This window comes from Leucopleurus acutus (genome assembly GCF_964270905.1).
Source record: "Leucopleurus acutus genome assembly, chromosome: 14".
NCBI classification, from domain to species: Eukaryota; Metazoa; Chordata; class Mammalia; order Artiodactyla; family Delphinidae; genus Leucopleurus; species Leucopleurus acutus.
Window position 1 is genome coordinate 24,578,659 of NC_139156.1, and position 144,179 is coordinate 24,722,837.

A 144,179-nucleotide genomic window follows, 5' to 3' on the forward strand; every position below is an offset into this window, starting at 1 on the left:
AAACTTACACCTAAAGGAACTAGAGAAAGAAGAACAAACAAAACCCAAAGTTAGCAGAAGGAAAGAAATCATAAAAATCAGAGCAGCAATAAATGAAATAGAAACTAAGAAAACAATAGCAAAGATCAATAAAACTAAAAGCTGTTTCTTTGAGAAGATAAACAAAATTGATAAACCTTTAGCCAGACTCGTCAAGAAAAAGAGGGAGAGGACTCAAATCAATCAAATTAGAAATGAAAAAGGAGAAGTTACAACAGACACCACAGAAATACAAAGCATCCTAAGAGACTACTACAAACAACTCTATGCCAATCAAATGGACAACCTGGAAAAAATGGACATATTCTCAGAAAGGTACAACCTTCCAAGACTGAACCAGGAAGAAATAGAAAATATGAACAGACCAATCACAAGTAATGAAATTGAAACTGTGATTAAAATTCTTCCAACAAACAAAAGTCCAGGACCAGATGGCTTCACAGGTGAATTCTATCAAACATTTAGAGAAGAGAAAAGAACACAAAAGAACCTGAACAGCCAAAGCAATCTTGAGGGAAAAAAATGGAGCTGGAGGAATCAGACTCCCTGACTTCAGACTATACTACAAAGCTGCAGTAATCAAGACAATATGGTACTGGCACAAAAACAGAAATATAGATCAATGGAGCAGGATAGAAAGCCCGGAGATAAACCCATGCACCTATGGTTACCTAATCTATGACAAAGGAGACAAGGATATACAATGGAGAAAAGACAGTCTCTTCAATAAGTGCTGCTGGGAAAACTGGACAGCTACATGTAAAAGAATGATATTAGAACACTCCCTAACACCATACACAAAAATAAACTCAAAATAGATTAAAGACCTAAATGTAAGACTGGACACTATCAAACTCTTAGAGGAAAACATAGGAAGAAAACTCTTTGACATAAATCACAGCAAGATCTTTTTTTATTTTTTTTTAATTTTTTAATTTTTAATTTTTTTTTTTTTTTGATGATGAGAAACAATGCCGTATTTTATTTTATTTTATTTTGCGGTGCGGGCCTCTCACTGTTGTGGCCTCTCCCGTTGCGGAGCACAGGCTCCGGACGCGCAGGCTCAGCGGCCATGGCTCACGGGTCCAGCCGCTCCGCGGCATGTGGGATCTTCCCGGACCGGGGCACGAACCCGTGTCCCCTGCATCGGCAGGCGGACTCTCAACCACTGCGCCACCAGGGAAGCCCACAGCAAGATCTTTTTTGACCCACTTCCTAGAGTAATGGAAATAAAAACAAAAATAAACAAATGGGACCTAGTGAAACTTAAAAGCTTTTGCACAGCCAAGGAAACTATAAACAAGACGAAAAGACAACGCTCAGAATGGGAGAAAATATTTGCAAATGAATCAAGGGACAAAGGATTAATCTCCAAAATATATAAACAGCTCATGCAGCTCAATATTAAAGAAACAAACAACCCAATCAAAAAATGGGCAGAAGACCTAAACAGACATTTCTCCAAAGAAGACATACAGATGGCCTAGAGGCACATGAAAAGCTGCTCAACATCACTAGTTATTAGAGAAATGCCAATCAATGAGGTATCACCGCACACTGGTTAGAATGGGCATCATTAGAAAATCTACAAACAACAAATGCTGAAGAGGGTGTGGAGAAAAGGGAACCCTCTTGCACTGTTGGTGGGAATGTAAATTGATACAGCCACTATGGTGAACAATATGGAGGTTCCTTAAGAAACTAAAAGTAGAATTATCATATTACCCAGCAATCTCACTACTGGGCATATACCCTGAGAAAACCATAGTTCAAAAAGACACATGCACCCCAATGTTCATTGCAGCACTATTTACAATAGCCAGGACATGGAAGCAACCTAAATGTCCATCGATAGACAAATGGATAAAGAAGATGTGGTACATATATACAATGGAATATTACTCAACCATAAAAAGGAACGAAATTGGGTCATTTGTAGAGACATGGATGGACCTAGAGACTGTCATACAGAGTGAAGTAAGTCAGAAAGAGAAAAAGAAATATCGTATGTTAATGCCTATATGTGGAATCTAGAAAAATGGTATAGATGAACCAGTTTGCAAGGCAGAAGAAAGAAGTTGAAAGAGAATTTACTGTCCTAGGAAACTACAGCTCTGTAGTACTGCTCTGCATTACAGTGAACCATCTCCAAGGCCTTTGTGTTTGTGTGCATAAGATGTGAACATCTAGATACACACTGCTGTTAGCCACAGGTAAAAGGGCACAGTAGTTGTAGTTTTTGTAGCTGTAATTGTCAGTAATATTAACCTGAGGAAGCTAAACTGAACTGATTCTGCTGGTTAAAGATAAAGAGTTAGAGATCCTTGTGGTAAGAAATAGTTTTCTTCCTTCTAAGTATCACCTGTTTTTATTGCCCATATACACTTACTTGATAAGAACATTCTTCTGTGAATTTTCAGGAATGCAACTGGAATAATTTTATACTATCTAATATATAAGAAATTGATATTAATGAGGTGTTTTTATACATGCTCAGGTCATGCCAGGTTTCTACCAGTAAAAACTTATAGCCACAGTACATGTTGTTTTTTTGGAAAGCATTATTTCTTTGTCTCTAGTCTAAGGGAACACAGTACACAGACCCTAAAGGCAAAGGACATTGAAAGGAAGTCAGATAAAAGGATATAAAATGGAAGGTACTGATGGATTTTAGTGCTTTTTAAAAACATTTTTTTTAATTTATTTACTTTTGGCTGCGTTAGGTCTTCATTATTACATGCAGGCTTTCTTTAGTTGCGGTGAGTGAGGGTTGCTCTTCATCGCGGTGCATGAACTTATTGCAATGGCTTCTCATTGCGGAGCACAGGCTCTAGGTGTGTGGGCTTCAGTAGTTATGGCACTCGGGCTTGAGTAGTTGTGGCTTGCAGGCTCTAGAGCGCAGGCTTAGTAGTTGTGGCACATGGGCTTAGTTGCTCCACAGCACGTGGGATCTTCCCGGACCAGGGCTCGAACCCGTGTCTCCTGCATTGGCGGGCAGATTCACAACCACTGCGCTACCAGGGAAGCCCGATTTTAGTGCTTTAAAACTTTTACTTTTGTGAGAAGTTTCAATGGAGAATTTAATGCAGATGAGACTTGAAGCTTTTGAAGAGGATCTTAAGACTTGATGAGATTATTCAAACTCAAATTCTGAACATGTAATGATGGTAAACCACGGTCTTCAAAATTTTTTGTACTAAATGCTCTCCTAAAGTGTATTTTAAATGCTATTTGTGCCACAATGCAAATTGTCTCCTGTTTTTGCCCATGAATGGCCCTTGGAATTCTTTAAATGATGTCTGTGTTAGAGTCCATAGATACCAGTTCTGCAAAATTGCCCCAAGCAACCTCACAAGCCTCCATGGTGAAGCCCCTCTACCTCCAGGTACCACCCACAGGGATTAATACCTAACTTTTTGTTACACTGTAATGTATTTTATCATACTTCTTAAAAATAACCCTGTTTTCCCCTTTCATCAGCCGCTACAAAGTCTTCCTCTGACATTATCTTGTCTTTCACTAAGTACATGGTTTGTCAAACACATGTGACATAGTGCCACCCACAAATGCAGCAAGGGGTGCTCTGGCCATGGGTCCCCTGCTTTAAAGGACTCAGGCCTCTGTCATGGTAACAGCAGGTAATAGCACCCAACATTCTGCCAGCACCACTGCGACCCGAAAGATACACTGCTGTGATTAACCCCTTTCTGGCTCCAGAGTTCTCAGCTTTTTTCTCTTGAATGCTGTGAGGTTTGTGCTTTGTGCCCCTACCGATATCAGTAAATCTTTCACAGTGAGAACTGGAACTCATTTGCCTTATTTATCTCTCCCAGTCCATTCTCTGGGATAGTCTATCTTTCCCCTTCCCGACTAAGAAAGAAAGGCCACTCATCTTCCTCTGATCTGCATGGTGCAGAGGTCAGGGCACCTTCTCCTGAATATCAGCCACAGATATTTCCCAGAAACCCAGCTGGAGACCTCTGTTTTCATCTAAAACCCAGTCGGGATTTCATGGAGTAAGATAGCCACAAGATTGCTTTTTCAATTTGATTCTGTTCAGTTCCTCCTTTTCTCTAGCACAGGGCAAGTTCAGATTCCCAGAGTCCTAGCTGATCGCAGCCAAGGTCAATATTTGTTTCCCAGAGTCCACACTTCCTGCCCACCTTACATCCTCTACCTACCATTTACTCTGGGAGCAGCGGCAGGACTTGCCTCATCACATTCTTCTCTAGTGGTGGCTTTAAAATGCTCAAGTTGTAGTTAAAGGTATATTGTGTTTTGGAGGGGGGGTGCATGGAGAGCTTGATGGAAATACAAATAAGCCAACTAGTGAGGGAGTAGCAACAGAAATTGCCCAGAGCTTAAGAAGCACTAGAGGAGAAAGCTTGACTGTTGTCCAAGACACTTCTCCCTGTGACTCAGCAATGTGGGATTTTGTCAGCCAGTTTTGTGTTTGGCACTCGCACTAAGCACTGCCTATGTTTGGCACTCGCATTTCAGCAAAGAATTTCTTCAAGGCAGAAACACAGAGCTCCACTCCTTCCTCATGCCACCTCAGCAAAGAACACAACCATCTCTGACTGTAATGATCAGACACCCAGGACCATCCTGGATTCTTCCTTCTCTCCTACCCCTCTTTATCAATCCATCAACAAAGTCTACAGGTTTTTACCTTTAAGATATTTGTAACACATGGACTCAACAGTGGCTTTCAACTGGGCGTGATTTTGTCCCCCAGGGGACATTTGACAATGTCCATAGATATTTTTGATTGTCACACCTGTGGAGGTGCTACTGGCAGGGATGCTGCTAAACATCCTGCAAGGCATGAGACCCACCCCCACCCCCATCCAGTCCCAAATGCCAGCAGTGCTCAGCCTGACAGCCCTGCTTTGCTTCCCTTGCTGGGACCATGAAATCAACTCCTAGCAGATCTTCCTATTTCTATTCTCTCTACTCTCCTACACAATTGATAATCCTCCTGCAGCCAGAATGATCTTTTATAAACATAAATTGGATCATGTCATTCCTCTCTTTAAAACCATTTAATATATTTCTGTGGCTCTTAGGATAAAGACCAGAATTCTCAACTTGGCCTTTACCTGGTGCTGTGCTCCTTCTCCAGCCTTCAGTGTTTTCTACTGATCCCCCTCTGCTCCAATCACACTGCCCTTCCCAGTTCACGCCATCTGTTTTCCTGCCTTAATTCCTTTACAAAAACTGTTCTCTGCCCATTCCCCATCCTCTACCCACAGCAATCACTCCTCATCCTTGAAATCTCAGTGAAAACAGCATGTGCACACAGAAACCAGCTCTGACACTACCCATCCAACCAGGAGAGGACCACAACTTAAGCCCTATAATATCATGTTCCTTTTCTTCTTAATTCAATCTGTGATTCCTACATTTGTGTAATGGAGTGGATGTCTATCCCTCACTCCCTGGGCCCCACCAAGAAGGAAGTTCTTCTAAGTTCCATGAAGGAAGGAACTGTATTTGGTTTGCTCACTATTTTGTTCCAAGTAACTACAACAATGCACAGTAATACTGGGTAAATATTTGTGAATGAAACGAAGAGAAGGTGGCAAGATGGGAAGGAGAGACCTATAGAAAGGAAGAGGAGAGGACTGGAGAGGGGGGAGGGCAGAAGGAAAGTAGGGGAGGGCAAGAGAGTGTATGAGAGGGAAGGGAAGAGGCAAGGAAAAACTGCTGACCTTTTGATCAGTTACTTCCAGAAGCTTTCTTCCTCCTTGAAATAGTTGAGGGTCCATTAGAGTGTGTAATAAGTAATTAAAGGCTTGAAGCTCTAGATTTAGACTAGATCTGGCTTTAAGTCCCACTCAGTTTTGTAGCCTTGGACAAATTAATTCTCTTATCCTGTTTTCCTTTTCTATAAAATGGGGCTGATTGGGGGGTTTGAATATTAAATGAAATAATATCTGACCGCGCTTGGAAAGACGTCTGGCACGGTCACCACTCAATATTAAAGTCTGCTACTGATATTTATTAATTTTGTAATTATATGCCCTGTACTGGGCCACTCCAGCACCCACCTTGGGGCCAGCCCCTCGCTTCGCTCTCCGCTCTCCCATTGGTCAAGACCCGTCAGCGCTTCCACCAATCCGCTTGGCTCGAGATGGAGCGGCTGAAAGGACAGAGCCAATGGGCGCAGGGGTTGCGGTCTCCCGGATACGGTGTAAACAGTGGAGACCGCCAACCCAGCAGCCAGGGGTCTCGGTGTAACCGTTGCAGACACTGGCCTGGGTCCGGCGTTTGCTACCCACGGCCCGGCTGAGAGACACATGGCCCATGGCGCAAGGCCGGGAGCGAGATGAAGCCCACAACGTCGCCCTCGGCGCGTCCCTGTCTGTGAGGTGAGGCGTTCGCGGCCCCGCGACTGACTCGTCTAGTGGAAATTCTTCCCTCAGAACTGCATCCTCTCCCTATCCGCTTCCTCCCATCCCTGTAGACCTGCTTTCACGCAAATTCGACCTCTTTTCCTTCAACCCCCAATGCCTTCCTGCAGACTTCCTTTCTCTGTGACTTCTCTCCATTCCCCTCGTCCCCTTATTCAATGACCACATTTCCAGCTCTTTCCACGCCCCACCCCTCCGTCCCTCACTATGCTGTGACCCCAACCCTCGCTGGCTTACCCAGTACTGCTCTCCTCCACTCTCCATTTCTGCCTCCTCTTTTTGGCTATATTACCTTCAGTGATCCGTTTTGCTTTCATATATATTCCCCACTCCCCACCCCCATCCCAATGACAGCCCTCCTCCCATCCTAGTGGGCTTTGGTGATTTTCCCCGAAGATAGGGCCATCAATCCCTTCCTTCTATCTCCTATCCACCGACTCTGGATTTGTTTGCACTTATACTGGCCTTTGAAAAGCATAAAGCGCTGCCCAGGTGTAAGCTGGTATTGCTCTCCTTCCACATTCTAGAGTGTTACCAGCCCTATGTTCACACAGCATCCTCCACCAGTCCTGGCTGTACTCTCCATTCCCATGAAGTTTCTCTCTAAACCAGTGTCTTTCTCTTGCCCTCTCCACCATCTTTAAGCATATCTTTACTATTTAAATAGAGGTAGACTCTCCCCCTCTTCTCAGTCTCTCTCTCTCCTTGGTCTAGCTTACACTCACCAAACAATCCTTACTTAAAAATATGTTACTTTTGTGTTCTAATCTTTTCATTCATGTTGACTTATTCCTTTTACTTGCTGCATTTATCTCTACATTTTAGATCTAAAATATGGCTACACATGCTCCATCTTTGTAAAGAAGCAATTTCCCTACTGGGCTCACAACCATAAAGCAGGCAGTCCTATTCAAAGTTGTTTTTTTAACGTTTATTTTAAAAATCAAAACTAATTTTAAAGGTAAGGACCAGGATGCACCCTGTTTTCAATTAGGACCAAGCTCTTTTCTCTCTCTGTTGTTTTTACTTTTTCTTTTCCGAGTATACAAGACCCCAGAAATCCTTCTGAGATTTTTTCAAGTTTGAACAGAGGTTGTGCTTCACTGGAAAAGCTCTCTGAAGAAGGTGCTTGAGACCTATGGAGCTTTAGGTGGCATTTAAGTTTCTGTAGTGCCTGGACTCAAACTGGTCTCACAGCAACCTTGTGTGTTTGGGCAGAAAGGGGGTGAAAAGAGAATAGATATGTTTCAAAAATTTTGATGATCTTTGGTTTAAAAAAGAAAGAAAAAGTATTTGAAATGTATTTTATTGATGTTGATGTATCTTTTCCCAAAGATGGGTGCAAGGATTCCCCAGGCAGAATGTTCATTTTGTCAACGACAGCACCATTTGCTACCCTTGTGGGAATTTCATAATATTTATTAATATTGAAACCAAGAAAAAGACTGTACTCCAGTGTATGCATGGAATCGTGGGTGTCGTGGCAACTAATGTTCCTCATGAGGTTGTGGCTTTTTCTGACCGGCGGCTGAGACCCCTCATCTACATATACAACTTTCCTGGATTAACCAGAAGGATCAGATTAAAAGGTATCTTAGACGCTTCCTCTGCCATGACTGAAGGATTTTGTTTTAAGATGTGACCAGATCTAGCTCTTATAAATGAAGTCTTTTTGTTTTTGAAGGATTGTTTTTTCAGTTTTGGTGGGTTTTTTATTTGTTTTGTTTTTTGGTAATACACATTTATAAGGAAGGAATCAGGCTGATCACTTAGAATTTAATTAAGTAGGCTAGAACCTTGCTACTTAATATGTGGTCTGCTTACAATTAGCATTGCGTTACCTAGGATGCTTATTATAAATGCAGAAACTCTGCTGTCATCCAGGACCTACTGAATTGTAATCTGCGTTTTAACCAGATTCCTTAGGTGATTCATACGCACGTTAAACTTGAGAATCACTGGGCTAGAGCACTGTGTTAGAGCACTAAATGTTGTTTGTAAACCTTTTTCAGAACACTATTTTCTTTCCTTATGATTTATGGAAAATCTAACTGAATGGATGTTGTATAACTTCTAAAGATAAGTCTCTGAGCCTCAATTTCCTTATCCATGAAATGGGGATAATGGTATCTACTGTTAGGGCTGTGGTGATAATAAATGAAATTAAGTGTAACATGTAATTATATAATACATTTCGTATATATATATGAAGTATATATATATATATAATATACATATGTCATATATACAATGTCAATCAATGTTTCCTACAATTTGAGTTATTATTGACTCATTCATAGATACATCTGACCCAGGCTGGGCTGTTGCACATATAGTAGGGCCTCCATGTAACGATTCCCTCATTTAACACATCTTGGACAGAAAGCTTAGGAAGTCTTGAGGCTGGTCTCAGTTCTGTAGCTTATGATCAGAGAAGTGTTTGGATCATGCCAAGGATATTCACTGTACTTTAACATTTTATTTGTGGGGAAATTTGTCTGTGTTCTTAACAGACTAAAACAACATTTAAAACATAACCCATTCATACATTGGGAACCGTCTACAGGCATATCTTGTTCTATTGTGCTTTGCTTTATTATGCTTCATAGACACTGCATTTTTTACACATTGAAGGTCTGTGGCAACCCTGCATTGAGCAAGTCTATTGACACCATTTTTACAATAGTATTTGCTCACTTCTTGTCTCTGTGTCACATTTTGGTAATTATTGCAATTTTTCAAACTTTCCCCATTATTATTATATTTGTTATGGTGATCAGTGATCTTTGATGTTACTATTTTATTTGTTTTGGGGTGCCACAAACTACACCCAAATAAGATGGCAAACTTAATCTCTAAATTTTGTATATGTTCTGACTGTTCCACCAAACAGCCATTCCCCTGTCTCTCTCCCTGTCCTCAGGCCTCCCTATTCCTTGAGACACAACAGTATTGAAATTAGGCCCATTAATAACCCTACAATAGCCTCTAAGTGTTCAAGTGAAAGGAAGAGTCGCACATATCTCACTTTAAATCAAAAGCTAGAAATAATTAAGCTTAGTGAAGAAGGCATGTCAAAAGCCCAGATAGACCGGAAGCTAGGCCTCTTGCACCAAATTGTTAGCCAAGTGGTGAATGCAAAGGAAGAGTCCTTGAAGGAAATTCAGAGTGCTACTCCAGTGAACACACAAATGATAAGAAAGCAAAACAGTCTCATTGCTGATATGGAGGAAGTTTTAGTAGTCTGGATAGAAGATCAAACAGCCACAATATTTCCTTAAGCCAAAACCTAATCCAGAGCAAGGCCCTAACTCGCTTTAATTCTGTGAAGGCTGAGAGAGGTGAGAAAGCTGCAGAAGAAAAGTTCGAAGCTACCAGAGGTTGGTTCATGAGGTTTAAGGAAAGAAGTCATCTCCATAACGTAAAAGTGTAAGGTGAAGCAGCAAGTGCTGATGTAGAAGCTGCAGCAAGTTATCTAGAAGATCTAGCTAAGAGAATTAATAAAGGTGGCTACACTAAGCAACAGATTTTCAATGTAGATGAAACAGCCTTATATTGGAAGAAGATACCTTCTAGGACTTTTATAGCTAGAGAAGAGAAGTCAATGCCTAGTTTCAAAACTTCAAAAGACAGGCTGACTCTCTTGTTAGGGGCTAATGCAGCTTGTGACTTGAAGTTGAAGTCAGTGCCCATTTACTATTCTGAAAATCCTAGGGCCCTTAAGAACTGTGGTAAATCTACTCTGCCTGAACTCTACAAATCCTGGATGACAGCACATCTGTTTACAACATGGCTTAATGAATATTTTAAGCTCACTATTGAGACCTACTGCTTAGAAAAGAAGATTCCTTTCAAAATATTACTGGTTATTGACAGTGCACCTGGTCACCCAAGAGCTCTGGTGGAGATGTACAATGAGATTAATGTTGTTTTCATGGCTTGCTAATGCAACATCCCTTCTGCACCCCATGGATCAAGGAGTAATTTCAACTTTCAAGTCTTATTATTCAAGAAATACATTTTGTAGGACTGCAGTAGATACTGACTCTTCTGATGGATCTGGGCAAAGTAAATTGAAAACCTTCTGGAAAGGGTTTACCATTCTAGATGCCATTAAGAACATTGGTGATTCATTGAAAGAGGTTAAAATATCAATATTAACAGGAGTTTGGAAGAAGTTGATTCCAACCCTGATGGATGACTGAGGGGTTCAAGACTTTAGTGGAGGAAGTAATTGCAGATATGGTGGAAATAGCAGGAGAACTAGAATGAGAAGTGGAGCCTGAAGATATGACTGAATTGCTGCAATCTCATTGTAAAACTTGAAGAGATGAGGAGTTTCTTCTTATGGATGAGCAAAGAAAGTGGCTTCCTGAGTTGGAATCTATTCCTGGTGAAGATGCTATGAGGTTGTTGAAATGACAAGAAAAGGTTTAGAATATTACATAAACTTAGTTGATAAAGCAGTGGCAGAGTTTGAGAAGATTGACTTTAATTTTGAAAGGAGTTCTACCCTGGGTAAAATGCTACCAAACAGCCTTGTGTGCTGCAAAGAAATCGTTCATGAAAGGAAGAGTCAGTTGATGTAGCAAACTTCATTGTCTTATTTCAGTAAATAGCCACAGCCACCCTGACCTTCAGCAGTCACCACCCTCGTCAGGCAGCAGCTGTCAACATGGAGGCAGGCCCCTCCACCAGCAAAAAGATTATGACTCACTCAAGGCTGAGGTGATGCTTAGCATCTTTTGGTTATAAAATTTTTTAAATTAAGGAAATTATTTTTTTAGACATAACGATATTGCACACTTAATAGACTACAGTATAGTGTAAATATGACTTTTATATGCACTGGGAAACGAAAAAAATTTGTTACTCACTTTATTGCAATATTTGCTTTATTGTGGTGGTTTGAAACCAAACCCATATCTCCAAAGTATGCCTATACATGGACCGTAACTACCCTTCATCTTTAAAATTTCCACAGCTTTACAGAAATAGAGACCCAGATGTAGAGAACAAACTTATGGATACCAAGAGGGGTGGGGTGGGATGAACTGGAGTTTGGGATTGACATGTATACACTACTACGTATAAAATAGATAACTAATGAGAACATGCTGTATAGCACAGGGAGCTCAATGCTCTGTGGTGACCTAAATGGGAAGGAAATCTAAAAGAGGGGACATATGTCTACATATAACTGATTCACTTTGCTGTACAGCAGAAACTAACACAACATTGTAAAGCAATTATACTCCAATAAAATATTTTTTTAATTAAAAATAAAATTAAAAATAATTTCCCCAGCTTTATTATTTGGCTGTAGCCCTGTACAAGCAATTGAAAGTTAATTCAAACCAATAGCCAACATTAATATTGAATAATGAAACTCTAAAGACATTTATAATAAAATTAGGACTGTCATCAAGGATGCCCGTTGTTACCACTAATATTAAAACCAACGTGGAGTTTCTAGCCAACGCAACAAAATATGAAACTGAAAAATTATACCTATGGGAAAGGAGTTAATGCATAATAGTGTACTGGGACTAATAAAATAATGCTCAGTAAGATGCTGGTTTCAACGTAAATATCCATACAATTAGAAGATTTAAACACTTAGGAATACTCCAAAGAAGAAATGTGACTGACCTTAATGAAGAAAACTACAAAAATCACTGATACAAAATATTTAGGCATATTCCTGCATGGAGAGTCCAGTTATTATAAAAATATTTCTCATATCTTCACAGAGTATAATTCATAGGTTTATCATATGTTTTAGAGAGCCAGGAGTACTTAAATGAAATGAATATTCTTCCAGAACAAAAAGTAGAGAATGGGAATAATTTGAAAGAGATTGATGCCAAGGCAGAGGGCCCTCTTAGCATTATGGTGCTGTAGTTATGTATTGGTGCAGGGATCACTCCATCAATGGAAGAGTTGAAGGCTAGGGACAGACTCTAGAATATATACAGCTAAGTATATGATGAAGATGCTCCCCTACACATACGCACACAGTAGATGATATGGATTATTCAACAATGGTATTAAAACTATGAGAACAAAAGTATCAAGTTAGGTACTCATGTCATACTGTACATCAAAACATATATCAAACAAAAATAAGAGTTCATTATAAACAACAAACCCATTGAAAAGTAGAAAAAACGTGGTAGAAAACTGAAATAATTTGAGGATGGAAAAGAACTTTTAGCACGAAGGATAAAATTTTAAATAGAAAGACATGTTTTTGATTACAAATTTAAATCTTATGAACATCAAAAATACATGAAAAATTAACAGGCAAATAATAAACTGAGGGAAATATTTGGAACAAGGATGACCAAACATTTTCAGAGCATTTATGAAACAATAAGAAAAAAGACAGATATTCATTAGAACAAGGGAACTTGCCCAAACTACAAGACTACCAACGACCAAAAACATAAAAACTCTTCCATCTCAATATTCATTTTAAAAAGTGTCTTTTAAACCAAGATGAGATTATTCTGCTTATCAAGGTCACAATTTTTTTAAAGTTCATAATTGCTAGGCAGAGTGCAGTGAAATTGATAGCATTCTTTTTTGTGGAAGGTGGGGGTAAAAATTGATACAAAGACATGAATGTAAAGACAGACATAGGAGAAGGCAAAGCTTGCATCTATGGAACCACACTGAAGAGCAGATAAAGGAGAGGAAACCAGAGGCTCATATGCAAGGAGTCAGAAGCCGACATGTCCCTGTTTTAGCATCCTCATGATGCACATTTTAAACACGTTGTTGCTAAGACTTTTAATGTCATGTTTCATTTCTTCAGCTGTAGGTACAAATGAGAATAGACCTTTTACAGTTGTTCCAAGAACTAGAAGATACTAAGCTAAGGGCCAGATATGGCCTAAGAGTCAGAGATATGGAAGTAAGCTTGAATTACTACAATTCCCCAGGGTTTTTCAAGTTGTTAGAATAATTTTTCTAATTACTATGTTTCATATAGTTATGGAATATTTTATGGTTCTTGGGCCGTTTCAAGCCAAATGGGGACATACGTGGTGCAGCATGCTCAGTTTTGCACTGAAGACTAGAGAGAGTGACCTTGTGGTCTTAATTCACTCTAAAATCTTTTAAACATGTATCTGAACTTAGCTCATAGCTTTCTGTTAATAGTGTTGGAAATCAACCAAGACATCTCTTATTCCAGGAGCCAAATGCTTTTGAATTATGTAAAAATTATTAGATAAGGGAAATTAAACTATAAAACTATAGTTAATCTGAACATAATGGTTAAATCCTTGTAATGGATTTTGTATTTTAGGCAATGTTCTTCTGGACTACACTTTACTTTCATTCAGTTACTGTGGCACCTACCTGGCTAGTTACTCCTCCCTCCCAGAATTTGAACTGGCCCTCTGGTAAGTTGCAGCCTCCTGCAGAATTCCTTTCATTGGGTCACATTTTAATCCTGTCCTTCTGGATTGTATCAAAGGACATATACATGAAAAATCCAGAACAAGGAAAAATGGAAGGAATAAAAGTCCTAATCATAAGGTTTAATATAGTCACTCCTTTCAGGCAGAAAATTGGCAGGGCAAAAGCTAAAAGAGATTAATTACCGTCTTTCTCTTTTTGTTAACCTGTTATAATATTTCCTTTGTCAGGTACAGAACACATGGATAAGTACATAAAGTTTCATCTTTTCTTAAAACAAATTGTACCTTTGAAGTATTTTCATATTTTCCACTAATGTTGAAATTAAGATGGTCTCTATATTAGAGCTCAGTTTGAGTAATTGTTTTTAGGGACATTGGAACAATTATATGTTCAGAGAATGGAACATTATGTCCCATTTTCCAGCTGTAGAGGAAATACTTGTGAATAAGACACATGCCTGGTCTTTTCTGGGTCACTTCATGTGGCCACCTTCAAAGCTGCACTCACTCTTCCATCCATAATATAAACTGCTTCAGGGGGGGAATTTATCTTATTAAGGGGAAATACAGAACGTTCCACCAATGGCTGAGGACACTCCTTACATACCCGCATTTCTCAGGAAAAAATGTAATAATCTAGATTCTGAGAACAACATTTAGTTTATGCAGAGTTACTTTTTGAAAAAACAGCTTTACTGAGGTATGACTGGCGTATAATATAATGCTCATACACACACACACACACACACACACACACACACCTTGATAACTTTTGACTTACCCATAAATCATCACCATAATCAGGATAATGAATATATCCATCACGTCCAAAAGTTTCCCTTTGCTCTTCAGACCCTTCCTTACTGGCTCTTGCCACACATTCCTGTACACCATCGTTGCCCTGCCCCTCGCCCCCAGGGAACCACTGATGTGTTTACTCACACTCTGGATTACTTTGCTTTTCCTAGAATTGGACACACATTATATACTCTCTTTTTTGGTCTGGCTTCTTCCATGCAGCACAGTTATTTTGAAACTCTCTCATGTACTGTGTGTTTCAATAGTTCATTCCTTTCTATTCCATGGTATGGATGTACCACAGTTTGTTTACCCACTCACCTGTTGATGGTTGTCTTGGTTTGCTAGGGCTGCCATTAACAAAGTACCACAAACTGAGTGGCTTAAACATAGAAGTTTATCGTCTCACAGTTCTGGAGGCCAGAAGTCTGAGATCAAGGTGTCAGCAGGGTTGGCTCCTGCTGAGGACTGTGAGGGACAATCTGTTCCAGACTGTGAATAACTGTCTTTGTGTTCACATGGTGTTCTCCTTGTATGTGTATCTGTCTCTTAATTTCCCCTTTTTATAAGGATACTAGTCATATTGCAGTAGGGCCACGCTAAATGGCTTCATTTAATTCAGTAAAGACCCTCCTTCCAAATAAGGTCACATTCTGAGATACTGAGGGTGAGGACATCCACCCTTGAATTGTGGGGGACACAGTTAAACCATAGCAGTACTTAAAGGATGAGTAGGAATCAGCTTTGTGAAGAGGAAAAGGAAGAGGATTCTAAGCAGAGGAAAGGCATGTGCAAAGGCCATGAGGTCAGAAAATATGGCGAGTTTGCAGATTTAATTAAGAGATCATAATGATGAGAACAAGAGATCAGCCATGAGAGGCAAGCCCAGAGGGACAGTCTGAGGCCAGCTCATGAGCAGCCTTGTAAATATGTGACCATGTAGTTTACCATCCAAATCAGGACACTTGTGAGAGTGAAAGGGGTATGTTATCAATAATTAATACAGAAGGATACTCACCCTATGTATAAGTCATGCTAGTAGGCACATCCTTTATCCTAGAGACATTGGGAGACTATTAAGGATTTTAACCAGGGATGTGACCTGATTAGATCTGCATGTAAGGACACTCCTAGTCACATCATGGAAGGATATTGGAGGGAAGTAAGCCATGAACATCAATTAGGAGGCTGTGGTGGTCCAGATGAGAGATGGTTGTGGCATGGACTGGGGTGGTGAGTATAGGGACAGAGAAAAGTGGAGATGTTTAGGAGGCAGTACCATGAGGCTTGGTGACCGACTGAAAGTTGGGCGTGGTGCTGACAGAGAGGGACAGTTGAGGGTTTTACCCAGAGTTGTGACTTGGGAAACTTGAGGACGTTGTGGTGCTTTTCAGAAAGATATAGAGAGCATGGGTGGAGGGAGGTTGGACGAGGCAATGGGGAAGATGAGTTGGGACAGCTGAGTGTGCCTGAGATAAAGAAATGGGGATGTCTAGTTGGCAGTTGATATATCAGTTAGGATTTAGGTTCAGTTGCTGTCACAGAAGCCCAAATCACCCTAAAGAGGTGGCTTAAACAAGACTGAAGTTTCTTTCCCTCCCATGCAGCAGTCCAGGTATGAGCAGCCCATGGCTGGTCTGCTGGCTCCCCAGTGTCCACCCTATTTTGTTGTTCTCCTACTCCTAGCGTGTTGCCCTCACCTCTAGTCTGAAGTGGGGCACCAGCCATGTATTCTGGGGAGCCATGTGGAAAGGAAAAGCATAAGGGGAAGGGCACAAACATTTGTTGGAATGCCCAGCCTGGGAGCTGCACACACCACTGCCACTTAGATCCCACTGGCCAGCTTAGTCACAAGTCAAATCAAGCTACAAGGGAAGCTGGGAAATATGGTCCTCACTGTGGGTGACATGTGCCTGGCTAAAAACCAGGGGTTCTGTTACTCAGAGGAAGAAATGGAGAACAGATGTTGAGAGACACAATCTGTCACTGTCCTAGATAGCCAGACCCAGAGCACAGGAGAGAGGGCTGGAGTTTAACATTTGGGTGTTGTTACATCAGTTTAGTAACCAAAGTGCGAAAAGTGGATTAGAGCACCTACAGAGGAACCTCAGACAGAACCTAGAGGAAGACCAATAAAAGGGATTGAAAGAGGCAGAGGGATCTCACAGGACACTCAGAAGGAGCAGTCATGGAGCAAAGAGGGACAGAGGCATGGAGGTTCCAGAATATGCCTCAGCCTGGATTCCAGAGAAAGCAGAGCCTGAGGCGGAAGCTCACCAGCGACTTCTTTAGGAGGGAGTAAAGTTCCAGGTGGGAGGCAAGCTGGAAAAGCGGGCAGGGAAGGGGAAGGAGCCGATGTGAATGCGCATTACTTTACTGGGTACCACTTGGCTGCTCTGTCCCTCAGGTGGTCTTCTGAGAGGCCGTAATGGACTCCTGTGAACATGGACAGTCCCTGGGCTATGACACAGGGGGCTGGGGAAGGGAGAGGAAGATATGGGAACTTACCCACCTACTCCTGTTACCCTATTGATCAAAGTTTCCCTGCCCAGGGTATTAACTCCGCCGCGCTTTCAGATTTATTGCAACCCGGGATGGCCCTGTGCATGTGGAGCAGGCATGAGGTGTGCCCGTGAAGTTAGTTGAAGCCTACACTGCTGGCCAGCCACCGAGTCAGCTAGGCAGAACAGGTGCTCCAGGTCCCAGAGACAGTGCGAGGCCGACAGGTATGGGGTGTCCCATGAGAGCTGTGTGACAGAGAGTCCAAGAGTCATCCCAGAAGGTAGTTGTGGTGAGCGGAGTCCAATCCTGCAGAAGTGAAGTTAGACAAGGACTGAGAAGTGCCTGCTGGGTTTGAGATGAAGGCGGATGTCAGTGGATCTTGGAGACACACCGCTTTGTTGATGGAATGGTGGTGATGGGATGCACATTTCCTGGAGTGAGAGAGTGGGCGTGAGAAAGAGGAGGCGTGAGTTTAGAACAACTGGCTCGGGAAGTCTGGCTCGAAGGGAGGGAGAGAGACGTGGAATGGTGAGACTGAGGGAGGGCTTTTTTTTTTTTTTTTTTAAGATAGTACAGATGAGCGCTTAATTTAAGTGCTGACAGGGAGGAGTCAGGAGAGAGGGAGAGTCTGAAGATGCAGAAGAGAAGGAACAATGGATAAACTAACGTTCCTAAGAAGTCAGGACCTGTAGGGTTCAGAGCACAGGTGGTGAAATTGGCCTTAGGCAGGAGGAAGGATATGCCTTCACTGTAACAGAAGAGGAGAGGGCAAGAATGATACAGATCCTGGCAGGTCACTACACTCGCTAGCAGAAATTTGGAGGAATTCTCAGCTGATGGCCTCTGTTTTCTTTGTGGAAATCAAAGCCATTTACTGAGAGTAAGAAAGAGGCGGAGGAGTTTGAGGCTTCAGGAAAGTGGAGAGTATTAAAAAATCAGCACTTTAGAGAACAGGAGAGAAAACCAACCAGAGAAACATAGCAGGACTGGAGGTGGTATAGAGGGTCCCTGGGGGTGGTAACCATGAATTTATAATGTCACTGACGCACATAGTCCTGTGGTCTTTCTTCTTTTCTCTCAACTGCCCAGGCTTTCAGTCGTATCCATCCAGGGTTCATGGGTTTTCCTAGGCATCTGAAGCAGAAAGTCAAAAAATCCAGGGAACCAGTGGTACCAGCAAGAGAATGGTTGATATTGATGGATGGGACCTTTGTGACGGGGATGGAAAGAGGTGGAAGCAGGAGGGAGCTGATAGACAAGGCGAGCTCCACACCTATTAGTTCCAATTCGCAAACCACAACCCTGAATGGAGTTCTGGCTCCATTCAGGAGCCAGACAGCTCAACATTAATTGTTTTTCTGTGTATGTCATCTAGCAAAGGAACTTGCTCGTGATGGGCATTCACGTTATTCTCTCAAATAGGTAAATGATTTAGTCTGTTTCAAGGTACTAGTACTATGATTTTAAAAGCTCAATAAATGGTCTACTGGCATCAGTGTGTACAGCACGTCTCGATCTATGAGGAGTACTCATGTGTACTAAGAGATTTCGGTACCTACACTTACTTCTCAGCAAATGTGATGATATATTCCATTTTCTAGATTTGAACGGGTCAAATCCAAATTTGATAAGGAGATAAAACAGCCTTAGGAGCATATTGAAGAGTAATATTTTAAAATAGTTATTTTGCTTCCCTAGGAGGGCACACTATAATGATAAGCATAATTATTTATAAATTTGATATTAAGATCATAGATTAATAAGCTATATCATAAATTCTCAATTTATGTAATTTGTTTTCAAATAATTAGATAAATGTTCTCAAGATATGAAGTTCAAACGAATTATTTTTCACGAAACTCAATTTTCCTCTCAGGAACTGGGAATCGGGTGTCATTTTGTGCAAGAAATCACAACCCGGTATAGATGTGAGCCAGATGACTTTTAACCCCATGAACTGGCACCAGTTGTGCTTGTCAAGTCCAAGTGCAGTGACTGTGTGGACAGTCGAAAGAAGTAACCAGGAGCATTATCTCGAAGCAAAGTAAGAGACTTCATTGCAACACAACAAAGGGGGGATTTTTGTTTGCATTCATGTAACGTGATTGGATCAGTCTGGTGAATTAAGTGGCTTTGTACGTGCATCCTTTTTTTTTCTGGTTGTTTTTTAAATACTTTTAAATTAAGTTTTATTGGAGTATAGTTGATTTACAATGTTGCGTTAGTTTCTGCTGTACAGCAAAGTGAATCAGTTATACATATGTCCACTCTTTTTTAGATTCTATTCCCATATAGGTTATTACAGAGTATTGAGTAGAGTTCCCTGAGCTATACAGAAGGTTCTTTTTTTTCCCCTTCCTTATTTATTTATTTATTTATTTTAAGCAGGTTCTTATTAGTTATCTATTTTATACATATTAGTGTATATATGTCAATCCCAATCTCCCAATTCATCCCACCACCATCACCCCACGCCCCCTGCTTTCCCCCTTTGGTGTCCATATGTTTGTTCTCTGCATCTGTGTCTTTATTTCTGCCTTGTAAATGGGTTCATCTGTATATATGTGCATCTTAACTTAAAACATTCTTTCTACATATATCAATATAATTTCCTTGGAGTAGTTGTTTGCATTTCGAAAGGATTCTCTGTGCTTTGATTTCCCACTGAGTTTCTTTTAAATATCAAGCTTTTCCCACATGTTTTAAATCAAAATTGTATTTGCTCTTACTATTTCAAAACATGCCTATTGTATATATATATATATTTTATAAAAAGGTCATTTTATCACTTTTTGCTCCTATTACTTTGATGCCCAACTGAAATCTCAAAAATAAGAAACTTTTAGATATGGGAAGTGTGTAGATTATACCTTCAGCCACATTATCTGTACACAAAAGGGTAGTTGCACGTAGTGAAGTCGTGGAATTGCCTGTTTAAATAGAACTGGGTCAAAGAGAAGTTCTATGACCAATGTCCTGCTGATAGCTGATAATAATGGTACCTTTGTTGAAAAGAATTCAAAGACTCAAGGTGCCCCTGAGTTGACCATTCTCATCATACTCCCCAAAGTCAAAGACTAAGGAAACGTTGGACATACACATCCTTGAAATTGCAGTTTTTGAAAAACTGCCTTCTTAAAGAGCAATGCAAAGCGAGTAAATGAAGTTTTCGAATGGAAAACCCTAAGAGAGGCACTTCTTTCTCCTCAGTATTCTTTATGTCTCAATTTCATTTTTACAAGAACCCATTGAATAGCCAAATCTGTCTCAAGGCAGAGTTGACAACACTGTACCTTTTTATAAAGTGGGTAATGTCTCTATCAGATCCTCGCCACGGCAGGCAAGTAATTTATCACATCTTTCTCTCCTTTTGCTTCCCTTGAATATGCTTCTTTAGTTCTGAATGTTGAGTTGTGATTTTTCTATAGGCAAATAAAGTGGGAGGCAAAGTGAGTGGATTGTCCTGGATCAGAAAACAAGCAGGATTTGAAAATACTTAGTTAAGTCTTGCATTTGAGTAGTAAGTACTGTTTTTGCGTGATCATTTTTCAAAATTATTCATCATTCATAAAACATAACCAAAAACATTTTGAGTTTAACACATAAAGCCATGAATTCTCTAAACTCACTTTTATAGCCATGTTGTGGTTTAAAAGTAAATATTTGGCAAATCTGAAAGTAAATTCTTGATACTAGAGGTTGTAAAGGTAGCTGAATACAACCTACATTTATGTTTTTTTTGGTCCATGTGTGTTGCCAATATTTAAAATTTGAGAAATTTCTCATAAATACACAGATTATGATTTTCTCTTGAAATTTTGGAACCAAAGGTCTCACAAGTCAGCAAACCCTCTTGGTTGGAACTGAGTGGTGCCTGCCAGCTTTAGGGGGTGTGTATAGAGAAAAAAACTCAGATTTTCTTTTTCTATGTAGGGAAAAGCCTAGTTCTTCCCTACTGTGTTTTTCTTCCCCATGAGTCTCCTTTACTACTCACAGTGAACACTTCAATTCTGACATTTGTGGAGGAGGTTTTTCCCGGCACCAAGCAAGTCTCCTTGATACCAGCTGGGTGTCTTACCATTCAACTCAATTCTGACGCTATCTACCCAGAGACAGAATCAGATTCCACAGGCTAAGGGTTCAGTCCTACAAGACTGTCCTCCCCTTTGCACTTCAGACGCTAGCTGCAGCCCAGGTTGTTACCTGTACTTCTGACTAAGTGGCTATAGATTAGAGGTTTCAATACTCCCTCCTTGGGTTCCATTAATTTGCAAGAGCAGCTCACAGAACTCAGGGCAACAACACTTACTTACATTTACTAGTTTATTAAAGGATATGATAAAGGATACAAATGAGCAGCTAAATGATGAGACACGTAGGGCGGGGTCTTGGAGGGTCTTGAATGAAGGAATTTCTGTCCCATGGAGTTGGGCTGCATCACCCTCCCAAGTGTATGTGTTCACCAACCTGGAAGCTCTCCAGACTCCCTACCATTGTAATTTTATGGAGGCTTCCTCATGTCACATGATCAATTATTTGCTGCATTTCCAGCTCCTCTGCTCTCTCTGGAGGATGGGAGTTGGGGCTGAAACTTCCAAGCTTCTAGTCATGGCTTGGTCTTTCTGGTGACCAGCACCCGTTCCGGAGCCACCCAGGAGCCCACCTAGAATCGCCTCGGTAGCACAGAAGATGCTCCAAATGCTCTTATCACTTGGGGACTTACAAGGGTTTCAGGACCTCTGTGCCAGGAAACTAGGAAGAGACCTATACATATTTTCCACTGTCTCACAGGAGGGAAACCACTTTCCCATCTGCCACAATCCTACCTGGCCACACACCACCTGCTTAACCCCTGTCAGTGTTCAAATTTACAATTCCTACTTTACATATTAACTTTTTGAAAAATCCCTATATACTTAATTTATGACTGTGTATTACTTGTACTTTTATGATATATATTTTTAAATCTGCTATTTGGTTTCATCTGGTTTTTGCTAGGTTTTTTAATGAGTTGTAATACCTCCCATTCTGCTTACCGCTGATATGCAGCAGTTCCATCAGTGACTTATTTCTGTTGATCTGATTATTCTGACGTCTCTTTTTTCCACAGGTCAGTAAGACTGCCTTTGGAAGATGGGTCATTTTGTAATGAAACAGATGTAGTTTTTCCCCAATCATTGCCCAAAGATCCTGTCTATGGACCTGTGCTCCCTGTGTCAGCCATTGCCGGACTAGTGGGTGAAGAGGCAGAAACTTTCAGGGTAATGACTTGGCCCCTCTCCGTGTTTGCCTATTTGCGTTCATGACCATCCCATGAGACATGCAGGATAGAGAGGATCTTCCTGGTTTTTATTTCAGACTAGCCCTGGAGGCCACGAGAGATGAAGGCTCTGGAGTTTTGAGTTTGGGTGACTCGGAAGATGATGGCCTTGCTAACTGAAACAGGGGGCCCAGATGTGATTTCAGTTTTGGACATACTGACTTTGGAGTGCTGGGCAGCATCCAGGTGGAGATGCCAGGTGGAAGCTGGCAACTTGGACCTAGTGTCAGGGAGGAGAAGGCAGGGCTGGAGACACAGTGTGTGGTCAGAGTCATTCCCCCAGAGAGGATGGTGGGAGCGTGGCGGGGGGCAGGGGATAGGGGGTGAGGAAAAGGGAAGAGAGGGTGTCAGGGAAGAGAGCCGGAGAGGAAGGAGTCAGCCAAGAGACAGGAGGAAGAAGAGGAGCCTGAGGAGGAACAATCACAGAAGCAGGAGCAAATCCAGGAGGAAATGAGGCCGTGCAGAACGGTGGAAGAAAGCTTCGTAAGGGAGTTTGCCAACAGTTACTCAGTTTTTTTCATTCAGCAGATACTTATCAAGCTCCCTGTAGGTAGCAGGCACTGTTTCAGGCAACAGGGTCGTATGGCGACCAACCAGGCATAATAACCCTGCTTCTCGGAGCTTCCGTTCTACCAGGGAGACAAAGCGGCAGCGCCACCAACACCAGAAGTAAAGAGATACAGCAAATCGTTGCAAAACGTGACAGTTATTACAACAGGATAAATGAGAGGTGGGCGGGGAGGTGAGGGAGAGATTAACCTGCTGCTCAAGGAAGGCCTCTGGGGAGCTGACTGAAGGACAAGGAGGCGCTCCTCCTACTATAAGCAGCGTAAAGAGTGTTCAGGCAGAGGGAACTGCGCTCGCAAAGGCCCAAAGAAAAGAACTCAGTATGTTTGAGGAGCTGAGAAAAGAGCCCTGTGTCTGGAGCAGAGTAAGTGAGGGGGAATGAGGTGCAGTGATGGTCAAGAGCGAGGCAGGGAGCAGAGAGTGACACATGCAGGGCCTTTGGGATGAAGGTAAGAAGCTGGATTCTGCTGAGCCTCTGGAACCTGCGTTATGTGAATGCTTGTGTGAAAGCTCCAAGCCCAGAAGAACAGAAGTAGAGTTTCCCCAGTGTTTCTGAACACTGCAGAGAATTAAGCTATAGATGTTTAAAATAGTTCCATGTGATAATTAGTTTATCAAAAAATCTCTGGCCAGCAAGGGAAAAGGTTGTATGCTCTTAGCATTTCCTCTAAAGGATGACAATTACTCACTTTTTTAAATTACAGAAAATAACTATTTCCTTTTAATAGTACAGGTCCCATGCTTGGAAATGCAACCACATTCAGCCACAGTGGGGCAGCAAAGTAAAAACAAACACATCAGCCATCAAGGTTTACAACTTGAAACAATGTTTCTATGCTTAGTTTTTGATGCCAAAGAACCCACATTTTCAACCATCTCAGATTTGTGTGTGTGTGTGTGTGTGTGTGTGCAACAAATTTCTGTGGGAGCCCACATCATTCACCCTTTGTGCCAACTTGATGGTTCCTACATAAAACATTTAAAATACAAGCAATTGTTCTTGTTATTTGAAAAATGCTATGAAATGCCACCTTTAAATAAGTAAATGTGGAGTTACCATTTTTTAAAATGCTCATAATAAACAGACATCTTTATTTCCTAGGACTTTTGTAACTCAGTGCATTTTAACCTTTTTCTGAAAACAGAAATTTAATATTAAAATATGACATCTCTAAATCATACAGGGAACATTATTAAAGCCATTTACTTTACATTTAAATTAGAAATCAACTTCCTCAGTATTTACTTCTTTCATTTTATAGACAAATAAGGTGAGAAAAATTGCTAAAAACAATGAGTGAAAGCATAACTAAACTTAGATCTCAAATGTCTTGATTCTATTTCTTCCTGTGAATGAAATTTCTTGTGACCCAGTACCAATGGCAAAGAAACCAGTAATGACTTGACCTATTTAAGGGTCTTAAAAATTGACAAATGTGGATTTTTATAAAATTACAAATGTTAAATACTCCCCTATTTCTCTTATAGCTAACACTAGAAAGACACATTAAATAGGACTTTAAATAGGCCCGCATCACGTTACACAACTTATTTGGGGCATTAGAAATGGTATCCAGTAGTAGCATGGGGGAAATCAAAGGCAGGTGTTATCTGGGCAGAATTGGATCCAAGATAGTGAATTTAATCTCAAGGGTCCAGTTTTCTTTTTCCATCTACTTTTTTTTTTTTAAAGCAGAAGTTGCTAAACAGAAATTCCTTTTAAAACTCAAGCATTCTGACACATATTCAGATGCTTACAATTTCTAAAGCAATATTAAGTTGGGCTTGAGTTTTTTACATTTTGTCCTCGAGTGATCAAAATGTTTGATTCCAGAGGACTGAACAAGGAGGTGGTGTTACCAACAAATACTTTTAAACACTATTGGCACCTTTTCTTTTAAAATTCTCAAGTTCCAGGATTGAAAATTATTGTTTCTGCTTGCACCACATAATATTACATTCATTTTTAAATGGCACAGAACATATTTACTGATGAAAGAAAGTAATAGGAAGACAAGCCCAGGTTTCTCTTAAAGTAAGAAAAGCCACACACAATACTAGTTTAATATACCAAGGCAAGAAAATTCCAAGTTTTAATTCTCACCTTCTATGGCATACATACAGATTCACTGGTATTGTGAGAACCAGATATGTGTGGTTTTTTAAAGATTTTTGAGCCCATTGCCATACGAGGTAAGAGTCTGTCTTTTTGTGATTTATAGTCTAAAGTCATCAAGACAACCCAGGCAACTTTTAAATAATGATGATTAAATAATGATAGTCAGTGAGTAACTCTTTTCCCTCTGAGTCATATCTCAGTTTAGACACCACAAAAATGTCATTAATCAGCAACAGTTTAATCCTTTTGAGTGGTTTTGTCCCCTTTCTTTTCCTGCCCACTGGGTGGCGAAATTGTTACTCAAGTATTTATTTTCTAACAATCCAAGGCTATGAGGGCATGAAATAGGCCAATCATACAATTAAAGACAATGTATCCTTTAAAAAATTATCATATGGTGTGCTTCTATGTATGACTTCTGCCTTAGTCATATTTCCAGGTCCATCCCAAATGATAATTCTCTCTCTGTCCACTTCCTTCACTCTACCAAGAAGAACAAATTGCTTTCTCATAGATTCTCTTGTAATAGTTAAACACTCTTCTACTATAGCCTACTATGTTTTCTTTTTTCTTTTTTTTTTTCCAAGAAGATGTTGGGGGTAGGAGTTTATTTATTTATTTATTTATTTTTGCCGTGTTGGGTCTTCGTTTCTGTGCGAGGGCTTTCCCTAGTTGTGGCAAGCAGGGGCCACTCTTCATTGCGGTGCTTGGGCCTCTCACTATTGCGGCCCTTCTTGTTGTGGAGCACAGGCTCCAGACGTGCAGGCTCAGTAGTTGTGGCTTATGGGCCTAGTTGCTCCGTGGCATGTGGGATCCTCCCAGACCAGGGCTCGAACCCGTGTCCCCTGTCTTAGCAGGCAGACTCTCAACCACTGCGCCACCAGGGAAGCTCCTGTTTTTTACATTTTTAAGTGATTTTTAAAAAAAAGGGATATGTGACAGAGACCTATGTGGTCTGCAAAGCCTATTCTCTACCTGGTCCTTTACAGGAAAAATTTGCCATAGACCCTTGGTCCATATTATTTTTAGTTCCCAAAACCAGCATTTCTTCTAGGCACATCCCAAAGATTTGTGCATTTCTCTCTGAGTTCTCCATGGAATCAAAGTCAAGTAGGATGTTTCATGAGCTAGAGAGGCTACCAGAGGCAGATAAAGTGTCCTCTTATTCCCCGTGACAGTTAACCAAGCAGAGGATCGAGGCCAGCCTCTCCATAGCCACTCAAGGAAAATCACATTCATGCCCCCCTGCAGAACCAGGAGGGGAAAGGTTGACCAAAATTTTCCTCAAATGGTGTGATTTTAGCTAAACAATGACTTTCTTAGATCCAAGATATCAAAAAGTCTACCAAGAAACAGTGTAGAAGTTATTACCCAAGACTTTTGTGGGACTTCCCTGGTGGTGCAGTGGTTAAGAATCCGCCTGCCAATGCAGGGGACATGGGTTCGAGCCCTGGCCCAGGAAGATCCCACATGCTGCGGAGCAACTAATCCTGTGCGCCACAACTACTAAGCCAGCGCGCGTAGAGCCCGTGCTCCACAACCAGAGAAGCCACCACATGTTCATCTATTTTGTCTTGGAAATTGTTTTTGCTGAGTATTTCTCTGGCTCTTAAGCCATGACTGTTGTCTTAACACAAGGTTTTAAATCTTTCCTTGAAGCCTAAAGACGATCTATATACTTTGGTTCACCCGACTATGCACTGCTGGACTCCAACAAGTGACCTATATGTTGGCTGTGAAGAGGGTCATCTTTTAATGATTAGTGGAGAAAACTTGAAGGTAACTGTGCTTAATAAGATAGAAGACGGACCACCAAGGGGTAAGAAACTGCTTTGCTTTATCTTCCCAGAAGTGTAGCCATTGGTGATGGTTTTGCACTTGACAATGGATGTTTTGTTCCCTATTTTTCTCTTTCTAGAGACATCTTTGATTCCTCCTTCTTTATCCTCTAGTTCATTACCGAGTCCTCTGGGTGTTTCTTGTAGCTAACTAATGTTTATTGAGTGCTCTATGCTCTAGACTTTCTGCTATCACTCTATATGTATATGTCACATAATCCTTAAAACAAATTTGTAAGGAAATACATTTTTATCTTCATGATATAGATGAGGAAATGGAGGCATTAAGAGGTTAAGAAACATGCCCAAATTCACATAACTAGTAAATTATGGAGCTGACACCTGAACCCAGACAATGACTTCAGAGTCCAAGTTCGTAGCTACTATGCTATATCCTTTCCCATACATATATGCCTGTTGTGTTTAATCAGCTAATGTGCCTTCCACAATGACCCTTTCTCCACAAGACCTTCTTTTAAGACCAACTGCCGTCTTGAAAATTACTTTTTGTTGCTTGGTTAGAATTTCTGAGAGAATCTGACCTATTCTCCTTGGATCTGGTGTCCATTCCTGGTCCCATCAGCTGTGGCCAGAGTTGGGCCTGACTCAGAGAAGCCAATGTCACCTTGTGGGGGGCTACGTGTAGACACTTTGAGAAGGGATTCTCACCAGGGCAAGTTCTCCAACCTGACCAATGCACGCTCCACTCCAATTCCTCTTATTATTTCACACCTTGATTTCTGCAGCAACCTTAGGGCTGACTTCATTGACCTTAATCCGCAGCTGACCCAAATCAGGCATCTCATCCCTGCCAAACTTGAAGACCATTTTCAACATATAACTCAAGGACTACTTTGCCTTGATTTCAAGCCCTCTCTAATCTGATCTTACCTGCACCATTAATATTATTTTAATAATATTATTAAAATAAAAATATTATTATTTTAATAATATTATTTCCTGCTACTCCCCAGTATGAGTTTCTTGATCTAGCCAGTCATTTCTTCCCATCATTTTACAGACATACCACCCAGCTCATTCCCTTGCCACCTTACTCTCTGAATCCTCCAGTTCCCAGCTCAAACACCACATCCTACAGCAAGTTTTCCCGGCTGCATGTCCCTTATCTGCTCCCTCTCCTGTTCCCTGACTCACTCCACTGAGAAAGTGAAGCCATTAGGTTCAACTTTCCTACCCCAGTCCCCATCTCTCTTCCCTTTACTGTCACCTGTACTCTCCAGGCCCAGTCCACCCTCTGATCTCATGTCCACAATGCCATCCCTCAGCTCTCTAAAAACTAAGCCTCTTTTCTGGCCTATCTTTCCAGTTTCAGCTCTCCCACTTGATCCTTTTAGAAGTTCTTATCATTCCTGTGCTTTCTCTAAATTCTGCCTGCTGGCATTGGTAGTTACCTTTGTCTAGGATGCCCTTCTCTTCCTTGTCTACCTGGCAAAATTATCCATTCTGGAGCCTTCCTCTGTCCTCACCCCAACCTACAGGCAAAATCAGGTGCCCCATTTGGGGTTCCATCAGACTCACTTCTTTGTTAGAGCCTCTTCCTGTGCTGTTACAACGCCCCATGTGCCTGTCTGTCTGTCTGTCTTTGCCACTAGTCACCAACTCTTTGAAGTTAGGAACTGTGACTTACTCAAACTTTGGCTCTATAGTTTAATTCCAGAGATTGCTAGGGAGTAAATTGGCACTTCTGTGTGTTTGTAAAGTGAATTACCAAACAATGTTTCGCATTTCCAAATCCCTATCACACTTGTAATGTTTTACACAATTTAGGACTTAGTTGTACGTAGTCTTTTTTTTTTGGCCACACTTCGCGGCATGCTGGATCTTAGTTCCCTGACCAGGGATCGAACCTGCGCCCCCTGCAGTAGAAGCGCAGAGTCTTAACCAATAGACCACCAAGGAAGTCCCTGTATGTTGTCTTATATTGTTCACTATTTCCTTTCTGTACACTATTTTTTATTATTTTCATGATATATTATAAATACTTTTAAATAAATATTTATCTAGCTTCTACAATGTGGAGGACACTAAGCAAGGGGCCTCCAAGTTGACATAGGTGGCAAATATATAATCTCATAATCAGCACCTTGAAGGTGCTGATTTATATTTTATTAGAGAGAATAAGACAAGTTGACAAATAATTGCAGCCAGGAAAATTAAGATGTGAGGAGAACTTCATAAAGTGCTATGGGAATTCAGATGAGGGAAAACTGCCAAGTTAGGTCATTTTGTAGGTGGCATTTAATATAGCCCTTAAAGGATGTGTTCACAGACAGAGATGAGGGTAGGTGGAATTTGGGGCAATGGTATCTGCATAAACAAGAAAACATGGGGAAGGCTGAGAAAAAGAACTGGTCCGGTTTGTCTGGAGCATCGAGTGTTATGCAGGAATAGTGGGGAACAAAGGGACATCTATCTGATGCCATATCTGACCTTGAATGTCTGACTAAGGCATTTATACTTAATTCAGCTGACAGTGGACTGACATCAACTCCTGAATGGGGATGTGCCCCAACTGGAATTGTGCTTGGGGAGATTAATTATCCATAGTTCAGGGAAGCACAATCCTAGAAGTGGGTGGCTATAAGTAGCAGGCACCTAGACTAGGCCAGGAGTCATAGCAACCTGGACTCTGGTGGCAGTTGGATTGGAAAGAAGAGACTGCTGGGGTGAATAGTCTTTGAGGAAAGGACAGTATGTGTCTTAGCATCTGGCGAAATGCCAAGCATGTAGTGTTAAGTTAGTAGAAGTCTGATACATGTCTCTGAGCCTTTGATCTTGTAGTTCTTGTGGTTTATCTACATAAAAGCTAATATGCTTTTTGTTACTTTCCCCAGGACAATATTTTATTAATAACAAAGTTCTTATAGATCACTTTTTCTTTTTACTTTTTTAAGTCCACTGTGTTTTATTTACTGAGGTATAAATTTATGTACCATAAAATGTACAAATCTTAAGTATACAGCTTAATAATTATACAGTTTTTGTCTTTTTCCTTTCTGACCCCTTAAAATTTCTGATAATTGCTTTCCTAAAAAAGAAAATATATTAACTATATAATTCCACAATGTTACTTCCATAGAGCTGATGATACAGGACATTAAAAGAAAAAAACTTGTGTGATTTACATCAGTAGTCATTGCAAAACAGCTTTTATTCTTCATTGTTTGAGAAGCATAGCACATATCCTGATAGGACGTTGATTTGTGGAAAGAAGAATTACAAAGAAATGAATAGTCCTAGGAAAGCAAGTGAGATTAATTACTCTGTACAGCACTTTTAATTACGTGTCACCTTGTTTTTCTTTTCCAAAGTTGGAAGAAATCTTGTCAGTCCAGTCACCGTGGCATATCAGAAGGGAGGCGTGCTTGCTTCTGGAATTGTAATGTATTTTTTTCTTCAAAATTAATTGCTTTCAAGAAAATATACAAACATCTGAAGCTAACACAACGTTGTAAATTAACTATACTTCAATTAAAAAATGGTTAAAAATTTATTTCAAATAGAAAGAAAAGAAAATATATAATTTCCATTTGCTTCCATTTTCTATGATGAGCCATAATTTGGGATGTCAAGTTCTGTCAGGTTATTAATTAAAATTCTGTTTGGGGAGATGTTTATTGTAAAACTTTTTATTATGAAGAATTTCAAATGTATACAAAATTAGAGATAACAGTATAATGATCTATTATATGTCTATCTTACTGCAAATAAGCAAAAACAGGATTAAAAAAATCCAACCCCCCAAACACACACACACACACACACACACACACACACACACACACACACACACACACAAAGGAGTCAAGTCTTAGAGAGTTCACCAGCCAGTAAGTGGAGAAGCTGGGACTTGAACCCAGGTGTGGCAAACTCCAAAGTTCTTGCTCTCATTTATTAGGGCACATAGCCTCAGTAAGTATGAAAAGAGGCCAGACCAAGTTACATTTCCATGTGGTTGTAATCAATGCTAAGGTTTGGAGCTGACCTACACTAAAATCTCAGGTCTACTGGTAGCCGTCCCAGAACACTGTTAGCTTTGTGTCATCTTTTGCCACAGATCACATCTCCAGGAACCTAAGGGCAGCTAGGCAATGATGTCAGAATGAGAGATGTAGCTCCACCAACAAGAAACAATCTGGAGCTCATTAACCTACATGTAGCTTGTAATCTCCTCTCCCCAGCCTTGCAACGGACTACTTCCTCCTACATTTAGTCTGCATTTGTCCTTCTCAAGGCCACCCTTGGTGTGTTTTTTTAACCTAGTTTAAAGGAGAGGTTGGAGTATCTGCTCTGGTGAGGGATGGAGAAGGATGATGGGCATGGAGAAAGCACCTTGCACATTTCTCCCCCCAGGTCTTAAGTCTGAACCCAGCCGTTTTTCTTGAGAGTAGTTAAATTAACCTAAAGCTGTTTACAACTAACTGATCAACATTTAACCAACCCTTTTTTACTGGATACTTGCCCTGTTTCTAGCACTGTGTGAAAAACTAGAAAAGAAAATACAAAGGAAATAAACAGCACACTCCCTACCTTTGAGTCATTTAGAGATTTAGGAAATGCACATAATGATGATTATACATACATTAAGGCTAAGGTCTTTGAAGTAAGGAGACTTCTGGATACCAGCCACACGATAAACTCTGCCTCATCTGCCCCACCTCCTATATAATGAAGAATGTGGTAAGAAGATAAATGCTAAAGAAGTTCAAAGAAAGGAGAGATCAGTAAAGTTTTAGGTAATTGAAAAATGTGTCACAAAAGAGATAAAATTGAAAATTGACCAGGAAACATGGTTAAAAGTTGGCTAAATAAAGGTAAGAAGCCACGGCATTCTAGATAATGTAAACATAGATGATGATTCCAAAAATGAATAGTAGATGGTAATCAATAATTCTTAGCTTGTTTGATGAGGAAAGTATATTGAATACTATGCATTGATCAAGACTAATTTTCTTCATTTATCTCATTGTTTTTGGTCTCTAGGATGGCTTTGTGTATTCTTTTCTTATTGAAGATACAAATTACAAAGTAGAGGATTTTCTTGAGGTTGAAGAGCCTGTGGAACATTTGATGTTTTCTCCCAGTTACAGAATGTTGCTGATTCAGACAGACAAGGTATGCTAGATGGTGGTTTCTTGACATGAAATTTCAGATATTATTATTATCATCATTGCATGACAGGAATGAAGGGCAGAGTGTGTTGCATAATGATAACACTACTAGTCAGGACTCTTTAGCTTGCAAATGAAAAAATACCCAGCTTAAAAGACCTAAATAACAGAAGGATGTTTGTTTGTTTGTTTTTGTGTGTATAACTGAAAGCAAGCAAGGAATTGATATAAATCCAGGAGCTCCCACGAGGCTGCATGCCTTGTTTTTCTGCCATATCTTGGCTCTGTTTCCTCTCTGCTTCCTCCTTTTCTATGCAGACTCGCCCCTGTGGTGTCAAGAGAGCCTTCTGCAACTCCAATTTTGTACTTTTATCCTCTTGGTGACCCTGGTAGAAAATACCAGTTGGAAAAAAATGTCCTGGAATCTAGACTCATTGTACTAACTTGGGTCACCTCTCTACCCCTGGGTCAAGTACTATGTCCAGAGGGATTCTAAACTCTCATTGACCAGGCCTAAGTCACATGTCTACCATTGGACCCTGGGTAGAGTCAATCCACCCAAACATGAACTGAGACTGGGGTCATGGGTGGTTCTCTAAGGAAAACACAGGTTCTGTAAGAGAAGAAGGGAGGGAAATAAATACAGGTTAAAATCAAATGCCCACCTGAATTATACTGTTGGGAAGACTCCTAGGTCAGGATATATTAGTTTATATTGTTAGGCAATGATTTTAGATGAATTACAAGTAAAGTTCAATGATTTTCTGCCTAAAAGAAATTTAAATTTAAATATGGAAAGACTTAAGTTTCTGTAATTACCAGAAGTTAAACTGTGCTAATGATGTTTTAATAAATGACAAATTTAAAATATCTATGGAGAACAGGAAACAATAAAAAAGTAACATAACAGAAGGGAGAAGGACACAAATAGAAGTTCTAAAAAATAAAAATATACTAACAAAGAAAAAATTAAATGAATATGTCTGACAGAAGACTGGAGAATCAATGAATGGAAGATAGATCAGAAGAAGTTGTCCAGAATGAACCCAAGTGACAAAAGTATGGGAAATACAGAAGGGAGGGTAAGAGAAATGAATGATACAGTGAAAAGATCTAACATGTATTTGATTGGAATCCCAAAGAGGAGAGAGAGTGAGACAGAGGTAATATTTAAAGAGATATTTTCCAGAACTGATTAAAGACATGAATTTACAGCTTCAAGAGGCCCAGTGAATCCCAAGCAGGAAAAATATACACACTTAGACTTAACAAAGTGAAATTTTTGAAAACCAAAGACAAAGAAAATCTTAAAAGCAGTCAGAGAAAAAAACAGATTATTTCAAAGGACTTTCAGTTACACTAACAGCTGACTACTCTGGCAATAATGTAAGTAAGAAAGAGTGGAATGAGATCTTCCATGTAGTGCAGGGGTCAGGAAACTGTAGACCCATGGGCCAAAACCAGCCTGCTGCTTGTTTTTGTAAATAAAGTTTTACTGGAACACAGTCAGACCCACTTGTTTATGTATTATCTATGACTGCTTTCACACTACAATGGTAGAATTAAGTAGTTGTGAGAGACCACATGGCCTGCAAAGCCTAGTATATTTACTAGCTGTCCTTTTACAGAAAAAGTTTGCTGACCCCTGATTTAGTGAAATAAGGTTACTACCACCCGGAATTCTATACTCAGGGAAAATACTTTTCAGTACAGGGGTAAAAAAAGACTTTCTATATACTCCAGAATTGAGAGTTTGTTAGCACATCATCACTAGAGAAAATTCTAAAGAATGTACTTCAGGCAGAAGGAAAATGACCCCAGGTGGAAGGACTGTGATGCAAAAAGAATGAAGAGCAGTAGTAAATGTGTAGAGAAATGTAAGTGAACACTGACTGTATAAAACAGCACAAATAATTCAAAGTTGGGTTTAAAAATAACATTGAATTAAAATTCCAGACAACAATAATGTAAGATGGAGGGAAAGGAGTAAATGGAATAATGTATTTCAAGTTTATTTTATTTCCTGGGAAGAGAGTAAATGTTTTAAGTAACTTCTGATATTTATAAGCTAAGTATGCATGTTCTGACTGCTAAGGTAACCATGAAAGAACTGAAACATCAGATGAAATTTCCACATCATAGAGGGGGGAAGTGAAATGTTAAAAAAAAACGCAAAACAAGGTAAGAAAAGAGAGAAAAAGAAACACAAAACAAATGAGAAAATAGAAAGCATAAATTAAAATGTAATGTTTAATCTCAAATATACTAGTAATTACAATTAAAGCAAAACAGAATAGTTGGTCTAGTTAAAAGGCAAATATTACCGTATTTGATTAAAAAAGAATCCAGGGCTTCCCTGGTGGCACAGTGGTTGGGAGTCCGCCTGCTGATGCAGGGGACATGGGTTCGTGCCCCGGTCTGGGAGGATCCCACATGCTGCGGAGCGGCTGGGCCCATGAGCCATGGCCGCTGAGCCTGCACATCCGGAGCCTGTGCTCCGCAATGGGAGAGGCCACAACAGTGAGAGGCCCGTGTACTGCAACACCACCACCAACAACAACAAAAAGAATCCAAACCTAACTCTGCACTGTTTTCAAGTGACATATCTAAAGCATAAGATTGAAAGTAAATTTTAAAAAATACAGTAACATTGAAAATAAATTAAAAATTGAAAGTAAATTTAGAAAATGGGAAAAGATATATCATGCAAACATTAACCAAAAGAAAGCCTTTGGAGATATATTAATATTAGGCAAAAAAGACTTATAGGCAAAGTTCATTACTAAGAATAAATGGGCTTATTTTAGAATAGTAAAAGGTTAAATTCACTAGGAATACATAAACTTTTAAAATATATATGTACCAAATAAAATAGCCTCAAAACATGACAAAATGACAAGGAAAAACAAAATCATGATCTCAATAGGAGATTTTAGTATACTTTTCTCAGTACATGATAGAATAGACTATGTGTACTCAACATAGCAACCAAAGTGAGCAAAGCATCTCTCTCTACTACTCAGAGCCCTCCAGTGATTCCCCATGTTATTCTGAGTAAAAGCCAAAATCTTCACTGTGCTTTACAAGGCCCTTCATGATGTGGACTCCACTCCCCACACTGGCCTTATCTCCCGCGACTCTTCTTATTCACCCTGCTTCAGTCATGCTGGTCATCATGCAGCTTGCTTACACGCACCAGGCATGCTCCTCCCTCAGTGTTTGCACTGGCTGTTCCTTCTGTCTGGAATGCGTTTCCCACAGAATCCACATGAATCCCTTCCTCATTTCCTTCAAGTCTTTTCTCTAAACACACCTTCTCTGTAAAGCCTTTCTTGGACACTCAGTTTAGAATTTCACCCTCTTATTTTGCCATGTCATATCCTCTTTCCCTGCTTTATTTTTTTCTTCTTGTAATTATTGCTCTTTAACTTACAATATATATTATTTAGCTATCTTATTCATTGGCCAAAGTCCCCAGTAGAATGTAAGCTCCATAAGGGCAGGGAACTTTTGTCCGTTTTGTCCTCTGATGCAGCCCCAGCATCCAGAGCTGTGTCTGGCACAGTGTATGCACTCAATATTTGTTGAAGGAATTAATGAAAGGTAAATGAATGAAAGGTAAAATCAGTAAATACCTACCAAATTTTAGACTTTACAGAGTTGTATTTTTTAGATAAACAGGAGCGAAAATATTCATGTTTAACCTAAGTAAACTTGAACTTGTGATCAGTTGAAAGCAGACTTCTTATCGCTAGTTAAATAAACAGACCGTATTACAGTTACTTGGCAGGGATGCATAATGTACAGGATAGATTTTTTGGAGAGGTGAATTTGGAACCTGAGAATGATAAACACGTCATAAGTAACAGCTTCAGCCACACCTCTACAATTTTCACAAATGTACATTTAAAAGTTTTTGTTAGTGCCCACCGTGGTCTAGTATGTGATAGAAGTTAGTTCATCTTAACAACTTTTCTGGTTTTCTACATTTTCCAAATTTTCTGCATAAGTAGACATTATTTTTAAAGTCAGGAAAAAGTGCTTTGATATGTATTGTAATCTTAAAAAAATGCTTGGAAATGGAGAAAAAAAGAAAGTCCTATTTATTGATTATGTTAATTGAGGAATGAATGAATGAATCAATAAACATTTATATTTTAAGCTCCTCAAGGTCAGGGCCTTACTGAGTTTATCTCTACTTCCCCACTACCTTTTCTCACACAGTGCCTTGTTCACAGTAAGCATTTAATAACTATTTGTTGAACTGAACACACAATTGCATTATTTTTTTCTTTTTTGGTATATTTACAGGGATCTATTTATATTTATACTTTTGATGAGGAGCCAACCTTTGAAAAACTCCTAGCGGCTTGTGATGGGAAATTTCAGGCAACAGACTTTATCACACCTGGAAATGAATACTGCATGGTAAGGAATATGGTATTGTTTCACAGTAGGATTTAAGGGTAAGATTTTGGAAGTTCATGTGCAACCTGTTGTAAATCCCTGCATTGGGATTGGGAGCACGAAGTCTTAACCACTGGACCACCAGGGAAGTCCCCCAAACGTACTCTTGAAGATGTGGTAGAAATGCCAACCACTTCCATCATCAAATCTACTCCCCAGTTAGAATGACATCGTCATATTGTGACTTCATAATATTAAGTCTCTGAACATGACCAAAGCAATTAAAATCTTAGGAGCCATCCTGTTTGTTTGTTTGTTTTTATTTTTTAAACTTTTTGTTTTATACTAGAGTATAACAATGTTATACAATGTTGTGATAGTTTCAGGTGTACAGTAAAGTGATTCAGTTATACATATACATGTATCTATTCTTTTTCAAATTCTTTTCCCACTTAGGTTGCTACATGATATTGAGCAGAGTTCCCTGTAGGAGCCATCCTGTTTGTATTCACCATCCAAGCTTTCCAAGCCAGATCGTTAAACACATTCATTGCTAATGAGTTGTCAACACTTATTAAACTATTAGTGTTTACCCTCTCAGAGTGATGCAGCCCGATCTGAAAATGAAAATGAAATAGTTGCCATGCACAAAACATGTATTCAGTCTACTGAGGAAAAAAAAAACAACTTCCCTCTACATGCAGAAAAGAAAATTTTTTTCTGGTGTTTAACTGCTTACTTTTAGTTGGTCTCAAGAAACATATTTCAGTTTTCATATAATTCATCAACAAATCCATTAAGATTTTGGGAGTTCTAGCAAATAAAAAAATACATAGACTATGGAATAGGTAACACTTAAGGTTCCTTCCAATCTTCAGATTCTGATTATGTGATTTTTCTTCCAGATGTTCTCTGATAAGAATTATGTCTGTTTTTAGGGTTGTTTCAACTCAATAAAAAAGTTTAATACAAGATTTTCATGTTTAGGGTTTAGATACTTGATCCATAGTATCATGTTACCCACTCCCTAGTATTCAAGAAACAGAATTTAAATCGTATCACATTGTAGTTACTTTAAGCTGCTTTCAGTCTTGATCCTGTGAAAGAGTAAAAATTATCTGTAAAAATGAATATGAACTTTGGGTTTCCAGTCCAGCATGTAAAGAACCTCACAACAAGAAAAAGCTGAATTGGGCTTCCCTGGTGGTGCAGTGGTTAAGAATCCACCTGCCAATGCAGGGGACACGGGTTCAAGCCCTGGTCCAGGAAGACCCCACAAGCCGCGGAGCAGCTAAGCCCATGCACCACAGCTACTGAGCCTGCACTCTAGAGCCCACGAGCCACGACTACTGAAGCCCGTGTGCCTAGAGCCCATGCTCCGCAACAAGAGAAGCCACCGAAATGAGAGGCCCGCACACCACAATGAAGAGTAGCCCCCACTTGCTGCAACTAGGGAAAGCCCATGCACAGCAACAAAGACCCAATGCAGCCAAAAATAAATTAATTAAATAAATAAATTAATATATCTTAAAAAGAAAAAAGCTGAATAAATTTAAAATCAATAATTCCTCTTAGACCCATCAGATAATTGAGGTCATAGGGAAAACCACTCCCCCCAAAATTATAGAGACAGACAGGCAGATGCAAAGAATTACAGCTTACTAGAGCAGATGCCCAGAAGTAGAAACCACCACTGGAGCCAGTACCCAGGTGGATTACAACTGGAGAAACTGTACATCTCAGACCAAAACAAGGACACCAGAGGAAATTTTAGTTTCTGACACATTCAGCTTCAGCAATCAGTAAACACAGTCTAACTCCTAGCCAGATAAACATAAAACCTCACACTACAGCCTATTTAATTCATATTCTTTTACCCAGTACATCATGTCCAGCTTTGAACAAAAATTATAAGGCATACTAAAAGACAACAACAGAAGAGACAGAGCAAGCATCAGAACTAGACTCAGATATGACAGACACGTTGTAATTACCAGGCCAGAAATTTAAAACAAACTATGATTAATATACTAGGGATTCTTATGGAAACAGTGGACAACATGAAAGAATGACTGGATAATATGAGCAGAGATGTGGAAACTCTAAGAAAGAAAAAAAGAAATATTAGAAATAAAAAGCAGTGTAACAGAAATGAAGAATGCCTTTGGTGGGCTCATCAATAGACTGAATTTTGCAAAGGAAAGAATCAATAAAGAATGTCAGTAGAACCTTCAACACTGAAATGCAAAGAGAAAAAAGAATGAAAAAGAAAGAATATCCAAGAACATGGGACAATTATAAATGGTATAACATACACATAATAGGAATACCAGAAGGAGAAGAAAGGAAGGAAGGAACAGAGGAAATGTTTCACGTAATAATAGCTGAGAATTTTTCAAAATTAATGACAGATCCAGGAAGCTCAGAGAACACTAGCGGGATAAATACCAAAAAAATCTACACCAAAGCTTGTTATATTCAAATGATAGAAAATCAAAAACAAAGTAAAAATTTTGAAAAAAATCCAAAGGGAAAAAAAACCTTACCCTTGAAGAAACAAAGGTAAGAATCACAGTGGTCTGCTCTTCAGAAATCATGTAAGCAAAAGTAGAGTGAATATCTAAAGTGTTGAAAGAAAAAAAAAAAACAAAAAACCCAGGATTCTATATCCAGCAAAATTATCCTTCAAAAGTGAAGGAAAAAATATTTTCTCAGACAAATAAAAATTAAGGGAATTTGACACTAGCAGAACTGCCTTGCAAGGAATGTTAAAAGAAATTTTTCAGAGAGACAGACCAGCAGGCAGAAGATCAAAATCATAGGTGAATTGAACAATACCATCAATCAACTGGACCTAATTGACATCTATAGACTACCTCATCAAATGATAGCACAATATACATTCTTCTCAAGCTCACATGAATTATTCACCAAAATAGATCACATTCTTGGTCATAAAACATACCTTAACCATTTAAAAGAAATACGTTCTCAGGCTACATGGAATTAAATTAGAAGTAAATAACAGAAAGGTAGCTGGAAACTCCCCCCACCCCAAAATAATTGGAGAGTAAACAACACACTTCTAATAACACATGGCTCAAAGAAGTCTTAAGAGTAATTAAAAATTTGAACTAAATGAAAATACTACATATCAAGATTTATGGGATTTTGCAGTGAATACAGGGCTTAGAGGGAAATTTATAGCGTTCAATGCATATATTAGAAAAGAAGAATGTTTAAGATCAATAATCTAAGCCCCCACTTTAGGAAGTAGAAAAAAGAAATTAAATCCAAAGTAAGCAGAAGAAAAGAAATAATAAAAATGAGAGCAGAATGCAATGAAACTAAAAATAGGAAATCAGTAGAGAAAATCCAAGAAACCAAAAGCTGGTTCTTTAAAAAGATCAATAAAATTGATAAACTTCTAGCCAAGTTAATGAGGCAGTGGGGGGAGGGGGGAGAGAGAGAGAGAGGAGATACAAATTACTAACATCAGAAATGAAAATTAAACAGGGGTCATTACTACTGACCCCAGGGACATTAAGAGGATAATAAAAGAGTTCAGTCATCCTTCAGTATTCATGGGGGATTGGTTACAGGACTCCCCGTGGATACCAAAATCCACGAATGGTCACGTCCTTTATATAAAATGGCATAGTACAGTCAGCTCTCCGTATCTGCAGATGCAGAACCCACAGATACAGAGGGCCAACCATATTATGAACAACTCTATGCCTACAAATTTGATAATTTAGATGAAATGGACCAATTCTTTGAAAGATATAATCTACCAAAACTCATACAAGGAGAAATAAATAATCTGAGCCTATATCTATTAAATAAATTGAATAAATAATTAATAATAACATTACAAAACAAAACCTCTCAGCAAACAACAAATAGTGGGTAACTTCTTCAGTCTGATAAAGGACATCTTTAAAAAAGAAAACCTTAATGAAATCAACTGGAAGTCCTAAATGCAATAAGACAAAAAAAAAAAAAAAAAAAAAAGGGGACGTGGGGAATAAAAGGTATTAAGATTGTGAGGGAAGAAATAAAACTTTGTTCTTAGATGACCTGATTGTTTATGTAGAAAATCCCAGAGAATCAATAAAAAATCCTTCTGGAGCTAAGTGATTATAACAAGGTTGCAGGGTGCAAGTTTAATATACAAAAGTCAATTGCTTTCTTATACAAGCAGTGAAGAATTGGAATTTGAAATTTAATACCACACAATAGCATTTATGTTAGCACTGAAAAAGTAAAATAGGAATAAATCTAACAAAATATGTACAGGATATATATGATAAAAACTATTAAACTCTGATGAAAGAAATCAAACAAGATCTAAATAAATGCATAAATATTTCATGTACATGGGTAAGAAGACTCAGTATTATTAAGATGTCGATTCTTTCTAACTTGGCTTATAGATTCAATGCAATTCCGATCAACATCCCAGTAAATTATTTTGTGGATATCAATAAACTGATTCTAGAACTTACTGATTCTAGAACTGATTCTAGAATTGGGTAGGACTAACACTACCCAATTTCAATATTTACTATAAAGCTACAGTAATCAAGACAGTATGGTATTTGTGAGAGAATAAACAAACAGATCAATGGAACAGTGTCTTGAAATATAGTCAACTGACCTTTCACAAATATGCAAAAGCAATTTAATTGAGAAAGCATAGTTTTTTCCAACTAATGGTGCAGGAGGAAATGGACATTCACATGCCAAAAAAGAAAAAAAATCTAGTCACAGATCTTACACCCTTCACAAAAAATTAACTCAAAATGGATTGTAGACCTAAATGTAAAATACGAAAACTATAAAACTCCTAGGAGATAACGAAGGAGAAAAATCTAAGTGACCTTGGGTTTGGTAATGACTTTCTAGACACAACACCAAAAATGCAATCCATGAAAGAAAAAATTGATAAGCTGGACTTCATCAAAATTAAAAACTTCTGCTCTGCAAAAGACACTGTTAAGAGAAAGAAAAGACAAAGCACAGGCTGGAAGAAAAATCTTTGCAAAACATATATCTGATAAAATACTGGTATCCAAAATATACAAAGAACTATTAAAACTCAACAATAAGAAAATAAACAACCCCATTGAAAAATGGGGAAAAAATCTGAATAAACACCTTAACACAGAAGATATACAAATATATGGCAAATAATGATATGGCAAATAATGATGAAAAGATGTTCAACGTTTTTCGTCATTAGAGAATTGCAAATTAAAACAATACTACACACCTATTAGAATGTCTAAAATCCAAAACACTGACAATACAAAGTGCTAGTGAGGATATGGAGCAACAGAAACCCTCATTCACTACTGAGGCAAAATGGTACAGCCACTTTGGAAGACAGTTGACAGCTTCTACAAAATTAAACATACTCTTACCATATGATTCAGCAATTGGGCTTCTTAGTGTTTACCCACATTAGTTGAAATCTTATGCCCACACTAAAATCTGCATGTGAATGCTTATAGCATCTTTATTCATAATTGCCAAAACTTGGAAGCAATCAAGATGTCCTTCAATAAGAGAATGAATAAACAAACTGTGGTACATCCATACAATGGAATATTATTCAGTACTAAAAAGAAATGAGCTATAAAGCCATGAAAAGACATAGAGAAACCTTAAATGCATATTGCTCTGTGAAAGAAGGCAATCTGAGAAAGCTGTATGGTTCCCTCTGTAAGACATTCTGGACAAGGCACAATTGTGGAGACACTAAAAACAATCAGTGGTTGCCAGAGGTTCAGTGGGGAGGGAGGGAGGGATGAAGAGGTGAAGCATAGAGGATTTTTAGGGCAGTGAAACTATTCTGTATGATACTGTGATGGTGGTTACATGTCATCGTACGTTTGTCAAAACCCATAGAATGTATAACACAAAGAGTAAACCCTAATGTAAACTATGGCTTTAGTCCATAACACTGTATCAATATTGGCTCATCAATTCTAACAAATATACCACAATAGTGCAAGTTGTTAGTAACAGGGAAAATTGTATGGATATTGGGAAGGGCAGGGAGGGAAGTGCAACTCTCTACTTTCTGCTCAAATTTTCTGTAATCCTAAAACTGCTCTTTAAAGCAAAGTCTATTAATTTTTTAAAATACCAATTGTGATTTTCTATTTCTAGGCTTATCCACTAGGAAATTCATTGAATTTCCAAGTAACTTATTTCAATTATGTTACACAGAAAAAGAAAACTTTATTTCACTTTTCTAATCCTAATTAGTTATTATGTGTTACTTAAATTGCATTAAAGGTAATAGTTAATATTTGTTCAAATCAGAAGTATTGACGTTGAAATTGTAATTTTAATCCACATAAATAAAATGAAATTTTATACTAAATCATCAGATTGACATACTAGAAAGGAATTTAGAACATACTCCCATAGCAAAGTCTTGTTTTCCATTTGAGTTTTCTTTTTCTTTCTTTTACAGACTCTCACACAGTCAGGAGAAGTTTGTGTTTGGGGTATAGAGGATGGTGCTTGTGTCAGCAGGATTTATCTGAATATCCCAGTAAGTGTGCCTTATAAATGAATTTAAATATATATATACATTGAATTCTACTCCAACCTACTTTTTCATATTCACATGTCAATAGTCTGTGGAAATACTCATTACAGAGGCCTTATTGCATTTTTACCTTATATATTAGAGTAATTCTTGTGTATAAAGTATATTCCACAGCCCAGAGGGTGGAACATAAGGTACTCTATTGGTGTATGGTGGTAGTTATTCCTGAAACCCTAATGGTTTATATCTCACTCAGGCTGTAAGTTCATTGTGGATTGACAGGTTCTCTGCTCCACACGGCCTTTCAGGGAACAAAGTCGACAGAGGCTCCACCAGCTAATAGCTCCTCAGTGCCATGGTATGGGAAGAGTGCTGGAAGGTCTTGAATTAGCAGTTAAGTGCTTTTACTAAAAAATGATACATCTCCTTGGCCATAACTAGATAAATGACGCCATCTAACCTCAAGAGGATTGGTTAGAAATGAAAGAAAGGGACTTCCCTGGTGGCGCAGTGGATAAGAATCCGCCTGCCAATGCAGGGGAACATGGTTTCAAACCCTAGTCTGGGAAGATCCCACATGCCGCGGAGCAACTAAGCCCGTGCACCACAACTGCTGAGCCAGCGCTCTAGAGCCCGCGAGCCACAACTACTGAGCCCGCATACCACAACTACTGAAGCCCATGTGTCTAGAGCCCATGCTCCACAACAAGAGAAGCTACCACAATGAGAAGCTCGTGCACCGCAATGAACAGTAGCCCCGCTCGCCAAAACTAGAGAAAGCCCACGTGCAGCAACAAAGACCCAGTGCAGCCGAAAATAAATAAATTAAAACAAACAAATGAAAGACAAGTACCACTCTAACCAACTTGAACCAAAAATTAAAAAGTGGGAGTTATTGACTCAATCAACTATAAAGTATAGAGTTTGTCTGGGCTCAGCTGTGGCTTGATCTAGCAACTCAAATGATATTACCAAGGATCTTGTTTTCCTCTCTGTCTGTATACTATGTCTTTAGTTTCATCTTAGGCTTCATTTAGTGGTACCCAAATGCCACAGGTACCAACGTCACATCAGATCATCAGGGAAGAAAGCCTCCTACAGTGGGAGGAGGAAGAGAAAAGGTTTCTCCTTTTCAGAAGGCTTAGTAAATACCTCCTAATGTCTTAATAATAACCCTGAACTAATCACTGTAGACAGGGGGATGAGAAATGCTAACTGGCTTAAAGTCAGCCATGGAAATGGGAGTCAGATCTGTTCTACTCAGCCCTGAAAATAGGGGAGAGATGGTTTCTCAATGGATATTCAAGAAATTTTCCAGAAGGAAGGTGTGTTGATGCTGGGTGGCAAACCACAATTCCTTACCTAAACCTAACCCTAGCCTACCATAAGGTGATACCATTCTTTCCACCATGTTCATGGTGCATTTTACATAAAATAATATTTTTAAAAATATAAAAAGACCAAGAAACAGTGGTAATGCTATTTTTTCTTAAATTGTCATTTTCTGTATTACACAGTTCTAGATGAGATATGGATCTTGGTAGGAGGAAGAGGAGTTACAATCCTTCTCTGTTATAAATTAAAATCTCAGTTATAATACAAGATGAAGCATCATACGTCACATAAGAGGATTACAAGATGCAAAAGGATGCAAGAGGATTATAAGATGCATAAAATTCAATGAGATAAAAAACTCATCCTAAAAAGTAAAGATAAAAATTCTTACCTGAAAGAATACGTGTAGATTCCATAATCTATGTGACAAGGTTTATATGTATTCATTTCTGTTAGAATTACTAGAACTAGAAAAATCTTAAAGCTCATCTGATCACACCTTTTACAGATGAGAGACATAGAGATGTTTAACAACCCACCCAAGGGTCTGTATAATCAGGACTTACCTTGCACTTCCTGGCTAAGGAGGGATATAGGTACCACCAAAAGGCCCTCTTTCTGCTTCAGATATCTTCCCTTCTTCTGATCAGAGGGGAGAGATTCAGACGACTGTCACAGTTAATTAGACAATCCTTCATTGAGCTTCAAACCAGGCATTGTACACTCATGTAGTTCAGCTCTTATTGGGGAGAGTCAGTGGTTTCTCCTTACTGGAGGATACTGCTGCCCCGTGGGGAAATGATAAGTGTATTGACCCAGCAGTGCTGAGGCCAGATCTCCCTGCCTGTGCTGGGGACTGTGCTCCCCATGAACATTTTAGGCAGTGGTCCTTAGAGAACCCTGCTCAGCATCATGATGGCAGGATGCATGAACACTACTAGCTTCCCCTGATGGTGCCTGCTAGGGTAGCTACGACCCCTCCAAATATTGCTGTACATATTTAGCCTAGTCCACAATAGCCCTGGAATGGAGGGTAATTTCAACTGATTATTTTGAGGAAACACAGACACACGTACACACACACACACACACACACACACACACACACTGAGATCTCCCATAAAGGCTTTTAGCTAAAAAAACAAACCCTCACCACTTCGTTTCCAGTTTCATACTGAGATACCACTAAAGATTCAAACTGGTTAAGGCTTGGAAAATTCACTTTAAAAAACAAAATGAAAACCTGCTCAATGGGGAAACTGTGCATTCTAATGGGGCAGGATACCTGAGTTTTCCTCTGAGCTTTGTTACAAGCTATGGGATCCTGGGGGCAAATTGCTACATTTTTCTTTGCCTCCGTTTTCTAGTCTGCAAAACAATGATCTCTTTAAGATCTTTTCTATTTCTAACATTCCATTATTTTATTCAAAACAAACTACAAAATGTAATTATGTTACCACCCCTTTCGAGTTGGGCCCCAGTAGGGGTCCTCTTCTCTGGTGTTGCCCGTGCCAATCGATTGAGACTGAGTTTGGTTCAGAAACAAAGGACAGTTTTATTCTTTGATCGGAGAACGGAGAGGTGGGAGCTCTCGCTCTAGAGCACAGGTTTTTGGGACGGGGGGATGGGTGGGGATGCTCTATATGGTTCTCCTCATTGCGGGGACGGGGTGGGGGGTGGGGTTGGAGCTCTCGCGGCGCTAGTGCAGCTGTCCTGCTTTGGTTTCACATCCAAGTTCTGGGTGCAGTGTCTCTGCGCACTGCCTGCCACTGCCGCCATCTTGAATTGCGGTGTCATTGGCAGCGCTTCTCCACACGGCCACGGAGTCGAGGTGTCACTTTCCTAGTCTGAAGTGCTGGGTGCAAGACTGCGGCACACAGCACCCTATAAGCAAGTGAAACTAGATGAAGCACAAAAGAAGAGGTTAGACCTTATCACCTAGATTCCATCTTATTTTTCCGGGGAAACCCAGTGGGCTTTGTCAGTGACAACTATAGAGGAATGAATCTGATTCCTTAAGTATCATGACAAAAAATTTATTCTCTTAGACATCATCTTCTGTAAATGATCGCGACATAAGCAGGAATCTGTGATGCATTTCTTTGGTGACAGGCCACATGGTCCAGTGATATATTGGGTTGGCCAAAAAGTTCTGTAACATCTTATGGAAAAACCCAAATAAACTTTTTGGCCAACTCAATAGTTATTTTCTTAAGTCTTCCTCAGTTATGCCAGCATCTCAGGATCTACCGTTATCCAGCAGTTGAATGCTGATTTTTAAAAATCGCTAACATTCTATAAAGATGTCCAAAAGATGCTAGGGATATATTTTAAATTTCTTATTTTATTTTTCATTATTATCAGGTATAATAATTTTGCAATCATTTAAGGATAGAAATGAAGCCATGGTTTAAAGTTCAAGCAATTTCCTTATATTTTTATCATTCTAATTTTAGGATAAAAGAGGATGATGTACAGATTGCTGTGACTTCTTATGCTATCGATTAGCTGAAGAATGTTGAGTGTATAATTTGTAATACCACACAACACTTGCCACTCTTCTTGTTCTGCAGGCTTTTCAAATAAACTGTAGAATTCTTATGTGAGGGAGAGCAGGTTTCATTTTCTGGCACAGTGAAGTTGAGCATCTGGGGGGTTATTTTATTTTATTTTATATTGAAGTGTAATTGATTTACAATACTGTGTTATTTTCAGGTGTACAGCATAGTGATTCAGTATTTTTGCAGGTTATACTCCATTATAGGTTATTACAAGATAGCAGGTATAATTCCCTGTGCTCTACAGTATACCCTTGTTGCTTATCTGTTTTATGTATAGTAGTTTGTGTCTGTTAATCCCATACCCCTAATTTGTCCCTCCCTCCTTGTCTCTTCCCTTTGGTAACCACAAGTTTGTTTTCCATATCTGTGAGTCTGTTTCTGTATGGCGTTTATTTTAAACAGGCAACAGTTCTGGCTTGCTCTCCCTCCTCCCTCTCTGCAGCCGTGGGGACCAAGGGTGGCTTTGTCCACTTCCTCGACATCCAGGACGTTGAATCCCCTCACTCAGTTCATAAGGCCTATCTCTCTGAATCGCCCGTGCAGCACCTCCTGTAAGTAATGCCTGCTTCTGGCAACAACTTTGGCAGGCCTGTCTGTTGAGAATTCCAGTGAAGCCCTGATTTCTTTTAATTTTAAGTTTTACGTGTATTGTTTTGAAAATTAATATACTGACTCAGTTCTACCTTCAAGAAGTACAGAGCAGTGTATGGTACAGTTTCCCACGCTTGTCTCTGAATACCCAGTTCTCCTCGCTGGAGGCAGCCTGTTACCAATTTCTCATGGATATATTTTATTCACAAACAAGCAAAAAATAAGTACTTCCTTTTAATTATATGAATACATATCAAGCACTTAAGAGTGTGCCAAGCACTTTTGTTATATTAACTTCATGAGATAGATATTCTTATTGTGTCCATTTTAGAGATAAGGAAGATGATGCACAAAGAATTTAAATAATAATTAATATTACACACATAGTAAATGGCAAGTTTTAGGATTTGAACCGAGGCAATTGGGCTCCAGAGTCATTGCCTTGGCTCTTACGGGGCAGCAAACCATATACAATGTTCTGCACCTCAATTTTTTTTTTTTTTCACTTAATGGTATGTCTTAGAGAAGGTCTTCTATCCACACATGAAGACCTTCCTCATTCTTTTTTACAGCTACATAGCATTCCATTATATGGGTATACCATAATTTTTAAAAGACAGTATACTGATGGACATTTAGTTGATTTCAATATATATATATATTTTTTTGCTGTACGCGGGCCTCTCACTGTTGTGGTCTCTGCCGTTGCGGAGCACAGGCTCCGGACGCGCAGGCTCAGTGGCCATGGCTCACAGGCCCAGCCGCTCCACGGCATGTGGAATCTTCCCGGACTGGGGCACGAACCCGTGTCCCCTGCATCGGCAGGCGGACTCTCAACCACTGCGCCACCAGGGAAGCCCGATTTCAAATTTTTTGAAGCAATACTTTTAAGAAGACAGCATAGAGCATTGGATTTAGATTCATGTTATTATTCTTTGTTTCATTATATCATAATAGTAAGTATTAATAAGAAATGACATTTATGCCCTGCTTTACAGCTTGAGGTGCTGTCGCACATTGTAGCTTATTGAGTGTGATGTTTGCCCCACATTCAGAAAAGTATTATGCTTGTTCCTATTTCACAAGTGAGATAATTTAGGTTCGGAGAGGTTAAGGGAAGCATTTGCCCAAGATTACTCAACTAGTGCCGGGAGGAGCTGGGTTTCCACCATCTGTGTTGTTCCTACAAGCTCTGCTGCCTCTGGCTCAGTGGGGAAGGATCTGTAGTCTCCCTCCATTTACATTCTGTTCCTCTGTACTGTATTTTTTGGTGCTCCTTTTTCAGATCTTTCTCTCTTACCCTAATTTGCATTTCCCACTTGTTCCAATTTGATGATAGGATAGAAACATTTCACTACATTCTTCCTCTTTCTGCCAGGATGGGTACTGAGAGGCATTGGAATGTTCCACTCATCACTACTTTGACAATTGCTTATGTCCACTTGAAATATTAAGAAAGCTTTACTGTCATATTTCATTTACTTATGATGAAATAGTTACCCATTTTTAGTGAATCTTCTTGACCATGTACTTATAAGTTGCAATTGGGAAACAGTATTAGCCTAGAATGTAATGATTATGTTTATATATAATCACTCGCCTTTTATAAGGTCTGATAATGTTAAAAATCACAAACCATAAGAATAGCTGGTTTTGGATGCATCTCCATACTGTCATTCAATAAAGTTGTTTACCATCTTATTAGTGAAACAAGTAGAATCTGATAATCAGATTTCTTCTTTTCTAGGTATGACCAGAGAGGAATATATCTATTAGTTGGAACATCAGAAGGACACGTCTTTGTTATCGATGCCAAACCCTCAAGCTTATTTCAGATTCTTGGATTCATAGGTACTTACGTAGAATGCTTATTAACTTAAAATATTGGTCACTTTATTCCAAAGAATTTAAAGTTGTGAAAATGGGGCTACGGTGAAACAATTACTTGTAGCATGTTTTCTAAAACAGAGATATTTAAATAACTGTTCAAAGTTACTTAGGAGAATTCCCACATCATATTTAGAGGTTTCGGTACATGTACTTGGTACATAGTTGATGGTAAATAAATCTTCTTGAATCAATTAATGAATTAATGAAATGGCTAAATGTTTCTAATGTTACTACAAAGGAACGTTGGGTTGGTTTATCCCTGAAATACTTTTTAAATAACATTTGATCTCTATTTAATTAAGATATCCAAAGAAAGTTTTGTTCCATGCATCTTTAGAGTTTCCTCTTTAAACAAAATGACATCCAGCTTTTGCAGTAATGTGCATCCAAACGCCCAGGTAAACCACAGATTTGGTAGGTGAGATAGCACTTAGGTGATAAATAATAAGAACTAATACTTTTCTTTCTGGCTTTACATACCAAATATGTATGTATATTTAAAAATCTATGTATTGATTTTAAAAAATTGAGTACCTGCTAGGTGTAAGATGCTGAACCTAGGCTCTGTAGGAGCATCGAAAGGTCAAGGAGACAATTTAGTGGAAGAGTAATAGCAGAGATCTGTGTAGGCTCAAGGGAAGAAGCAATTAATTCTGCCATGTGTGAAGAAAGGAGTGGAAGTGATGGGGTGGCACAGAGGAATGGGGTAGAGTTTTCCAAAGACTTAAAGTAGTGGAGGATGTGGCTTGTTGGTATTCTAGCTTGGGACAAAAGTTTGAGCAAAGGCACTTGGAATGGTAAGAAGTCTAGTGTAACAGGTAAATAAGAGTTTACTAGATGATGATCATGGTGAAAAAGTCTGAAAGAAAATGGAGCATGCTGAACATCATTCCAAGGAGTCTGGACTTTGTTCTGTAGTTAATGACACATCATCAGATGTTTTCAAGATGGGACTGGTGTGATTTGACTTGGTTTTTAGAGGATGACTCTGGCATCACTGTGAAGGCTGGAGCAGAAAGGCAAGAGAATGGAATAAAAAAGACGAGTTAGGAAACTATAATATTACAGTAACTTAGGCAAGAAATGATATTAATCGTAACAATAGCCAACATTTATTGAGGGAATTCCTTGCCATGTGATAGCCAGTATTCTAAGTACTTGGCATGTGTTAATTCATTTAATTCTTACAGACAACTTTTATGAGGAAGAGACTACTGTTATGCCCAATTTAAACATAAGACAATTGAGGTACAATGAGGTTAAGTATTTGTTCAAAGCCGTGAAGGTAGGTGGTGGTGGAGCCAGGACTCAGACTCAGGAAGACCGGCTTCAGGGCTTGTGCTCTTTTCCACAATGTACGAGGCCATGCAGCAGTCATGGGAAGAGAAAGGAGGGGACAGCTCTGAGTGATGGAATTGGTAGGACTTGATAATTGATCATATGTGAAAGGGAGTGATCAGTAATGACTCCAAAGTTTCTAACCTGGATGGTGGAAGTTTGTGCTGTCATCAATTGAAGTAAAAACTCAGGGAAGGGCTTCCCTGGTGGCGCAGTGGTTGAGAGTCCGCCTGCCGATGCAGGGGATACGGGTTTGTGCCCCGGTCCGGGAAGATCCCACAAGCCGCGGAGCGGCTGGGCCCGTGAGCCATGGCCGCTGAGCCTGCGCGTCCGGAGCCTGTGCTCCTCAACGGGAGAGGCCACAACGGTGGGAGGCCCGCGTACCGCAAAAAAAAAAAACAAACCCCCCCCCAAAAAAAAAACAAACAAACAAAAAAACTCAGGGAAAAAGAAAGTTATGGAGGTAGAGGGATAGGGTGATAGCTCTGTAGAGTTGAAGCCAATAAACTCTTCATTTGGGAATCTTTACCATAAATTTGGAAATGAAGATTTGTAGTTCAAAGTTTAATGATAGAATTCTGATCTTGAAATCCTGGAAGCTGATGAGATAGATGGTTTAAGACAGAATTGAAGCAAATCCAATTGTTTAATGAGGTCAAACAGGTAACCTAAATATGTAAATTAGATGACATGGAATGTGGTAGGACCTATGGCTGACCTCAGAATGGGAACCAGTCCTGCCTAAATGTTACATTTTTCAACATATCTGGTCAGTCAGAGTGTGGGATGGGAAAAGCTACCTACTCTGAAGTTGTGGGCAGAGGAAGACAAGGCAGTGAAGAAAACTAAGGATGGGCCAGAGTAAAGACAGAACTGGGAGTCACCCACTCCAGGAAGAGCTTGAAGAAGGAAGGCTACGTGAAGGGGTGGATTGTGGCAGAAGTGTGAGTGGGGTGAGGGCTAGGATGAGGCAGTCAGTGTGTGAGCCCAGGGACAGCTACTCCTCTGGAACAGAGAGACAAAGAGGTTCAGGAGGGAGTGGAGGTCAGAAAAGGAAGTCAGTAAGTAGAAACTTCTGTTCTTAGAAGTTTGCAGTGGAGAAAAGAGAATTAGTAACTTCTAAAAGAGAATTAGAATTAGCAGGGTTGAAGGAAGGTCCTAATTTGAAGATAGGGGAGTCTTGAGGACTGAATAGGGGAAGCCATACAAGACACAAGAAAATTAAAAGAGGTAATTGATAGCACATGGTGTAATAGGATATTAGAGGTGTGGGCTCAGAATCACAGATGGAAAGGGTTACATTTTGTTCCCACAAAAATGTCAAGAAATGAAGCAGGAAGATGGGTACAAACAGAGAGAAAATGTGAGATTCAGGATAAAAAAGTTGAGGTCAAGTTTGTGTCAGATGTTTTCTGTCTTCCTCGTTAAGTAAGAGGAAAGGTCATCCAGTGGACACCTGAGGGGAGGGGCTGAGATGGGGCCTGAGAAAGTGGACACATGCTGAACAGTCCCTGGGGAGAGTGGCAGTAGTGAATCTGGAGAGAATCCAAGGTGGGCCCCAAGCACCTTGCAGAGGTCAGATCACCTGGGTTTCTGGAGGACAAACTCACAAAGGCATGTGTAATCCCACCACACCCGCAAAACCTTGACTACAGATGCAAAGAACACTGATGCCTGAGTTTATTCAGTATCGGGAATGGGCAGATGGCTGGAGTGGACATTCAAGAGGCCAGAGCGTGCAGCTGCTGCTGAGTGGGGTGGACATGGCAGACTCTGGAGGCCTCTCTGTCTGTAAAGAAGCTGAGTCCAACCGAGCTGGATTGAGTCTGCCAACCCAGACATCTAATATGGAGAAGCCCCCATCTGTTCATCAAAAATGTTTCCATCACTTATGTTTAAAGGTCACTTAAATATCCAGTAAATAAATTTGGATCTAAAGATTTAGTGAAGGCAGTTCTATAGTGTGATATCTTACCTGGGAGTATAAAAGATTCTATAAACTTATCAATGATGACTTGTGGTGTTGATTTCCATTTTCTTTCAGAGGTGGGCAAAGGCATTTTACAAATATCCACAGTGTCTCCTTTGGAAACAGATATAGTAGAAGTGATGGTGCTTTCCCCACTTCCAGAAACAGGAAGAAGCAGGCTGGAAATATTTACTCTGCCTAAAATACTACCACAAGGTAAAGAAAAAAATGATCAACAAATTCTGTCCTGGGCATCCAGTTGAAGAGCTGCTATAGCTTTCCTTCTTTTTTTTTTTTTTTCCTGGTGATAGCATTTTTTTTCCTTTTAACATGTGAAGAGGTTAAAATGGCCACCACCTTTTCTGTGTCTTACAAAATGAAATTGATGTGGCTGCTAAATAACGTGAAATGTGGACTTTCCTCTAGGTCCTGTCATTCATATGAATCTGTCTTATTATCAGAGAAAAAACAGGACCAACTGTCACTTTTGTCAAATTGATTTGTCATTTTGTGATGTCTCTTTTTTGTAGCCTTAAATATACATAGTCAAATCAGATAGGTTACTGTGTAGTTACGTTCACTGATAAAATTATAAAGAAAGCTTTTGGGATAAAAAGGTCTGATAAAATAGACACTTTATTTTATCAATAGATAACAAATATATCTGGGTAGCTATTTTGCAAATATATAATTATAGAGTATAAAAGAGTCAAAAACCTCAAAGTACTTTTGTGTCTTAATTAAGACTCTAGACCATCATGAGTTTCTTTTAATGCTGTCTCTACTTAACTGATAAAATTAACCAAGGCTTTATAAAAGATATTTTACTCACTATTAATCATTTAATACTCAAGTATTTCTAATGGAGCCAAGTTGCTTTCCAATCATTTTTATCTCCTAATAGTTTCTGCATTAATTGAGCATTTAACTTTTTTATTTTGCTTTTCATAATTTTCATAACAATTTTTTAAAAATAAAATCAATATATGGTGCAAGTGATTTCTCTTCTTCCCCAAATCTTATAGTTTCTGCAAGCTTTGCTGATGAACGAGGGAGGCTGAGAGATGCATTCATTCATAAGTTCGTGTATGAGATAGAGCATACTCTGTCCTCAGCTGTCTTGAACTTTCAAAGTAGCCGAATATATGGCTTCTGTAACCAAGTGCCATACATCTGCAGCTATCTTCTTCCTGAAAAAGTATGCCAAAACTTAAGCGTGCTATCATTTTTCTTAGCCGTCAAGATTGACACATCGTATCAATTAGATGTGATCCATGCTTTAACACTCTAGTCCAGTTAACAAATGTCTTTATTATAGTAACATAATTTCTTTGAATTAGATATATGTTAGCATGATTTGTTAATTCATCATAAAATACATTTGAGCAGCCTCACACTTACAACATCATACTTGTCAGATAAAAGTGCAGACGACATGATATCAGTTTAGTGCCTTTCAAAACTATTTTTTAAAAATCTATCATTAGAAAATCTATTCCACAGGTGTCAGCAGCTACAGGGTTGATGATTTTGGGTGGAACTTTGTACCTGAGTCCTAAAGAAAATTGCACAAAATACCTAAACTATGTTTCTGGCATCCTTTCATCATACTCTCTTCAAACTTCTCCCATACTGTGTCATTTCCTGCTACATATACTGACCCAGGTTATCTATCACCCTTGCTTTTCTAAATCCTTCAATCAAAGGGCTTCTCTCCCAGAGTAGACAATGTCAGCAAGGTCTGAGACAAAGACATTCAGAGACGGAAGAAATGGTTTATCATAAGGAGGATTCAAGAGAAGCTTCCTGGTGGAAGTAATATTTGCACTGGACTTTGAAGAATAAGTCAGATTTAGACATGAGAAATATTGTGTGCAATCTTGGCAGGGAGATGGGGTTCCTTATATAGGGAGGGGGGCCAAATTGGTGGGGATGGGTTGGGGAAGGGCATTCCAGACAAAAGCCACAACACATGCAGAGGTTTGAAGGTGGGCATACATGAGAAACATGGGGGGAAATTGACTCATTTATTTTGACTTGAGCACAGGGGTGTATGAAATGGATTAGTGAGAAATAAAGATTGTCAGTTGTAGGCTGGGATTTTTAATGGTAGCTAACATGCAAAGAAGACTTTTCTTAGTTGGCCAAAATGAACTTCTACTTGCAATCAGAGATGGAAAATGTGGTGCAAATACAGGTGCCCACTTTATCATGTATCAGTTTATTTCCAATGACAGTGTTTTTGGCTTTGAATCTGACTCGGTATGCTCGACTGCAAACCCCAAGGTACCACTGCCCTGAGCTTTTCTATAATGTGGTCATTTCCTTTGGCAGGAGCATAGTGGTATTTGCATTCTTAAGTCATACCAAAAAGTACAAAGCAAGCAATATGGACCTGGAATGCTCTCTCTGTCTCCACATGGATTGTGGCTCATAACAATAGCTAAATGTGGAATTCTGTGTATCCGAGATATTCATACTTTGGTAAACTCCTTTTTCTTTTTTTCCAGTTATGGGATGTGTGTCTTGATCTCATATAAGGAACAAAAGCTCTTACAATAGGAATTAGAACTCTTAAGTAAATTGGCTCACAACTTATTTAAATTGACTCACAACTTATTTAGCTCTAATGGTGTTATTGATTCCAACACTGGGTGTATTTATGTGCTAAGGTTTGAGTCTCTAAGGGAGGAAATGCCAACAAATAGACTGAGACCTTGCAAAGAAGGAACATGGGGCTGGGATACAGTAGGTGAGCTCCAGCCCAGCTCCATCACCACTTACTGTGTGTCTTGGAAACTCACTGAGCCTCACTGAGCTTCAGCTGCTCCTCTGCAATTTTAGGGAAGCCTTGCTTGCTCTCACCCTGTGGGATTCTGGTGAGAGCTGGTGAGAGGGTACATGCAAAACTTCTTTGGAAATAGTGAATTGCTGTGCAAACCTAGGGTTGATTACGGCTAGCTCCCTGGCCTGGAGGGCCTCTAGGCTTGTTGCTGCCACACCGCCACCTGACTCTTCATGTGATGCTAGAAGAGCATAAGGGAGAAGGGTGTGGCCCTTACTGAGTCCTCCCCTATCACTTGCAGACCTTGATGTCACCAGTACCACTACCATTTCTGATTTCCATTTTTCTCAGATCTCTGAAAAAATGAAAATAGTTTCTTCTCCCAAAAAAGTGAAAGATCCTTTTCTAGGTTTTGAGACCGAGTAGTACTGGTTATCAATTTAATTTAATTCGGTCAGTTATTTTTACCCAGGGATCTACCCCACACACCCAAAGCATCACAATCACCCCACATGCCACTCTCCCATGGGGCCACAGGTAAACTGGGCCCTGGCTGTGCATATCCAGCTCTCCTTGCTCACTTGTGCAAGAAAGCATATTTGGAATATAGTTGGGCAAAAGTGATATTATTATTATATAGGAAAAATCTTAAATCCCTTAGAAATTATTTTTAGGTGAACAATGTGCAAACTCTGCTACATTGTCTCTTATTCAAATGATTTGTAAATGTACGCTACAACTGATAGTGGCAAGACGTCAGAGTTTTTCTGGGTGAATCTATGCAAAGTACCTCATAGAGGAGGTTATTCATGGCAGTACTGTTTGTAAAAGCAACCTAATGTCCATCATCAGAGGACTGGCTAAATAAATAATGGTACATAAACAGTATATAAATAAAGTATGGAATATTATGCTGTAATACAGAATGAGGAAATCTTTATGAAACGGTATGGAAAGAATCCCAAGATATATTGTTAAGGAGGAAAGGCAAGGTGTGTAATATACGTATTATGTTACAATTTATGTTAAAAATTGTTTGTATAAAAATTTGTTTATGTACATTAAAAAAACTCTGAAAGGATATTGGAGGAACTAATAATATTGATTGCCTTTGGGAGGTGTTGGGGAATGGGGGCAGGAAGGAGATTTCACTGCATACTCTTTTATAGTTTTTTAATTTTGAAACATTTGAATGTATTGCCTATTCAAAAAACTAAAAAATTTTAAAGGCATCATGGTTGATAACTAGTGTGACAAAGAAATCTCAGTTTTTAGTCAAAGAGTTTAAACCATTGCACTGTGTACCAATTAGTGATTTGTTTGGGTTCTAATGAAACTGGTTTAATTGGCATCCTCTGTCATTCTTCACAGAGCCCATCGCCTTCTCTCATCACACTCAGCCTCCCTGCACATAAAGGGAACTTGCCGAAAATCCCTGAAGGCATCTGAATTTGCCCGCACTGCTTGCTCAAGGCCCCTTCTCGTAGTCTTCAGCAAGCCCATTCACCTCTCTGTCTGATTCTCCTATTATAAATTGATGATAATAATCCCTCTTCTTCCATATTACACAGAAGGGAGAACAAACCAGTACTGGTGACTGTATTTTGTACTAGGAATTTTCAGTGCTATGAATTATTAAGAGGCTACTCCATACCAGCTAAAATGCTGTTGACAAATAGAAAAAGGTTTATCCACGAGCAAAAGTGCACGTAACCCCCTTAGAAAAACCATGTGGTAGAATCGCATTTGTAATTTCTGCACTTTGTTCCTAAAACTATTAAGGAAACATTTGTTCAGTGTCGGAGTCATTCTCACCAGGGGCATGGAATTCAGTCGGTGAGAATTTCAATGGATGGACAAAGCATTCTGGTGAATGGGAAGCATGACGGCACCCTTGTTAACCTGAAATGGAGGTAAGTACAGTATACAATAAGCAACCTCACATGATACGGTGTTTTAAAATAAAGATGTTGTTATTATTTAGGTAATAGCAAGGCCAACATAACAGGAGACAACTGCCATTGAAAAGATTGTTATACTAATCATCCCAAGAGGAGGGGGTGCTATGGGGGTGCCACATGGGGAAGCACCAGGGAGGGTAAGGAGGCAGAGGGAGCAGGGAAATGTGGGCAAGTGTCTTCAATATGGTTTCTATGGCAAGGAGCGGGAAGGTTTGGGATTGACTAGTTTGGATAATTTCAGTGGGCTCTGGGCCATAGGGGCTGCTGCTAGTTTTCTGGTACTTGACCCAGGGATGATTAGGATAGAAATAGTGGTCCCAAGTGTGAAAGCCTAATAGAGGATTTGGTTGGGGATGTGGGCTCTGAGTTGGTGGGTTTGCATTTGAAAGGTGAGCTCCAGATGAGTTGTTTACCATCTCTATGAATTGCTGGTCCTGGGAGGGGCATTTCCTCCAAGGTTATTAGCAAGACCCCAGATGTCAAAGCATCAAAATACAAAAAATAAAAAGACCCAGTTAAGACCTATGAAGTGACCAGTCCTCCCTTTCATAAAATCTGTTGGAGGAGCACAAGGAATGAGGACAATTCTGAACAGTAGATCATTTTTATAACTCCTATTTATCTCTAAAAAACCTGACATAGGTATGTATGTATCTGTAAACACATACACGTTTACTTTCCTAATTAGACTTTGCCTAGACAATATTAAATTATTTAGACTTTGCTTAGACTAAAATTAAAATCCTAAATAAACAAATATTAGCCAAGCATACAGATAATGGCCAGGGCATAGAGAACATGAAGGTGACACCCTGGACTTGAAATGTTACCTTGTTTGATCTGCCGATGCACGTCACTAGTCAATGCGCAATTCATTTCCACAAAAATTTCACGGTGCCTCCTGTGAGCAAAACAATAATAAAACATGGCGTGTCTCAGTGACACTGTGAAATGTTACATATTATGGAGATTCTATATCATAGCAATTTTGGTCACCACTTATTTCAAAGACCCATTTGACGACTGACTGTATTATCATGCCCATTTTATACGTGGAATCCTGAATAAAACGCTAACCTGTATCTCACTGTATAAATCCTAATGCATTCTTTGTAGTAAGGGATCACATAGCATCTCAGGCAACAGCAAACATGTGCTGGAGCCCTATTTACGGCAGTGAGGACATTTCCATCCATTGGCAGTTAATCTCATGGACCTCTGACTCAAAAACCGTTGAGTTTGAAAACTTGGTCCAGCACTGGTGACCTTAGGCATCTGACAATCCCTCTAAATCATCTATAACCATGTTATTCAAGGTGGAATCTGCAGCACCTGTGAGCTTGTTAGAAATGCATATTCTTGGGCCTCATCCAGACTTTTCGAATCAGAATCTCTATGGGTGGGGCCCAGGAATCTGTTACAACAAACCCTCCAGGCCATGCTGATGTGCCTGAAGTTTGAAATGCCCTGGTGTATTGAGTGGAAGTAATAATACTTTCCTGAGTGTGGGGTGGGGGCTATGAGGACTGAATTTGGTAATGTGGTTATATATGTGAAGCAGTACAGCACCTACTATCTCTGAGGGTTCAACCAGAGCAGTGGCTCTTCTGCGCAATGACTGGGGCAGATGGGTACAGAGGGCATGTAGGGTAAGGGTATGGGGACAGTGTGAAGAGAGATGACCCCAGGGAGGTCAAGAAGTTTGTCATATTCTGGAGCCCATGAAAGTACTGTCCTTGAAGAAGCAGAGTCCTAATATCTACAGGGCACTGCAGAGAACTGTCCACATATTTCTTTGCATAGAAATGGTTAGGTATCTGGAAATAATACTGCTAAATGTGTCTTTTTCAAATTGTGATTTTGTAGCCTATGTGTTTTCTTTTTTATTAATACAGGCAGTTTGGAGGAAACTTAGCCAATGAAATTCTTGAATATAGCCAGCAACTTTCAACTTACCTGGAGAACACCATGGATGAGGAGAATGATTATTTAAGTATAGCAAAAAGAGATTCCTTGGATTTGGGATCAGAACCTGAACATGCAGTTGAGTTTCACTATAGTTTTCTTTCTCCTTCCTTCCTCCCTCCCTCCTTTCTTTCCTTCTTTTTTTTTTAATTTTATTTATTTATTGATTGATTTTGGCCATGTTTGGTCTTCGTTGCTGCGTGCAGACGGGCTTTCTCTAGTTGTGGTGAGCGGGGGCAACTATTCCTTGTGGTGCACGGGCTTCTCATTGCGGTGACTTCTCTTGTAGCAGAGCATGGGCTCTAGGTGTGCAGGTTCAGGAGTTGTGGCATGCGGGCTCAGTAGTTGTGGCTCGCGGGCTCTAGAACACAGGCTCAATAGTTGTGGCGCAGGGGCTTAGTTGCTCCGTGGCATGTGGAATCTTCCCAGACCAGAGCTTGAACCCCTGTCCCCTGCATTGGCAGGCAGATTCTTAACCACTGCACCACCAGGGAAGTCCCTGTTTCCTTCTTTTTTTTCTTCCTTCCTTCCTTCCTAAATCAGATATCAGTTTTCAGTTTGTGGTTTTCTTTGAGCGGATATTTTAGTAATGTTCCTCATTATCCAGCTACCTCATGATTTTCAAAAAGAGTATGCACTACATTTAAGAGAAAATATTCAGCCTTTCTCAACACAAATATCACATTTCAGATCTCATTTAAACCATAGTACAAGATCTGTCTGGGCTTGCTTTAAAAAACAAATCTACTACAATTCTGGCGCTTGTTCAAACTAGTCTCTCTATACTTTTACATCACATACATTATTTAGGATGTGTCTAGCCAGAGAACATTTATTCACTCAATCATTTAACAAATATTTATCGAGTGCCTACAAAGTTCTGGACTCTGGGGGATACAGGCATGAAAAGATAGGAAAAGTTTCTGCTTTCATGGAGCTTACATGCTAATTGGGGGTTGGGTGTGAGCAGAGAGAGATAGATAAATAATCAAATAAATAAGAAAAAAATAGGTAGTAACAAGATCTATTTTGTTACCAAATAATCTATTTTTGTTACCAAACCAAATAAAATGGTTTGGTGTGATAGTGTTTGGCTGGAATAGCCCCTCCACGGAGAAAGGCTGTGATCTGACTTAAAAGAAATGTGCCAATATGTGGGGGAGGGGCAAGCACTCAGGGCAGAGGGAGAAAGAGCTTGGCACGTTTGAAGACCTAAAAAAGGCCTGTGCAGCCGAAGTGAGCAAGGGAGAGAGTGGTAGGGGATAAGGTCCTGGAGGTGGGAAAGAAGGGCTTTGTAAAGCAGGTAGCATTTGGACATAATTTTACGTGTAATGAGAACCTATTAAAGTGTTCTGAGCAGAGGATTTACAAGATCTTATTTACGTTTTTGAAATGATTACTTCCGCTGTGTGGAGAATGATTCCTGTAGGGCACAAGAGTAGAAGCAGAGAAGGAGTTAGAAGGCTTAGGTACCAGTGATAGAGGTGCAAGAGTGTTGTGGAGAGGTGGTAGTTTCCAGGCAGTTTGCAGAGGTAGAGCTGACAGAACTTCTGATGAATTGGACATAGAGGGAAAGGGAAAGAAAGGACTCAAGGATGACTGACTCCTAGATATTTTACTTGAAGAACTATGTAGGAGAAGGTACCATTCACAGAGAAGGGGAAGACTGTGGGGAGAGGAGCCACTGTGGGGAGAAAGAAGGGGATCTAAAATCAGTTCCCTGGACTGAGCATGAGAATACTGTTAGACATCCAAGTGAGATACCAAGTACGCTATTGTGTAGATGTTCTGGGGAGAGTCCAGGACTCGAGATGTTGATTTGAGAGTCAGGGGCATATGAATGGAATTTAAAGCCATAAAACTGAGTAAGATCATCATGGAAGAGTGGATGGTGAGAAACAGAAGGGGACCAAGATAGAGCAACTTCTAGAACTCCAGGTGAAGAATTCAGGGAGGCGAAGGAGATTGAGAAGGGGCAGCCAGTGAGGTTGCAGGAGAACCAGCAGAGTGTGACGTTCCAAACTCTTTCAAGATTTTTTGCTGCAAAGGGAGCACAGAAATAGGGTGGCAGCTAAAGGGGAAGGTGGTGGTCAGTGGAGAGTAGATTTCCTGGGACAGGAGATTCCAGAGCATGTTTAGATACTGTAGGGAAAGATTCAGTAGAAGGCAGAAATGGATGATGCAGAAGGGTGATGGAAATTTTTTTAAGTGCAGAGGCTTCAAGAAGGAGGAAAAGATTAAGATCCTAAGCACAAATGGTGGGGCAGGCCTTGATAGGCAGCAGCATTTGGTCTACAGTAACAGGAAGAAGGCCAAGAGTGATCTGGTGAACGTGTGACCTGTCTGATCATTGCTGCTTTCTCAGTGAAAAGTGTGGCTGATATAAGCACAGAATGGAAGGAATAAAATTAGCTAAACATTACATCTTCAGCAGGCAAAATGTTTGGTAGTATATTTTAAAATGCAACAAGTGAAGAGGGATTCAAAGCAATTAAAGTTGGGTAGGAGGAGAACTTGATGAATTTTTAATTTAAGATATGTCTGTCTTCTTCTAAGATAAATGAGAATGTGAGGTTAAGCGATGACTCATTACAAGAGGAATCAGTCAAAGTTGATAATACGGTGGAAATTCCCTGGATACAACAAAAAAGCCAAGAGGTATTTATAAAACATGAGAGAAGTTTGAAATAATGCTTTGTAGGGATGCCAAATAGATTAGTTTCCTGTGAAACCCCTTGGAAAGTAAGAAAGTGGAAAGAGATACTACTTGGCAGACCATTACATCGTATAAGTGTACCTTCCCTGAAAGCAGGCAAACACACTAAACACGGCCCAGTGTTTTAGATAAAGTTATGTGAGCTTTAAGTGCTGTACTTAGGCTAATACGAAACCCGAGAAAAGTGTCCACGTAGGCCAAAGCAAAGAATGGACTAACATACCTCATGCTGAAGTACATTTGGGGGGATGCTGCAAGGTAGGCTTAAATAAAAGGGGTGGGCCCGCAACAGAAGAGACATTGTGGCTTCTGATGTGCAGGAAGCTGACATAGGTGGCAGCCTGTGTCTGGATTTAGCTTGCTTATCTAGTCTCACTCAAGTTCCCAATAAAATAGCAGACTAGTTTTCTGTTAGCAACTGTTCTTTAATTTTTCACTAAATTATTTTCTTTCTGTTGGCCTTATCATTGACCTCAGTTCCAAGTTGCTTCAGTGGCCACTTACATAGTAGCAATTTAGATTTAAGCAAAGTATTGCAGTGGTATTATTTCATGTACACTTTATATTATTAGTCTTTAATTTTTTTCCTTATTTCTGTTTCTAGGGAAGTGCTATCTATGTATCTAAGTATGTATATATGTATCTATCATCTCGCTATCGTCCCTGTTGCTTGTTTAAATGATGTACTTTCTCCATTCCAGGCCATCAAAAACGAGGTTAAACTGTTTTCCAACAAAAGGAAAGAGATAAAAAGAGGAATCAAAGCACTTGCTAAAACTGTAAGTGTTGCGATTCCATATACTAATGCATTTGGCCCTCGGTCTAAAATTACATTTTGAACTTTATTTTGTTCAACCCAGCATGAGACACTACACCCCATTTTTTTCTCTGCCTGTAAGCTTAGTTTTCTTGGGCACTTTAATAGGGTATAATTTTTATCATACCATACAACATATAAACAGTGGTTTTCTTCCTGTCTTCCCCAAATACTGTCTTTAATACTTATTTTTGTCAAAGTTGTACATTTACATTTTTACAAATTAAATAATACAGAGTTACGTAATTAAAAATAATGTTTTTGGGGCTTCCCTGGTAGCACAGTGGTTAAGAACCCCCCTGCCAGTGCAGGGGACACGGGTTCGAGCCCTGGTCTGGGAAGATCCCACATGCTGCGGAGTAACTAAGCCCGTGAGGCACAACTACTGAGCCTGCGCTCTAGAGCCCGCGAGCCACAACTACTGAAGCCCGTGTGCCTAGAGCCCGTGCTCCGCAACAAGAGAAGCCACCGCAGTGAGAAGCCTGCGCACCGCAACGAAGAGCAGCCCCTGCTCGCCGCAACTAGAGAAAGCCTGCGCACAGCCACAAAGACCCAATGCAACCAAAAATAAATAATAAATTTTAAAAAATGTTGTTTCTAGCAGCACCTGCTCTACTTTTCTTCACTATGATTCCTGCAGTCCTGAGGTAAACGTTTTCAGTTCTTTCAGCCTTTTTGTTTGGATATTTACCTCCATCTTTGTAATGGTCTTCTTAATACTGCTAGTTCTTGGTATTTCTATTTTGACACGCGCTGTGGGCTTTCTGGTGTGGAAGAGGAGTACTCAGGTTCTTTTACACCCTCCACCACTACTGTATGCACGTAAATCAAGGCTCAGTAGGTACACTGTTATATAAATATTCTTCAGAGCTGAGCCACATGGTATATTATGACTACATTTCCATTTTTACAACTTTATTTTTCCTGGAATTAGCAATTGCCTTTGTTTTAGATTAAGCCTTTCTATTCAGACTCTCTCAAAATGCTAGATACCTGAGGTAATCAATCTGTCAGTGAATTTTTGTGTGTATGTGTGAGACCTCCCTTCTAGAGCTTTCTATGTTCCAGCACTAGTCTACGCACCTTGCTCTCTAGACCAGGCACACAGCTGCTGTTCTAGGGACTTCTCTTGTCCATCTTCCTGGGAAATTGTCTCACCTGCCTCCTGAGTTAGAGCCCCTGTTTCCAGAGTCCTGTGTGTTTTTCTTTGTCTTCTTGGTGTGCATCTTCCAGTAGCTTTCTAAGCAGGACTGCTGTGCAGGCCCATACTTGGGAACATCATTTATCATGCAGCTGTGCTAGTGTCATTCAAATGTAATACAGTGTGAGTGGTGCCTGCCCCCTAGAGGTGTACAATGCTTTGACTCTGTTCTTGAGAAAGGGTACATAGGAGGTACATTTTTTGAGACGTGGTTTTTCTCAAATACAATGGTTTACCCTCAGAATTTTGAAGACTTGCTCCATTGTCTTTTAGCTTTCAGTGTTTGCTTTAGAGAATTCAATACATTTTTTTTTTTTTTTTTTGTGGTACACGGGCCTCTCACTGTTGTGGCCTCTCCCGTTGCAGAGCACAGGCTCCGGACGCGCAGGCTCAGCAGCCATGGCTCATGGGCCCAGCTGCTCCGCGGCATGTGGGATCTTCCCGGACCGGGCCACGAACCCGTGTCCCCTCCATCAGCAGGCGGAATCTCAACCACTGCGCCACCAGGGAAGCCCTCAATATCTTTTTGATTCCCAGTTCTCTAGGTAACCAGATTTTTATCTCTGGAAACTTACAGGATCATTTCTTTTTCTCTGGTGTTTGGAAATTTTACAATATGCACCTTCATACCTTTGATGGATATTCTTGATTTGCTGGTGCAGACTGGAATTACTCTTCACCCTTTTTCACCCTGCTCCTAGCCCCAAGAGGCTGGCCTCTGTGGATGGCATCAGTGAGCTCTCTTGCCTCTGTCTTCTGTTTGGGTTTAGACAGTGAGTGGCATCAGCAGACGATCAAGGGCAGGAGAAGACAAGGTCAGTGTCTTTATTTCTCCAGTTTCCTCTCTGTGATGTTATGAGTTGGCAGTGACTGCTAGCCCTCTCCTACAGCTACTGATCTCCCCAGGTTCTAGTAACCACTTCCCATCCTTGCCTTTCAGACCTGGGAGTGGTGATAGCTTCCCGTGGTTGCTAGCATGAGATGCTTTATCATGCCTTGCTGATTTCCCTTACCATGCCAAATCTGTTTTAAAGGTCCCTCTCCCCATTTATGCCATTTGAGTGTGTCATTCTGTTTCATACCAGGACCCTAGCTTGTTTGGGCTTTCTTGTCTCCTTCATGTGCTAGGCACTGGAGCACTTTTAACCAGAAACCTTTCTCTTTCAGGTCTGGGAAATGTTCTTTAATTACTTCTTTGGTAATTTCCTCCCCTTAATTTTTGTTTTCCTGATTACTAATGAGGCTGAACATCTTTTCATAACTCTGAAGACTGAATTTCCGCTTCTATAAATTCCCTGTTCATGTCCTTTGCCAATTTTTCTATCGGGTTGCTGGTCTTTTTCTTGTTGATTGTAGAAGTTCTTTATTTTTATTTTTAACTTATATTTCTTTATTATAATTAGCGTTAGCTAAGCTGTGGTAACAAACAAACTCCAAAAATATAATGGCATAGGGATGAGAAGTTTATTTCTTTCCTATATAATAATTCTGGGTAGGTGTTCAGGTCAGCAGCTGCTCTGTTCCATGCAGTCATTCAGAGACCCAAGCTGACAGAGACTCTGCTGTCTCTAGCACATGGCTTCTAAGGTTGCCTTGCTTGATCTCATCCCACTCAGCTGGAACAGGAAAAGAGCACAGAGGCGTGCACTGGGCAAATCTGGAGGTAGCCCTTATTATTAGGTTGCACCACATGAGATTGCTGTTTTATATGGTTCAGCCCAATATACTACAAATATTTTCTGTTTTGTCTCAACTTTTATACTGTGCCTTTTAATTTATTTTTTATATGTATTTTTTATATAAATTTATTTATTTTATTTATTTTGGCTGCGTTGGGTCTTTGTTGCTGTGCGCAGGCTTTCTCTAGTTGCGGCGAGCCGGGGCTGCTCTTCATTGTGGTGTGCAGGCTTCTCATCGCGGTGGTTTCTCTTGTTGTGGAGCACAGGCTCTAGGCGCACGGACTTCAGTAGTTGTGGCAGGCAGGCTCAGTAGCTGTGGCTCACAGGCTCAGTTGCTCCGTGACATGTGGGATCCTCCCGGACCAGGGCTCAAACCCATGTCCCCTGCACTGGCAGGCAGATTCTTAACCACTGCGCCACCAGGGAAGTCCCTATACTGTACCTTTTTAAATGCAAAAGTTTAAAATTATTATCCGAGTGCATTGATCATTTATAGCTTTTGCTTTATGTGCATGATTTTTAAAGGCTCCCAAATCTCACGTATTTTCTCCTGATACTCCTTTATTTCACCTGTAATTTACTTTTGTGAGTGGATATGAGGTATAGATCTAACTTTATTTTTTCAAGTAAGTAGCACACTTCACCAATGCTTTTTATTGAATATACCATCCTTTTCCTGCTGATTTGCAGTGCCTCCTTCATCAATCCCTGGATTCCCATGAATACGGAATTATTTCTAGACACTCTATGTTCTGATATTGAGCATGGATCTTTTCCTTAGCCAATTCCAAACTATTTTAATTGCTATAGCTTTATAAAATGTTTTTATATCTTGAAAGTAATTCTCCCTTCGCTCTTCACTTTCAGAAAATGTTGGCCTCTTTAGGCACACTTACTTTTTCATCTGAATTTTAAGGTTAGCTTGTTGAACTCTGTAAAAATCTCTGATTTGATTTTAATTGAGAATAACTGCTTACAGTGTGATTTGGTGAAGAATTTATTTGCCATCTCTGAAATTTAATACATATATAGTATATATTTATAAAATACATAAATATTATATATTACATATAAATAAATATATATCTTTATTCAAATTTTTAACAAGTTCTTTAGTGAAGTTTTATAGTCTAAAAGTGACTTTGTATACATCTCTTATGAGGTCTTTTGTGAGTGGAATATTTTCTATAACATTTTCTAACTGGATACTACTGGATATGAACGTTACTAATTTTATATATGACCACCTTGCTGAATTCTCTTTTTTTTTTGCTCTGTGCTTTTTCATTATTTTTTTTTTACATCTTTATTGGAGTATAATTGCTTTACAATGGTGTGTTAGTTTCTGCTTTATAACAAAGTGAATCAGTTATATATATATATACATATGTTCCCATATCTCTTCCCTCTTGTGTCTCCCTCCCTCCCACCCTCCCTATCCCACCCCTCCAGGCAGTCACAAAGCACCGAGCTGATCTCCCTTGATCTCCCTGTGCTATGCGGCTGCTTCCCACTAGCTATCTATTTTACATTTGGTAGTATACATAAGTCCATGCCACCCTCTCACTCTTTATAATTGAAATTCCCTATTATAATTTCACTATACCAGTTCAGCAAGCTTGGGAAGAAGAAGTGTAGGAGATCTGACTTCAGCAGGTATTCCATTCTACCTTTTGCTGAGCTCTGTCCTGGGGACCCATGGGGCCATGATGCATCATTCAGATCCAACTGATTTTCATCCTTCAGACTTTACAGTTTCCATGCTATTGAAGAATCCTTTTCTTCCCCCTCTTAATTGCAGTGTTGGATTTATTGATTTATTATACACTTTTTTTCCTCTTAATTTTATGGATTGGGGCAAGAAAGGAAGATTGTAAAGCCCATTCTCAGTCAATTTTGAAACTGAAGTCCTCATTTTTTTCTCTCATGTTGTCTTTGTTTTTTTTGTTTATTTGTAAGGGCTCTTTATATTTTGAAGATATTAATATTTTGTCATATATGTTGTAACGTGTGCTCTATGTCACTGAATTTTTTTGAAGCTATAAACTTTTAAAGATATTTTTATTACAGAAATGTTCAAATATATATAAAAGTGGAGGGAAAAATAATATAATAAATCTAATCACCAATATTTTTGCCTCTGTACACCATCCACTATCCTCTCCCGTGCTTGTTTTGAAAAAAACCCCAGATGTCATATCATTTCACCTTTAATTATTTAAGTATATGTGTCTAAAAGATAAGAACTCTGAAAATACTTAATAATACTACTACTAGCACACCTAAATATCAGTAATTCCTTAATATCATTACATATTTTTGTTGTTTTTAGATAAATGAGCTTTTATGGATTAAACCTTAAAACCTAAATAAGCCTATTACCTAATTCTTTATTTGATAGTTACATTTAGATAAACAGAATATCTATTTTTTTTTATTGGTTGCTGTCTCAAGAGACTCGGAAAACCATCCCTTTAAAGTTTAATTCTTTGCTTGTCTCCATCCTTTACTATTGGAAAATTCAGATTCTGGACATGATGGAAGAAAATGAAGCAGTAGATAATATTGCAAAATTAGAGCAACAAGAATTTGGCCTGGATCTTGAAGAACTGGAAAGACTCCACAATGAAAGTGAGGAAGAAGTGGCAAAGGTATGGAAAAATCTGACTTAAGCACCATAAAGATTTAATGAAGAAAGTAAAAAGAAAATAGGAAGGAGAACTTTTCTAGGATAATGCAAATAAAACAAACTTTTTCTAGAGTGATGTGAATACAGCAAATTTAGTGCATACAAATGGAACGAGTCAGAGAATTATTGAATTTGGGAGTCAGGGGAAAGAAGAACATCTAGACCAGCCAGACATCTGATGTTTGTCTCTCCCCCATGACATTAATGCCAACCATCTTCCACCATATACTTGAACATTTTTAGAGATCTCCTCAGCCACCTCATACCAACTTCAAACATTTTTGGTTTAGTAAGCCCTTTCTTAATTAGAGTTGAAATCTTTCTCCCTGTACTCACTGATTCTTCTACTCTTTGAGCACCATCTCTATAGCCACTGTGAAAGTGGTTAGAGAAGACTAGCAATTACCATGTTTCCTATGTATCTTGTCTAGGCTAACTATCCCAGCTCCTATGATATCATATACTGTAGTTTTAATAGTTTTATTATTATTGTAATTTTCCTCTAATTTCGTTTTATTTCTGTATGGCACCCAGAAAAGAATTTTAATTATTATCTTTCCAGTTTAGAGAAAAGCATAAACTGAAACCTCCACTTTTCTAGGTACTGTACTTCTATTAATTCACCCTTTGCACTGTTTTGTGGCAGTCACAACACATTGCTTACTCATATGGATTTTATTTTGGGTAAAAGCCTTAAGAGTGTTTTACACAGGATGTTCTTAAGCAACCTCTCTCTCAACCTGCACAGTACATTTGATTCTTTGAGTGTGCAAGTATAAAAACATTTTCCCCACTGAAAAAGAGAATTAAATAAAGCTGGATATAAGGACATTTAAGTGAATTATAGTTGGTTAAACAGCTACCCCAAAAAGAGACTTGTTATTTGACTGATGATTCTAGGAGAGAAATCTCCAATCATGTGGCCCAGGACTCTGTCCTGTTAAACATGTTTATTAATGACTGGAGTGAAGATGTGAAAATGAGGCAGATCTGTCCAAATGGTAAATGACATGAGGCTGAGAATGAGAGGAAATATATTAAATAACAGAATTAATACCAAAAGTACCTCAAGGGACTAACTCAAGGAGATAAAATTCACCTGGATGTTCATTCGCCCATCCATTCATTCATTCTGCAACATTTATTGAACACCTATTACATGCCAGGCACTACTGTAGGTGCTGGGGATACAATGAATAATACAGATAGGTCCCACCCACATGGGGCTACTCTAGTAGAGAACAGAGACCATAAACAAATCTCTATATATTATATGATGGAAACAAACCAGATTCGATAATAGATGTGGGGGATCTACTTCTGTGGTCAGAGAAGACAACTTTAAAGAGGGGACCTTTCAGTTGCAAACTAAGAGAAGAGAGGGAGCTGGCTATACAGAGATCTGAGGAAAGAGAATGTCAGGCAAAGGGAGCAGCAAGAACAAGGGCCCTGAAGCAGAAATTGCTCAGAGTATTCCAGGGCCAGAAAGGCCAGAAAGGCTGTAGCACAGTGGACAGGAGAGGGCCTTACAGAATGAGGTGGGAGAGGTAGGCAGAGGCCAGCTCTGAAGACCTTGTATGTTGTGGTGAAGAATTTGGCTTTTGTTTTTAAACATACAACAGGAAGCTATTAGAAATGATCCCTTTTTCTTATTATAACAGATAGGCACCAATCTAGGGGCTTTTTGAATGTTATTTGATCATCACAGCAATCCAAAAAGGTAGGTTATTGTTTTCCCCACTTAAGGAAACTAAGGCTTAGGTGGTCGAGTCACTTGGCTAGGAGCCCACAACTCGAGTCTGAGCAGGTAAGCAGTCCTGGTCTGCCCACCAGGCTTCTGGCTCATCCTCCTCGGCCCTGGCCTCACAGGCCTGGAAGGCCACCTCCTATTCTGGCACCAGGTCCTCCCAGCCCATTCATCTTGATCACTCTAAAATGAGTTCGGCTTAGGTGCCTGCCCCTATTCTCACCCTCTCATTGCTTTTTTCTCCAAGCTCTTGTCTGACCACTCGGCCCCATGAACCTGCTCCTCTGGACTGTTGACCTACTGACCACTGATGAAGCCACTCTGCTCACCTGACCCCCACCCTCTGCCTCTGCCCCAGATGCCCCCATCCCTTGATGCTTATCAAATTCCCGTGCATCCCTCGAGGAGCCTCCTTGATCCTCTGTCGCAGGCTTTGGTACAGAGAAAGGTTCTTCACGTGCTCATTTCCCTCACGTCGTTTAGTTTTCCTGAGCTCCGGGCTTTTGAAGAGATATCAGCCCTAGATTGGGCGTGATAGTAGAACCAGACGGTTCAGGACAGAACAGTGCTAGCAGATGGCACCATAAATCCACCTGGGAGCAGAACACTAACCCCTGGGAAGAGCTAAGGATCCCAGTCCTAAAGGGACCAGGCTACTAGCCCACCCTGGCCAGGATCTCAACAATAGGGCAAAGACCAAAGCCCAGTAATGACCACCTAGACACAGTATTAGCATTATTCTGGAGGGATTGATAAATAGCCTTAAGAGTAGCAAGGGGGGGAATGGAGGAGCCTGGGAATCAGACAGGTTCTGAGAACTAATATGCCAAAACAGCTGTTTAAGAAAAAATAATTTAATACTACAAAGCTACAGTAATCAAGACAATATGGTACTGGCACAAAAACAGAAATATAGATCAATGGAACAGGATAGAAAGCTCAGAGATAAACCCACGCACCTATGGTCAACTAATCTGTGACAAAGGAGGCAAGGATATACAATGGAAAAAAGACAGTCTCTACAATAAGTGGTGCTGGGAAAACTGGACAGCTACATGTAAAAGAATGAAATTAGAACACTCCCTAACACCATACACAAAAATACCCTCAAAATGTATTAGAGACCTAAATGTAAGATCGGACACTGTAAAACTCTTAGAGGAAAACATAGGAAGGGCACTCTTTGACATAAATCACACCAAGATCTTTTTTGATCCATCTCCTACAGTAATGGAAATAAAAACAAAAATAAACAAATGGGACCTAATGAAACTTAAAAGCTTTTGCACAGCAAAGGAAACTACAAAGAAGATGAAAAGACAACCCTCAGAACGGGAGAAAATATTTGCCAACGAATCAACAGACAAAGGACTAATCTCCAAAATATGTAAACAGCTCATGCAGCTCAATATTGAAAAAACAAACAACCCAAAGCAAAAATGGGCAGAAGACCTAAATAGACACTTCTCCAAAGAAGACATACAGATGGCCCAGAAGCACATGAGAAGCTGCTCAACATCACTAATTATGAAGGAAATGCAAATCAAAACTACAATGAGGTATCACCTCACACCAGTTAGGATGGGCATCATCAGAAAATCTACAAACAACAAATGCTAGAGAGGGTGTGGAGAAAAGGGAACCCTCTTGCACTGTTGGTGGGAATGTAAATTGATACAGCCACTATGGAGAACAGTATGGAGGTTTCTTAAAAAACTAAAAATAGCATTACCATATGACCCAGCAATCCCACTACTGGGCATATACGCAGAGAAAACCATAATTCAAAAAGACACATGCACCCTAATGTTCATTGCAGCACTATTTACAATAGCCAGGACATGGAAGCAACCTAAATGCCCATCGACAGATGAATGGATAAAGAAGATGTGGTACATATATACAATGGAATATTACTCAGCCATAAAAAGGAACGAAATTGGGGTGGATCTAGAGACTGTCATACAGAGTGAAGTAAGTCAGAAAGAGAAAAACAAATATCGTATATTAATGCATATATGTGGAACCTAGGAAAATGGTACAGATGAACTGGTTTGCAGGGCAGAAATAGAGGCACAGATGTAGAGAACAAATGTATGGACACCGAGGCGGGGTGGTGGTGGTGGTGGTGTGATGAATTGGGAGATTGGGATTGACATGTATACACTAATATGTATAAAATGGATAGCTAATGAGAACCTGCTGTATAAAAAAATAAATAAAATTTTAAAAATCAATGAAATCAAAAGCCGATTCTTTGAAAAGATTGATAAACTGAATAAGCCTATAGCTAAGCTAAGAGAAAAGAGATAGATACAATTACTAATGTTAGGAAGAAAAGAGGGACATCACTACAGATTCCATGGAAATTAAAAAGGAATAAAGGAATTCTATGTTTTTGAAGATTCTATTGTTACATTCTCTAGCTCAGAGATTCTTTCCTCAGCCATGTCCAGTCTACCATTATGTCCAGAGCCCATCAGATACCTTCTTTATTTCTAAATAAAGAACATTTTTGATCTCTGAAAAAAAAAAGAAAAAATAATTGAAAACTGTATTAACCATTAACTCAATGGGTAAAATCAAAAATAAATAAAACGCAAATTAAACAAGGTATTTGTTCAGACAATGAATAAAATAAACATGAATAAATGAGTAAATGAATGAATGAATAAATAAATAAGACATTTTCTAATCTGGGAGATATTATTTTCAGCTAGTTTGCTAACGATCTGCCAACAAAGTGAAATGCCAATAAAAGAGGTTCTGTACAACATTGTAAATCAACTATACTTCAGTAAAAAAATAAAAAAAAAAGGTTTCTGAAGAGGACCCTAAGGACTAAGGATTGTTGGGTGTCACTTTCATGCCAGCTCTTTTGGCAAACTTTATTAAAATAAGAATACTTAATCACTTAAGGAGGTAAAACTAATTGAGGTAACATATGTTTCTAAATGGCAAAAGGTACATCATACGATCCCCAAGAATAGTGGAACATTCATTTCACAGTGGACATAAACAATAGAAGAATATAGTGCAATAAAACCCCAAGACAGAGGTCACAAAATGCCACTTCAAATATGCATTGACAAGGAGTAAGCCAACAGTTACATATTTCAAACTTTTCTAATAAAACAGGAAGACTTGGCACAGTGGGTTTGCTTTACCACCTTGCGCCAACCAGGCAGATCTGTGATGGTGTGTGTGTTAGCTATCCAGCTACCATGGCTGTGCAACTGCCCACACACCTGCCTTGGCTCCTGTGTAGGACCTGCCTGCCTTAGTGGTGTTTGTGTTGATACCCTAGTCCTCAAGGAATGGAACCCTAAGCCTCCAGACTAAACCAAAGACAGGCAAGTATCCCCCTCCAAGTGCATCTGGTTTTTACAATTGAGATTGTTTTTGAGGCCACATTTTCATTCTTACTTTTCCCTTCATTTGTGTTCCTTAAGATAAGAAAGGATGCTGAGATGCAAAACCTAGCCAAGAGATATTTGGCTGAACTTATCAAAGGAGAATGCTGGAATTCGATGGCTGTGAAAGGCCGAGCTCTTAAGGTAACAGATAGAACTTCAGGTACAACACCTTTGCCAATGAAAATTTTCATGGGAAGTCTCATGGCAGAAAATTTTAAAAAGAAAAAGTTTAAGAAGATCCATATATAGGAAAGCATTCGAAGCACACCTTGCTCCTTCTTGTACTGACTCCACCTCGATGTGTCATTTTCCCTTGTCTCGTTCTTTCCTCTCTGCTCAGTCCCCATGTGCTTCTAAGCCAGCATCTCTTAAGCTTTGTTTCAGCACCTCTTTCCCTCTTTCCTCTACGACACCACCTGCATCCGGGTCTCAATATCTGTCTATTCCAAACCGCCACTTCACTCACATTCCACACAGATTGAAAACTAGACATAATATTATTCACATTTCTTTTTTTTATGTAAATTTATTTATTTTATTTATTTATTTTTGGCTGCGTTGGGTCTTTGTTGCTGTGCGCGGGCTTTCTTTAGTTGCGGTGAGTGGGGGCTACTCTTCGTTGCGGTGCATGGCTTCTCATTGCAGTGGCTTCTCTTGTTGTGGAGCACGGGCTCTAGGCGCACGGGCTTCAGTAGTTGTGGCACGTGGGCTCAGTAGTGTGGCTCACTGGCTCTAGAGCACAGGCTAGGTAGTTGTGGCGCACGGGCTTAGTTGCTCTGCGTATTATTCACATTTCTACCTGTACCTGCCTTCACATTTTCTTTTCCTTTTTTATTTTTTTAAATATTCACAGTGAGATTTTTATGATCTTTTTTTTTTAATTTTTTTTTTTATTTTTGGCTGTGTTAGATCTTCGCTCCTGTGTGCGGGCTTTCTCTAGTTGCGGTGAGTGGGGTCTACTCTTTGTTGCAGTGTGTGGGCTTCTCATTGCGGTGGCTTCTCTTGTTGTGGAGCATGGGCTCTAGGCACACGGGCTTCAGTAGTTGTGGCACGAGTGCTCAGTAGTTGTGGCTCGCAGGCTCTAGAGCGCAGGCTCAGTAGTTGTGGCGCACAGGCTTAGTTGCTGCGCGGTATGTGGGATCTTCCTGGACCAGGAGTCGAACCCATGTCCCCTGCATTGGCAGGTGAGTTCTTAACCACTGTGCCACCAGGGACGCCCCTGCCTTCACATTTTCTAAAGGACTGTTTTTTGTGCCTTTTTATTGAGATTCCTCCCAACACAGTTTCCCTCTTTGTGTAGGGTGACCAAGAGTCCCAGTTTATGCCTGTGGTCCTAGAGTAACTATTAACAGCACCTTTTTCACTTTCAAATATGCCCCCTGTTTAGATAATGAAGTATTGATCACCCTCCATTTATGTGATTGAGTATTGCTCTAAAACAGGGTTTCTCGAGAACGGCACACTTGGGGCTGGATAATTCTTTGTTGTAGGGGCTGACCTAAGGATTGGAGGATTTTGCAACATCCCTGCCCTCTATCTACCAGGCCCCAGCAGACTCTGCCACCCCAATCAGTGACAATCAAAAAATGTCTCCAGACATTGCCAAATGTCCCTGAGGGGCTGGAGAGGATGGAGACAGTGGCCAGCAAAATCACTTCTGGTTGAGAAGCACTGCTCTAGAAATAAATCGTTCACAAAAGCACAGTATTCTTTATACAAAGTTTACACCAATACTGAAGGCATACATTGTTTTATTTTATTTCTTTTTTTTAAATTGAAGTAGAGTTGATTTACAATGTTGTGACAATCTCTGCTGTACAGCAAGGTGACTCAGTTATACACATATAGACATTCTTTTTTTATATTCTTTTCCATCATGGTTTATCACAGGATATTGAGTTATGTTCCCTGTGCTATACATTAGGACCTTGTTGTTTATCTACATTTATTCTAAATGTAATAGTTTGCATCTACCAACCCCAAACTCCCAGTCCATCCCTCTCCCTCCCTCCTTCCTCTTGGCCACCACAAGTCTGTTGTCTATGTCTACAAAATAGATAAGTTCATTTGTGCCATATTTTAGATTCCACATATAAGGGGTATCATATGGTATTTGTCTTTCTCCTTCTGACTTACTTCACTTAGTGTGATAATCTCTACATTGTTTTATTTTAAAGAAAGCTTCCATGGGCCATTTCACTCATGCATGATAACCTATGGATTAATTTTGTTGAGAGAAAACATGCCCCACTCTGCCCCAGATACACACAATTGTTCTAAAAATGGATTTATTTCATTTTGCTCTTTTTTTCCCAAGTGCTTTCACATCCCATGTGTGGTTGAGAACTTCCCAATGAAAGAACGCACAGATGAAGAGTTGAAAGAATTGAAGAGAGTTGTGCAGCAAAAAGAGATTGAAGCAGAGTGTCTTAAAGTACAATTTTAAATATATATGTGTTTATATAAGTGACGTGTTTTCTTTCAGGATTTCCTTCATACAGATTTGAGTTGGAATACTACTTAAAATATGTTTAGATATTGTTTGTGTTTATATTTATATTCCTTGTTTATGTGTAGGAATATATTCTAATGAATATAGGAGCCTATATCCACGTAAGGAGCCTATATCCTAACAACATTGGCTATCCCTGAAATATGATGATATACTTTTAAAATTGAGATTTGGGATTTTGTTCTTGTCCTGGTCAGAAGTTCTTCATCCACACATACTCTTTTTACCACCTCTTATCACTGAGGATTGTGTTTTAAGATAGTTGGCCAAGGATGAAGTAGAATCTGTTTTGGTGGGATTTATTGTTTTCCTAAAGCAATCCTAGCTTTTTTTTTTTTCCAGCAGTCTCTGTCAAACCACTTAAAAACACTGCCCAATTGGTGTAGTTTCATTTTGGCCAGAACTTTGCATCCATTCTTTTTCTAAAACTAAAATGAAGTCATGCTTAATTCTTTTTACATACACATACCAGTCCTATGTGAATAAGTTCCTTTGTAAAATGTGAAGAGAAAGTATATTTTTTAATGCTTAAGCACCAAGAAAGACTCAAAATACTTATGAGAAGCTGTCATCCCGACAGAAAAATATGAATATTACACACTATCAAGAAGAATTTTTACTCTTATGATTTATCTACAGTCTATCAATTTCTGAGGCTTTCTCTTCAGCAGGTTCAGGACATCACTTTAAATTCAGTTGTTGGCAAGACAATTAACATCTTAAAATGATTATTGAAATAATTAAGTTGTCCCAAAATTGCCCTTTAGAGAATTCTTCTTATTGCATAACTTTCATTTCATCTTTTTCTATATTTAGCTACAGAAGGAAATTGTAGAGTTTCAGTCTGCAATTACGTTGGTTAAAAAGCATCATGAAGAGGAGGATGAAGAAGAGGAAGAAGATGGGACAGCAAAAGATACCAACTTGCCCAATTACCTGCTTGGTAGTCTGAGTACTGATTTTAGGGTACCTACCTCTTTGTTGTCAAGCCAACTGGAACTTCATTCCAGAGAGGAGAAAATCAACCAAATTATATTACTGAAAGTGGGTGAATTTTTTCTTTACCCTTGAAAATCTCTAAAACTTTCCATGAGGTGTCTTGCAAAGGCTCAAATTGAAATCCAATGCCAATCAAATGATGTCTTTAAAGTACACAGAGAAATATCCACATGGCTAGCATCCATGTTCTTTAAACAGAGCTCGTGGACAAGAGTTGTTTTCATCCATTTGGAGTGGGTTCTGTGATACCAGGTTTTCTAAAGAGCACCCTCCACTGGCTAACACCGCAAACCATTTTTCTACTTAGATCTTCGGGAAACTCAAAGATAAAAGAAATCCTTGAATGCCACCTTCTAGGTAACCCAGATGTCAATTAGGACCTCCTTGTAAGATCAAGATGTGAATGCTTATCTATCTCCTTAATCTAGGAAAATACAATTTCCTCTCTAAGATTTCTATAAGTGCTGGGGCTCAGGGATAAGGTATGGTGTCCTTCAGGCTCTAAGCTCCTACTCCTTGCTTTCCACCAAACAAGTCAGTTTCAGAACACACCTGTACATGCCACGCCTACTGAAGGTTTTCGAAAACTCAGTAACTGAGATTGCACCAATGCAGACGGTTTGAAATTTAATGTTTGGCCATTCCTATTCCTGAAGATCCTTCAGTCATGTCTGCAATTTGAGTTCTAGCCTCCTGCTGGGTTACTCTGCTCTCCCTTCCTATCTTTTTCTCTTCTTTGTCTCCTCCAATACCTAAAATTCCTGTGCATTTATACTGAGAACTGTTGAGTTATCCCTTTTAAGTTGCTTAGCTTCTGCTGACCTATGCCCTCAGTGTCTCACCTTCCTGCTGCTTTAGTAAGGTGTTTTCCTACACGAAAGTAATTTCAGCCTGAGAGAAATTCTGGTGCCAGCCGTTAAGATCATTTTCTACCCTGCTTTAATGGTTTCATCTTCAGTAGGATAGATATATAGACTGAAGTCTGACGGTAAAGTCAAGTCTACTTTTAGTTTGACCCATCGTTCTACTCATCAGCAGAGCTAGGGGCAATCCAGTTGGACCCACATCCACCTTAGTAAATGGCTGATCCAACTGGGAAGCTTGGGTTCTCTTTCTACCTGAAAATGACCTGTCCATACAGAGTAAGAATATTGTGTGTAGTTGTGCTTCTCTGGAAGATTCTCCAGACCTCTATAGGCCATCTTTTCCTCACCTCCTCTCCTCAAACCTGGTTCCAAAGAAAAGATATTTCCCAAGTTTAATACTGAATATTTCTTTTAAAATATTTTTATGATGGATTTTTTTAAGAACATACACAAAAGTAGAGAGAATAGCCCAAAGAGCCTCCAAGTAGCCATTACCCACTTATCAATATACCTGCACACTGAATTGCATCGCACATTTCTGGAAGTATGTTGTAGTATAACAGTTATGCTGTTGCTTAACCTTACCCATGGTGGGATGCCACTATAGATTACTGAACCAAGACGTGACTTAATATAAACAGTATTTTAGAAAGATTACTTTGCTTATAATTTGTAAAGTGATTTTGGAGGGAAAGTAAAGGTGTGGGACCATGTTGCCAGGAAAGGTATAATACATGGTGTGTTTATAATAACATTGATATTTTAGGATATTATTTACAAGGTAAAAACTGCTTTCAATAATGAGTTTGATGCGGCATATAAACAAAAAGAGATTGAAATTGCACGTGTGAAGGAAAAAAATGTAAGAATTCAAGAAATCGTTTTGGATCTGGAGTTGGAAGAAACAGTCTGGCAACCAGAATTTGAGGACTGTGAGAAGCCAGAGAGAACCCTCATTGTGGAAAGTACTGAGGTACGATTATCCGTACATCATCTCTTCCCTTCTTTCTCATGACGTTTTCCAGGCTCTTATTTATTCTTCTTGTTTTTGCTACCAGAAGCAACCGTATAAGGTAGCATTCTTGGTTACAAGTAACAAAAACAGTTAACACAGCCCCAGCAATAATGGGGATTTCTTCTATGAATGCCATAGAGTCCAGAGAAGATTTGGACACCAAGCCTAGAAAGAAGCAGGAACCACACACTGGAACCTTGTGGAGAGTCCAGAAGTGCTCTTTCTTCATCTCTTGACTCACTTCTCTCTGCATTTCAGCTGCCTCTAGCAGTTTCTATGTTATATCGCCTATGCTCAAGAGAGCAATTTGTCCAAACTATAATCTCTTAGCCCTAGTTCTGGATTCGCCTGGGAAGGGGCTTCTTGGTCCAACTTGGGTCCAGCACCTGTACCCATGGAGGCTGGGTCACATAATGGGAATGAGGCTGATGGAGCTCCAGTAATTATCTAGCCATTAGAGTAGTATGGGTCCCAGAGAAAGGGGCTCACTGGACAGCCTTCTTAAAAGGTGTTTGGCACAAATGCAGTTACAAATAAATGCTTAAAGAAGACAATTCAAATATAATCATATTTCATTTATAAAAAGTAACTCAAAGAGAACACCCTTGCTCACATGAAACCATCTTGATTACTTTGGGGCAAAAGATAATAGTGTTGCTTAGAAGTAATAACAAACACTCATATAGTCCCTGTTAACAGTAACCATCTATTTTTCTCACTCTCTCATTTTGGACCTCATCTTCATTCCAAGATAGGAAATTGGTTGCAAAATCTGGATAGTCCCTCTATCTCCTTAATCCCTTCTAACCTCCTCCCGGTGTGTGGAAAGAAAGTATGGCTTGAATTTTGTAAGAATAACAGCAGGAAACCACATTTTCTCTTTCAGATTACAGCTCAGAGACATATTAAACCACAGCAAAAAGTCAAAACAGAATTGCTTGTGACCCGTGAAATGGAGCGATTGCTTCTGTCACAGGTATGCGGTTTTTTTAAATGGTACCTAAGACCCTTTTCCTTTCAGGGATATTTGTTCCTAATTTGGTTGAATAGTCTTGTACTCCACCATAGAAACACATCAAGGCATTTGTTGTGGTCAGAGGTCACTGGAATCTCAGTGGCCTCCTCTTCTCCCCTCCATGCATGCCACTGCCCACCCTCCCCAATCCTAAATGCAGTCATTCTAACATTGGGGACAGGGGGGCTGTCCCCAGTGCCACTGGAGTGTCAGACCTCTGTCTCAGTGACCCTCTCTGACCTTGGCTTTTTCCCAAGGGCTCCACCACAAGACGCCGAGCCCTCATGGACATGCTGGGAGGAGTTCTGGAAGTCAAGAAGGAAGACATTTTGAGAATGGTGAGATTCCTGGTCATCCTTATGGAAGGTGGAATGGGATGGAAAGAGCTACTTAAATGTGACCATTTTTTCCCATGTGAACCTGAGTCGTAGAAATTCTACAGTGACAAATATACCACCCCCCAGTACCTTATAAACTTACCACATCAGGCAAAGAAGAAGAAATTTGAAACACCAGGCTTGCCTTCCAATCTGATGAAAAGCAAACAAATGAACAACAACAAAAAAACAACCACAGTTGTTTGGGTCTGCACAGAAAGTAGGGATAATACTGAACCTCTAATTTTCCAGATACACCAAGAAACATTCCCTTTGATACCTGACATAGGTATCCCTGGAGCTCAGGCATAGTTCTAGCTATGAAGATATCAACTCACACTTCTGAACTTGTCACCTAAGAGTCAGGGTACATCCCAAAATGCTTACCCTCGCTTAAGTGACAGAAAAACCGTTGTAACATTTTTTCATATCCTTTGGTCAAAGTGTTAGGTCATTGCCTTGCCAATGTGAAGAACTATACCCTTTTAAAGGACTCTTTTTTTTAAAACTGTAACAATAACTCTGAGTTTGACTGTATTGCTATATTTATGTTTAACCTAGAATATATGCTTTCCTTTATATCTTCAGGTGATTCCTCAACCTGCTTTCATGTCAAAACCTGATGCTTTGTGGTCTGAAAAGGAAAAGAAACAATTCAAAGAGTATGAGAAAAAAGTCAAGGAATTAAATGAAGAAAGAGATAAGTATAGAAAGGTCAGAAGAGCAAAGAATATAACCTACCTTATCAAGGGTTTTGTTTCAGTATCTTTTCAAATGAAGTGCTCTTTATTTTCTCAGTGTCTTTAGTAGCCTAGAGATGGTGTTTGGGCTTAAATTCTCAAGAGAATTTGAAGAAGCAAGTGGAGATAAATTTAAAGGCCTACTACAATTTAAAACGAAAAGAACATGTAGCAATTTTTTAAAGTTCTTATTGATTTCAAATTTCACATCATTACAGTTCATTTGGTCCTTCACTCATTCTTCAAATATCTAATGAACACCTATGGTAGTATGTTCAAGGCACTGCAAGGGACTGCTCTCTATTGTCTACGTCAATTTGAGTTGTATACTGTTGCTTGCCTTGCTCTCAATTTCAAGGAAAAGACTTGAGAGAAAAATGACACAGTCAATAAAGTTCTGATCTGAGATTTTTGCAATGCAGGTCTCCCACTTTTATCCTTCCATCACAAGGAAACATTCCCACATTAAAAGTGCTTACAGTTATAATAGAGATGTAAAAGGTGATGGTACACAACCAGGTAAATGTGAAGAAAGTAAAATCTTACCATCATTTGAGGCAGGGCAGTTTGTCAGCTTTATGGTGAACAATTCCTTTGAACGTATTGTTAACTTGTCCCTGTTTTTATTCACTGCAGTCCTCTAACAATGTCTCTGTGTATTATCCAAAGTGAGTAGTTTTGAATGCAGCAAAGATTTCAAGAAGTTACAGAGTATAGACGCCTAAAGCAGTGCCATTTACTCCACAGTCTCCCACTGGGAGGTAGTCCGCTGCCCACACCTTCACCCCCTGCTCCTTGGCCACGCCCACCTGGTAAAACCTCAGCCTTGATTAAGCCAGGACTCAACCTTCTCTGCACCTGCACCATGCAGTGTGTAAAGGAAAAACACTGACTGGTTTCAGTCTAATGACCTGAACCTTTATTGGGTCCCTAAAGCTGCTCAACAATGCTATTCCCCCTAGCTTTCAATTTCCCCCTAGCTTAATCCACATCACCTGGGGGAGCTTTTTTAAAATACAAATTCCGAGTCCGTCATTCTGAGGACATAGAAGGACCCTGAGATTCTGCATTTCTAACAAGTAACCACATGGTGCAGCTTCTGCTGGTGGGTGGACTACAAGATCCTAGCGAGATCCTAGAGGGCCACTTCATGTGTTCTCCCCTATCCTCAAACCTCCAACACCTGACCGTCAACTCACTCTCACCTTATTTTCTTTTTCACTGGGAGAAGAGAAGCAACGAAAAGAGATTTTCCTTACGCCTCTCCCGCCACATCTACCACCCACCTGCATTGAATCCAGAGATCCTCCCTGCCTTTCTGTTCCTTATGGGTGAAATGGCCTTGCAACTGCCCAAGCCTGGTCTTCCACTCGTGCACTAGGTCCCATCCCATCTTACCTGTTCAGTGCTGTTACTCAGCAATTTGCCCCTTTTCCCTGCATCGTCAGTTTTCCCCCTCTACTGGATTTTTCCATAGACACATTGTATACATCTCTCATCTTATACAAAAGGAAAAAAGACTCCCTTGAACAGGATTCTGGAGTTCTTTCTATTATTCTTGTGACTTTGGGGTTAGTCTGAATTTATTTCAAAATAAAAAGTTAAAAGAAAAAACAAACACTCCCTTGACTCCACTTTCTTCTCAATCCACTGCTCAATGTCTCCTTGAAAAACTGATGTTCACTGTCTCTAATTTCCCTCTTTTAAAAGAATCTTTTTTAAAAAAAACTTCTGTGTTATGGAAAATGTCAAACATATATAATGACGCCCTTATGCAGCTTCAACAATTATTGACTAATGCAAATCTTATCTCATTTTATACCTCTACCTACTTCCCTGACACTGAATTATTTTTTTACTCATTTGTAAAAAATTTTTTTTTTAATTTATATTTTGGCTGCGTTGGGTCTTCACTGCTGCGTGCCGACTGGGCTTTCTCTAGTTGCAGCAAGCGGGGGCTACTCTTCGTTGCGGTGCGCACGGGCTTCTCGTTGCAGTGGCTTCTCTTGTTGCGGAGCATGGGCTCTAGGCGCGTAAACTTCAGTAGTTGCAGCATGCGGGCTCAGTAGTTGTGGCGCATGGGCTTAGTAGTTGTGGCGCATGAGCTCAGTAGTTGTGGTGGCCGGGCTTAGTTGCTCCATGGCATGTGGGATATTCCTGGACCAGGGATCAAACCCGCGTCCCCCGCACTGGAAGGTGGATTCTTAACCACTGGACTACCAGGGAAGTCCCGGGAATGGGAGAAAATCTTGGTGTGATGGATTCTGCATTGTATATTCATCCTTCCTACTTGGTCTCCCATCTCTCACCTCCCCTGCTTCTCGTTTCTCAGCATCTGATACAGACATTTTTAGACAAAATTAGATTTCCCCAGGAATGTTTGAGGGAAAACTTGTGTTTTTAACCAATACTCCTTGAGTTCCCACTATGTGCACCATGTTATATCCAAGGGACACGTGGTGAATAGAAAGACACAGCCCTCAACCCTCAGTGTTCACTGTCTGGTGGTGAAGGGGGTTATATATTAACTGGACATCCACAAAATAATTATTTAACTACAGTGTGATAAATTAGGAAGGACAAGTTCAAATGCCATCTATAACAGTAAACACAGAGACACTGACTTAGATCGGGGTGTTCACCTGGTCCCCTTTACAGGCTGGCCTGCCCATCCCTTTGCTGCTGTGAGTGCTGCAGCTAAAGGCTTATACCCAAGGCCACTGGAGTCTTGTCCTTGGCTGACCAAGGCGGCATTATTGTCCAGAGACACTGCAAGGTTATACCACTGCTCCCACCCAGAACGGCCAGCAATTGACTGATGAGATGAGAGTATGAAAGTCCAGCCCTCTCGGCTCAAATTGGGACAGGTCAGCAGAGCCTCTCTATTACCCTTATACCCCTGAGAATCAGGCCAGGGCTGGGCCACCTGAGAGCACATGATAGCTCAGCTCCTGCCCCTTCCTACCCGTTTCCCTCACCCCCGTATAGGTGTCAAAAGCATGTGCACTGGAATCCTGTGCCAGACTTTGCTGCTAAGACCCAAGATAGTGCCCAAGACAGGACCCAAGAAAGGCTTCCTTGAGAAAGTGGCATTTGTTCTCACATTAGAAGAATGAGAAAGAATGAAGAGGTTGAAGAGTGAGGAAGGGACGGCAGGCAGATGGAAAAGCCTGGAGAAGGGCCTGCAATGAGAAGAGTGTGGGACATCTGAAGAACAGTTTTAGCAAAAGGCCATTTTGATATCATAAAAAGTTCCTTTCAGACCAGAGAGCTTCAAAGGCCTGAAAGCTCAGTGTTTTAAAGAAGGGTGCATAGGGGACCCTTGGACAATCTGGCCTCAGGAGGCTGTGTCTTTGGCCATTTGCCATATAATGATGCTTCCATTATCCAGAAACACCTGAACTTGATAAACAACTACTAGGAGGCCACTATTCATAGGATTTTCCCATTCCTATGAGATAGTGTCATAAATTATTATAAGCAAATTGGCCCAGAGCTGTATTTGTTTTATTTTTAATATTTCCTCATTGCTTAATTAGCCTAATTTAGGTGGTGTTTCTCCTTGTATCATATATTTCTATACATTTTGCTAAACTTCTCTCTCCATAATCTTTGCAGGGTTAGTCTCTTCCTTTATTAAACCAGCATAGAGAAAACTTGGTTTTTTTAAATAAATTTAAAATAATAACAACATTCTACCATCATAGTAATAATTGATTCAGGTGAGAATTATCAATGGATGCTAAAAGTTTGATGAGAAACAAGATTTTTTTACATAGTCTCAAAGTATTTTCCCACAAATCAATTACAAATGGAAAAGCGGGAACGGTACAATAGAGAAACTAGAAGACGCTACCTAACCCAGTGATCACAGTTAACATCAGCCAAAGTGAAACGAACCAGCATTGTGTCTCCTGAAGTGGTGTACTGGGAAGGATACAACATGATTTGTGGAGCATTCCTGCTAGAAATGTACATGCTGGTCTGAGCATAGGAAACGCCAGACAGACCTAACCTGAGTGGCAGACCCCAAAATAACTAGCCTGCATTCAAGTGTCTGCAGCTTATTCTGAAATGGTTGAGAGAGAGAGAGAGAGAGAGAGAGAGAGAGAGAGAGAGAGAGGAAGGGGGGGAGATTTAGCAAGCGATAAAAGAAATGGGGTAGAATATTAACCGTTGATTAATTTGGTTAAAAGCATATGAGAATTCTTTGTCCTATTCTTGCATCTTTTCTGTAAATTTGAAGTTATATCAAAATTTAAAAGTTACCAAAAATTTCTAAGGTAAAAATAGTTTGTAACAGTATGTCTAGGATTGATCTGCAGATGTCATTCTCTTTAAAAATGTAAATTTATATCTTTCCACTTACCTACTGTGTGCTTCGTGCTAAGTCTTGTTGGAATTTTAAAGAAGGAGGTGGTACTTTTTCCTTTTGATGTAGAACTATTTAGACGGAGAAAACATACAGAAAACGAGAGAGAGTATAAATAACGTAAATATGTATATATACAGTTCACCCCTAAATGACTCAGGCTTAGGGGCCCTGACCCTCCTCACAGTCCAAAATCCGAGTGTAATTTTACCGTTGGCCTCCACATCTGTGGATTCAACCATCCATGGATGGTGTAGTACTGTGATACATATTTGTTGAAAAAAAAATCTGCGTATAAATGGACACACACATTTCAAACCCACGTCATTCAACCACCAACTGTATTCATAACTTAAAAAAACAAACCAAGATTTCTTAGGGCCAGATTGTGTGCCTGGAAATTTCTGTCCTGTTTAGAGAGTCAGAATTTTCTGGAAAACTTTGCTGCAATTTGTTTTACTGGACCTCTGTCTGCTTGCATCATTAGCCCTGATCAGTGATTTTAACTTTTTTTTCCCAGTGTAATCTTTTTTAAGCAAAAATCTCAGATTCACAATATAACAGACCCAGCAGAAACATCTCTGGTTAAAGGGGGAGCCCAGAGTACCTCACGAGGCCTGCCCTCCACCTGCCCCTTTGTTTTAGCAAAATGTAAACAACTACTTCCTAGGAACATTTGATGTTCCTAAATGTTAACTTTGCTGTTGATTTCCTTTCAGTCATTAGAAACAGAAATGAAGAAACTTCAAAACTCTATTCAAGAAAGCACACAGAATTTTGATGAACATTTGAAAAGACTCTTTGAAAGGAGAGTGAGGGCGGAGATGGCTGTCAGCCAGGTAAATAAAAGCTTTACTTATGTGACTTGTTCTTTTAAGGAGCCTCCAGGGCCTGTCATTGCTCTTAGGACAAAGACCAACACCCTGGTCCTGCACTCGATGGCCATGACTCCTGCTCCAGCCTCATCTCTGGCGCCCCCCTCACTTGCCATGCTGAGTTCTCTGCCTCCTGTTCACATCTTCCTCCCAACGCGGCAGTAAGACTCTGCCCACTTCTCTGCTTCCTGGGCTACATCTACTCATCTGTCAGGTCCCAGTCTAGGTTAGATCTTCTTGTTATATACTCTGTTCTTTTACTTCCTATCACTTATTACAACTGAATTTTAATTTATTGTGAATCACTTTTTAATGCTCCCAAGACTATAATAAGCTCCGTGATGGTAGGGACCGAGTCTGTCTTGTTCATTTTTGTATTTCCAGCAACTAGCAAAGGGCTGGGCTCATCTTGTATGTTGAATGAATGAATAATATACATGCCCTAAAAGATCAGATGAAAAATCTGACTTAATTTGATTCAGCAGTAAAAATATAAATGAAGCATACAATAACTTAGAAGCAAGAAGACCAAAAATGAAGGCTTTAAATTCTGAGGGAAAATTATTCCTAACATTAGATTCTATACCTGACCAAACTATCAACTGAATGTGAAAGGAGAATAATATTTTGAGAAATGCAAGGTCTCAAAAATTTATATGCACCCATTCTCTGGAAGCTAATGGAAGATGTATCTCACCAAAGCAAAGGGGTCAACCAAAAAAGATGAGAGAGGTTAAGGAACCTCCAGGAGGATGTCTGTATTGTCAGGGTCCTAATAGGAATGGTACCCTGAAAGGGTTACATTTAAGAGAGGTAATGCAGGGACTCTTCACTGAGGTATGGGCAGGGTTAAGAGAAACAGTAAAGAATGGTGAAACAGCCGGAGACTAGAAACGATGGGAAGCCAGTGTCATCCCTAGAGTTAAAGAGGCAAGGGAAGGGCACTATTACCAGGACCCAGCAAGACCCGTAGCCATGGGAGAGGGGCTGTTCCTCAGTTATCGTGGCCACAGATAGAAGAACATAATCACTGGCCCAGCAGGGAGGGGATGTATGCATATGGTAGTTAGGTGGGGGGAGATTGGGAATGAATGCTCCAGCATTAGTCTTAAGAGTGCATTAGTCATAATGGCCAAAAAGTAGAAATAATCCAAATGTCCAACAACTATGAATGGATAAATAAAATGTGGTTTATCCCTATAATGGCATATTATTCAGCTACAAAAAGAATGTAACAATACATTCTACAACATGGATGAACCTTGAAAACATGTTAAGTGAAAGAAGCCAGACACTCTAGGCCACATAGTGAATGTTTCCATATATATGAAATGTCCAGAATAGGCAAATCCATAGAGACAGAACGTTAAAGTTAGTGGTTGCTTTGGGCGGAGGCGCGAAGGCCTCTGGGAGGTGTGGGGAGAAATGGGAAATGGCTGCTAACGGATTTCTTTTAGAAGTGATGAAATATTCTAAAATTGTGGTGATGGTTGCACAACTGGGAATCTGATTTTTAAAAGCCATTGAATTACAGACTTTAAAGGAGTGAATTGTATGGATCGTGAAATACATCTTAGTAAAGCTGTTATTTTAAAAAGATAGAACATCTTTTCATCCAAGACAATGAGGAAACTATCAAAGACTACTAAGTAACATCAAAAGGACTCAGGAGTCAACTTTAAAAGTTCCCCTAAATGGGACAATTTAAGATTCAATGATAATAATAATTGCAATTAACTGAAACCTATCAAATTTGTTAAATTAATGAATGTGTGATATTTTAAAAATAAAAATGCCATCAAAGGATAACAACAAATTTATTATCTAAAAACTAATAAAGAGAAAGTGTCAAGTATTTACTGTTTTCCTGTATGAACTACACTGCTAGGTAACCAAATAGATAGGGAGAAGCATCCCTTTATAAGAGGATTTCAATCAGTAAGTGAAAAAGGAATGATAGAAATATAACATCACCATTTTGCAGCTCCCAGTGGATTAATGGACCCGAGCATTGAGATCTACAGTTGTTAACATCTCAAAAAGAAAGACAACTTGATACTACCTGTTTCCTGATCAAAAAGCACAATATCCTTTATGATCTTCATAAAAGGATCAAACATAAGTCTGATCTGTCCTCTGATTCAGCTGCCAATTTTCAGGAAATACATGGGATAAAGGACTCTGAAAAACTTGCCATAAGTGTGCAGTTAGCAAAACCCAGACTAGGTGAAACTACAGATAATTGCAAATAAATGTGAGGAAAAGAAAGGGCTGAAAGGGAACCTGTGGATTATAAGAGACTTTTAAAATGTGACAGTTTTTTCACCAGCATGTTATACAATAGTGCCTAGAGATACATATTTGGGTAATAATACTGCAAAGAAACATAAAGAGGTGATTACTATAAAAGTCAGGACAATGGTTATTATCGGGGTTGAGATTAGAATGGGGACACATGGAAAGGGCTCTGGTAAAGCGGTAAAGTTCAGTTCTTAATTGAGTGGTGATTACAAGGGTGTTTTGCCTTTATAATAACTCATTCAACTGTACATTTGTTTTACGTATTTTCCTATGTATGTGTTTTATCTTACAATGAAAATTGAAAAAGGTAAAAACAACTGAGCAGTTATTGCAAGTTTATATTCCCTTTTTCTTAAAAAGAATTTCTCTTGCTTGTATGTCATAAACTTGCTTGATGAGTGCCAAGTCTGTGACCCTCAATAGGAAATCCTTTCAAAGGTAGGCATATTGATCATTTTCCCCCTTTTTAAATATTTCTGCAGGAGGAATTGAAAATAAACAACCTTGTGTTTTCCTTACTGTTGGATGAAGAAATAAGCTCCAGAGAAGCCTTCCTGAACAACTACCTTGCAAGGAAGCAGGAGGAGAAAGTAAGTATAGTGTCTGATACCTGAGTACAAGCATCTTCTGACAAAGGGGATCCCTCTTAACAAGAGCTCACGTGCCTAGCCCCTTCCTTCCTTCTACATTCCTACTCAACTGTGTGCTTTCCTTGGCTCCCTGTCTGGGACTTTGCCCCAGGGTCAGATGAAAGTGCCCACTCCAATCTGTTCATAAAGTTATGTGATTCTGCATCTGCAATCATTTAGTCAAACGAACTATGTAACTTTCATATGACATATGGTTTATAAAATGAGGTCATGTGGCTTCATGGTTGAAGGGGCCCACTTTTAACCACTGACTAGCTATGGGACCTTGGACAAGACACATAACCTTTAAAGCTATTTTCAAGCTCTTCTCTAGGGAATATTGTTCTCCCTGGACCTTTTGGCACCCTAAGTTTCACTAAATATATAAGTAATGGGTTAGCTTATAGAATGAAAAGCTGTCATATTTTGAAAAGCTCAAATAGGAGCATGAATAGATATGTTTCATTAAAGAGACAATGAATACAAAATACATGTCACATGATAATTTTCAAAAGATGTCAGCTTTTATTAGTATTAATAAATGACATTTATGAATGATATAAAGTATCAAATGACATATGTAGTTATTGCTGCCAAGGGTCTGTTAAAGAGCATATGCAAAGCACCTTCTAAATACAACCCTACTCATAACAACCCTACAGAGTACGGGATTTCTTTTGTAGATGAGGAGTCCATCTCAGAGAGACTGGTAACAGGCTAAGTCACTCACTAGTGTGTGACATACCAGAAATTGGAACTGTAGATATAAATAAAGACCCTCCAAATGAGAATAAGCAGACTATTTATTCAGAGCTTGGTATAGTAAGGGAATCAGCCACCATCACTTGTGTTTGGCAAACACTCAAAGGCAGGCAGGGGATGAGAAAGCTTTATCATGAACAGAAGAGAGGGCTTCAGCTATTCCCTGATTCGAAGTTGTTGGCATGGAGAAGCCTGGAGCAAGTTAATTAGAAGCTTGGCAACCTATGTGCTTGGTTTAGGAATGAGCTTTGGCTTTCTCTGGTTGGTCCTAAGTTGAAAATGGTGGCAAAAATTAGGAAAGCTGAAAGTTATTGACCAAGTCCTGGCGGTTTAGGGCCGATCGCTGCAGAGGCTGTGGTTTCCCTTCCTGGCTGGTTGTAGGTTATGAGTCAGGGCTCTATCTTTATATACGGTCTGGCTGTTGTCCATTTATATATTCAGTCTCTCAGAACCAAGGTCCATGCAACTCCCAAGCCTGTGCAATTTCATCATCCATACTGCCCTGCCAAGAGTGTAGTGTGCTCCCTAGTCACTTACACACTCGCATACAGAGCTGGCTACCCTTTGAAACAGGTGAGTGGATGTTTGTCCTTTCAGTCTCCAGTCAGTTTGCTTTCTTCTGTGAATGTTATCTGTAATCGATACTTCACTTCACATTTATCTTGTACTAGGGAATTCCTTGTTCTTTTCAGTATCCCCAATATTTTTGTTTATCCTGAAAGATCTCCAGTTCCAATCTTCTATTCCCGATGTTATTATAGAGCCAGACTACAGAGGCCATCCGGAAATCTAGAGAAGACCACGATATGTACAAGGAACACTACGACAACTTACTGGCGGAAGACAAAGTGAGAGCTGTTGTCTCACCCACTCGCTAATGCAATAGAGTTGTTGCTGCCTGGATTTGGGGAAGATTAAGAGGGATATAATTTAATTTCCTCATAGATTTTTCTCCTACTGTAATCACAGTTACGGGTGTACTTCATTCTATGCCACTGTGTATTTCTAAAAATCACTGTGTAAAATAAATTTTTGTAAACTTCTCTTGTTCAAGCTTTCTCTTGTACAAAAAAGAGAGAGCACATTTAGACTTTGGAGGTTTTTGAACTTCAGGTTGCAAGCCCCATTAGTTGGTTATGAAATCAATTTATTAGGCTATGATCAGCAGATTTATAATGGAAAAGAATAGGATAGAAAAGCAAACCGAAGAATAGAATAGAACGGAATGGAATAAAATAGAGGTAACTTGCATGTTTTACAGGTAAATATCATTTTGTGAAACTTCAGTTCTGAATGATTTCTAAGACCTCTTATATGAAGTAATGTTTTAAATTTACTGAGGTGCTTCTTGTTCAAAGTAAATCTTTGTTAAATCCTTGCACAGTGAGTGGTCACCCTCTAACAAGGTTATAAACCAAGTTTTCATGGATTTTTAAAATCAAAGTGACACAACCTATATTTTAAAGAGTATTGTCAACAAATAAAAGCCTTCTGAACAAAGTTACAATCCTGTCAACGATATGTTTTCCCTTAGGTTCTAGATCGCAGCTTTAAAAAGGAATTTTCTGAAATTCCCAGTCATCAGGTGGATATACTCTACAAACTTTTTAAACGCCGACCAAGGTTTGTTTCCTCTTTGTTATCATGTTTTTGAGAAAAAAATTTGTAAGCATTATTAGATGTCAGCTTTTCCTCCCGATTAGTTTGTAATATTCAGTGTAACATCTTTTATGTGAAAATGTTCAAGTGTCTTGATCATAACTCAGTTTGTTAAAGATCATTCTTATATCTTACAGTAGGCAATGAAGACTAAGGATTTCTTTTTTACTATTTAAAAATAGTTAAGTATCTAAGTAATCATAGTACTATTATAGGTTCTATTTTATACATGAAAGTAGTTCCTTGTAAGACACAAATGGCAGACAGATTTATAAACTGTTTTTCCCAAGATGTGTTCCAGCAAGTATGAGTCCCTTGCAGTATTAATTGGAATTACACATAAAAGTCTTCCAGGACAAAATAAGTTTAAGGAAATACTGGGCTGAAAAAGATAAAAGATTTTCTTTACTGAAGAACATTTCAGAACTTTTTGTAGCCTTTGCATCCCCAAGTATTAGAAATAGAGTAGGAAATGTTTTCCAGACTTATTCGACCACAAGTACCCTTTCCTCGGAGCATCTCATGTGATTTGTGTTCAAGATAAAGTTTGAAAAATGCCAGTATAAATGATTGAAAATAACCATTATCCGAAGAGTTCTAAAATATCTGATTTTTATACCGAGAGTAGCATTAGAACTACATTTCACAGATTTCCAAATTTTTATCAATTCAGATTTCCATAATTTTTAATCAGACATAATGTAGGAATCATGGAGTTTGTCACAAAGATATAGGCTCATTTGTGTCTGAGATGCAAACTCATTCTCTCACCTTTGACAGGTTACATGCAACCTGAGGAATTCAGTCTAGAGTAAGCCTTATGTCTTTTTTTCCCTATTTTTAAAGGAGTGAGTTACATAAGCCTGTGAAGAAAGAAGTGAGACCTCCCATATACTGGGAGGCAGCAGTGGAAAAAGCATAAACTCTATTGTCCAACAGAATTAGCTTTAAATCCTAACTCCACATCTATCAGACCTATGGCCTTGGCCAGTCACTTCTCTCAGAGCCTCGCTTCCTTCATCTAGAAAAAGAGGATAACAATAGTAACTTCACGGCGTATTGTAAAGCACCTTGAGAGTGAGTGCCTGGTACAAATCTCTGTACCCTTCTCTTCCCAGCTGCAGGCCAGGGAAACAAAAATAATCCATTAATGTAGATAAAAAGAGGCACTTCTCCAGTTGCACATATAGCTGAACATTCTCCAGGCTACTCACCTGCAACAAGGATACCAGCAGAGGATGTATGGGGCAGAACCAGGGGACATCCACACTTCCCTCAGGCATTTACTTACCTGCTTAAAATGCCCAGAAGGGAGACATTTTCTAGTGCAGGTAAAACTGCCAGTGCTGACAGAAACTGGGGACATCTATAGTCCAGCCGAGGTCATGTCTGGGGATCCAGAGGGGATGGAAGAAGGTCCAAGTGGGTGCTTTTCTCTTTGGGGTAATCCACCCACTAGCCACAGGAAACTGTCTTGCAGTATCACACCTCTGCTAAGGGTTACGTTAATTTAACAGTGATTTTTTTTTTTTTTTTTTTGTATGTGAGAATGTGAAAGGTTGATGGGCTTTTATTGGTAATACCAGGATTCACAAACAAAAAGTGCACTCAGATACGACCAGTCTTGTGCCTTTTGGAGAGCGACCAGGATCTGGGAAATTGAATAAGGATGCCTTTGCCCAGTTAATGAAAGCCATGGATGACTTGGACAGTATTAATAACATGCCACAAGGCTTGGACCCCTCCGTCTGGGAACATTTCTGCATGACCAGACGAGCGAAAGTGGAAAATGAACAGAAAGTATATAATAACATTTTATTATTTTATTTCATTTCATTTAGTGTACTAGTATCAAATATATAGTTTACGGTGGTCAGTGCTTCTAGAAAGGCTAGTTATTTAGGTTTTCGCACTAGGGTAATAGTAATATTAATAATAATGATAAAGAAATAAAATATTAACCTCAGTCCTATTGAAGGCTAAGTACTTGTAGACCCAAATTGACGGCCACTAGCCACACGGGGTTATTTTTTACTTGAAATAAATGTGGACAGTCCTAATTGAGACATACTGTAACTGGAAAATACACACAGATTTAGAAGACTTAGCGTGAAAAAAAGAAGGGAAAGTGTCTTAATATTTTTTATATTCTTTACAGGTTGAAATGATAATGTTTTAGATATATTGTATTAAATAAGATAATAAAATTAATTTCACCTGTTTCATTTCACTTGTATAATGTGGCTCCTACAAAATTTAAAATTACATATGTGGCTTGCATCGATGGCTCACATGACATTTCTCTTGGACAACACTGTTGTAGATACAACTTCTCCTGTCTGCTCTGGTCCTGAGTAGTCCTCATCCCTTTTTGCATAGAAGAATTATATTTCACCAGAATCAGCTTTATAGTTTTGCGAGAATATTTTGTTAATGTAACAAAGGGTAGCAATTTGAGAGTGTGTTTAATTAGGAAGAGACTTCTTCCTCTTGCTGCTTCTTGACCACACCTTGCCCCCTGGCCCTGCCACCAGATTACCTAAATTGGGTGCCGCATGCGTCAGGCTGTCATATTTTTGTTAAAGTATCTATGATTGTAAAACTTTATCTAAGATGATAAGATATAAGAAAAATTCTAGTTGCTTGCGTATTGTCTTTCAGTGAGAAGCAAATTTGATACTTTTCTAATTATTCATGGGATGTACCATGTAAGTTTTGGGTTTCTTATATTACATAATGGCAGGATTTAAATTTTGGTTTATTTCTTAGAAAGTTGGACTTGTTAAGGTTTTGTAACAAAGTTAAAAGATGTATATTTTTTAAAGTTCTTTAAAATTAGTTTGCTTTTATTTCTAAAGCTCCGTATGTTCTGAGATGTTGGTGGTTTGGTTTCTTCAGGTAAAGCAGAAAGCAGCTGGCTTAATAGAAATGGTGGCTTTCCTCCAGAGGAGAACTGAGGATGATGAGAAGGTGCAACATGAAATTGAAAAAGTACTCCGTGAGCTCACCCTGTAATTTGAACCTTTCATTCATGTTCATTTATTCAAAATCTAGGGCTAAATTAGGTTGTGTTATCATGGGGAGAGAATGCTGACTCACTGGTTTTCAGCTGGCACTGGCTTACCTATATTCATGGCTTTATAACTTCTCCTTGAGAAAGTGCATTTTGTTACATAAGACCTTATTTCAGAATGAAATTTGCCTACATGCTCCACTGCTCTTACTGCAAATCGTCAAGTTTTTTTTTACTCTTCAATTTCTGTTTTTCCCTTTTTTAAAATTTGAAGCATAATTGACTTACAAAATTAGTTTCAGATGCGCAACATAGTGATTTGATATTCCTATACATTACTCAACGATCTCCATGATAAGTCGTTACCATCTATCATCACACAAAGTTATGACAATTTTTTTTTTTTTTTTTTGCGGTACGCGGGCCTCTCACCATTGTGGCCTCTCCTGTTGCAGAGCACAAGCCCCAGATGCGCAGGCCCAGCGGCCATGGCTCACGGGCCTAGCTGCTCCGCGGCATGTGGGATCCTCCTAGACCAGGGCACGAGCCCTTGTCCCCTGCATCAGCAGGCGGACTCTCAACCACTGCACTACCAGGGAAGCCCAAAGTTGTGACAATTTTATTGACTATATTCCCTATACTATACCTCACATTCCTGTGACTTAATCAAATAGGCAAACTTGGGGAAAATCTTTTATTTTAATCTCCTTCCACACGTGTTCCACAGAAAGAACACGTTTCTGCTGGTAAGTACTTTTAAGCTCAAGCCACACAAGCAAACTGTGTGGAAAATTAAGTAGATATCCAAGAAATTTCCATGTAGATGCCTAAGCAGCTAATATTTTTTCTTCAAGGGAGCTTGTTGTATTTTCCAGAGTAATTGGGATACTGTTTTAAGTCCTTGCTTCACTTTTGGCCATATTTACAGCCACATGGATAAATACTTCTCTGATGTTCCCAAATTCATCATTAAACATCATTTTCAGATCTAGGTGATAAGTAGGAATATGAATTACCTAAAAATAGATTTGATAAGTAGTATGCAGATTAAACATTGTTAATATAATATCAGAGATCAATACACAAAGTCAGAACTTTAACAGATTTGTTATTTGGTAGCATCTCTCTTTTTTCCACTTACATTCAAAACCATATTAATCTTTTCTTAATCATGAAGTAAAACCTTATGAATGTGTTTCTGTCCATACCATTCTTTGAGCAGCCCAAGTGTAATTCCACATCAGTAAGAAGAGGTACCATAGAGACCTCTAGGAAAGCTTGTCATTGGGAAAATATTTTCCACATTAATCTCCAGCATGTTTTCCTTCAACTTAAGGAAAATTAATTTTGAATTTTATATTCAATTTTTATATCAGATATATTTTATCAAATTTATATATCAGATGATAGATGAAATTTGGAATATAAATGTATTACAACTACTTACTTTAAAGTCTTTTTCAATTTAGATTACAGGAAGACAAAGTGAAATTCCAGTTGAATTTGACAATCCAAATCCTCCTTAAACAAGGGCAAGTAGAACTGGAGAATTTCCAGTTACTGCTGGATTATTCTGATGCAATCCTCATCAACAAGAACATAGTTGAAGACTTGAATTCTGTGATTCGGGTAATTCTCATGCTTTAAGGAGAAAAAACCAACATATCACCTGCTGTACCAAATATTTTTCATATTCTCCCATTTCTATGGTAAATCATTCTCATTCAGTTGAACCAGTGGTTGCTAACTCTCACTCTACGTTAGAATCACCTGAACAAGTTTACAAATGTGTCCAGACCCCACCCCTAAGCATGGACATTTTTTTAAAGCTTGCCAGGTAATTCTAAGGTAAAAGAAGTTCAGGACCACGGAGTTAAATGTTCATCCTAATATACATACTATTATTTTGTTAGAGTCAATCTCCTCACCTGATGATAAGTTTGATAAGCTTAGAGAATTGATTTCAGACCTTGCTTGTTTTCTGATATAAACATTTAATGTTATAAATTGCCTTCTAAGCACTATTTTAGCTGCATTCTGCAAATTTTGAAATTTTGTATTTTTATTTTCTTTCCATTTAAAATATTATCTAATTTCCCTTGTAACTTCCTATTAGAAGTTACTATGGGTTATTTAGAAGTGTGTTATTTAATTTCCAAATATTTGAGGATTTTGTGCTGTTTGGGAATTATGTGCTAATGTTGCTATACATATTACTTTTATAAATGCTCTTAACCCACAATATATTGTTATTATTGTTGCTATAGATAGTTATCTTTCAGAGTGATGAAAATAAGAAAAAAGCATTTTCTATTCCCCTCCAATTTCACTATTTCAAGAGATCTTTCTTTGTATAGATTGAAGTTTCTGTCTTGTATTATATACCGTCTACTTAAAAAACTTCTTTTAACAACTGAAGTGCAAGTCTGTCGGTAATAAATTCTCTCTGTTTTTCCTTGTCTGAAATTGATTCACCTCTATTATTGAAAGATATTTTGCTGGGTTCCCTGGATTGACCGGTTCTTTCTTTCTCCCTCTCATTCTTTTCACTTTAAAGGTGTTCATCTTCTTCTGGCTTACGGAACTTCTGACAAGATGCCTACTATATTTTTTTAATCTTTGTTCCTCTTAAAATAATGTGTCTGCCTTTGAGATTTTTCTCTTTATCTTTGGTTTTCAGCAGTTTGAACATATGTCTAGGAGTGTGTGTGTGTGTGTGTGTGTGTGTGTGTGTGTGTGTGTGTGATCCTTTTAATGTACTGTTGACTTTGGTTTGCTAATATTTTGTTTATGATTTTGTCCATGTTCATCAAGGATATTGACCTGTAATTTTCTCTTCTTGTGGTGTCTTTGGCTTTGATAATCAAACAGGGTAATGTTGACCTCATAAAATGTTTGGAAATATTCCCTCCTTTTCAATTTTTTGTTAAGTGTTTGAGAAGGATTTGTATAAGTTCTGGTATGTTACATTTTCACTTACATTCATTTTAAAATATTTTCTAATATCCCTTATTTCTCTTTTGACTTCACTGATTATTTAATAATGTGGTGTTGAATTTCCACATATTTGTAAATATTCCAGTTTTCTTTCTGTTATTGATTTCTAGTTTCATTCCCTTGTGGTCAGAGCAGATACTTTGTATGATTTCCATCTTTTAACATGTATTAGGATTCATTTTATGGCCTAACATGTGATCTGTATTTGAGAATGTTCCATTTGCACCTGCAAATAATGTGTATTCTGCTGTTATTGAGAGATGAATTCTGTATATGTCTCTTATGTCTAATTAATTTATAGTGTTCAAATCCTCTATTTCTATATTGATCTATATTGATCTATACTTGTTCTATCCATTAGTGGAAGTAAGATATTGAAGTCTCCAATTATGGTTATTAAAATGTCTATTTCTCCTTCAGTTCTGTCAATTTTTGCTTCATATATTTTGAAACTGTTTTTAGGTGCATATATGTTTATAATTGTTATATATTCTTGAAGGACTGGCCTTCTATCAGCATATAAAAGACAATTTTTGTGTTAAAGTTTATTTTGTCTGATGTTAGTATAACTATTCCAGCTGTTTTTTGGTTACAGTTTGCATGGAAGATATCTTTCCATCCTTTCACCTTTGAGCTACTTGTGTCATTGGATCTAAAGTGAGTCTCTTCTAGACAGAATATTATTGGATCTTTTTTTAATCCATTGTGTCTATCTTTGCCTTTTAATTGTAGGCTTTAATGCATTTACATTGAACGTAATTACTGGTAAAGAAGAACTTACTGCTGTCATTTTGGTATTTGTTTTCTGCATGTCATATTTTGTGGTTGTTCAGTCCCTCCATTATTGCTTTCTTTAGTAGATAATTGGGGTTTTTTTGCAGAGTACCATTCTGATCCCCTTCTCTTTTCCTTTTCCCTATACCTTTCCTTTTCCGTATGCTTTCTTAGTGGTTACCCCTGGGAATTACAATTGACATCTTAATTTTATAACAGACTAGTTCAAATTAACACCAACTTAGTTTCAGTAGTATGCAAATCTCTGCTTCCATGGAGCTCTGTTTCTCCCCCAGTATGTTATTATTATCATGAATTACATCTTTATATACTGTGTGTCCATTAACATAGATTTTTAATTATTATTTTATGCATTTTTCTTTTAAACCACACAGGAAAAATAGAGTACTTACAAACAAAAATACAAGAATACTGGCTTTTATATTTACCTATGTAGTTACATTTTTTATTTAGGTTGTTTTTTATTTATTTCTTCTGGCTTTGAGTTACTATCTACTTGCTTTTTATTTCAGCTTGAAGGACTCCCTTTAGCAATTCTTGTAGAGCAGTCTAGTAACGATGGACTCCCTCAGTTTTTGTTTATCTCAGGAAGTTTTTAATTCTTCTTCAATTTTTGTTGTTAGGGTAAGAGCAACAACCATCAGATTTGTTGATGGACTGAATGTGAAGGGTCAGGTAAAGAGAGGGATCAAGAATAAATCTTAATATTTTGGCTTTTGAGCAACTGAGAAGGTGATGGTGTCATTCACTGACATGAGAAAGACTGAGGAGATGTAGCCTTGGCTGGGGACATAGGATGAAGAATGTTGGCTTTTGTTAAATTTGAGATACCTATAGAACACCCAGTGGAAATATCTAATAGCCAGAATTCAGGGTTGAGATACATATTTAGGAGTATTCTATATGTAGATCACATATATTTAACTACATATGGACTATTACATATAGATATCTGCATATAGATAATTTATGCCACAAGATTGCTTGAGACCACGTAGGAAGTGGGTAGATAGGAGGAGGGCATTTGGGCCAACACCCGAAGTCCAATTCTGAAAGATCTAGCAGAGAAGGAGTTAAGTGAGGAGACTGAGAAGGAGCTGCCAGTGAGATAGAAGGGAACCTAGAAACCATGAGAGAAACAGTTCCGAGGAGGAGGGAACCATGCACTATGTCAATTACTTGACAAGAGCAGTCTTAGTGGAGGGTTGGGGCAGGAGCTCAATTGCTGATGGCTGAAGAAACAATATGAAGTGAGGAAGTTGAGACCAGGACTATAAAATAAATCTTATGACAAAGTTGACTGAAAGGAAAGGAGAGAGGAGATGTGGTAGTTCGACAGAAGTGTTTCTCAACCTCAGCACTACTGACATTTTGAGCTGGATGATTATTTGTCGGGGAGAGATGTCCTGCGTATTGTGTGAAGTTTAGCAGCCTCCCTGGCCTCTACCCACTAGATGCCAGTAGCAATGCCCCCCTACAGTTATGTCAGCCAGAAATGTCCCCAGACATAGTTGAATGTCCCCTGGTGGGGCAATATTTCCCACATTTGGGAAATACTGCTCCAGAGAAATGCTTGACCTTAAGATTTTGGAACTGGCAATGACAAGATCAAGGGTATGATCATGGGAGCTGGGTGGCTGAGCAGGATAGAGAAGAGAGCATCGAAAGTGGGAAATTCAAGGAACTGAGCCCAAGCAGCGACCAAAAGATGAAAATAATTTTTAGAAAGAGTAGCAGTTGGTATAGTCTAGTGGCATGAACTTGAAAAAGCTAAGTTCTTGAAGGAGAAGGGAGGAAAAATATAAAACATTAACTGATGGAACTCACATACAAATTTATTTTAGAGACATAGTAGTTTCACTGTTAGCAATCTGGGAGAACAACTCCATGAAAATATTCCTGAACTTCATGTAGGCAATTTGAAATGAAGTACAAAATATCTAGGTGTTTAAATATCATATTTAACCCATTGAATTTTTTTGCTTTTCCACTAGCTACCAACAAGATACTGCTGTGCCTAGCTGCATTAAATTACAATCCTTTATCTATAGTGTCAAGAAGCAGGGCAGACTAGGGGTATAAATGCATACAGATTGGTAGATCGGTGATGTCAAGAGGAGTTCCTGCCTAATCACTGACATAAAAGTAAATTGGCTATGCCATTCAAATGTATCTTACAATCCCTTCTGTTCAGTAACTACCATGCTTTATAGTGATCAGATTGTGCCCATCAAGTAATTTTTTAATATCTACTACATTTTAAGAAAGAGGATAGAATTATCTCTGCATTCCAAGCGTTTTCTAAGAAAAGCATTCAGCTTCAAATATTCTGTATCCTGTATGCAGAATCGTATTATATGAATATCGGAATGTACTTTTTCTTTAAGACTCAAGGACAAAAGAAAGTTGCTAGCATGATGGAAAGTAAAGAAGTCCACAAAGGAATATTTCAGATCGAGTGGGAACATAAGAAAATGGAGATGGAAATGGAAGATCTAAATCAGAAGGCTCGGGATATTCAGATGCTGTTTTTTTCAAGAGATCGTCAAAATGTAAGTTCTCCCTGCCCCCCACTATATAATTTTAATTTCATTCATTAATGTATTCATTCATTCAACCAGTATTTAATAAGAAGCCTCTGTGACGTCAAGCATGTTCTATGCCAGAAGTAGTTCATAATGTGACTATGAATTCTGTCTGTTTCTTCTGGTAGTTTACATTTGCTGCCTCTGGTTCTTTGTGACCCATTCAGTAGTATAGTTCTGTTTTGCAGCTCACCAAGAATTTCCTAATTGTCAAATCTCGTGGTCCCTTTCCCAGTCATAACCATCCCTGTAGCATTTGTCCATCTTCTTTTTTTTTTGGGCCGTGTGGCATGTGGGATCTTAGTTCCCTGACCAGGGATCGAACCTGCAGTGGAAGCGCGGAGTGTTAACCACTGGACCGCCAGGGAAGTCCATCCATCTTCATTCTTAATTGCTCATTGTTTTGGCTTTAATCATCCCTGTTTTCTCCTGTATTTCTTCCAACATGTCAGACCACTCTGCCTCTTCTCCTCATTTCTCTTTTGTTTCTCTTAAGTATAGCTATTTTTAAGATTCTGCCCCCAGCTCTGTGTTTCTTTCCATGGCCTCTCCTTTGATGATTTCTCTTTTTCTGACTTTCATGATCACTGCTAAGACTCATCCAAGCTTTCTGGACTCCAATTAAATTCCAATTCCAATCTAAGTTCTCTGAACCTGACCTTTCTCAAGCTCTATTTCTGTATTTCCTACTTCCCAACAGCTCCTCTTCTTATTTTGCTTATTTCTGTTCTTTCAGCCATTCACTCAGGGTTAAAGTTGTTGTCCTCTTTGATTCCCCTCTTTCCCTTGTCTTCCAAGTCTTAACTAGTTTATCCATGTACTCCCTCATTCTCTATGCCCACTGCCTTTACCTTGCTTCAGTCCTTCCTTTTCAATGGTTTAGAGTATTTTATAATAATCTCCTAACTAGTCTCTTGACCTTGGGTTTTTCTCTTCTAATTATACTGTATACTGCTGTCACATTCCTATTCAGGTCTAATAACATTACTACTCTGCTCAAACATTTTAAAGTTCCTCTTCTTACCTGGCACATGAATTCTGAAATCCTTAAGTGGCGTTCAGTGTCCTTCAAATTATCTTTTGAAATTCATTCCCACTGTTCCTCTTACACATCAGTATTCTCAAACCAAACTGATTTTATATTCCAGGATTCTACCTCTGTGCCTTTGCTTATACTGGTTCTTCTACCTGCAATATTTTTCCGTATTTTTTTTTCACATCCCTAATCTATCTGTTTTTCAAGGTCTGGTTTAAATGCCACCTCATCCATAAAGCCTTTTGATTTCCCCAGTTCAGAGAAACTATGGCCCAACTCAAACCATCTTTTAATTTGCATGTCACCTTACATACATTCTGGCAACTAATCATACTACACGTTCTCTTTTTCTTGAAGTCTCTGTCATGTTATCTATCTTTGTTATCTCCCTCAGTATCTTTAACTGGGATATTGTTAGTATGGGACTTAGTGAGACACTCTCAAATGAGACACAATAAATATTTGGTGAGTTGAATAAGTGAATGAATGAATGAGAAGATAAACTCTAGGCATTTGTAACTATTAGTATATAGATGAGTGTATCAATAGCCAAATATAAGTAAGTAGCATGACACTAAAGTCAAGTCAATCCTAACTTGGATAGATAATTTTTATGAGAAACAGTAACTTTCAAAACTAAGATAATCTTTATAAAATTATCTACTGAAAGAAATAGAGAAAAATGTCCTTACATACATTGTGGGTTTTTTTTTTTTCCTCTTAAAGTACCTAAATGAACCAAACTATGAGACTATGATTGCCATTCAGATTGGAGTAATGGAGCAAACCATTGCTGTTTTAGATAAGGTAGGTCTCAAGGATACTGATCATTATAATTCCAGTAGTTGTGAATGATTTAAACAAAGTAATAGTTTGCAAATCATGAATTCAAATAGAACCTACCAAAATCTTGCTCTTTTATACTGATATTCAGGATGTAATTAGAGGTCTCTAAATAGTGTCTTTGTAACTGTAACCAATGTGGTAGCCTGAAGCACTTCTTTTTTTTTTTAATTTTTATTTTATATTGGAGTATAGTTGATGAACAGCGTTGTGTTAGTTTCAGGTGTACAGCAAAGTGATTCAGTTATACATATACATGTATCTATTCTTTTTCAAGTTCTTTTCCCATTTAGGTTATTGCAGAATATTGAGCAGAGTTCCCTGTGCTATACAGTAGGTCCTTGTTGCTTATTTATCTTAAATATAGCACTGTGTATATGTCAACCCCAACCTCCCAATCTATCCCTCTCTCCCTTCCCCCAGTAACCATAAGTTTGTTCTCTAAGTCTGGGAGTCTGTTTCTGTTTTATAAATAAGTTCATTTGTATCATTTTTTTAAGATTCTGCCTATAAGCAACATCATATTATATTTATCTTTCTCTGTCTGACTTACTTCACTTGGTATGATAATCTCCAGGTCCATCCATGTTGCTGCAAATGGCATTATTTCATTCTTTTTAACGGCTGAGCAATATTCCATTGTATGTATGTACCCCATCTTCTTCATCCATTCATCTGTCAGTCATTTAGGTTGTGAAGCACTTCTTTTAACATTTGAATTAACCCCTTGGGAGATATCAGAGTGTAGGTGAATTTCCTGTTTCACATTAGGTTACGTAAGATTTATGTAGTAGAAGTGTTGATAGTCTTTCCTTTGCATTGTAAAGGCTTTGTTTTACCCTAATTGCCTAACAATGCTCAGTTTTGAGTGTTTAACATACATAAGATGGAAACAAAGTAATCTCAAGGCTATGTGTTTTTTAAATCTTCTCTTATTTCTAAGAATATACAAATTTTTTTCTAAAATGTGTATCAACATACCATTCTATCTTTCAACAAATAATTTAAGTACCCACTATGTGCAGGTATTATGCTAGGTACTAGGGATATGATGGTAAGATGTCCTACTGATGACAATGTATTTAAATTTTAAGAATAATGTCTTTATAAAATATATTTTTTTCAAAATTATTTCTGTGGGGTGTCATGGGAACAAAAATTTCAGACCCACAAAAAGAATGTGGAAAGCTGCAAAAAGCTGCTTAAAAAACTGAGAAGGTACAGCAATCAAAAAGATGTAGCACATTATACCCTAAGCTGCAATTTACGAGAAGAACTGGTGGCTGTCTCAGAGAGAAAAGACATCTGTAATGCAGTGGGTAAGATTTTTTTCTTTAATCAACTGTCAGTTTCTTTAAAAGTGATCATAATTCCTAAAATCTGTACAGTGGTTATAAAGCTACCAGTATTTGTTCCATATGTTTAATTGATTCTGAGTGCTGTTTCTGTATTTAAAAGTATAGATAATAATCCAAATAATTCCTTCTTCTTCATTTCTGGGATAAGGGTCTACACTGACTTGTGAAAAGATTGCCAAAGAACGATATGAAAACATGATGCAACAGCAAAAGTTAACAAAAATTTCAAAAGAACAAGCTGAGCAGATTTCAATACTACAGGCTGAAGTTGAAAGATTAAGGATGAAAACATTTCCTGCTTTCGTTCAAATGTAAAACTGCTGGTGGGAAACATAAGACCAAATCAGTCATTTTAAAAATAATTTCATTTGGTTAAAATGATTTCTGTCTCTCTTATATAAGGAAATTTAAGTAGAGTCTCCTCTTAGTGGCATATTTTTAATAGCAAATTGATTGATTTTAGCCTTAGTCATTATAAAAATGTCCTGCATGAATAAATGTCTAAAATAACACGAATGATTTTTATTCAAGAATGAACACGATTTTAGCTCAGAATATATTCAAGATCTATTTTATTAAGTCTTAATTTGATCAAAAATTATTTTCACAGTAGTAATATAGAAAGTCTTAAAGACAAAAAATTATTTTTAGCCACTACTGGTATTTCTAATTTTATAAAATTACCAGAAATGTTATGAGATTATGAATGATTTTTATCTTTTATACTTTTCTGTATTTCCCATTTTCTTCAGTAAGCATTTCTCTATCATCAGAAAAAAAAATAATAGAATGTTTAAGATGATTCCCTGTCCTACCAATGGGAACAAGGCAAATTGTTTACTTTTACCAAGCCCTAAATCATTTGTAAATTACAACATATTTTCTTCTACATAGACGTTCTACATAAACATGACATAATCTTCTATATTCATATGTATTTGCAACAGAACTTAATTTTGTGCCCCACATGATAGTTTAGTAAACAGAAAAAAAAGCATTTTCTCATTTTGTGATATTGTGATTTATAATAAGAAATATATATATTTGGTCTCCGACACCATTCCTGGCACAGAGATCCTAAAACCCTCGGAATTTCCTAAGTGATGAGAGAGGTACAGGTGTCTTGTTATGTTAATGAGGTGACTTTTGGATTGCACCTAAGGATGGGGGCTGTTTGCCAGGAGAACCAACCCTGTGTCCCAACCTCCCATCCACCCACCCACCCTTACTCACACCCACCCCCCACCCCCACCCCCACCTCTAGGAAGGGTAAACGGGCTGGAAGTTGAATTGATCACCGATGACCAATGATTTAATCAATTGTGCCTATGTAATGAGGTCTCCATAAAAGCCCAGAAGGACAAGGTTTGGAGAGTGTACCCAGAGAGAGCAAGCAAGCTCTGAGCTTTTCACCATAACTTGCCTTATGCATCTCTTCCATCCTGAGGTTCCTGAGTTAGATCCTTTTATAATAAAATGGTAATCTGATAAATAAAATGTTTCTCTGCGTTCTATGAACCACTCTAGCAAATTAACTGAACCCAAGGAAGGAGGGAATCTTGGGAACCTCTGATTTATTGCCAGCCGGTCAGAAGCACAGGTAACAATCTGGTTTTTCAAATGGCATCTGAAGTGGAGGGCAGTCTTGTGGGACTGAGCCCTTAACTTGTAGAATCTGATGCTATCTCCAGATAGATGTGTCAGAATTGAGTTGAATTGTAGGACATCCAGATGGTGTTTTGAGAATTGCTTGGTGTGGAGAAACACAGACACACACAAAGGAATTTGGTGATCAGAATTCTTACATTTCCATGAAATAGTTTATCACTTTATTCATGTAGATGATGATAAATAAGTAATGAGAAGATTAACTGTTCAGAAAACTGCTTTGCCTTTCCATAGCCTATGGACTGCTGCATTCCAAGGTAATACCATGGGGATCATTAACCACAATCTCCAAAGGGTGTCAATGTCTCAATGTTCTGCACTTTGTGAATTAAATGTTAAGTTTAATTAGTAACACCATATCCAGTGTACACTGGTGTAGGTAAAGCAAGAGAGCAATTATAAAACATTCTATTTAGAAAAAAAAATTTAGAAGTTTTAAGACCTTCTATTTAGAAATTGCCAGGATAGTACCATAATTGATCACCTGTATAGTGATCAGTGGTGGGAATGGTAAGGAAAATAGAACCAACATCATTTTGACAGCTCCCCCCCTTAGGCCTAGAATGATTCCTGAAGTAGTCGATTTGGCTGATTAAGCAGGGTAGTGCCTATTGGTAACATTTCCATGTCACCTGAGTTAGCTACTGGAGCCTCCATTTGCTACTAAGGCAAGGCCACAAATTTCGCTGGACAGTGCTCTGTGGATTCCCAGGTCTTAACAGCCTGTTTCGTTTCTGTTTCTTAGTGTCTACCCTGAGTGATTCTGGCAATGCTCCTTGCTTGAATGCCTCAGCTTTGAGGCATAGAGTGGAGGTTAGCAAGAGCCTCTTGCCCCCAAGCTGTATTCTAGTAGCAGCACTTTCAACAAGAGGCATCTTCTGCTTTGGGGTTATTGGCAGGTGCTTTGGAAGGGCACATGGGTCATGGAACCCAGTCCTCTCTCTTGATATGTTTATGGTACTGATTCCTCTCAGCTTCTGCTGAACTAAGAGCAATTATATTTGTATTTTTATAGCCCTTTAAGATATTATCTATATTATCAAGTAGTAATATATATAATTAATTGGGTCAAACATAACATGGTTATGAGCTCTGTTGCTGGGTTGCTTGGGTTCAAATTCTGACTGTCACTAAATAACTACTTAATCTTAAAACTTCCTCATCTTTAAAACTGGGATGTTGATAATTGTAAAACTCAAATGAGTTAACATACGTTTAAAACTGGCACAAAGCAAGTGCTAAGTGTTAGCTTTCATTTTAATGAATAAAAATAATTCTTATTCAGTAGTTCTTAATAAATATATCCTATTAAATGGAGGTAAAATTCAATAGAAATTATTAAAAAGGGGACTGCTTCATGGGCACCCCTAGGCCCCAAACTCTCCCATAAGCCCCATCCATACTCCATGATCCACCTCCTCTTGTAGAAGTGCTCACTGAGCTGTTGGAGCCCTCAGCACCTAGCCAATGCCTTAGAAATCCCCATTGCTATACCACCAACTGCTCCCCAGCTCTCCCAAAACCAGAGTCCTACTGATGCTGTAGTTCCCCCAAATGGACGTGTAAGGGTGACTCCAGGGGATGTGCTAGTCAGTAATGGGCAGCTGCAGTCAAATGCTGGCAACCATCACCAGGGAAACCACTTCTCCTGCCACATTTAGGACCTCTGGCTGAGCAGCAAGAAGCAATGGAGGCTGGTCAGCACAGCTTCCCAGGGATGCCCATCTGGGAATCCCAGAGCCAGGGAAGGCCAGTCCTCTTGGGTTCACAGAAGCCAATAACAATGGCAGTGTCTAGAAGGCAAGAATTGAGGCCGGGGTGAGGGGTAGGTTACTGGCATGGGCATTAACAATTAGAATGCATGCAAGAGCAGGGTCTTGATATGCCAACATTAATAGTCTGTTGGATCACGGGGAAGGACTGGGCTGAGAGTAAGGAGCAGCTGGGGGCGGAGGGGGGAAGCTTAGGGTAGTGGCTGCTTACCAAGTAGTAGGGAAGTACTTTTCTTTTAAGATTGGGGGAAAAAAAACCCACAACTAAGTAAAGCTGTCTCAGCCCTTAAAAGGACCCAAGAGACTGGAAACCAGAACCAAGAAGCCACTGACCCACAAAGTTCTCTCTCTGTCATCTCTGCCTTCCTCTGTAAGGGCAGACTTAAGCACACCAGCTTTTCTGCTTTCAAGTTCACATACAACAGCTCCAGCCACAAAAAGAGATGGGCTTTCTTTTCTTGAGTTCAATTCCGAATTCTCAAGGACTGGGATGCTTGGGTCCATCTATGGCCAGGATGACAGATAACGTACAACATGGCAGCCAGAACCCCAACCCAGTGAAGGTGGGTTTCCGACTGAGGAGTCGCTGTTAATGGAGTAGATACGCTAGCGTTTACCTATTTCACAGATAAAACTAGAAAGGTAGATGAATGTAAAAGGCCCCGTATGCCGTGATGCCCTGAAGTGGGTGATGAGGACATGTGGTTTTATAAGAAATAGATGATCACTTCACTAACTGAGATGACGAATACAAGTAACAAATTTGAAGAGACAGAAACTAATGTAATTTTGAACATATGAGTTTACCTGCTAGACCATCCAGATGGAAATATGTGGTAAATGGGTGGAAACAAAGGAGAGGCATAAACTTAGGAGAGGCAGGCATTTTCAGACAAGTTTCGGTTTAGACATTCACTAGATGGACTGTCTTTTCACATTTAAAATAAAACTTTTACCACAATAAATAGAACAATGTATTAAAACTCACTTCCACAGTTGTCCAGATTATTTTTTTAATCATGATTTAATTTAAAAAAATTTTTTCACCTTTAACTGTCAAGTTTTCTTTGGCAAATTTATTCAAAACACTAAATTTTCATTTTAGAACTTAGTTTATACTTATATAACAAAGGCCCTAAATTGATCCAGGTTCACCAGGATACCTTTCTCTAAGCCCTAATGGTTTACATCTTCCCTTTAAAATGTATAAATATCTTTTAATTACATTGTCATCCACAAAGACATTCTGGAGAAAAAAATTATGAATTAAACACCTATAAATTCTTCTTCATTTCTGTTATAGTGTAGCAATTTATCATCTAACCCATAGTGGTCTATCAGCTGAGTAAGGCTTAGTTTCTTGTTCTCCTCAGACATAGCTGACTGCAGCTCATAAAGCAACAGCTGGCTACAGCTTCTCCACTTCTTTATTAACATCTGTAACTGAGACAGGTCATTCTGAAACAGAAAAAAAAAAAAGACATAAATGTGTGTCAATAACTAGATAGCCATCCTAACTTACTTAATGAAAGTTGTCAAATCAGTCGATGAGTAGTAGGTTTAAAGGGTAACACATCTGGACATAAATGGGACTTCTACCCAGGAAAAAAGTAGGATCGTTTTAAGTAACTATCACTCAAATTGAGTTCTATGGCTGTTTTGTTTGGTAGAAGCTCTGGGCTATCCTTACCCTCAGGGAAAAATCGAATCATTAAATAGGGCAAAACTATGTAAAGAAGCAACAATATGGGTTAAAAAAAAAATCTACTTTTTCTACCACAGCTGTACTTTAAAAAATGATATTCAAATTAATATTTTTCAATGTCACTATCTCATAAAACTCAAGTAGTTATATTTAGAGAAGTCCTAAAAATTCAAGAGAGCAAATAAGATACAGTATTCCATCATTTATGACACATTGCTGGGGAAGAAGGCGCAATTGCAATATACATGAATGATCCAGGTAAGTAAGGGTCATCTTCTTCCAAGTGCCCAAATTCTATTTTCTTCAACTTTATCTGGGTTGAAATCTAAAATCTAATATATATTTGTTGTTTTCTTAAAGAAAATGCTCGGAATATTTTAATAATTTGTTACACATAATTGAATAACAAAAGATCATTACTAAAATTACTTTTCATTGTACTCTGTGGTCCATTTTTAGCTTTTTTTCTCATTCACTGTCACTGTTGCTTCTGTTCTCATTGCCACTTGCAGCTAACATTTGAAGCTTCTAATACTGCTGTGGGCTGGAAACTAGATAGAAAGCTTCAACTGCATATGAAATAAGGGCTGGGACTTTTAAAAGTTATAGCTGGTGTTTAGAGGCCTCTTCTGCTCTACTCTAAATCTATGACATATTTGAGTTAAAGCTGTTGGAAGCCAGGTTTCTGGATACTTGGCTTACTTCTTATTATGCTAAAATAAACTTTTCTTTTTGAAATACTTTCCTACCATTTATCTAAAAATAAAAAAATTAATTAGGCAATGGTTCTGAAATTCTTCTTACCTTTGATCTATACATTTTGACTAGTTTTAGCCTCCGAAGAAGTTCTTCTTTCTCCTGAATCTGCTTCATCAATTTTGCTTTTTCTTCGTTTAATCCATGTTTGGGAAGATTCTCACTCATAAAGTCATTCCGGAGATCACTGCATGACTCAGAATCAAGTGATTTAGATGCACATGCATTGATATTCTTGAAGGTATTTTTCAAATGTGTACTTTCTTCAAATTCACTGTCTATGTGTTTAAAATTTTCTTGAAATTCCAAACAGTTTTCTTCTGTTGAAGGTGCTGGTTTCTCTGAAAAGGTCTGATCGTTTTCTTCACTCTCTACTTTAAGTCGTTTTACCACACCATAACAAGAATTAAATGAAGATCTAGTTTTCCTTAATCGTTCCCTAAGGGTTGCACTCATAGGCTGAAAAAGGCATCAAACGTTAATAATGTTAATCAAGAGTTGACATAAATAAATCTACTAGAAATCAAGACCTTACGTTTCTATGGCAGACACCACTAGATGACTTTCTGTCTCCATATATCTAAAGTAACCATCACAAAATATCTTTAATTCCTGTAAGCTTCACTAAGTTTTAACCCCTTTTTATATTAGCAGAGCCAGCACCCTTCTAAAACAGTGCTGAAACACTTACCTCAGTAATCACAAACATTTGTTCAGCAATTGTCCCAAGCCTGACATGGTTAGGTGCTTCAGAGTTACAAATTAAGGAAACGACCTAGATCTTTCCCCCAAAGACCTTCATGATGTCAGATTCAAACTTCCTGTTTGGAATGCTGTAAAAACTTGAACTGAAACTAAATGAGAATAATTGGGTCAAGATGAAAATTTGAGGGGAAGGTCCAATACATTATCTAAGGGGAAAGACCTAAAATTATGTTAATAAAATTTTTACTTACTAATTTACACATTACGTTAACTGACAGTGTTCAGTAGACTTGAAACCACCATTGCCACAATACTTAGAAATAGAGAATAGATCCACTGAAAGAACTAAGATTTTCATACTTGTTTTCTTGAACTGCTTGTACGAGGAGACGGTGGATTGGCACCAGCCTGTGGAGTGCTAGGTAACACCACAGCTGAGTCTGATGGACTTTCCATCTTGAAATCTTGCTTTACTTCTAAAAAACAAAAAATAATCACGAAACGGAAATCAAATTAACCCACACCTCTATATATTCCTTAATTTTTATCAAAGAATTTTTTATTGTTTTACATAACATCACCAAGTAAGCCAGCCAACTTCCTTCTTTCACTTAGTTGTGATTCATTCTTGCTTTTCTTTTTTCAGTTTTCCATTTACTTTCCTAAATCGGATTGTGTTGCTCATTATGGTGACTACTAGTCTTTTTCATGACAAGTTAACTAGCTAGCATCTCATATGAACAACTCCACATTTGTTTTTATTGATGGATAAAATCTGACAAAAATCCTCAAAATCTGCCATATTCGGGGGGGGTGAGTTGGATAACAACTTTGGATAGTCAGGAATTCTTTAATTTCATTACGCCAGCTTCACAATGAAAGGAAATGTAACTGAAATCTTGACTCAAAAAAACATAATCAGGCCTGTCACGCTACCCTAAATCCTAAAGGCTGTGTGCCTAAAACAAATGACCCTTCAGGCCTGAGGAACAAGGAGCCCAAGCACAGATAAACTTACTCCTGTCTGCATCGTTTTCGATTAAGCAGCTAAGAGACCCTGAAAAGCAGAGACTGAAGTTTGCTTCTCAAACAAAGGCCATCGAACTTTACCGGGAAAAATACCACAGGGAGTCCTCCCTCCCCTCCCGCCACTACAGCAAGCCCTCGAGAGACCCCAGGCCTGAGGTGGAGCTGAGAGGTTCCCTGACCAGGGAAAGGGAGCGCTACTCGACTCCCCACCCAATCCCCGAAGAAGTCCAGTTCTCAGACGCCCACTCCATGCCCAGCACGCTACCTCCCTCCGCCTTGTCCGGAGAGCGTAGAGAACTAACCCAACTGCTGCCGCCAGCCGGGAGTCTGAGAGGCGGGGCCGCACGGGAGGTGGAAGAGACCCGCGATTGGCCAGATTGACTGACGTGCGCAGCTCCACTCAGCCCCGCGCCCGGAGCGGCGGGACTGCGCGCGCGCGGCCGCGAGCCTCCGCAAGGGAGCGGGGCGAGGCCGCGCGGGAGGGGCCGAAAAGCGTGATTGGCCAGGTTGACCGAGGCGCGTGGCTCTGCTCCGCCCAGCGCCCGAGAGCTGTGGGACTCCGCGCGCGCGCGCGGCCGCAATCCTTCGCAGCAGTCGGGCGCACTCCGAAATGAGCTTAAAACGAGTAACCGATTCCGGGAGGGGCGCGCTTTTATTCACGGCTTCCCCTCCCTCCTCTCTCCTTGCTTCGCCTTCCCGTCCTGCTTCCTAGTTTTTGTGTGTTTGTGAAGGACGCCTGAGAATGCCCCTCCCGTTCTCCTGGACGCCTGAGAATGCCCCTCCCGTTCTCCTGGCTCCCGTCAGTCCCTTCTCCGCGCTCCCCCTCAGACTCCCCGGGACCCAGAGCCGCGCGGCGGGCTGTGTGTTAAATTTACAGCTTGTGAACTCCAAAGGCAGAGACCACGAAAGAGCAGCGCGGGGTTCAATGGCCTGTTGACAGTCAAACACGTTAGCAGTCTCTGAGAGCCCCCGCGGATGCAGTTGAGCTCTTTTGTAGCCTCCGTTGCCGCAAACTCTGCGGTCCCGCCACGGGTTTTCTGCCGGATCTACCTCAAAAGTTAGATTTCTTAGCTTGGCTTCGAATCTTGTCGTCAAATCTGAGAGAAAATGTAGCCCAAGGAAATCTGTTATGGTGCAACACAGGATGCAGAACAATCACTTAATAAGATTGGGTTGGTCCAGAATTGGGGTGATTGAGGCAGATAGGGCCCTGGCTGAATACTGGGCAGCGGCATCCTCAGTCTAAAATAATCCTCCTCGTTTGCTGTGTGGTGATGTTCCGTTGCTGTGCAACAACAAAGTTAACTAAGTTGGAGCCCTGGGTTTAGGGAAAGACAGTTGAGTAATTTCTGAGTCGCGTGGAAGTTGGGAATTTTAACGGGCCAGTGTTTCGAATCCCGGTGAATGGCCATTTTAAATGTTGACCCTGTCTTTTTACTAACATCTGATAGTAATGGCTTAGAGGTAGCTAGGATCCAGAAGGAATTCACCGAGTGCTAAACAGTGGGATGTAAATATAGAACCTGAAGACAACCTAATACAGTGATTAAGGACATCAATGTTGGAGTCAAATTGCCTAGGTTCAAATCCCAGCACCATCATTTTGTGTGCTTTGTAAGGTAGTGTCGCTGTGCCTCGGTTTCCTCATCAATAAAGTGGGGATAATATTATCAGTCTCCTAGGGTTTGGAGAATTAAATGAGCATTCATGACAGGCAGTGAAAAGCAGCAGTAGGTATCTAAGAAGCACTCGATAGTTATGCTAGAGATGCAACTATATTCACCATTCCCTAATTGATCTAAAGGAATGCATCATATAATCCTTTCACCCCTTCACTTACCTCCCCAAAAAAGGCCACAGATTTTTTTAAAAGATGCTGTGATGTGTAGGACACCTCACCACGTAAGCCATAAATAGCAGAAGACTTGGAGCTTCCACATATAATTGATAATATATTCTGATCCTTCTAAATTTTTCAAAAAGTATTTAAATTAATCTCAAGGAATTTACAAAATGAGAGAACTCATGATTTTGTGATACAGGTGTTACTCACCTCAGCAAGCCACAGGTCCCAGTCTGTACATTTATTTCTCCCTTTACTCATCCATTGGCATCAGTTACACTGAAAAAAAGCGGAGTGATTTGTCCTGAAGCATAATGCACACTCTGCATATTCTTTACACTTTGGGTTGGGTTGTTTTTATGATTCCCTAAAATAAGCTGTTCCAAAAGCCTTTTATCATTATAACCTAAGCTTAGAGCTGTGTTTTTGCTGGCTCCATAAAGGAAAACAACATCTTGCCTAGCAAAAGTTCTGACTTGCTTATTATGTGAACTGGTATATTATAAGGGATTGTTTTAGCCAGATTTTCAGAGAACTTCAGAACATGTACTCAGAAGAACCTGTATTTCAGAAATGTGCATTTGTTGACCTACATCTCAGACTTTCACGTGCTGTTAGAATTGAATGACTTTCCCAAAATAAGTTTGCATTTTACTTACACCCATTATGTACCAAAATGGAAACATACCTTTCCCTCTCAATTTAGTGTAAGGGATCTGGAATATAGCCCCTATAGTTTTCATTGTACCTTTAGATAAAGCCTAGCAACCATTTCCATGTCTTTAGGAACTTGAAATCTACTGGCCTATTAGGAGTTTGTTGTTTCTGACACATGACATTGTATGTTTCATCTGAAACTTTTTTTAAATCTTTTTTTTAAATTTGTTTATTTTATTTTTGGCTGCGTTGGGTCTTCGTTGCTGCGCGCAGGCTTTCTCTAGTTGCGGCGAGCAGGGGCTACTCTTCGTTGCGGTGCGCGGGCTTCTCATTGCAGTGGCTTCTCTTGTTGCGGAGCACATGCTCTAGGCGCGCGAGCTTCAGTATTGTGGCACGTGGGCTCTAGTTGTGGCTCGCGGGCTCTAGAGCTCAGGCTCAGTAGTTGTGGCGCACGGGCTTAGCTGCTCCACGGCATGTGGGATCTTCCTGGACCAGGGCTCGAACCCGTGTCCCCTGCACTGGCAGGCAGATTCTCAACGATTGTGCCACCAGGTAAGCCCCCATATGAAACTTTTCAGGCAGGGGAAAGTACTGCCCCAGAGAACCAGAAGGCAAGGACTCTTTACTCCACCACAGAGAATAATTTGGGCAATAGAATTCAATGATAATAGTAATTAATACTAACCTAAGGCAGGCTTTCTCTGTTTTTAACTTTCTTCAGTACACAAGCTACTATTCACCACTTTGTTATTCATCAGGGTGTGGTAAAATGCTCTTCCGTTCATTCTTGTCTGTGATTATTGTTGGTGGGGTAATGACGTAAACCTAATAACCTTTATGAGGGTTTTTTCTTTTTTAATAGCAAGAAGAGAATAGTGAATAGTGTCTCTCTCCCTATCTCTCTCTCTGCCCCTCTCTCCATACAACCAAGCATACACACAGGCACACACTTTCAAGCCACAATTTAAAATTTTATGGCAGTAATTTTTGTAAAAATTCTTAGCTTTAGCATTACTTTAAAAATCTTAACAGTAATCTCAGGATGACCTAAACTCCATTCCATTGACTTTTCTGTATTGATAGGTAGTATCCGTAGCTATTTTTAAAGCAATTTAAAATATACATACACACTTTTAAAACTGGAATTAAAATCCACTTGGGTGAAGAAGAGCTATATAAAATCCACATGATTAAGTTGATTATAAAGTCCATCAGGACAAGTTAAACTAAATTTATAACACTCACAAGAAAGTCTACTACATTCTCTCAACTGGCTTTCAATATTTCTAATGACACTGATATGTAAGTTGAAAATCACCTTCAAAAACTCTTCTCTAGGTTTCTCTTGCCATGAATTCAAATCTCATCCTATAGACCTATCCATGGTGAAGAAGATGTAGTTTTAGTCTCTGTCATCTCATAAATTTCCCTTTGAATAACTGACAAACTCATTCTGTTTTTTTCTCTATTACCTAAATATTTCATATGGAATTCTACAGTGTAATTGGTTCACTTGTAAAGACTGTGGAAGACTTTGTTATCAAAAAGTGACCTTTGAGGGTAAACTGTTTAATATTTTTAGTCAAGTTAAACAAGAAAGGATTTTATTTTCAACTTCAAGGTGAAAGAGCCCTTGACTTAGCTATTAGGCATACCTGTGAGGTTGCCTCACTGAGCAGGATGGCTACTTCGAGCCTGGAGATAAGGGGAGGGTCAATGATAAAAACCTGTTCACCACCAGGTAAGCAGAAAGTTGATCTGGGAACTAATATTGAGGGTAATATACTGAACAAGAACCTAAAGAACTCCTTTCACCTGAGTTCCTATCCTTTTATTCTATTAGACCTGGCATTTCATCAAGTCCATTAGAGACTAGAGAAGTAAGAGTATCTATGATTCACTGCTATTAGTGGGGTGTGTTCTCTTGGAGAAGAATAGAGTGATTCAGGTCAGATTAATAACGCAGTGAGGAAGGCGGTAGGATGTGGGTGAGTGGGAGGGTCATGGCAGAAGAGTTAGTTGGTGGGAAAGTAATGGTAATAAAAGTATTGCTCAAGGCCACATCTTTCTCAGATCCTTTATTAACTCAGAAATGTCATTTGGAGAAAAAAGGCAATAGATGTCAGCAAATCCTTAAGCAACAGAACATGTCTTATAATCATCTTTAACCACCTGAAGTTTGAGAGGTAACAACTCCCAAGATAATTTCACAGTGTTGAAACCTTTTTGAAGTGCTAGCAAGAAGTCAGTTCAGTGCTCTAGCCTCACGTCTTATTACTGTTTTGGTCTTGAGAATATGAAAGGTTTCTTTTTGGTGATGCTTTTTTAAAATGGGGGAGTAAGAGTGTCTATTAGTACCAATAAAATAAGGAGTTAAGATACCGTTCTACCATATTCTAGGACACTACTGATCTTTTGACTTCTGCTCTTCCACACCTTGGCAAAGTTTGATGATAAGAACAGTAGTAGAGTGGATCTGTGCATTAGCCTATAACCAGGAATTTTCTGGCCCAGTTCAGGATCTAAGAGCTAGACTGAAACTTAATCCCTTCCCTCCACTCCCAAAGGCAACATAAAATGTTTTCATCAGGGACCTTTATGAGCAGTACCAAACCCACTGAATGCTAGAACCCCTGACCAAGAGGTCTGACCCCCCGGGGAGGATCCCTTGCAGAGGCATGGTCAGAGGTGGGGAAGGCGGCTTGAGCAAAGGTACCTCTTCCTTGATCCTCTCCCTTTCCATCTCCAAGATCATGCCTAGTGCCCATTAACCCCACACTGTGTCTAAATTACGCCACTAGTCAGTGATATCAACATTACCCACCTCTCCACCTCTCTGGCTCCCAAGAAATAATGTGTGAAGTTTAATGATGATGCTGGTGGCCCACACTTGGCAAATGATATCACTGTTTTTTTATAGTGAAAATATATCTTTCCCATGGAAAAGAAGCTCTTGGAAAAGAAGCATAGAATGCAGCCTACATTCACCCTCACATGGTTCTCCAAGACTTCACTCAGCTATTTAGACTTTGTTAACAGGAGATTAAGACAGATAATACTTTTCCTTCAACAATGAACACCTTTAGCTCGAACTCTTCCCAACACTTCCACCTCTCCAAATTTCCCCTTATGTGTCACTCTGGTTCTTACTATAGCAGCTATCAAGTACCGATATCATCTCAGTTATTTTTCACTTTTTGTAAGTGACTAGCTCTGAGTCAAATTATACTTTTCTTATGGCCACTTTCCAACTTTTATCTTTTTTTTTTAATCAAGAGAAGTTTACTTAATTTTTGCCAGTACTCCACAGTACATGGGAATGTTGGCTTACTCTATCTCCATTGTACTCTTTACTCTCTTTCTCACACTTTTTTATAATGTGTGAATCTATGCCCTTTTATGAATGCTGGATATTGAAAACTCAACCTCTATGCTGCTGAAGATCTGCTGTGAGAGGAATTCATACCAAGTGCAGGAATAACACTCACCAGCAAAGACGGTCTTCTTGTCTTTTGAAAGCCTGTCATTTGGCAGATAGCATCCCTTGATATCAGAGAACACAGATTTGGGTTTTGGAGGGCAGAAAACTAATCACGTCCACATTTGTTAAGCAAATTCCTAAGAAACTATAAACTATAAACCACCCATAGGTTAAAAACAAACATACAAACAAACATTGCATTACTACAGGTTGGCATTATCTGAAATGCTTTCCTAGCTTAACTCTGGGCCATTGAAATAGGGTATTTTGAACCTGCATGTGCAAGTTTAAGATTTTTGTAAAGCTGCCAAATCTTTAATATAAAACAATTAGCATAAAGCTTGTGCAGTTAAGCTGCCCCAAGAGGAATGAGTTGGAATCTTTGGCAAGATGCCCCTCTTTTCAAAAAACAGTATCCCAGTGCATGTTATTTTCACTCAGAGCTATTTTCCTCAGGTTTTGAAGGTATGTAAAGCTGATTTTGTTTCATTCCAATAATTGTCTACAGGGATAGCAATTTATTTTCAGCCACTAGCTTTTAGGATGACTCAATCAACCAATTTTACCCACCCATACAGCCCTGTCTGCTATGAATACACTACCAAAAAATACACTATTTTTTGCTGGAGAGGGTGTGGAGAAAAGGGAACCCTCCTGCACTGTTGGTGGGAATGTAAATTGATACAGCCACTATGGAGAGCAGTATGGAGGTTCCTTAAAAAACTAAAAACTGAACTATCATATGACCCAGCAATCCCACTACTGGGCAAACCATAATTCAAAAAGAGACATGTACCACAATGTTCATTACAGCACTATTTACAATAGCCAGGACATGGAAACAACCTAAGTGTCTATCGACAGATGAATGGATAAAGAAGATATGGCACATATATATAATGGAATATTACTCAGCCATAATAAGTAACAAAATTGAGTTATTTGTAGTGAGGTGGATGGATCTAGAGTCTGTCATACAGAGTGAAGTAAGTCAGAAAGAGAAAAACAAATACTGTATGCTAACACATATATATGGAATCTAGAAAAATGGTACTGATGAACCTACTGGCAGGGCAGGAGTAAAGACGCAGACATTGAGAATGGACTTGAGGACACGGGGTGGAAGGGGAGGCTGGGATATAGTGAGAGAGTGGCATGGACATATATACACTACCAAATGTAAAATAGATAGCTAGTGGGAAGGGGCTGCATAGCACAGGGAGATCAGCTCTGTGCTTTGTGAAGACCTAGAGGGGTAAGATAGGGAGGGTGGGAGGGAGGCTCAAGAGGGAGAGGATATGGGGATATATGCATACATATGGCTGATTCACTTTGTTGTACAGCAGAAACTGACACAACATTGTAAAGCACTTATACTCCAATTAAGATGTATAAGAAATAAATCTATTTTTATAAAAGATTACAGATTACTAGGCTTGTTTACTCCATACTACAAATTATTCTGTAGATTTAACCTGGGTTTTGATGTCCAAATAATAGATCAAACACCACAAAACCTGGGCCCACTTAATTAGGGCTAAATTCTGAGAAAATCGTGATTTTTTCCTTAACGAGAAATGCATACTTCATGTTCTAAAGACCTTTTGATATAATTGACTAAAAAGGATTATGGAAGTTCATGATTCTATGATTAACATTTTATGATATAAATATGCATTTAGTAGATATACGTGTACTTTCTTAGGGCTGATAGAGTATTGTAACAATCATGTTAAACTTGATTGTATCTTGTAAGTGAGATAAACCACATTTTACAGTAGGTGAAGTTTTAAATGAGTAAGGCTGTAAAGCCACAGACCTCACCTACTTGACATTTCTTTGGCCTTCCAAACCCTTTCTTTGCTGATTTTTGTTGCTGTATACAATGAACTGGAATTGGCTGTGGTCACAAATTGTGAAGGTGAGGTTGCTTAAATCTGTACTAAACATGACATAATCATGGGTTGTCAGTTTAAATTGGGGAAAATTGGGAAGCCGCTTGGGAGTTTTGTTTAAATACAAGTTTTGGTGAATACATTGATGTTTACAACTTTTTTTCTCTTACCGTAAGTTCTCAACAAATATATTTTGAATGGATAAATCTAAGGATGGATGGATTATTTAGTCAGTAGCTCAAAAAGTGAGAATTCCAAACATGATAAGAAGAGAGAGTGACAGTGTAGCAATCCAACAGAGGCAGGGACAGGGGAATATTAAGGTAGAATAGTGACAACAATGTGAATGTATTGATACTTAATGTTACAGAACTGTATACTTAAAACTGGTTAAAAGAGTAAATTTTGTATTATGTATACTTTACCACAATCCCAAAAACAATCTCCAGGGAAGAATATTCTCTAGCATAACTGATATCCATATTGAACAGCTTCTCTGAGGGGAAAACTGTTCCTCAGATCTAATCTACACCTTTCAGCTTCTTGTCTTATTATTTCTTATTGTTGCTTCTGTCATTGGACCAGAAAGGCTACTTGGAGACAAACACTAAGATGTGCTCCCTTTCTGGGTGATGCCACCAGCCCTCTTTGGAAATGGTGCCTTTGAGTTGCTGTATTCACAATGGGATGGGTTTTAACAGGCTTGTCTTTTCTGCCCCTTACTCCATCCTCTTGTGAAAGGCAGCATAATTTTCAGTCTGTGTAGCCAGGGAATAGAGTAAAGGTTAAGTCAGGTTCATGGAAATCCACCCATAACGTCAGTTTCGGGGAAAGGAGTCAGGTAGTGCAACAAGAAATGAATATATGTTGGGGTGCTTCAAAGAACACTAATTCTATTAAATCTGCTAATTGTGCTTTATACCAGTAGTACCACCTCTGGAAAAAGTAGAGAAATGTGAACCTTTCAGGGACAACATAAGAAGTTAAATAAGTTTTATTTACTTGAAAAACTGAGATTACTTTTATTTTTCCCCATTTATTCATGTTATTTGCCTAAATATGTCTTGTACCTCACTCCTCCTCTTCAATGTCACTGCCACTGCCCAAGCTCAGTCTGGCCTGGATGCCTTCAAGAGTCTCCTGACACCTAGACTTGCGCCTTGCTTTCTCTGTGCATCTCATTTCCCAGGCCATCTGTTCTCTATATTACTGCCAGGACGATCATTCCAAAGATCTTAAAATCTTCCAGTGATACCCAAACCTCTTCATGATAAAATCCAAACTCCTCACCAAATCACTTAAACATACTTTTCCAGCTTGACCTGGTGCCATTTCTCAGCACACACCCTGCACACAAGCCTTCTCGAATCATGTGCTCGCAGTTCCCATAACAGGCAAGGCTCCTCTCCTCCTTATCATCTAGCTTCGTTCTTCTGCCTAGAAAACAGAGGCACATGTGTATGCATGCACACACGCACACCTACGAACACATACACACCTCCATCTGCCTGATTTCTACTCCTACCTGAAGACTAGGATCAAGGGTCATAATCCCCACTCCATCTCACTTCCTTCCCATTGGCCCACGTTCTCCTTTTTTTCCCCCTCCCTCAAGTCTTCTACCTAGAGTTAAATGCTTTTCCTCTTTTACAGCACCCTGTAGGTATCATAATACACATTTCACCATGAGCTATTTGAGAGTAGGGACCATGTCTTTGATCTCTGTATCCCCAGCACCTGCACAAAAGACTTAGCAGATTTTGGTGAGTTCAATTGCGAGATAAAGCACTAAGGGTACAGGGAAAGTGCTTAGGGAGTTCCCAGAAGGTTGAGTCAAGGAAGGCTTCATGGGAAAAAAATGGTGTATGAACTATATATTATTGTCTTCACAACAATCCTGATAGAATCTTCCTTCTTACTTTTCAATCAACACCTCTTTTTTACAACTAATTCTGTAAAATATATTCTACAAGTATATAAAACCTGATTACAGGACACAGATACTCCTTGTGTAATACAGTGATAGATTTATGACTGAGAAGTTTTCAAACACCAGATTTAAGGGCTTATTGACAGGCTTACAGAATACAATGGGTTGTTATTTTCCACTCTTGTTGCTATATATTTGGTCATGCAGGATGCATAGGTAGCAGTTAAGAGAATGGATAGTGGAGTCAGACATACCTGGGTTTAAATCTCAACCCTGCCTTTATAAGCCATGCTAATGATAACCTCATTAAAAGTGTTTCCTCATGCTGTACCCCATGGGTAATAATATCTACTCCATTAAACCTAATGAAGCAGATAAAGTGCTTAATATGGATATTAACATATTAACACTGAACTTATGGTCGTGGAGGTGGTGATTACCTTAAAGCCGAGGATAGAGGCAGGTGGCAGGGGCAGTACAAGAGAGCTGCTTGATGAGGGGACTTTTCTCATCCCTTTCATTTAGCCAGAACTTCTCAGATTGTACTCCAAGAGAACATTAGTGTTCTATGAGCTGGTCTGAGGTGTTTCACAGGTAAAATCAAAATCAGAGTGATCTTTACTAAATATGCAGGAAACATTAAAATAGAAGTAGAATGCTTCCAGTTATATATTTTTTTCTGTATACTCTTCTTAAAACTGTAGTGTCTGCCAATGGATGACAGATAACAGGATGAATAGGTAGAAAATGAATATTAAGAGGAAACATCAGTAAATGATTTATTTTAAATGTTTATTCAACATTTAACAAATACTTGTTTTATAAAAGGTTTTCTGTCTTTTTTTTTTTTTTTTTGGTAAAGACATGTAAACATGTAGTTTGGTCATTTTCTTTCTAATATTATTGCTCCTAGTGACAAAATTAAATGTGGCTTTATCTCATGCTATTCTGCAAAGAGCATAAAATCCCCAAATCACCATGTCATCCAATGCTCCACCACTTGCAGGAGCACACGGTTTGTTATTGCCAGCATCCCACTGTCTGAAGCTTTAAAGTCCTGGTGTTTAGGGCACCCCTAAGACTTCACTGAAGGATCCATGGAGAGCCCAACCATTCATCTCTTAACTCCCTCTTATATTAGAGGAACACTGCCTTACAAATACAGAATTTATAAGAAAAAAGTCTTATCTGCTACACATTTCTGTTATTTATGGTATAATATATACCATGAACGAATAAGTACATCTGTACCTCCTGGAGTTACTGTATAGGAGGATATCCCAAAGAGTGGGAGTAGGAAATGGGAAATGTAGAAGCATGTCTTGTTTTAACCTGTGCTCTTCACCAGTCATTCTCAAGAAGAGAGAATGGTAAAGCTCACAGCTAATGACTGAACAAGGTAGGTGCTCAAACTATGGAAAATACAAATGTTTAAATCTTGACTCATCTTCCTCTCAGAACTCCTCTGAGGCTCAGAGTAACTTGTCTATTTCTTGTTCTTGACAAGTAGGTGAGTCTAGCACATTTCTAGGTATTGACTGGCATGACTGATTTCTGAGGACTGCAGGAAGCCAATCTGCTAAGTAGCCTTGGGCAGCCCTCATCTCATGGTGGGGCTGCAGTGTTACTTCTCCCATGTCTACCCTACTAAGTCTTCCATGTTTATTCAGAGGATGGAAGAAAAGGATTTGGAAATCTCATTATCCAGACACAAATAAAATGGCTCAAAGAACATGGCATGAATTTGGGGACCCAAGTCTAGGTTTCTCCAGGCGCTTTCATACTGCTGAAGGCCTGGTCGGACACTTCAGTTCGAGTCAAGTTTCATTTTGCAAGTAATGCTTCACATTCAAGGACGTGTCATAATTTTAATTATATTTATTTTTACTAATTGCTTATCTCAAATGTTGGCTTCATTGCTGTGAAGTAGAATCTGAAATGCTAAAAAGAAAAAATTAGGAGTATCAGTCTCTCTTCCTAAGGGTTCTGTAACTCAGACCTCAGTTGGATTTACAAGAAAAGCTTGATGGTTAGCTTTAGTTTTAAGGTAACAAGCATTTCTATGTATTAACTATGTTAAATATATATACACACACACACACACACACACACATATATATAATTTTTTTTAAATCCTTGTAGTATGAATAGACTATTTTTAGAGCACTTTAAGGTTTACAGAAATATTGAGCAAAAATTAACAAAGAGTTACCACAATACCTGCTCACTTCCTCTTCCCACCAACCACATAGTTTCCTCTGTTATGAACATCTGACATCATTAGTGTGGTACATTTGTTACAATTGGTGAGACAGTATTGATATATTATTATTAACTAAAGTCCATGGTTGACATTAGGGTTCGTTCTTTGGGATGTACATTCTATGGATTTTGACAAATGTATAATGACATATATTCACCACTACAGTTGAATGGATTTTTAAATTTCTTTTTAGTTTAAGTTGGTATTCGGTTTCTTAGCTTCATACAGTTTCCATAATGATTATTCTTTCCCATTGCTGATTGATTTTGTCTTCTTTATAATTACAGCTGTTTTCCAGATAGGATGTAATTTTCTTTTTATGCCATTAGCCAATGGTTTGAATTAAGTAATAATCAAGTTAAGGATTCAGGGTCAAGTACTTGGGCAAGAGAAGTTGCTTCTTCTACCTTCCACTTGTCTTTGGCAGTTAGAAGGTGTATCAACATTCTGGTGAAAGATTCTATTATAATGTTTCAAGGAAGACTTGCCATGGGCCATTCTACCCTCAGTCCCTACAGTGAGGATCACTGAGTCATGCTCTGAATCAACACAAGACTCAGGACAGGATGTGCAAATTCTTACTCCTGGCACAGTCATCTTAAAAGGCTTAGTACACCCCACCATGTGAATATCAATCATACTCACCTGGAGAGGGTCTGGACAGCAGATTTCTCCTCCACTCCTTCCCAGGACAGCACCTCAGAAATGACTAACGTTATGACGGGAAGGGAAGATGACTGTTCTCACCTGCCTTAGTTTACTAAGAAGAAGCAGGCAGTGGTGGTTTCTAGTAAGCATGCAGGGCTAACGGAGAAAATCTAAAGACTGCATTTTGGTCTTAGAGTGAACTTTGCTGGATATGTAATTATGAGCACTGGATTAGAGAAAAATCCACTTTTTAGTCATTGAAAAGAACAACATACTGGGAGTGTCGATTATACATTGGAAGAAGAGAAAGCAGATACACTCAGAGGTGTTCAGAAACAACCAAAAAATTTGTCACATAAACACAATCCACAAATAGAACTAACAAAATCCAAAGTCAAGGATCACATCAAAGGCAGCTCAAAGTTATCATGAGACAGGATGTGTTTACCAACATTTTAAACCAGATAATACCAAAATTACCACTGGTACAGTCTCATTTTAATACTGATTTTTCTAAATCAGAACTTGAGGAAGGATTGGATTGACATGTAATGACCTTAGGTTTAATGAACTTTTTCTTCATGGAAAATATTAAAATGATAAAATTATGAGGAATTATTAAGAAAATAATTTTTTAACTTTTTATTTTATATTGGAGTGTAGTTGATTAACAAGGTTGTGTTAGTTTTAGGTGTACAGCAAAATGATTCAGTTATACATATACATGTATCTATTCTTTTTCAAATTCTTTTCCCATTTAGGTTGTTACATAATATTGAACAGAGTTCCCTGTGCTATATACAGTAGGTCCTTATTGGTTATCCACTTCAAATATAGCAGTGTGTACATGTCAACTCCAAACTCCCTAACTATCCCTAATAAAACCATTTTGAAACACTTTAATATCTACTTGTATACCTACAAGCATGATGACAATTACCTATTCACTAAAATAGTGTCTTCAACCACTACAACAAAGCAGTGTGTTACATGAGTTTGAGGTACCGCAAAGCAAGAATTACATTCATTAATTCTGGTTGTCTCCTATATTATACTCCTTTGCATGAAGCTTATGGGAATTCTCAAAGTATCCCGAATTATATTTTTTCCATCACTCATCTTTGTTGTTTCCATCCACCAGATCATAAATCTTGTTTAGAAACAGCAAATATATAGACATCTCTTTCTTTTCTGAAAACGTGCTTACCTAATGATACATCATGAACTGCTGGTTCAGGCGTGGCTGAGAAAGTCTCTGAGATACCAATAGGCGTCCCCATTCTGAGGCCAAATCTGTCCTCTGGTGAATCCTGTTAGCTGCTTTCTGAAATGCAAGGTTCTCAGATGTGTTTGGGTAAATCAAGCTGCACAAATGTAAACACTGGTAATGGAATGCAGGGTTCATCCATAGAGTCAGTGCTTTGTGGAATATCACACTCATCTAAAAATAAGCTGTGTGATAATTTCATTTACTGTGTGGTAGATGTCATTTGCTTTATTAAGAATGAATGCCTTGTTCCTCTCATAGGAAAATGATTCTTGCCTCTGAACTCCAAATTTTTAGGACAACCTTTTGAGTTGTATGGGGATGTACTGAGCTCTAATCTATACTGTTTCCTAATTGCTTTGTGAGCACCACGCCTGAAGGCAACAAGCTGAACTGTGTTTTTATATTCATTTATATTAGAAACCTACAGAAAACTCTTAATACAGTCTGTACCATGTGAATAAGCATCGAGGAGTGCTTGTACTGTTTTGTTTAAAAGACTGCAAAAAAGAATATGCTTCAAGTCCATGGGCCAGGGTTTCAGCTGAAAGGCACTTCCTGCTGTTGGTTTTCACATCCTGCCTCATGTGTTGACTAAAGGGAGTTAGTTCACAAACTCTTGCCCATTTATATTTCAGTGAAATCCTCCATTCCAATGGAAAAACCTCTGCCAGGGATCCCAGGAATCTGGGGTGTACAGATTGATACTCAGCATGTGAAGGCTGCTGCCTTAGGAATAACAGTGCTTTCACTTGTTTTAAAAAAAAAAATCACAGGAGTCCTTTCAGCCTCTTTTTGGAACAACTGTTGAAAACAAATAATTTCTTTGGAAAATGCTCTTTTCATAGATCTAAGCACCCTTCAAAACTACCAGATGTCAGCATGATTTTACTGAGGCCTTCACAATGGCAGAATATTTCTTACACATTTCCGTGTAGGCTAGAATGTACCTCCCACAAATAAAATCAAGGAGTGCCTGCATCTTGCCTTTACCTGAAAATGTCTTGGGGTTACAGTTATGACATGTCATCACTCAGAGAGATTAGAGCATTAGACTTAAAATAAGCTGGCAACAGAACCCAAAAAGAAAACATACAAAAAGTTACAAGACTGTAAGAACTCCAGGACCAGAAGAACAGGCAAGATCTTGTCCCTCTATATACCTAAGGCAAAATAGGGAATCATTCCCCATGGGAAAAACAAATGAACCTCAACTCCAGACCTTTATTTCAGAGCTTCATCTTGAGAACTATGAGGTTAGGAACAGGCTTCTAATCACACTTTTTATTTTTGCCGACTGGTACACAGAATCCTGCTCCATAGTGGAAAATGGCCCAGCCACTCCTATTATCTACATGTGCAGGAATGGCCGAAAAGGTGGAAACATGCCCCTTAGTCCCTTCTCTCATCACACTCACAAAACACTGAGAGTCTAATCCAAACTGGAAGCAGTTAATACAACACTGGAAGGGAAGAGGCATAGTTGGAAATGTGTTCTAGTTCTTCCGTAGAGGGCTCAGGATGCATTCTGTCCCTCCCGATTTGAGGAAAACCAATCTAAGATATCCTTGTCACCATCCTATCCACCGTCCTCCTCTCCTCTTCCCTCTTTTCTTTGTTACCTTCATGATTCCCTTCTTTATTTTACTACTTTTTCCTCATACTTCTTTTCTGTTGTCTTTTTCCTCATTTCTCTCCTCATTCCACTTTGAATATTTTCTGAATACTTACAGGGGACTTGATACAGACCATGCCCTGCAGACCACCACATCCATGACTGAGGAGAGGTAAGGGGAGGTAACAGGTCTGGTTTGTAACATGGTGAGTTTAAGTGCCAGCAGGACATCTATGGAGGTACACAGTAGTAGGTGTAAATACTAATCAGGAGAGAGAGAGAGAGAGAGAGAGAGAGGAGTTTTATTGAATGCCTGTTATACTACAGGCACTGTGTTTGGTGTTGGGAATACAGTGAAACGATAAAACCCATCCCATTTCTCCAAGGACTTTAAGGAAACCAATATATTTGAAGTGTTTTGAGAAAATTCAAGTGTTAGAGGTGCAGAGAGAAAAGTAAGGGCAGGTGCTGAGGACATACACAGGACAAGTGGTCAGAGGCACGCCAGGTGGGGGAACAGGGTTAAGTCAGACTCTCAGCTTCGTTAAGCAGACCAGCTAGGATGGTGTCCATAGGCATTAAATTTGAGGTTGGCCCTTGAAGCTCTATCGATACCAAATTGTTCCAGCCAGTCTCACCCATGGGGTGTTAGCTTTTCTGATTTGTGTTCTTCTTTCTTTAACTGGGTACTGATGTCCGAGTAGCAGAACAACCTTCACCTTTATATGGGGAGAGTAAATCCATGGCTACCTGTAAGGTCTCCTCCCCAAGTTGTTAAAAGAAGCCTGTGTTTTTTAGCTTTATTGTCAGGCTCATCACTATACTGATTTTTCAAAATAGTCAGTGATCTCTTTACATTTCTTCCCATGAAAGTCCTGGGCCCTAGAACAAGCCTGAGGGTATTCTGAGATGATAAAGCTGGCAGTCTGAGGGGCTGTAAAAACTGGGAGCACAAGTAGATCATTACTGTGGAGTTTTTCTCCGGTGTGAGATGAGATGAAATTAACTTTCTGTTTCAGACTTTCCAGCTTTTGTAATGAAATCCCCTTCAACTATTAACTTATCAGATCTTGGAACTAATGGAAGTGTCTTTCCACCCTACCCTTCCCCCAGCCCCACTTGTCTGAGCATCAGAGAAAACTCCTTTGTCTTTCATCAGTCTCCCACTTGTGTCTCTCTCTCCTTACCTAAAAAATCCTCATAGGCTGATTATGTTAAGGTTCATGTAAACAACTTAACTCACTCAGTCCTTTCTCAGATGCCCGAGTTAACCAAGACAAACCAAAAATGGAAAACCAAAGATCACATACCTGCTGCATTTTTATCCCTTTAAAGGAAAAGTCCCCTTTTGTGCTTTTCCTGTGCCAAGAACATTATTCTCTACCCATGAGTTATCCCTAAGAAAACAGGCAGCCTTGAATATTGGCAGGGCTTCCATATATAGTAAATCAATATGGCCAGCCATCAAGTGGGATATTTCTTCTCAGTCTGGGTTTGTTTTCCCAGGTTTTCAATTTAGATTGTTGACTTCCTTCCAAAACTACCTATTAAAATGTTATTTAAGTTATGGTAATACATTATTAATGGATCACTTCTTGAAACTTATTTATAATACTCTTGCAAGTTACATAGGATTATTATGAAATACTTTTATTGAAGTTAAAGTTGCTTCCTGTTAGTTCTGGGGAAAAAGAAAGACTGCTTATTGGATCTTTATCTTTTTTTTGCCATTTAAAAGTTTAATTAAGTCCTCTAGCTACTCTGAAGAGGTGGAGTATTTGAGATAATCAGACATGATTAAATTTTAGTACCCCATTGCAGGTACTCTTCCTGCTGTGGCTGTTTTATTTATATAGATGAAATGAATACAATCTGATAAATGTAAAGTAGGTGGCAAAAAAGTTATCTTATAAAACATATTTGATTTTATGCCACACTAACTGTCCTGCCCTTTCAAGTATCCTGTTACTATGTAGGATAGCTGAGCCCACTTCTTCCAAGAGAAAATAGTGGGTGGTAAAAATCATCAAGAGCAGGGCTATTCTGTTTAAGTTCATAATTGAGAATTGTTAAAACTTGCACAGGATTTTAATAGCATAGATTTGGGCCACATATTTTGGGTAATTCTTCAGGTTCCTCAGTATTTAGGATAGTTAAGAGCATCTTAAACAACTTTCCCAAATGCCATAACAAAAAGAAGCAAACAAAAGATCTGTATCCTAGTCCTGATTCTACTGTTAACTACCTTCAGTAACTTATTTAGTTTATTTGGTTCTCAATTTTCTCACTTGGATCATAATTATTTGATCTCTAAGACCTCTTTGAGCTCCAAGATTTTATGATATTAATATTAGAACTATGCCCACTTTTAACTAAAATTAGCCTCAAAGAGTCTAGCATCTTCTGAGAATGTTTAATTTCTTCATGGTACTTGTAAAAATTAGGTGTCTGTGTGGTCTTCACAGTGAGTGAGCTACATTTGAGTCTGCGTGAATCACCCTCAACCTTTGTAAATGTAAATATCTCTTCTTACGGTCAAAGTATTTTGTAGAGTTACACATCATGATACTTGTACTTTTGGAATCAATTGATTGAAAAATTAGGCAATTCTGGAGGGCTACTTTGACTCCAATAACATTAAAAATGAACTTGTGCTTTATTATTCACAACAGCATCTACACATATTTAGAGAATACTATTACTTATTATGCATCTATATTTGGAGAAAACTATAACTTATTATTAGGTATATGTGAGGATGCTTTCAACTCCAATAACCATATTGGCTTAAGTGATAAGGAAGTCTATGCTCATACATGCAAGGGATCCAGAGGTAGGGTGGCTCCAGGACTGTTTATTCAGGTGCTCAAGTGTTGGCATTGAGGAGCAAGGATGTTTTCAATTCTCATCACCTCACTGTGGAGATTTGACTCTTGTGGCTGTAGTGCTTTAGCAGTACCCAGATAACAATGTCCTGAAAAAGAAAAGGGTTGTCTCTCTTTTGTCTCCTTAGAAGCAGTAAGTCCCTGGACAGGCTTTCTTCATGTACCAATGGCCAGGCATGGATCATAGTTTCTTCAATAAATCCATCACAAACAAGGGCAATGGATTAAGATGAAGTTTGGGGAAGAAATAGGGAGGTAACCACCATGACAACTATAACAGGTAATACATTCTCAGTCAACAGTGTGCTGTGCACAGAGCTGTGGTAATAACCCTACGTGTACTGCCCACTTCTGGAAATGCTTGGTCCATTCCTCTCTATAAGACCAAAGTCCTTGAACACTCATCACACTATTAATGATTTGTATACCTGTATGGGGAAAAAATGAAATTAATAGTTCTGAAGTAAATCACCCTAACTTGTGTGTGCATCTTTCCTAGAGGACAAATCTCAAATATTTCAACAAATATAGTACTAGGTACTGCTTTCTTACTAGTTAATGTAAAAGAAAAACAAAATAGCAAAAATCTGCCCACTGAATCAGTCTCAAATGAGATCACAGAGGTTATGGTTAGATATCATCACTGCCAATCATTTCTGCCACAAGAGTGGTAATAAAAGAAGTCAGAACATTTTTTTTTTGAAGCAGTCACCTGATAGCAGGCAAAACCCAATGCATCTACTCCCAGTCAAAAAGTGGGTATTCCAGAACATCTAGGCAAAAAAGGAAGAAATCTCATTAGCCGGGAGCTGAAACACATATGAAGAAAAATTTGAATAATTTTAAGTATTGTATTGGGAAGATAATAAAGGAACAATGGACCACCCTTTGATTGCCTAAGTCTCTTGGTGTCCTAAAATTCCCACTCTATTTTTTTTTTAACTTTAGGGTTTCCACATGTGCCTGGAATGTAAAAGCTGAAATAAGCATTGCTCCCATACTAGCAACAATAAAAATCCAGATGAAATACAAAATCATAAATTTGCTTCAACCTCTCAGAATGCTGAGTTTGCAGGGCAATCAAGCAGCCCGAAATTAAGGAAAAGCAGGGCTTTCTCCCAGGATATGGGATACAAGTACTGGTCACCTGTAGCAGCCCAATCACCTTATAAGGAAGTAAGAAAAATTCAAGTAAAATTTTAATCAGTTTCAAAAGTCTTTTTTCAAGACTTTTTCCCAGGACATAAGACAAACCTCAACAAATTTAAGGGAATTGCAGTCATACCAAGTATGTTCTCTGACCACAACATAATTAAGGTAGAAATTAATAACAGAAAATATTTGGAAAATCCCCCCAATATTTTAAAATTAAATTACTCATGTGTCAAAAAGGAAGTCACAAGGGAAATTAAAAGCTATCTTAAATGAAATGAAAATACAATATATCAAAATTTGTAGGATGTAGCACATACTTAGAAAGAATATTTACTAGTAAAGTTTATAATAGATGAGAAGAAATATCTCAAATCAATTATCTAAGCTTCCATCTTAAGAGACAATAAACAAGGAATTCCCTGGAGGTCCAGTGGTTAGGACTCGGCGCTTTCACTGCTGAGGGCCCAGGTTTAATCCCTGGTTGAGGAACTAAGATCCCGCAGACCTCTCAGCACAGCCAGAAAAAACAAAAACAAAAACAAGAAAACTAGAATCAAGCAGAAGGGAGGAAATAATAAAAGAGCAGAAATGAATGAAACTGAGAATATAATAACAATAGAGACGTCTGGTTTCTAGTTCTGCATGTGAGGAGTCATCATCCTTGGATTCCTAAGAGAGGGGAGGACAAAGGGCAAACCACTGCCCGCAAGATTGGAGAGGCAGACAGGTGAACACAGGGAGTCTAGGATTACTGGAGCAGAGACTCATGAGAAGAAACGACCCCAGGAACCAGTGCTGGTGTAGGAAAACCTGAACTGTAACCAACCAACTGCTAGAGACTCAGTGTGGACAGCTCTGAGAGTTGAAAACTCCAGGGGGACCCAGTCAAAGGGGTCCCCACAATACTGTGAGATTAACCTCCAGGAGCTTGACCACATTCCCACAGTAAATATTGGAGAAAAATCCCTTCTTGCTTCTGGCAGGAGGAGGACAAAAGGAACCATGTTAAAATACACCAGAGCACTCTGTTCTCAACAAGGCCCAACCTCAGGGAAAACTAGTTAACTAGAGTCTAACCTCCTGGAGTATTTTTATGAGCCTAACTGACCTGGGGAAGGGAAATACCCAACTCCAACCAACTCCAGCTATTCTGTCCCACCTAAATGGGGAGAAAAAATCCACATTTGTAAAGTTCACAGTCCAAAGGCATAGGCTTTAAGACTGACACTCAGTCTAGGACTAAAGAATGTTCCCCCTCCCCCATACCTCACCACCACATTCCTAGAGGCCTATTTACAGCAGTTCCTTTCACCTGGTACATCATGTCCAGCTAGCAATAAAAAATTAGAAGGCATACCAAAAGGCAAAAAAACACAATTTGAAGAATCAGACAAGCATTAAAACCAGATATGGCAGGGATTTTGGAATTATCAGACTGGGAATTTAAAACTACTATGATTAATATGCTACTGGCTGTAATGGATAAAGTAGACAGGATGCAAGAACAGATGGGCAATGTAGGCAGAGAGATGGAAATATTAAGAAAAAACCAAAAAGAAATCCTAGATTTTTTTTTTAAGTCATAAAAGAAATAAAGAATGCCTTTGACAGGCTTATTAGTAGACTAGACACAGCTGAGAAAAGAATCTCTGGGCTAGAGGATATAACAATAGACTTCTCAGAAATAGAAAAGCAAAGAGAACAAAGACTGAAAAATATAGGTCTGTGAGACTATTACAAAAGGTATAACATATATCTGATGGGGATACCAGAAGGATAAGAAAGAGAGAAAGAAGCATAAGAAATATTTAAAGCAATAATGGCTGAGAATGTCCCCAAATTCATATCAGACACCAAACCCCAGGTCCAGGAGGCTCAGAGAACATCAAGCAGGATAAATGCCAAAAAAACTCCACATAGGCATATCATTTTCAAACTACAGAAAATAAAAGATAAAGAAAAAATGCTGAAAGAAGTCAAAAGAAAAGAATACCTTACCTATAGAGGAACAAAGAATTGTATATGACTTCTCAGAAACCATGCAGTGAGTGGAGTGAAATATTTAACGTGTTGAGGGAAAAAACCCACGAACCTATAGTTCTGTACCCTCTGAAATTATCCTTCAAAAGTGCAAGAGAAATAAAGAATTTCTTAGACAAACAAAAATTGAGGGACTGAATTGCCAATAGACCTGCCTTCCAAGAAATGTTAGAAGTTCCTTAGAGAGAAGAAAAATGATAAAGGTGAAAAAATGGGTCTACATAAAGTAAGGAAGAGCATGAAAAAAGGAATAAGGGAAGGTAAAATAAAAACTTCTGGAACTTTCCGACACCTCAATCCAGACGAAAACCTTGCTTCTTTGAACCTTACCCGAAACCACCCAGCCCACACCCAAACCCTATAGAATGCCTCACCTGACCGCCCTTCTATTGAGATGACTTGTGGTCCCCTGTGGTGTGTGAACAGCCTTTTACAACTTTTTAAACTACAGGCTGAATAATGGCCCCCAAGACATCCAAGTACTGCTTCCTGGACTCTGTGAAGATGTTATCTTATATGGCAAAAAGGATTCCATAGCTGTGAGGGAGTTACGGATTTTAAAATGGAAAGAGTAGCCTAGATTATCCAGGTGGGTCCAATGATGTAATCACAAACGTCCTTATAAGAGGGAGGCGGGGGAGCTACTACTCACTACTGCAGAGATGGAAGGCGGAGTGGTGACTGAGGCAAAATGTTATACTTTTGGCTATAAAGATGGAAGAACATCCAGGAACCAAGGGCTGCAAATAATATAGCTCTAGTAACTGGAAAAAGCAAGGAAATGAATTCTTCCTTAAAGCCTCCAGAGGGAGAGCAGCCCAGCCGACATCATGATTTCTGGCCAGTAAAACCGACTTCGGATTTCTGACATCCAGAACTGTAAGTGCATAAATGTGTATTGTTTTAAGTCACCAAGTTTGTGGTACTTTGTTACAGTAGCCGTAGGAAACTAATGCACTCGTCTCTTATAAGCCTATAAAGCTCTCAGTTTCCCTCTATAGAATGATATAGCTGTCTACTCAGATTTTTTTTTTTTTTTTTTTTGCGGTACGCGGGCCTCTCACTGCTACGGCCTCTCCCGTTGCGGAGCACAGGCTCCGGACGCGCAGGCCCAGCGGCCACGGCCCACGGGACCAGCCGCTCCGCGGCATGCGGGATCCTCCCAAACCGGGGCACGAACCCGTATCCCCTGCATCGGCAGGCGGACTCCCAACCACTGCGCCACCAGGGAAGCCCTGTCTACTCAGATTTTCATTTATTGTATCTTCATTTTCATTTAGTTCCAAAAAAATTTTTTTTATTTACTTTATTTTTTTACTTGATTGTTGTGTTATTTAAAATTGTGTGGTATAATTTCCAAACACTTAGGAATTTTCTAGATACCTTTTAGATACTGGTTCTTTTTTTCTGTTTTTAATCTTTTTGTGAGGTGTGGTTGATGTGTTTCAGGTGTTATGTTTCAGGTTGATATGTTTCAGGTGTACAACATAGCAATTCACAATTTTTAAAAGTTATACTCCACTTATCATTATAAAATATTGGCTATATTCCTTGTGTTGTACAATATATCCTTGTAGCTTAATTTCACAGAGTAGTTTGTACCTCTTAATCCCCTACCTCTATCTTGCCCCTCCCTGCTTCTTTCTCCCTACGGGTAACCACTAGTTTGTTCTCAATTATATACTGATTAATTTAACACTTCTGTGGTCAGAGAATATATTCTATAAGTTATGTATTTCAGTATGGTTTGAAATTTATTGAGATTTGTTTTATGGCTTAGCATATGGTTTCTTTTGATGAAACGTCTTTGTGTACTTAAACTGAATGTGTTTTCTGTTATTGTTAGGCATAATGTTCTATAAATGCCAATTAAGTCATGCCAATTAAGTCATGTTGGTTAACTTGACAAGTTTTTCAAATATCTATATCCTGAGAGACTGTTTCCTGTTCTATCAATTATTGAAAGAGAAGTGTTAAAATAACCATGGTTATGGGTTTATGTATACTTAGTACCAATTTTTATTTATTTTGAAGCCACTAATTGCATATAAATAGTCTTTCATAACTTCTTAAATAGTTGACTAGTTTTTTATTCTGAAATGACCTTTATATCTAGTATGTCTCATGGTCTGGAAGTATACTTTGAGATACTAAAAAATCAGAAGTTTTCTCAGGAAAAAACCCTTGTTTCTCTTATTCTTAATTGATTTGATATATAACAGTTCAAAATAATACCAAAAATGTATTCAATTATGGATGCTTATCCACTGTGTGCGTGTGTATACACACTTACGTATGCTTATATAAGTTAAATGAAAGACAGCAATGATGCAAGGGACAGGAGAGAGGAGTTAGGATTATTTTGTTGTTATAAGGTACTCGTACTTCCCATGAAGTGGTATAGCATTATCTGAAAGTGGACTTTAGTTGTAAATGTATATGGCAAACTCTAGGGCAATCACTAAATAAAGTTAAAAAAGAAATATAACCAATATGCTAAGAAAGGAGAGAAACTGGAATCATAAAATACTCACTTAAAATCACAAAGAGCAGAAAGAGTGGAAGACAAAAATAGAAACAAAGAACAAGGGTAACAAATAGAAAACAGTAACAAATATTATAGGTATTAATCCAACTATATTAATAATGACTTTGAATGTCAATGATCTAAATGCACCAGTTAAAATACAGATTGTCAGAGTGGATCAAAACACAAGACCAATGGTATGTTGTCTATAAGAAACCCACTTTCAATATAAAGATGCATATAGATTAAAAATATGGATGAAAACTAAACAATTGAGAAAAATATAACATGCTAACACGAATCTAAAGAAAGCCAAAATAGCTATATTCATTTCAGACAGAGTAGACAAAGCAAGGAAAATTATCAGGGGTACAGAAGAGCATTACAAAATGATAGAGGTCAATTCTAGAAAAAGGCATGACAATTCTTAATGTGTATACACCTAACAGAACATCAAACTTCATGAAGCAAGCATTAATAGAATTGCAAAGAGAAACAGGTGAATCAACTATCATAGCTGGAGACGTCAGCATTCCTCTATCAGAAATGGACAGATCCAGCAGGCAGAAAACCAGTAAGGACATAACTGAACCCAACAACACCATTGATCAGCTGGATATAATTGACATCTATAGACTACTTCATCCAAAAACAACAAAATACACATTTTTTTCAAGCTCACATGGAACATTCACCAAGATAGACAACATTCTGGGCCATAAAATACACCTAAACACATTTAAAATAGAAATCATATAATGTCTGCTCTCAATGACAGTGGAATTAAACTAGAAATCAGTAACAGAAAGATAACTGGAAAATCCCAAAATACATGGAAATTAAATGACATGCTTCTAAATAGCACATGAGTCAAAGAAGAAAAGACACATTTTAAAATATTTAAACTAGGTGAAAATGAAAACACAAGTTACCAAAATTTGATGTATACAGTGAAAGCAGTGTTTGAGGGAAATTTATAGCATTAAATGAATATATTAGGAAAGAAGAAAGACCTAAAATCAATTGTCTAAGTTTCCACCTTAGAAAACTAGAAAAAGAAGAGCAAATAAAATCCAAAGTAAGCAGAAAGATTTTTTTGGTGATGGCCATTCTGACCAGTGTGAAGTGATACCTCATTGTAGTTTTGACTTGCGTTTCTCTAATGATTAGTGATGTTGAGCATCTTTTCATGTGTCTCTTGGCCATCTGTATGTCTTCCTTGGAGAAATGTCTATTTAGGTCTTCTGCCCATGTTTTGATTGGGTTTTTTTTTTTTTTGATATTGAGGTGCATGAGCTCTTTGTATATTTTGGAGATTAATCCCTTGTCAGTTGCTTCATTTGCAAATATTTTCTCCCATTCTGAGGGTTGTCTTTTCATCTTGTTTATGGTTTCCTTTGCTGTGTAAAAGCTTTTAAGTTTAATTAGGTCCAGGGTGTGGAGGAAAGGGAACCCTCTTGCACTGTTGGTGGGAATGTAAATTGATGCAGTCACCATGGAGAACAGTATGGAGGTTCCTTAAAAAACTAAAAATAGAACTACCTTATGACCCAGCAGTCCTACTACTGGGCATATACACTGAGAAAACCATAATTCGAAAAGACGCATGAACCCCAATGTTCATTGCAGCACTATTTACAATAGCCAGGACATGGAAGTAACCTACATGTCCATCAACAGATGAATGGATAAAGAAAATATGGTACATATATACAATGGAATATTACTCAGCCATTAAAAGGAACAAAATTGGGTCATTTGTAGAGACGTGGATGGACCTAGAGACTGTCATACAGAGTGAAGTAAGTCAGAAAGAGAAAAACAAATATTGTATATTAATGCATATATGTGGAATCTGAAAAAATTGGTATAGACGATCTTATTTACAAAGCAGAAATACAGACACAGAGGTAGAGAACAAATGTATGGATACCAAGGGGGAAGTGGGGGGGGATGAATTGGGAGATTGGGATTGACATATATACACTATTGATATTACGTATAAAATAGATAACTGATGAGAAACTACTGTATAGCACAAGGAACTCTGCTCAATGTTCTGTGGTGACATAGATGGGAAGGAGGTCCAAGAAAGAGGAGATATATATATATATTTATATGTATAGCTGTTTCACTTTGCTGTACAGTAGAAACTAACACAACATTATAAAGCAACTATACTCCAATAAAAAATTTTTTAAAAAATGATGAGTAGTCTCTAAGGGCTGGAAATGGGGGTGGACTACAGTGGAGCACAAGGGATTTGGGGGTGTGATGGAACTGTTCTGTATCTTGAATGTGGTGGTGGTTACATACCTATATGCATTTGTCAAAACTCATAGGACACTAAAAAATGGAATTTTACTGAATTTAAGTTAATCTGATTTACATCTGATTCTGGCAGATGGCAAAAATAAAGAAAAAAACCCAGGCCCTCCAAAACACAAGCTGGGAACCACAGGTGTAACAGTAATTCAAAAACTTTCAAATGCGTGTTATAATCAGTGGAATAAGTCAACAAGTATGTCAGGCAATGAGACCTGATTTTCAGTGTGAGTCTATGTACGAGAGATAATACCCGTGAGGAAAAGAGTGGTAATCACCAACCAGATAATAGGGTTCAGTCTCCATCTTAATGAAGATAGTCCTTGTGTGGACATGTTTTGTGAGAGCCAAGCCCATCTTCTGAATCATGGCCTACAGTACAAGATAATTCTCATCACCTGATACAGACCTTGTAGATCTTTGGGCGAAAAGCCAATAAAACCCAGTAATAAATCCCACTGTCAGGTGGTTTTCTGCTGTTTTGTTAAATTGTTTTTCCTTGCTTCCCAATAAGGATCAAGCCTAATACAAATTTTAAACAACTGGCCTACTTATATTCAAACACTGGAACACATCTTTGTCTATGAGCAGCATTGAGCTTTTCATCTCCTTGATGCTTCTGGCATACCTCCCATGTCATCTCTGAGCAAATAAAGTGCAAATATCTTGGCTTCCTCAGTTCGTAGAGAGGCTTAACACCACCAAGGTGGGCAGGTCAACAATGCCAAATATAAGACTAGAAATCACTTCCCTCTCAGACAAGGGGATTTTCGTTTCTTCCATGATTGCGGGAAGCTTTCGGAATACCGGCATGTTTTTCTCTGATTATAAAAGGGTAGCATCTGCTAAGGCCAGCACTTCACATATTTGGTCCATTGCTGTCTTTTGATAAAACTAATCTATTAATGTTGAATTATCAGAAACAAGCTACAGATAATTTAGTAGGGCATGTGTTAGACGTAACACATGGTGGTTTTTCACTAATTAAATGTATTACCTACTGGTGATAAATTCTAATATCCTATTGTCTTAATATCTAAATTCTTCAAGACAGAAAGTAAATCATTTTTTTAAACCTCCCATTCGTAATGTGTTAGGTCATGAACACGGAACAAAATGGGGATTGGGAAGAACCCATACCAAAAGGAGACAACTTTTTTTTTTTTATCCTCCATTGAAATGTAAGCTCTACCAGGTGGACTTCAGAGGAAGGTAACTTGGCGGGGAAGGTGCTGTGGTCAGTGGTTGGTTTAGAAAACTCTAAGCATCATCCTAGGCACTGTCCTCTCTCTCATCCAAGAGCAATCACTAGGTGCCTTGTCTTGTCCCAGCCTCACTGATACGGCCCCTGCCCCCGGGTTCCTTTCCTGTTTCATCTTTGCCTTGCTAAACTTTAGGCCCTTATTATCTTTCACCTAAACTATAGCTGCCATGGTGTTCTGATCAGCCCCCCTATCTCATCTCTATCTTTTCTGGTCCACTCTACACTGTCACCAGATTCATATTTGTTCGGCCCAGTTCCCATCATTTCATTTTTGACTTCCCACAACTCCCCTTCACCCATGGAACAACGCAGACCCTCCTCAGACTGGCATTTCAGATTCCCCATGATCTGACTGGCACACCCTATACTTCCAACCTCTCCCCAGTTACTCTTTTTTTACAATATTTTTCACCATCCTCCACGCGAGCTCTACTCTCTCCTATGTTTATGCCTCTCATGCTGGACTCTGTGCTTGAAATTCCAGCTCTGCCTTCGGCTTCTTAGTACTGCTCATCCTTTGAAGTCCAGCTCAAATGACACCTCTTTCGTGAAGCATTGGCCGACGCCCCCAGCTGGAAGTGAATTCCCATAGTTCTTCATTTTCTTATGGTTTACAGTCTTCCTTGTATTGTAATTATTTGTATGTGTGGTGAATATAGCCATATATCTTTACATTGTCAATTCCTTGAGGGCAGGTTTTACAGCTCATCCTCAGTTGTATCTATACACCCAATGCCTTGCTCATGGTAGATCCTCAATAGGTATTTCTTTAGTCGTTCAGCAAATATGTGTGAGTTTTGAAAGGATAAATGTATGAATAGATCTGAAATTGGAAGAAAGGAAACCAGGATGATTTGTTATTATAATAAAGGCAGTTTGGGTACAAGTCAAGAACAGTGATAGACAAGAAAGGCCGATAGAGACATTAAGCTGACATGTGAAGGGCAGGAACTGGTACTATTTTTTTGCTGCATCTTTCCAAAAGCCAAATCTTTCCATAGACTGTGACGTATGCTGCTGTCATAATTGTTTACAGAGAAGTCTTATTATCCAGAAGCACCTGCTAACCAAAGAGAAGGTAGGTGGAAATACGGTCCTCTAGCCTTAGAAAAGTAGTCACAAAGAGAAAAAAATAATTATTGTATCATTTTTATTTTAATGTATAAGAATTCTTTTTTTTTAAATCAGTGGAGTTACTGTCAACAAAAGAGCTAAATCAATGATTGTAGATACTGAAATTATCTCACTAAATAGAAAATTTTCTTCTCTCACCTCAGCAACTTCACTTCATATTGTTTCTTAGGAATGCAAGGCAAATGTGTCCCAAAGCTTCAGGATCCCCAGTTGAAAGTGTCATAAAAACACCATATCACACCATATCACCATATCACATATCATATGATACTGTTTTATGAGAGGAGGGTCACAGAATAGGTAGAAATCCATCTATAGGGTTCACTCTTTTAAACCAAACAAAGAGAAATCAACATTCATGAAGATTGATGAGGTAGTGACTAGCCATTTGACAAAAACACTCACCCTGATCACCAAAAACTGGATTTACACATCACTTTTCAGAAACTCATCAGCCATGTAAAATGGGGGCCACCTTTACTCTTGTCACTCAGCCAGGGATGAGAGTCTAGACACCAGGTGCCAATCTGGGCTACATGTAAACAGACATTTTTTTCTCCCCAACCTATTTAAAAGTCAGTAGATAATTTGGGCAGGGTGAATATTTTTCTAGTTACCTCTTAAGGAAATTTTCTTTCTGATGCATCAAAAATTGATTAAATATGACTCATCAACACAGCTCCAAATGGGGCAGGGAACAAGAAACACCTTTCCGGTGTCTTAGTCACTGCTATCTCCTATATCTTGCTCTTCATTTTAGCAAGAATTTTGTTGTTTCTTGGTTTAATTTAAAACATTTAAAAGACAATTCTCTAGTACCAAGCATATTGTAGGAGCTTATTATATGAATGCTGGGTGAACATAAGGTTTCTTTCACTCCATGTACCAAGATAATGTCTTATTGTAAATGAGTTTGCTAAGCACAGTAAACTATGAGGCTTGAGTAACTAGAATATAAGCACTTGAATTCTTTTAATTTTCTTCTCCCCCAAAGTGCCTACTACAGGACTCTGTAAACAGTACTCACACATGCACTCATATGAACACATGGGAACATGCACGAACATCACACACACACACACATACATACATACATACACACAGGCTTAGTAGCTATTGAGTTAGCTTAGAGGATCCTGGATTGGGGTTTATCGATTTATCTATCTAAACATTGGGGTTTATCTATTTCAGATCTGACTTTTCCATTGTCCCTGGAGAATACCACTACTATTACAAGAACCTAAGGGAAGGAAAAACCAGCCATGCTGATTCCCATGGTTGGTTAGCATGTTTGATTTTATATAGTAGTTATAGTTGAATAATAGATTCTATGGATGCCGAGTCCTAGTAGACAGATTTGTATCTTAAGTCATCAATAAATTATACCAACATAAAGCTATAGACCGAAACTGTCCCCACCGTTCCAATGGTTTTAGTTCTTATTTAAGTTGTCATTCGCCCACAGCCTGATCTGTTTTGATACTGTTTTCTTTCAATGCAAAGCTATGGGCATACTTATATTTTAATAATACACAAGGTGTTGGGAAACAAGGGTTCAAAAGTCAAGTGGGTTATAGGCTCTGCCACTGTATAAAAACCTCCCCGTCCTCCTCCTGTTTTTCATTACTCTCACACCACTACCACACTCAACACTTCTGATACTAGATGTGGGTTTTTTCCCCACACCAGCCAGTTGTGCTATGCCAGTCAGGTATCCAAGAATTCAGTCAATACTGACACTCTACCTGGAGATAGCATCAGATCCCACAGGTTAAGGGCTCAGCCCCGCAAGACTGTTCCCCAACTTCAGGTGCCCATGGCAAGTAGTAGGTCCCCAGGTTACCTACAACTTCTGTTCAACTTGGCCACAAATTGGAGGTTTCCATTACCCTCTCCCCCTTGCATTTGATTATTTGCTAGAATAGCTCACAGAACTCAGGGAAGCACTTATTTACATTCACCAGTTTATTAAAAGATATAATAAAGGATACAGATGAACAGCCAGCCAGGTAAAGAGATGCATAGGGCAAGGTCTGGGAGGGTCCCAAGAGCAGGAGCTTCTGTCCCCGTGAAGTTGGGGGTGTGCCACCCTCCCAGTGTGTGGCTATGTTCACCAACCTGGAAGCTCACTGAATCCCATACTATTGGGGTTTTATGGCGGCTTCATCATGTAGGCATGATCAATCATTGACTTCATTTCCAGCTCCTTACCTATTTCTGGGGCCATATTACATGTAAGATCTTTGGCCCTGGTGACTCAGCCTCTCTGAATTTTACTCTTCTCAACTATAAAATAAAGATAATAATAGTATACACCTATTAGAGTTACTGTAGGGATTAAATAAGATGAAGTATGTAAAATATCTGGCACCTAATAGACCTTAGAAAAGATTAGTTTCAGTCTCTCTTCTTTCTTAATAATACAAACACTCAAGAGAGTGCCTGTATAGAGTTAATCCTTAATGTCTATTTAAAGACATCTGTCGGGGACTTCCCTGGTAGCGCAGTTGTTAAGAATCTGTCTGCCAATGCAAGGGACATGGGTCTGAGCCCTGGTCTGGGAAGATCCCACATGCTGCAGAGCAACTAAGCCCATGTGCCACAACTACTGAAGCCCACGAGCCTAGAGCCCGTGCTCCGCAACAAGAGAAGCCACCGCAGTGAGAAGCCCCCGCACAGCAACTAGAGAAAGCCCCTGCGCTGCATCGAAGACACAACACAGCCAAAAATAAATAAATAAAAAGACATTTGTCAGTACCAAAACACGCCTCCCTACCACAGCTCTTGAGGTCTTGTGTGATCTAGCCGCTGCCTATCTCTCCAGCTTCTCTTTCACTGCCACCCTCTCTTCCATTTGGTGTACTTAAATATATTGGCCTCATCACTCTTCCTTTATAGTAGTTATCACATTCTTAATTGTACATTGGTACACACTTGCTTATTATGTAGATAATTTGTTATGAATTGTCTCTCCTCAAAATTCAGATGTTGAAACCTAGCCCCTAATACCTGAGAATATGATAGTATTTGGAGATATGGCCTTATAAGAAGCAATTAAGTTTAAATGAGGCTG

The 144,179-nt window shown here is 39.0% G+C and overlaps 2 protein-coding genes across 2 annotated transcripts; one reads left to right on the forward strand and one right to left on the reverse strand.

Annotated features, from left to right (window-relative positions):
* Positions 1 to 6,348: 6,348 nt before the first annotated feature.
* CFAP43 (cilia and flagella associated protein 43) lies at positions 6,349 to 104,857 on the forward strand (the record flags this gene model as incomplete). The annotated part of the gene is made up of 38 exons (XM_082855006.1): positions 6,349 to 6,413; positions 7,791 to 8,044; positions 13,771 to 13,867; positions 19,062 to 19,229; positions 22,296 to 22,446; positions 26,851 to 27,010; positions 30,362 to 30,429; positions 32,034 to 32,165; positions 36,473 to 36,589; positions 43,056 to 43,136; positions 47,432 to 47,580; positions 49,368 to 49,471; positions 52,893 to 53,033; positions 53,843 to 54,015; positions 55,152 to 55,301; positions 57,385 to 57,515; positions 59,459 to 59,606; positions 62,085 to 62,186; positions 62,946 to 63,023; positions 68,467 to 68,592; positions 73,830 to 73,934; positions 76,111 to 76,227; positions 77,122 to 77,349; positions 78,937 to 79,143; positions 80,072 to 80,161; positions 80,458 to 80,538; positions 81,166 to 81,291; positions 86,409 to 86,528; positions 89,348 to 89,455; positions 91,018 to 91,104; positions 91,791 to 91,879; positions 93,502 to 93,715; positions 94,814 to 94,926; positions 96,398 to 96,557; positions 101,108 to 101,272; positions 103,068 to 103,148; positions 104,350 to 104,503; positions 104,691 to 104,857. The coding sequence occupies 38 exons, from the start codon at positions 6,349 to 6,351 to the stop codon at positions 104,855 to 104,857; spliced, it is 5,007 nt and encodes a 1,668-aa protein (XP_082711132.1).
* Positions 104,858 to 109,035: 4,178 nt separating this feature from the next.
* Positions 109,036 to 111,619, reverse strand: SFR1 (SWI5 dependent homologous recombination repair protein 1). Its single transcript, XM_082854186.1, has 3 exons — positions 111,509 to 111,619; positions 110,492 to 110,902; positions 109,036 to 109,440 (listed from the first exon to the last, which is right to left on the reverse strand). Exons 1-3 carry the CDS (start codon positions 111,602 to 111,604, stop codon positions 109,249 to 109,251), a joined length of 699 nt encoding a protein of 232 aa, XP_082710312.1. The 5' UTR covers positions 111,605 to 111,619; the 3' UTR covers positions 109,036 to 109,248.
* Between the last annotated feature and the right edge of the window lie 32,560 nt (positions 111,620 to 144,179).

Excerpts from the sequence above, each read along its gene's own strand:
- SFR1 (XM_082854186.1), bottom strand. The coding sequence starts at position 111,604 with ATGGAAAGTCCATCAGACTCAGCTGTGGTGTTACCTAGCACTCCACAG. Across the intron at positions 110,903-111,508 it reads CAAGCAGTTCAAGAAAACAA|CCTATGAGTGCAACCCTTAG; the intron begins GTATGAAAATCT and ends TGCCTTTTTCAG. Across the intron at positions 109,441-110,491 it reads TCAAAATGTATAGATCAAAG|AATGACCTGTCTCAGTTACA; the intron begins GTAAGAAGAATT and ends TTTCTGTTTCAG.